The sequence below is a fragment of the Molothrus aeneus genome, chromosome 6 (genome assembly GCF_037042795.1).
Source record: "Molothrus aeneus isolate 106 chromosome 6, BPBGC_Maene_1.0, whole genome shotgun sequence".
NCBI classification, from domain to species: domain Eukaryota; kingdom Metazoa; phylum Chordata; class Aves; order Passeriformes; family Icteridae; genus Molothrus; species Molothrus aeneus.
In genome coordinates, this window is record NC_089651.1 from 55,118,187 (window position 1) to 55,262,365 (window position 144,179).

The 144,179-nt window shown below is 41.4% G+C and overlaps 1 protein-coding gene across 1 annotated transcript; it reads right to left on the minus strand.

Moving 5' to 3' along the window:
- Window positions 1-633: 633 nt before the first annotated feature.
- On the minus strand, window positions 634-60,511 carry NUDT14 (nudix hydrolase 14). Its single transcript, XM_066552676.1, has 5 exons — window positions 60,179-60,511; window positions 32,709-32,752; window positions 18,037-18,101; window positions 13,092-13,329; window positions 634-2,690 (listed from the first exon to the last, which is right to left on the minus strand). The coding sequence occupies exons 1-5, from the start codon at window positions 60,257-60,259 to the stop codon at window positions 2,450-2,452; spliced, it is 669 nt and encodes a 222-aa protein (XP_066408773.1). The 5' UTR covers window positions 60,260-60,511; the 3' UTR covers window positions 634-2,449.
- Window positions 60,512-144,179: the final 83,668 nt, after the last annotated feature.

The following is a 144,179-nucleotide window of genomic DNA, read 5'->3' on the forward strand; positions in this document are numbered from 1 at the left end:
TATTGCCGATTCAAACTCCAGATCCCCCATTGCTTTATGCACAGCTTTCAGCAAACTGCTGTTTCTGTGGAAAATTCCCAAGATGTGGAAGAAAATGGAAGCAATCCTGTGTCTGTTTTGTGTGTTTGAGAATTGCACAATGCAGGGATGGTGAGGCAGAGCACAGGGATGGAGTCCAGCATCCCTTGGGGTGTAAAGGCTTCAGAGCGCTGCAGCCCCCAGGAGTTTGTGGGTGTGTGCCCAGTGTGTGCTCTCTGGAGGAGCAGACTGGGAGGTGGGGACAGTGCCTCTTGTCTGCCTGCCTGCGTCATGGGGGAGTGCTGAGGGAATGCCCAGCTGATGCCACTGCCCTCCATCACCATTACCCACGAGGAACAACTGCCTGCAACACTCTGGAGCCTGTAAGTTGTGTTGGTGCTCACCTCAGAGCAAGCAGAGCACTGATGCCACCCTGCCACCCCTGTGGCTTCCTCCCCACACCCCTCCACACTGCCACGTGTCCCCCTCTTCCCACAGGGTGACCTCCGGCTCCCACCCCACCCCTGGGGAGCAGCAGGACCTGGGGCCAGGTTTTGGCAAGCCTGGCACTGCCCTGGGGAGCTTTGGCACATTCAGAGGAACAGTCACAGCACCTTGGAGGGGCAAAATATTTTATTTTTCCCAATCTGCATTATACAGAAAGGAGACTTTTGACATGTATGCACACAAGCTGCTGTGTGACCAGTAATTTTGGTGGAATCAAACAGAAACTTTGGTTACTACAGCCTGGAATAAAAGGCATTATTTACTCTATGGACTGTAGTAGTTCATAAAGGCCTCAGCAGCAATCAGGACACACTGTACTAGACAGAGCAGTGGAGACCCCACCTTGAAACACCTTCCAATGTAAATACATCAGACAGAATTTATTTGCTTCTCACAATAACTCAGCCCTTGACTCACCATGGACCAGGCCCAGCTCAACACAGCTGTGTCTGAACTTCCACAAATAGCCTGACTCCACAGGCAGAGGCTGCTCCTTCTTCAGTGGCTTTCCAAGGACCTTTCCTCCCTATCAGGAGGAGAACCAGCAAGCAGTAATTCAAAAAGCTCTTTTTTAAAAAAACTTCTTTTATTTATACACCTACTGAGATAAGCAGTGATTTAAAATCAGCCACTGGACACTATCAGACACCTCTGCTGCATTTATTTCAGCTGTTAAGTTAGAGTTTTCATATTTGCAGTTCTCTTCTAAACACACTTAGCACCTCAGTACTCCTGGAGGCATTTATAATGTGGGCATGTTGATTAAGTCAGTGAATAACATAACCCAGTGCATAATTAAATTGCCAGACTTCATTCTGTTTCATTCATGCTCTTAACAGTTTCACATGACAAACAGTCCACATCCAAACTACACTGATAAAACAAGTACTATATGTTCTAATTAGACCACTTTATTAAATCAAATTAAATCAAATTATTAAATCAAGACGTTGATTTTAAAAGCCATTCCTCAGTAAGTCTGTGCAGGCTGCACAGGCTTTCATGTAAACTGCACAAATCATGATAAAATCACAATAAAGCACTTCCAACCATTAGATTCTAAGAAGTGTTATCTGAGGGGCAAGTCCCATTCCTCCCATTTGGGTGGTAAAGAAATTCACACCACAGCAAGCCTCAGAGCAATCCCTTGTGTTAATCACCTCATCATCAAATTAAAAGAATTCAGCCTCTCTGGTCCCCCTCTAGGGGACAAAGTTTGATCTGATTTATCAACTATTGCCCATAAAACAAACAAAGAAGCATGTGTTCCAGCAGAAGCCCCCATCCTTCACCCCTCCATCACCATCACTGCTGCCCAGCATTGTGATGGGAACAAACAGGAGCACAGAACCTTACAGCTGCTGCATTGTCAGTGACTCCTTAGCAGGATTTACAGACCTGTTTGCCTATGAAATAAAGGTTTGCATGTTCAGAAATGCAAACGCCTCCTCTGCACAGGAGCCACACACCACAGAGAAAGCTGCTCCCTGAAAGCTGTGCTCGACTCAGGAACATTGTTAAGGTGTCTGTGACTATTAAGGTTTGCTGCTTTCTTCAAAAAAATATCAAAACTGACAGTGAATACACAGTGGCCACTATGTACAGACACGGTGAGAGGCTCCTGGGGCAGCTGTGCTGAGGGCTTGAGCAGCTCCTCAAAACAGTACTGTGAGAAAGGAGATCTGGACACATCCACTTAACCTTTGCATAAAAATCAACATTTGCCTCTCCAAGGCAAATCCTGGCCCCAGCGATTCCAGTTAGCCTTTTGCTAATAATGGAAATTGTGTGAAGATTTTAATTCAGATTATACTTGTAAGTTTATTTAAAGAAAAATTTGTTCTGTGAGAAGTTGAGTTGATTGAGGCAGGCAGATTTGCAGGTACAGCACCAGCAGAAAAGCATTCCTTAAAATCATGGTGCTTTACTTTTTGGGTAGTTTAGGTGCTATGTTGTTGTGGAACCACATGAAGCTGAAGATGACACCCATTGTCTTTGGGAAAGTCTCATCATAAGCAAACTTCATGGATTCTCCTAAAGGTATTTCCACAACTTCAATCAGCTCTCCTTCTTCAGGCTGGCCACCTCCTCCACTGGTTCTCATCTGGTCGTTTACTTCTGCATAAAACAAAGTCTGCCTAGAACCTGTCACTCCAACTCCAGACCTGGAAAAAAGCAGAGAGGAAACTCTGGTTTAGATAGAAAGAAGGCAACAAGGAGCTAGGAATGGAAACCTGGGTCCTTCATGTGTGAGACAGAATTATTGAGACAGAAATTGATTACAACTTTCAAGCAGAAATACCAACAGTTTTGAATACAGTTCCAAATAAAATAGATGCATCTTCAAATGTAATCTTTGGAAATATGTGATTTTGGGGTAAAATTAAAAAAGAAAAAAAATTTGTATTGGTGAACTGTTGTCCTATACACACTGAAGTCAACAGAAGTTCTTCCAGCTGACCTCAGGGAGAGCAAACTGCAGGATGACTCACAGAGATGCACAAACAACAGGAAGAAGCTCCCCAGTCTATCTGTGTGCTGTCATGCTACATTTGTTTGCTTGTTTTTACACAAATATTTAGATTTTTTACTCTTAAGAGGATTATGTCCATTCACAGCTGGAGTCCTCCACTCATGGACTCGATAGGTAAAGAAGGGAAAGGCAGTCTGAGACTCTCTCTCTATCCTTCCTGAACTTTAGCCCTGACCCAAATGGACCACTGTAAGCACGCACATGTCCAAAGTAATTCAGTCTCCCTGCTAAATTTGCTTCAGTGGATTTAGTTGAGGATATTTTAGATTATATAGTCTTTCTTCAGCTAGACTGCTTGCTGTGTATTATACTTCTTATTTGTTAATCCTCTATTTCCTTAGGACTGTTTAATTTAGGTATTATTAAATAAGGGATAAGTAGATAATCCACTCATTTAGTCCTTCCAAGAAAATATTCACATTGTAATTGCAATTTCTTCATTTCACATGATTACAAGCGACTTTTCACATTAAATCTGGATCCAAAGTTCACTGAAACTATGAATGAGGCATTAGGGCAAGATGAAAAATTAGCTTCCATATTATTACACATACAGAGGATTCTCAGATTTGTAGCAGTGTTATGATCTTAGAGTGTATATCCAGATTTACCCAACCATTAGTCAACTAAATCTTTCAGTTAATCCAGCACACATCACACCCCATAGCAGGAATTAATCATTTGTCTCTCAGTTTTCTAAGAACACTGGCAATTATTTTGTTTGAGGAATTAATAGTGACTACAGAAGTTGGTTTCTAATAGTAAGTATTGAAATTGGTTTTTTACATTAATATACACTTTTAAAAAATACTGATTAGGGGAGTGAATTAGTGAATTCTTTTCCTAAAATTACTTCTGATGCATTCTGTGACTTTGGACAAGATGTGTCACCCCTCCAGGATCATTCCTGTACATCCATGTAAAGAAACTTGACCATCTTTGGCATTTTCAGGAACCCTGAAGGTTGATATTGGACCTCTTTCATTCTGTGCTCATCACTTTATTCCAGTGTTAGGACTGGGCTTTTTGATCTGTGTTTTAACCAACTGTAAAATTTGCAATACAAAGAATGCAGTTTGCTGGTTGCCACAGGTTCCATGAAAAACACAGGACTGTGTATAATATATTTAATGTCCCATTATCTTTTTTTTTTTTATGATGAGTGTCAAGTCTGACACTTTCCTCTGGGGTGCTCCACCTGGAGAATGAAAATGATCCTAACTTGAGTATTTCCATGTACACTTGATATTATATAAAGGTTATATCAAAACCAGCAAATTTATATAAGAAGTACTGCTATAAGAACATTCTGGCTTGATTATTTACAGCATAATCTACTTCTATAGCACCTGTGACCATTTCCTTATGAAATAGCTACAGCTGTGAAATCAGTTCACTTTCCACACATCTTTTCTCTAAAGTAAAGGAAAACCAATTTCCAAGGTGCTACACTGTAAGACTCAGTTCTTGCCACCACAGCTCAAATAGCAGGACTGATTTCCATATGGTGTAATTTCTTTGTACTTATTCACATGATATTCCCTTGTTATGAACTAAATATATCAAGAGTAGCTACTACACTTAATATACTTGAAAAGATGAAAGTCCTGGACATCAAGGTCTTTCTTTTCTTATGATGCCCAAAGTTATGGTATTTCTTCACATCTATTGGCATATAATTAACCACAGAAACAAACAAGAATTTCTAACAATACATATTCAAAGGAGGACATACCCACATGGTCATTCCCTCTTACTTGATTACCTAACTTTCTCTTCTTTGGTGCAACTTTGCCACAAGATTATAGCTAAAAATTAATAAAAACTTCCAAGGGAGCTATAAGTAAAATTAAAGAATGCTGTTATTAATTCTCATTACATTCTATTCTACTCTTTCCTCCCCAAACCAGCAAATCTAATATTTCTAAGCCTACCTAGAATCCCTTCACTATTGAGATGGCGACTTTGCAGACTGTTGCAGGATGTTATTTATAAACATATTCACTGCTTTAACTTGTTGTCTAGTCTCCCTCAAGGGAGTTGACAGTTTCTCCCAATTTGATGATACTAAACTGGGAGGAGCTGTTGACTCCTTCAAGGGCAGAGAGGCCCTGCAGAGAGACCTCAATGAATTAAGAGAGAGGCAATCACCACCCATATGGAGTTTAACAAGAGCAAGCGCTGGATTCTGCCTTCAACATCCTCACAAGGTGCAGCAGAGGGACAGACAGCCATCTCTTCACTCCTGTGGCAGCAACAGGACCCGAGGAAACAGCACAAAGCTGAGTCAGGAGAGGCTTAGGTTGGATGTTAGAGAAAGTTGCTTCACCCAGAGGGTGTTTGGGCACTGGAACAGCTCCCCCACGGCAGTGGTCACAGCACCAAGGCTGACAGAGCTCAAGAAACCTCAGGACAAGGCTCTCAGGCACAGGGTGTGACCCTTGGAGTGTTCTGTGCACAGTCAGGAGCTGCCCCCAATGATCCTTGTGGGTCCCTTCCAACTCAGTATATTCCATTAGTCTCTGATTCTAAAAGACCATTTGAATTGTTTCAGAAAGAAGTTGAAAGATCTAGAAATACACTTTAATTCTTAAAAGAGGCAAATACCTTTTTTCACTTGCTGTTTCATTCTCTAAATGCTCTGGTTTACCCTGCCAGTTGATCATTCTTGCATAGATCCACATGGACTGCCCTTTACTAAATTAAATATTCTCCAGTATTGCTTACTGCTGTCTTTCACGACATTTCCAGACTGCTAATGTATCCTGCTTGTCCTTAGAAAATTGCATAAAAATCAATGCTATTCACATTTTGTCTGTCTTAGTTTACCTTTGGCTTTTATAGAAATCAGAAGTTAGGTTTGTTGTTTTGAAGCTTTTCAGGTAGAAGTAATGAAGTGATTTTCCATTTAACCTTGCAAAATGTAAATTTCAGTGACTTTGGGCACTGGAAGAGAGCAGAGAGGGAGAAAGTGGGTCTGACTGGTGAATAGGCTACAGGAAAAAATATGTTTGCAGTTGCTTTCAGGTTTATCTGTCACTGGGAATTTTCTCTGCTTTTGCACAGTGACCTGCACTTTCTGAGTATGCTGCTTAAGGAATTTTGATGTGCTTTTAATCCTATTTATACTTCTCTTTCTGCTACAATCTTCTTCTATCCCACATCTGTGACATACACTTTTTCTTACCCCAGTATTCCCCACTACAAATAAAAGACTTTTGCCATGGTCTGAAATGAGTCACCTATTAACAGATTACAGCTATATTCATTAGCTTTGCATCTGTGGAAATCACAGGGGTCAGCACACCCGAACTGCAAGTGATGAGTTTCAGCCTGGGAAAGCCACCTTCCTGATAAAGGTGCCTTCCTGGGACAAGAGAGGCTTGGCTGGGGGAGGCTGGGCAGGTCTGAACCCAGCACCAGCCCATGGTGAGACTTCAGGCTTCAGTGTCAGTCCAGGGTTTAGCAGCAAACCCAGCAGGTCATGGCTCACACTGACCCAGACCTGCTAAGCCTGGCTTGACCTCAGCTGGCTGCTCCAGCTGTATTCTGATGTGTCTGCACAGGACTTGGCTCCTGTGCCACTGTGGGACAAAGGCAAATGATCTACACAAAACACAGCTCGGTTTTCCTTGCCTCTTCATCCTGAGGATTGGTTTCCTCTGAGGAGCTGATGGTCATTCCAATCAACAGCTACAGGGCTCACAAATATCCTTGTCAAGTCATTATGGCTTAAGCTCACAAGCACTGTAATTTCAACAGAGAGATTTTAAACCCCAAAACTCTATTGGCACTGAACTTTCTGCATTGCTTCAGACAGTTAGAAACCTCCATTACCTTTGACAACAGCAAGTCTAGGAATGTAAGCATGTCAAAGTAAGGATACCAAAGTCGTATGGTTTTTATCACAATAGTAACTTATATATAAGTTTAACACATCAAAACAAGATTGTGTGCTGCCTTCCCATATTTCATTTTGAATAAAACACTCAAACAGTGAGATTAAATCTTGCTATGGCTTTTAAAGCCCTGGGTAACACACTTTTAGGCAATGCCACACCAGAGGAGGACCTTCTGCAGAATGACTGTGAAGCACTTCTCCCCTCCTGCCCAGGGTGGGACAGGCTGGCAGCACGAGGCTGTAATCACAGCATTTCCATCCTCCTCAGAGCAGGGGAAACACAGGAGGCAGATTGTCACTCCAATCTGTTTTTTGAAACACAGCAATATCAACTACTACAAAGCCTTTGTTTAACTGCCCCCTTTTATCAAATGCACGAGGAAATAAACAGTGCTCAAAATCGAGCTCACAAAATGGGACTTTTCACTTGTCCCAAGTTCATGAGCATAAAGATACAGTACATACATTTTTTATCAGAAGTGGAAAACAGTATCTTATGGCTTAAAAAAAAAAGGTTTAGTAGTGTCTGAAGCCACAAGTGAGATGGAGTCTACCAACAGTCCATGAGGTTTTTTCTTCACAGTGAGTACGCTCACATGTGCACGTCCACACACAAACATGTTGCTAATCAGGGCCAAAATTCAAAGCTTTGGTTCAGATTAGCTTTGCCTTTTTCTCATGTCTGGGTGCTCGCCTATGCCAACCACTTGTCTCATTCATGAGTATCATGTTTGTAAATATTATATTTTTAATTTGAAGAAACAAACATGTATGAGAATATAAACAGTATTTTATACTCTTCTCTGCTGCAAGATGGGGAACAAATAAATTGATTTAACCTTGTGAAGACTTATGACTTTAGTTCAGATTTCTGACAGACAGCAATTAAAAGCTAAATTTCTTGTAATGTGTTAATATTAAACAAATACAAAATCTATACACAATCAACATTCTTATCAACACAGAAATATATCTTTTTTTTTTTGTTTTAATCTTACACAGTTAATGTCCAAATTCCTGAAAGCAGTATATCCTTTTCTAAGACATAAGCCATCTGGATGCAAAATTTGGGTATAGAGTGAATACATAATTCATGTTTACAAATAAATGTGACACAAATCTCTGTTATTTATGCTTAAATCAAGATCCACTTAGGCATGCAACATGTAAACTGATGATCAGTGACATGCAGCTCCTATTGTCACTTCTCAGGACCTTTGTACAGTTCTGACATTATGAGCGGCAGGTGCAGGAAAAAAGCACAGAGGTAATTAACATAAAATTATATTACATTATGCCATCACCCAACAGGTGTACTAGCAGGTGATCTTTCTAATTATAATGCACTCTTAAGATTTTCAAGGCTATTATTCTTTCTACATAAAAACCTGTGAATACAAACCATTTTTACCTCATTGCACAGAGGCTAAAAGCCATGGCACAGTAATTGGAACATCTAATATTAATTCTCTGAATGCTCTTCTTGTACACTTTGGGAAAAGAAATCAAATGTAGGAAGATTAAAGTAAGTACCTATTTTAATATAGTCAGTCCTTTAAACTAATCCATCTGATTTCTTTACAGTGGGGCTGAGAACCTACAGCTTCTATTGTATCCAGGTCAGAGCCAAGAGTTTTTACAGCCTCTGGGAGAAAATAAAGATGTAATGAAGGGAAAAGGAAGTTGAACTAGCAGCTCTGGTTCAACTCTACCCTGATGTTCTGAGGTGTTATTGAAGTCCAATTAATTTTATAAATATTCTTCAGGACAACCAACATTTTCAAGAACTAAAAGAAAATACTTTGCAATAGTAACAATGACATCAATGACAACAACAACAACTTATTTCCCTGTCCCTGTCTTGTAAGAAAACATGTCTCAAGGCAGATAGCTGGAAGTACCTCAGCCTAAGAAATTAACTCCCAGCACATGGGATTCAATAAGAAAACTGCTGGGATACCATGACAGAAAGAAAAACTGTTGTATCTGGTATATGAGTAAATCCAAAGTAAGACATTCACTTACAAAAATTTGCATTTGTGGAAAAAACCCCAAACATTAAGGGAAGCTCACAGATTTCTTTTAGAGCTTCTAAAAATGTTGAATTTAACTACAACCTTCAACCTTCATGAACCCTCAGTTCATTATACCACAATAGGATTAGCTTCATTTTGTTATTTTATTATTGAACCAGGTAATTCCTTTACACCCCTCACATCAACCAGCTATGCTATTTTTGACTGATGCCATACATGCAACTGACAAGAACTCAGGACATCAGCAGCCACCAAAACTTCCTGAAGTCTCCAAAATTGAATTAGCTGCTGCCATAATTTAAACCAACCTTTTTGCAATACCAAAATGAAGTTACTGAATGCCAAGCACAAAAGTAGAAATTTGTGGAGTGATGATACCAAACTCACCACACAGGCTGCAAACAATGCAGATTCTTTCCAGAATGATCCCTCCTCTGTCTACACAGCAACATGAACCATCTGCATTTCAATTCACCTCCTGTCTGGCAATTTTCTATAATAGGAACAGATATTTCTGATTTTCAAAGTGTGATTCCTCTGTCCTCCTCCAGTCAAGTTCCTCTAAATATGTTTGTGTTTCTTGTTATCTGCCCCCAGCCCAGCCTCCCTCACTCACCCACACCATACTGTCCTCCTGCTGCTGGAACAATTTGTTCCAAAGACTCTTACTGAAATGGCCTCAATTCCCCAACTCCTGGCTTCTTTCCTGATTCCTCATTGACTCCACAGCTCCTCTGTGGATCATTCAAGGTAATTAAGTCTGAGATCTGCTTAATTCACTGACTTCTATGTGATGAGTATTAAGTCACTGGAGCTTTGACAGAGCTTAATCAGGGGTCCAGTGGGTTACCTGCATGTGTATGAATTACCTGTGGCAGTACTGGGCTCACACTTTCCAGCTTAGCTGAGAAGCACTAAAAAAAAGTCCCCCAAAACCACTGCTACAGGCCCTGATAATAAATGAGGAAAATCCCTGCTATCTTCAGATTACCCCTAACCTATACAGTTATAGAACAGAGAACAGAGCAAAATTGAATACAGTCTAAGTACTTTCCTCATTTCCTTACAGAGAATTCTCCTCTACCATAATGAATGTACTTTCCCCAGGTCCATTCAGCTCTCTGCCTATGATTTTTCTCTGCATTGTTCCTTCATCTCTTCTTCCTCTTTTTCCACTCAAGGTTTTCATTTTCAATTCTTCCCCATAGTCTAAGTTCTCCCTGTGGATTGTCCATGCTCCATCTTTCTTAATCCATTAGGCACAGAAATGTACTGACCTCCCTAGCCAAAACTATTTCTCCCTTTACATTTGATGTGTCTTTGGCTTATCATGCCTTTCTGTCAGGTCTAACTCAAATCCTGCTTTTATTCCAGGCAGACAATTTCCTTCTGATGACTATGACTCCAGCAAGGGGTGTCATTAGGAATACAACGCCCTGCTTTCAGATCAAAGGCTGTGATGACACAGAATATGGACAGGAGGTGAATGACAATACAGAATCCTGGAATATTCTGAGCTGGAAGGGACCCACAAGGATCATCAGGTTCAACTCCTAGGCTTGAGACAGGGAAGGCATTGGGGAAGATAAATTACATCAATAATGTAATGCCTCTGCAAAAAAGGCAAACAACAAACTCCTGTGTACAAAGAATGATCTATGAGACTAGGAGAGATAATGCTTCCACTCTATACTGGAAAGCTCCCACTAAAGAACTGCGCTACACTTTGGGCACTAAATTTTTAAGAAATGTGCAGACCAGATGGAGAGAAGGCAGAGGACAGCAGAAGGAATGATCAGATATCTAGAAAATATGATCTGAAGAGAGAGACTAAATCAACTAAATTAGTTTTGCACAGGCAAAAATGAAATAAAGGGAACATGCTTTAACAAGGAGGTGGAAGGGGCAGAAGTACTTCATGTCCACTGGGGACTGAGTAGTAAGTGTCAGTGCTGAAGAAAGGGAAATTTAGGCAAGACATGAAGGGAAAGTTGCTTGTGGTACAGACAGACAGGAGACTTCAGACAGAATGCCAAAACCCTCCAAGAGAGGCCATGGAATGGTCAGATCTGAGAGATGCTCATTTGTCACAACTGGTGCCAGTCCAGATGAGGCTGATCTTTGGAAGAGGAGCCATCTAGAGAGAGCCCCCCAAAACTGACCTGAGGCACTGGATCAATAAATAATGCAGAGCAGCTATTACACAGATTGCTGGGATGGGAGATAAGAGTGCAAGTGCAGGATGCATTGCAATTGTAATGGCATGCATATGCATTAATGCAGTGCTTTATGCCTCTGCTTTGTATTGACAGTCACAGCATGAAACAGCAGCAAAAACCACTTGGAAAAACCTGCTGCACTTAGAAAAAGCTCAGGAATTCTTATATGTAGTGTAGCCATTACAGAAAAAATGTCCTTAGGAGACCATAAATGAACTGATTACTTCCTTTCTTTGCATCAAATCCTCAAGGATCAGAAAGATGCCAGTCCTTGGCTGGAGGAAAACAGGATATTCCTAATAAGAATACCAAAATATTTGGAACAAAATCCTAAAACTAGAGCATGGGAAATCACACAAAAAAAACCTGTGAAATATCATCTTTGAGGCTTCAAACTTTCATATTAATTTAAAAAGGTAAAAATTATACAGGCTCTTCTGACTTCAGTATGGATCTCCATGGGCAGAAAGCTGTGTCCACATGGACAATGGAGGATTATGAGCTCTTTGCAAAGGTCTCAACAAAGAAAACCCCAGTTGTATACACTCTTCACAAGTCAGTGCAATTAAAAAAAAATAAAAAACCAAAAGCAACTGAATGAACAACCACCTGTAACATATAAAGATATTTATCAATACCAAAACACAGAGAGTTTTGTGCAGATATAAATCATTAATATTGAGTCAAACTTCTGCACTAAATCTCCAACCTTCTACAGGAATTGTATTCTACTTTTCCTCCTTTGCATTTGTATGCACATACATACATACACATACATATGTATATATATCTGCATGCAGCAGCCTGTCAGTGTCACCCAACCTATGAAATTCTATAGACAGCTTTTGCTCATAAATCTGGAAGACACTTTTTCTTTCAGTAGAACAAACCCTTAATCTGGTTTCAATGAGTTGTAAAAGACAGCTCCTGTGATTCACCCCCTCCCCTCAACAGAAGCACTGCTTGTTAATCCAGCAGGAAATAACATTTGCCAGGATTGACAGCTGTGGATTTGTATTCAATTCCCAAATTAAAAACCAATGACAGTGCCTAGTTCAATGGAGTTGTCAAGTAAAATAAAGAAAGTAAAAAACCTGCTGCTTTCTCTGTAAAATACAAACATACATACATTTTGGATAACAATACTAAAAGCTGGGAATGAGATATAATAGGATTAAAGCTGTGTGCAAAGTTTCTCTTTGTTTTTTTGTTCACCAACACCTCACATTTTGCATTTTTCCACTTACATATTAATTTTTCCCTTTATTCCTAATAAATGTTTTAAAACATGTTAAAAACTATTTCAGTAACTATTTGTAACCCTGCAAAAATAAAATGTAATAATTTTGACAGTCAGATCTGCAAAATCTTCACATATAACAATAATTATTGTCCGATTCAAAGAAGCTTTAATTACAGACCAAATATTACGAAGAGATCTAATGCCACAGGTTCTCATGCTTCTGCAAAATCATGTTAAAGGTTTATCAGAGAGCATCTTGGGCAGTTTCTATTGTTAATCTGAAATATTATAAAATACCCAGTATAGTAAAGATGGGCTGTTTTCTAGTGCTGTAACAAACTCTGAAGAGCCCAATGCAACTTCTTCCTCTTCTAACAGTCTTTGGAATAAGTCACAATGGTATGATTCTTCCTGGGAATTCAATCCCATAATTATCATATTGATTATATATTTCTAATTCCTTATATTTCTGTAAACACTCCTCTCACTTGCAAAAAATTACACCTTTCTTGTACCTTCAGATGTCCACGTTCCTCCAACACTCTGCTTAAACAAGGCAAGAGGGAACACTCAGGCCACTTCAGCAGTCTGTGACACAATGGAATGCTAAATGTTGTAACTTGCTGCTATTTACCTGTAAGAAGTGATCCTCCTGAGGTCTGCAATGGAAACTCGATAGCCACACTCTTCCAAAACTTCCTCACAAGCAATTTCTTCTAAAGAAAGGCCTGGCTTGTCCACAATGCCAGCACAGAGTTCATAGGTCACTCCAACCACAGCAGGTAAGGGATTTTCCAGGGAAGGGAAGCTCTCCTTGTCCTGATTCTCAAAGACCTGAGGCTGATGCCTTTCTATTTCACACATGTAAACAGCTTAAAAAACCCCAAAAGAGAAAAGAAAAATAAACAAGGGGCAGTGAGTTAGTCTCTTTATATTAAATATAAAAAAGGGTTGCAAACAAATTTTGCCTGGAAATTAACAACCATGAGAGTACTTGAGAGTAACAAGGAATTCAGCTGTGTTATCTGCTAAAATAATGACACACAAAACTGGAATTTTAAAGAACAAAGGTCCGCTTGCCCTGTCCGTAAAATTATTTTTTAAACTCTTATTTGTACTTACATCATCTGAAATGAATTCATGCACACCTTAAAATAAATAAAAATTTAAAAAGGAATCGAGTTCATCCAAGAAGTCAAAGTGCCAGAAGCACCATACAGCTCCCATTTGTTGGGCAATGCAGATATTGGGATTTAATTTAAACTATGAAGTTATCTTGCAGGAAAGTTGGGTTGCACATAAAGTACCATGTGCACAATGATGAGTCTTTCAGCCTGTCAACTCAGCTGTTATTTAGAAAGGGTATGAAAAGCATGTATGTTTGTTTGAAAAAATAAAAATCCTCTTTTGAACATACAGTTCCTTGCAGAGATTCCTGTGTGGAGTCTGAAAAGGACTTCTTGAACTAATCTACAAACAGCTGCCACTGTAATGCACTCCTAAAGAAAGTGCAAATGTCAGATTTTAGTCCTTATTTAAGCAAAACCTCTCACTGATGTCAACAGAAATTTTGCTGAGTGAAAGTTGCAGGACTGGATGTCAACACACAAAGAATCCCTACTGACAGACAACTCCAGATCATTGCAACTTTAATACACAGGCATAATTCCACTTGTTTTTTCCTTGAAATTTCCTTATGTCTATCCCCTTGCTTTTCATGAAAGGTTTCCAAGAGAGTGTTATAAACCACCCTGAATAAAACTATTTTAAACTTTGAACCAATTTTTATTCCATTAAAATATTTTACATGCATATTTCACATACACATAACACGGTTTTCAGATTAGTGTCTCTTTTCTTTCCCCTTCTAAATCTTGCAGAATTGATAAATAACAACTCAGGTTTAATAGGCAACTTTTTGTCCTTCCAGGTACTGTAGCTTGGTATTTCTTAAAAAAAGGTCTCTGGAGAAATGTTGTTGCATAACCATGAAGTACCACAGTGACTTCTTAAGCACTTGGTCTCTGAGGCAGAGTCTACACCCCAGCAATTCGTGCCTGGGCTCTTTCTGCAGTGCTCATTTTGACACCTCAGAAGTGCAGAATAGCAAGATCTGCACTTGAAAGGGAGATGTCCAGATCAGTCCAATATCCCAAATCTAATCTTTCTCCAGAAGCTAAAACTTTCAAAGCTGCTAGTTTTAGGTATATCCAAGTCTTTGAGATTCAAACAGGTACAGATCAGAGTTTCCATTTCTTACTTGAGAGACATGAGTTAGAGCTTAGGTTTTTTTTTTAAGTGTAGCATGAAGCCAGAAAAAAAAATATTCCCTGCCAGCTTTAAGGGACAGCTCCTTGAAGGGTGTCTATTGTCATTATTCCAAAAACTTCTAAAAGCTAGGAAGATTATAATAAATGACAGCCACATCCATGATTTCTCTGAGACAAGCCAAATCCTCTGAAAGTTTTATTTCTTTTTTAGTACTGACATACCCATATCAGATAATTAAAAAGGAGCAACACATGCATCCCATTAAAGGCTTTGGGCACTAAAACAGGATACAGGTAAGAGTGTGGGGTACAGACATATGAAGCTGTGATGTAAAAGTATTAAAAGTCTCCTGTATCCCTGTCATTCCATCAGGCACTTGCCATTCTCCTTCTCCCTCAGCACAACTGGGCCCCAGGTAGATCAAAACCTACATTCCCTAATTCAGCAGTCCTCTTCAGAGCAAAGTCCTGTGATATGGCCACACTTCAAGCCCAGGAACAGTTTTTCTCTGTAGATAAGGAAGAAAAGAACCAGTACCAGCCACTTCTGTAAGAGCCCAAATATTAGAGCATCCATCAAGGAGTCTGATTATGAATTTAATATCACCTGGCTTCAAAGGTTCAAATTCAATTGAACTCTCACAGATAAGCAAGGCCTAGAAAGCCAAGCTGCCTTCTAATGTCAGGGAACAGAGAATCTCCCATAGCTCTCTTGAAGGTGCAAAACTGACTGCACAAGTGATGCACTGGACGATGAAGAACTGGATGGAAAAGTGTGTGACCTACTGGCTAAGACACATTCTTCAGAGGGAAACCTGTGACCCTCCTCTTCCTCACCACAGGCTGCCATCTTGTAAATCCACAAAGAGGTTGGAAAGCAGAATCCAGAAGCCCCAGCACAGTCACCCACCCACCTGTCCCATGTCTATTGTTCCCTTGTTTTCCAATGCCTCCTTGGGCAGGAACTGCCTCTGCACCATGGCTGGGCAGTCTCCTCCATGGCCAGATGGACACGGCCATGAGCAGCAGCACGGTGAGGAACCAACCTGTGCCAGGGCAGCTTCTGGCTGCACACCAGGAAGAATGACAACAGAAAGGGTTGTCAGGCTTTGGAAAAGGCTTCCCAAGGAAGTGATGGAATCCACATCTGGACTAATTACCCTGAAGCCACTCAGCTGTAAGAAAGTTTCCACTCAGAAGGGAAACTCCAGTAGAATTGATGTTCTTACCTTCCTTTGTGTAACGTGGGACAAAGGATAGATAGTTCAACCAAATGGAGCAAATAAGATCACTGCTGTTATTAAAAGCAGCCTTTGTAGGTGACACATAGAGGGGCTTGTTTGCTGACCCTAAACAGAAGAAAACAGTAGAGACTAAGGAGCCAGTGGGGTTTGGCTGTCTGGGAAGGTGCTGGCTCCTCTCAAAACTTCTGACTGTGCTTGTGTTTCCTACCTCCTGAAAGGGAACATGGCTTATGATTCAAATCTTTGATACTGTTTATTTTAAGTCAGTGGAAAAACAAACATCACAATGCATTGAAAGGTCATTATACTCACAGTTAATAAACCAGAGCACATGTTCATAGGTCCCAACCCTAGCAACATATCATTTTATTGTATTTGAAAATGTGTGGTCAATTGCCTACCAAAATAAGCATTGACCAATACCTTTGCAAATTACTCATGGGTGAGGTACATACACAGAGATACATGCTTATCTTTCTTCTCCCTGCTCCTCCCAAATGTGTGATTTCATGATCATTCAAGATGATCTAATCCCAGAGCACACTGTTTGCCTCACTGGTTGTGTGCTTCTGCCACCTTCAAATCAGCATGAGCTCCTTCAGCTCCCTGCTCCTCAAAACCTCCTGTCTGCAGCCTTTCTGCTGTGGCTGCATAAGGGCTGCTGCTGCCAAACAGAATGGGAGGGATGAGTGCCTTTACAAGCAGCACGGACATCAGTGGGAAAAGCTGCTCCTGCCAGCAGAGCCTAGCACAGCAGCACACGTGCAGGGCCGTGCCTGCGGAGCCAGCGGCAGCTGCTCCCTCCCAGCGAGGAGGGATCGCCTTCCTGGTGGGACCCTGGTGGGAGATGGCAAGGAGAAAAGCCTCAGCCTTCGTCTTGGCTTTGTGGAACAGGCACCAGGGCAGACAATAACCATGGAATGGAGATATATAATTATAAATATAGGGATGTGAGTAAGGGCAGGCCATGGTTGTGATCACTGAAGTGCTGTGGGGTATCTGACTGACCACTGTGCCTATGGCCAGGTGTCTGAGCAGCTCCAGCCTCTGGAATGGTTTCACTCCAGGCTTTTGAGGCTGATTTGACACTTTCACAGAGATAATGCAATGACTGTGTTGCTGCTTAGTACATATATATACATGTGTGTATATATATATATGCACACTCTTCTCCCTAAGATTGCCTCAAAGAGAGCAAGAGCTGTGGGAGCCATTTATTCGCTGGCAAATAAAAGACAGTGGATTAGTGATGAACAAATAACCAAACACTTTATACAAGTCAATTAGCACTTGATGAGAAGGATGCACTCTCAATGTAACACTGCTGCACAGCACTGGAGAGGCTGTAATCACTGTCAGGAAGAAAGGGCAGTGTGACACTACCCTAGAAAGTTTTCTACAAAGTCTACCATGAGCAGTCTTGAAATGGTCTCTTAGCAACAGTCAGTGAAATACCTTGTCATTTCTTTTAATTAAAATGCAGGGAATACGCATTTTGTTTTTCACTTCCAGAAAGTATATATTGCTTTGAGTTAAAAGAACTGATACAAAACCTCAGAAAAAAATATATATTAACCTAAATGCATAATAACTGGTGAAATGAAGTTGTCCACATACTGGTGAAAAAGCATACAGTCCTGAATCTCTCTCATTTCAAATTCCCAACTATACAATGCACAATAAGACAGTACAAATAAAACAAATATTTAAGACAAAACAAAACAAAAAGGAAAATACTGTTCTTCTGGACAAGCAGGTCAAGAAGGAACTTCAAATAAAAGCAATTTCTTGCACGATCATTATAGAGCTGTTTGTAATTTCATCCAAAAAAGGACAATAACCAGCCCAAGAGCAGAATGTAAGACTACCCTGATCATTCGTTTCATCTGTAATGGAAATTTCCCTGGTTAGAAATTCTGACTGACTGAAAAGGATGGGCTATCATACAAAGAAACAGAATATAGAACAAAGATTTTATCACCACAGATGCACCAACTTTTAACTGCTAAACCCTTAAAAGCTTGCTTCACTAGAGAGCAAAAGTGAATGTAAAAAGGAGGATTACCTGGGCGGAACTGCTTCACCACAACAAAGCACTGCCGAGAAGTATTAAAGATCAGGATTGACACACTGAGGAGGGAGATAAAAAACACCAAAAGATCAATGCTTTATGAAGGATTAATGCAGAGCTATTAAACTTACATCTTGTGAATTTAATTTCAACTACATAAACATGTGTAAGATTTATTACTCAAGCCACAACACAGCAAGGTCCTTGTCCAAAATACATCTAGAGGGATAGATCATGCTCCCAAAGCCCATGACAATTTTGCTCAAAATTAAGTCCCTTTTGTCTCCTGGCATGCAAAAAAAGCACCAATCAATTCCTTTTTCCCAACAGGAACACCACCACCACCCCCTCTTCCAGTCTAAGAACAATGGTACTAGATAGCAAAAACTCCTTACAAATAAAAACATTTTTTCCCCTTATATCAGTCTCAAATTAGGATAGTCAAAACCTCAGGCACAGTCTAGTCTCATTCAGAGACAATGACTCCTGTAAAAGCAGAGAGCATCTCCTATCTGCAGCTACTTGCTGAGCTCAGGTTTTAAAACAGACACCATCCAAGTCCAATTTTGTACCAATTTAATCCAGTAGCTTCACCTGCTACATTTTCTGGTTCTTTGGTTGCTTGCAGCACATGCCATGGGAACATCTGATGGGCTGAGCATTTGGACATGCTCTGGATGTGTAGAGTACTGATGTTCTCTGCTTGCCTAACCCACTCCCAGGTTTTACTAGTTTAAGAAAATGCAGAAAAAAGTTTTACTCCTTAGTTGGTAGCCCACTGCCACCTGAAAAAACAAGTGTATATTTTGCTCATTACCATGGCAGCATTCTCTCATTTGTTCTGCCTCACTGTATGCAATCGAGACGTTAATTCATTATTCTGTGAATTCTACAATGGATTAGACTCACAATGGCATATTTGCAGGGCTGAGTCAAACTTTCAACTTGCCTTGTAAAAGAGCTGTATATTTATTTTCACTATTTGATTTAATAATGAAGTCTCAAGCTGCCAAAGAAAATGCTATCTGATGATTATTAAAAACAATGTTAATGCTTATTATAATAATATATAAAAACCAAAACAGAAGGGAGAAGTCCAGATGTTAGTATTTATATTCATGCTTGCTATTCTCAAAGACCTGTACTGCATATTGATGGCTTCCTGCCCTGGGAGATGCCATTTGCAGGCAATTTTAAAGCAAAGGTTTTAGCCTTCAGAGAGGCTGGAGGAGAACATTCACTCTGTTTCCTGGCACTAGGGTTCTTTCTGGAATATCTGGGAGTTTGTGCTGGAAGAAATGAAGTAAAACCACAGACCATAATATTTTTAAGGTTACTTAAATATTATTCTTTTATTATTTGATTTTTTTTTCCCCTTTCATGACTGATCCTCTCCCCAAAGCAGTACTGTCTGAGGGCAGACACTGCTCTAAATAAAAGGGGAAAAGGAATTACTGCCACTGAACCTTTGTTGTTTTGTCCACAGGCACTGCCTGATAGTGGAGAGAGCAGCAGCCTAAAGCTGCTGATGAAGAGTGGAAGCTTCCTGAAGCAGATGGTTGCCCTTTACCTTTCTTTACATCCACCACCCCAGGCCCAATCTTTCCTTTGGCTTGCCTTCTTCAGCACGTCTCATTAAATAACTCATACCAACTCATTAAAAATGGCTCAGCTATTAGACATTATTTTTTCCTAGGAGTCAATCACTTGAGATTTTTATGGAACAGATGGGAAAATTAAAAACAATCTGTCAGAATTAAGGAACAAGATCAAATTAGCTGGAAAGGAGTAGCAGCAAGTTATTACAATTGTCTGCTTCTCACACCATCTTGAGATGAGAGGGTACAGAAATGGCACAAATCTGTAGAACTTTCTATTTAATTACTTCTAATTTTCTGAGAGACTGACAAACAATTTTGAACAGAAATTTACATCTTTTAAAAAACCACAGCACACAAGCTCTATTATTTCCTGTCAGAGTTGGAGAGTCATGGAAGAGAAAGTTCAGAATTATACCTTCTTAGAAGGGGGGTAACACTAGGAATGCCATTTGCTGTCTCATTGTTCACAAGAAACAACAGAACATGAAATAATTCCACAGGTCACCAGGTCTGTAACTTCTGAAAAACCCACTGAAGGCTGCATTCAGGACAGTTATCTGAGTATTACACAAAGTTAGAGCAAGACAATTCAACTGAGCTGAGTGGAGGAGCCTCACTCCCATTTTCAATGGGTTTCCTTATAATGACCCAAAATGTGGGTTCACATGATTGGTCTGGCCTATAAGGAAAATATTTATCTTCTGGAGTTTTAAACCATCATACAAAGGATTCAGTACAAAATCAGTTAAAGATTGCTATTTTTACAGATGATTGGGCTCCCAAAAAGAACTACTACAAATCCATTAGAAGGTCCAAACACATCTTTCAGTGGTGCCATACCATGGAGTATTACAGAGGTATTTGATGCTTCAAGGCAATTACCTTCAAAATATTACAACCAGATCTATTTTAGAGTATTATATACACAGTTTTTAAATAAGGAGTTAGCATCCACAAAATTAAAACATCCACATGGACTTTTGTGAGCATCTCTAGAACTAAAAGATACAGAAAAGAAATGAAGCCAAAGTTGCACATTTGGGAAAAACACACAAAAGCACTAGGAAAAAAAAAAAAAAAGGCCAGACAGATTCCCTAAAAGAAGGCAGTAATACTATACAAGAATTTAATCTAAAATGGGTGTCAAAGGTCCTAATGTCTCAAACAAGAGCACAAGAGCACTTTTTTATTATATTTTACAAAGGAAAACAATACCCAGATATAAAAGGATCATGACAAATCCCAAGCTTCCATCCATGCCTTAAAAGAAGCTGTAACACCTCTGCACTAAGGAAACACTGTCTCAGCTCAGACCTTGTAATCTTTACACTTTGTGTGGCAGATTACTTTTGTCATATTCCAGAGGTGTGGATCTTAGCTATCTATTCCTCCAGCAGCTGATTCTGGGGGGGGGAAATCAGAGGTGTAAAGGTGGAAAAGGAGAGCTCAGGAATGCACATACCACTGCCCAGTGAAGGAGACTCAGCTCCTGCACACCGCATCTGTCGTGGCTGCATTAGGGACTACCACCAAACAGAAAATGAACTTATTAAGAGATGACAGGGGGTGTAAAGTGTCTTCCAGGGCTAGTGAAGACCACAGACCTACTTAACCTTCAGCACAACCTGGTCCTCAGCTTCCCACTGTAGTGGTTCCCACTCACTTTATACATAAAATAAATCACTACTCTAATTGCAGTAGTTCTCCCCAAAGAAAGCATGCATGTAAACAGCTTACTGTGCAATGATGTAGAATATTGTTCTTTCTATAAATATGGGAACAATTAGAGTAGCTTTAAAATAGTTTAAGAAATATATGTACCTAAAAATGTCACATACAAAGAGCATTTAACATGTACTTGAGATGTTGTACTCAAGTTTGCAGTTGAAGTGTGTCTGGTCTTGGCACACAATGTTTTCTGAAAGGGATTCCAACTATTCAACCAAGGCTATCTTGTAGCATTTAACCATTTAAACTTCAAAAAATCCCCAAGTGAATAGGTATAAGGATTCTCTGATGGATATGTGACTTCCCTAAACATAGTCAATGTGCAGAAATCAGAAGCTGACCCAAGGACACTGCAGCATAAGAGTGCAGAACCTTAATTCCTCCTCCACCTTTAAGACTTTTATGAAAAGAAAAAATACCCACCTGAATACAACATTTACAGCTGAAAACACTGCTGAGAATAGTTTAGAAAATGACTCCATTGTGTGCCATAGAAAACTACTTCCCCAATTTTCCTTCCCCCAACATAGTACAGCTCTGTATTTATTGAAATCTGTAAAGTAACTGATGCTTTGTGATACTCCAGCTCAGCAGACATTCAGCAGAAATACTACAACTTCACACACTCAAACCTGAGAAAGGAAGGTGGTGTTTCATGGAGCAGCACAAGACACACAGCATTTGACCACAGCAGCTCTGAGGTAGGGGACAGATGAAAACTGACATCCTGTTAAAATGTGCACACACACATATGGACCATGCAAAGTTTATTCTTTTGAAATACATCCCAGAAACTGAGATCAGCAAATGAACTTTACCACAGTTTCTTAAATGTGTACTTCTAGGGCTATAGTTAATCCACATGCAACTGCTGACACTTACTAATTGCTTTTCATGAGACAAACTGTCAAAATCCTTTAGTAAATAAAGATGGATTCAGTCTTTCTTTATTCTTAGATGTGGCCTTAATGCTGACTTGACAAATGTGAATTTGTAAACTAAAAAATAATTTTAGAAAATCCCCACAGTACAGCAATAGCAAAGACAAGGATAAGACTCCTGTACTTCTGTCAGTGAGCTAAGACTCTCAGGGCTGGAGATGAGGACTTTTAATGACAATCCTGTACTAATAAATACATAATATATTAATACAATAGGTAAATTATGAGGTAACACAGGCAAAGAAATTGACCTTTCTTAAATCCCTGTAAGAGCAACTTGGGAGCTACTTGTGTCAAGCACGGATCTGTGTGTGACACACACAAATTCTGATCAGAAATGAACAGTGGAAGATAAAGCACCTAAAAAAGGACTGATATTAACATTGAAAGCCAGGACTTCTGAGCTATTAACTTCAGCCACTTTCACCTACTTTTAAAGGTCAAAAAGTATCTCAAAATTAGTGTAAAACTTGTAATACTGGTAAGTACTGCCTACAAACAAGAATCTCAGCTCCATGGGGGAGACTTCAGGAACTAATGATGTATGATTTCTAAAAAACCACAACAAACCAACCAAACCAAACCACCAAAACCCCTCCAATACTACTAATACAGCGCCTGCAGTATTTCAGTTACCATTCTCAATAAAGACAAAGAAAAAGGAATGGCAGATTCCAAAAGGAGACACAAAAATGGCATGCAGGAATAAAAGCAAGTAAGTGATTTAATCAGCCCCCTTGACTCTCAACAGATATTTGGTTTTAAAAATCCCTTTGATACAATCAGAAGAAAATAATCAAATGTAGTGTGCAACCACAGAGGTATTTAGAGATGCATTCATCTCTGCTGGAGAGCATGTGAATATAAAACATTTAATATTTTTGCCCACATAGCTCATAAAGGAGAAAACGTCAAGATTTACGAATCATACTAGATGAAAAGTTAGAAAGAAATAAATAAGTAACTCAGAAATCCCATAATTGTTTTAGCTTTAAAGTATAAATATGTTTTTCTTCTTGAACTTATATGAATTTGGCTTTCTTTGTTCATAGAGGGATGACAAATTGATTATTCATAGTTTTCTATGTCAAGCCTATAATTCCATGTAGTCTTTTTAAAATATCGTATTTGAGAAACACCCCAGATCACAAATAAAGTATGTTCATAAAATGCAAAAGGGTTGGAATGGACCTTAAAGATCCTCTACTCCCCCACTGCCACAGGCAAGGACAGCTCCCAGCTGACCAGGCTGTTCCAGGTGTTATCCAACCTGGCTTTAAACACTTCCAGGCTTGGGGCATCCATAACCTCCCTGGGCAACCTGTTCCAGTGCCTCACCACCCTCACAGCAAAAAAATTCTTCCTAATATCTAACCTAAACTTTCCCTCTCTGAATCTGTACCTATTACTCTTGTCCTGTCACTACAGCTCCTGACTCCAGAGTCTCTCTCTCTGGGTCCCCTTCAGATCCTGAAAGGTGCTGTGAGGTCTCCATACAACCACGTCCACGTTTGTGAATGTGTCCTCTCCTTGTTTGAACCTAAAATGACTGTGCTTTCAATTTGAAAGTGATAATCAAAAACCACCTAAACTTGTTTGAGAGCCAACACTCAAAAGCAATTCTTTGGGAGGAGTCAACCTTCAGGAGGGCCTACTTCAACTTATTTCAAAATTATTTTTGATGTCCGTAAGGAAAAAATTGTATGTAGCCCCTGTGCCACTTCTGTATTGAAATCAACCATCAATTTCACATCTGGACATGTCCTGAAAACTTCTAATGTGGTGTCTAAAGTGCTGTCTTCTTCCTTTTATCAGCACAGCACCCAGTACCTTAAGCCAGAGAAAACAGCCCCTTCGTTTTCAGAACAGAGATGTAATAAAGCTGTACCCTTTGATTATTCTCCAGTGCAATTCCTTTAGTTTCCCAGAGCTTTAGCTATAATGCAGATAGTCCTGAGATTAAATGTGTGTGCTTGCACAGTCTTTACTGGGTCATTTAAGTCTTCCTTCAAAGCATTTTGCATCTTTCAAAGGCCAACACCAATCCAATTGGCTGCTTAAAATGCAGCCCATTACAAAAGCAAAGCTATAAGCTCCTGACAAAAACATTCACCCTTTCATACTAATCACAGAAAAAGTGGATTTGGCAATAGATAATTAGAGATGTCTAAAAGACTTCTGTATTCTGATGAAATTTGAATGCTTTCTCCAACACAACATAAATATTTAATACTAAATAAACCCAGAATAAAGTGGTGAGCCATGTATGCTTGAGAAAATAAACTTTTCTTTGGAAAAAATCAAAAGGAAGTTTGGTTTCAGTAAACTGAACTGCAGCAGGAAGTTGTTCATGACACCATAAAGCAGGAAGCATATATTTGGTTAATCATCAGACCAGCATAAAAATGAACTCAGAAGTGGTAACAAACCCATACACATGCACTTTTAAAACACATTTTGTATCTACTTGGAAAATAGCAATTTGTATTGCCAACCAGAGAATATCATCAGGACAACTTCTTTGGAATAAACAATTCTCTCAGCAACTTATTTTCATACAACAAAGAAAAATTAGAAAGAAAATTCAACTGCAAAATAAATCAGACATCAAAGCACACTGCTCTCAATAACATTCCTTAAGTGTCATATCTTGGCCAGTATCCCAGGATACCCTTAGAAATGACACATTGCATCTCAATGGGATTCTTTTAACAAAATATTTTAATAAATAAATTCAGGTTTTATGCTAACTTATTTGATTAAATACAGCTTTATGGGAATTATGTGCAACAGATGTCAGAGCCTGATGGGCTTTTGTTCCAATTCCTAATTGTTTGTGAAACTGCCATTTATAAATGCTATCACATAGTAAGACCAATAAATAATCCACCTCAAAAGCCTAAGTATGTTTCTATTCCATTCTGAAATGGCAAAAGTCAAGTATTTAAAATACCATCAGGTTTCAAGGACAGCTCACGAAACAAAAAAGTTCAAGTGTTCTGCACTAAGGTAAGGGAAATGAGCAACTTTGTTTATTACCTACCAACATCCAAGTATGATGTGCATTACACAACCTTTTGCCAGGTATAACTGCACACTCAGTACCATCAGTGAGAAACTGATAACTGTTCACATTTTCCTCAATTTTCTAGAATAAGGTTTAAATAATTCCCTTTTTTCCAAGAGATATTTTCAGCTAAAATTCTAAAATACAGGCACTCCCACTACAGAACATTTCCTAGCTTTCCTAAGGTTATTTTTACCCATCCCAAATGCAGGCCATGCATGGTACTGTCTCTAGGCCATGTACAAACTCATGACACCCTTCACACAGAACAGGTTTATTTCAAAATCACCTGAAAGCAAAGGGAAGACTCTTTCTGATTTCAGTGATTGTAAGAGAATGAATACATTAATTTATTTTGCATATTGTTAGAAACACTAGAAAATTAAATCCCTAAACTTGTGAAAAACCCAAGATGCTTCTAATCTGGATATCAGAAAACCGTATTCAGAAACTAATGACTAACTAGGCAAAATTCTCATGTACCTGCTTAGTTGTAAGAATTTTCATGGATTCTATTTTTGGGATTAGGCAAATATTTAACTTCCCAATGAAGCAATCCCCTCTATAAAGATTTTATTGCCATTTTACCCTGTTTCAGTGATACAGCAGAGAAGAGATTAAATCCTATAGGGTGCTTTCATATCACATGCTTAAGAAGATGAAATGAGAATCTGAAAGTTTATGACTTCGTGTTTTTCTCTGATAACTTTACAACATCTCATGTTTCTCTCATTCCTATGTTTTTATTTAAATTGGATCCTAAGGTAACAACATAGTAACTCATTTTAAAAGGCAGTAAATACGCCTGCAGAATTCCTGGCACAAAAGCAGAGGATCTGTCAAGTCTTCAATGTAGAAAACCCCAAAAATGAACAACAAAAAACACACCATTAAGTGCATTTTATTTGCAAATATTGTGTGCAAACAAATCATGTAATTACTTGGGTTGAAGGAAACTAATAGGCTACTACATTTTTTCCTTCTAATACCAGGAAAATTATCATTATCCTGATAACATCCTTGATAGACAGATATCAAGCCTAGACCTGAGCATTTTCAATGACAGTGATTACAAAACATGCTTTCCTGGATTATCTTATTGCTTATTGGTACGAACAGTTTCTTAGTGCTTAATTTTAAAAATACTTTCCCCACCATACATCATTTCTCATTCTGTCATTGATTACTGATGAAATTAAATTATTCTGGCCTGTTCTGTAATGTTCCTTTACATTTTATGATAAGTGGTAATTTCTCTCCTCAGCTGTGCATGAACATGCCCAGCCCTCATTCTCTTCTCTCAGCTATTATTTCCCTAAACTTTTCATAATTTTTGTTTGTTGAACTATCTCCAGTTGATTTTAAACAGTGCATTATCTTCCACAGTATCTTTGAAGATAATCAAGAAAATTCCACATCACTGACACCCCGGAGGAGACATTACAAAGACAGACAAGGTTTACAGAATAACAGCACATCAATGAAAGTAAAAGGCATATGCCACCCAAGAAAAACTTTTTTCTTTTACCTGTAATGATGTTAAAAAGCTGTATTTTAAAGCTACTGTGATAATTCTTGCACAAAGGAAGCATCTGAGTTAAATTTCATGGTGTCTTATAATACACTAGGACATAAACCAGAAAAATACATACAGGATTAAATTTCCATAAAGCCCAAATGATCTGGCATATGAAATAGGAGAAGGAATTTAATCCACTCCTATAATGTGGTCAGGGCACATGACTTCCACCCTGTCTCCATAGCTGCCTGCTCCAGCCACTGAGCCAGAATAGCCCCCATGGCTCCTGCAGACCACTGGCCCAGCTCTGTGACCATCCCTGGCTGCTCCCGTGGCCAGGGCTGGGATGCAGCTGCTGCTGCTGGGCTGTGATCCTCAGTGCCCTGGCAGGACCTCCTGATCTCTGCCCCCAGCCAGGTAATGCACAGCACACAGCCTCCACACCTGCACCTCCCCCTGTGGAGTTATGCTCGTTCCTAACCTTCCTGGGGAACCTCCTCCTGTTTGCCTGCAGGAGGGAACAAGCAGAGGTGGAGGTTGCTCTGGTTTCCTTCACCCTCTAAGGAAAAAGGTTTCCTTCGCTCCTGATGGAAAACTACACTTATCAGTTGTCTTTGTAATAGATAAAGTGTAAAGTCATTTCTTCCGAGGAAGCAAATTAGATTAGGAATTAATTTGTTTGAAATGTGAAATAAGTTAATCTCTTTGCTTAAAAAAACAAAAAGGCTGTGGAAACCCAGGGCACCAGGAATATTTCTCTGTCTGCTCTGGGGTGCCCTGAGCCCCAGGGGAGCACTGACTTTGAGCCCTCATTCATGGAGAAAGTTTCCTAGACTTCAAGATAGACTAGAATCCACAAAAGTGTGAAATAGATTATAAAGAGCAGTGTAGGTCTATAATTTGGTGAGAAATTGAGGTTTTGGGATTTTTAGCATGTTGTGGATGGAAGCAAGATGGAGGGCACAGGGTGTCATCCTGGGTTTCTTCTTCATGGGTTTGGGTGGCATTTTATAATTGGGCAGAAAAAGTCTGCACTGTGGGCTCCGTGGGAGCAGTTATTGGGTTAAAAGGGAAAATAATCTAGGTGTCAGTTCTTAACTGGATAGTTTAGTCTTAAAAGACCTTGTAACGAAAGATTGTTGGCCATTTTGTGCCTTCTAATGAAAAGCTGCCAAACTCACAGCAATAAGACTGTTTTACTGATAAGAAATAATAAACATTTAAGTCCAAATGCAAATTACTGTCTCAAGTGCCTTGAATCCAGACCCAGAAAAATTGAGTGGCACACACACAAAAGGCAAATCTTATAAAACAGGAATATAAGAATAAGCTTTCAGTTTTTTTCATTAAGAATTTTTTAAGTCAGGAACTCCTGCTGAGTTTTACCTGCATTTTGCAGGTAAAAATGCAGCACGAATGGGGTACAATGCACATGCAGAATTGCAAGTTTTTTAGTCCAAATGCTTTTTATTCATCACGTGATATTTTCAGAGTTGAGAAGAAACCACATAACCATCTTGCACACAATTCAGTCTCCTCAAATTTGTTCTCTTTTAAATGCAGTGAACTTTACAGTGAATTTTTCATACTTTCAAACAGAGAGGTCGACATAATTTTGTTTTGTCAACTAGGAAAAGGTACAGTTGTGTCCCTGTTCTCAGGCGTTATTACTCAAAGCACAAAAGGGAGCACGTGACTGTACACTGACCTTCATCTGTTCCCAAATTATGCCTTTTAAAAGCCTTGAATCTGTTTAAGGGGAGCTGCTGAAACCTGAAACGAATGTGGTCTATTGCTTTATAAAGTAGATGAATGTAGAACTTAAGTATTACATTTCAGGCTCTTACTGTACTATATATAGCAAAATTAGGATGAGGGAGAATATAACTGTAACCTGAGTCTGGTTTTAGAGAATATTTTTTTGTTACAGGTATCGATGGTTACTCTGTAAAATTTAGTATGTTTCTATTTCTAACAGAAAATCACCACAAATTTGCAGCAGGAAAATGTTCTCCTGATAAAGATTTTAATTTTTAAAAGCCGAGTCCTTAAAAAAATTACCAGCCCACAAATCACACCTCCACAAATTGCTAACCAGTTCTAACAGACCCAAGCCTAAAAACAATCTTGAAATAAACCTTGTATCTACATTTTCATTGCTTGCACTCTGCCTGATTTTCATCAGGATATGTTTAATAATGACCAAACACATCATCTTGAGTATTAAAGTGAAAATTACACTTAATTAGAAAAGTAAGAAGTGCATAACTGCAGAAAGCATCTTTTGCTGTGTGCCTGACACAACAGGCCAAAATTAAGTAACTCTTAGGAGCAACACCTCAATAAACTTGTTCAATAATTACAGTGGAGAAGAGGTAATAAAGGATTTTTACTTCATTAATTTTTAGTAAACTTCATTGTTGTTTCTAATGACATTGTAAAACCTTCCAATGAGCTCTGATAATGTTCATCTGCATGTTTCCAAGAAAGATTAACTTAAAATCCACAGGACAGGAACAATAGTAAGCTCATTATTTTCCAATAGAAAAATGGCTTATGAATTGACAGATTCCTTGACAAGGTTACAAATTTTTGACAGTTTTCAGAAGGGAATTGTAACACTCATTACACATTTAATATGCTTGTAAAATCATAGAAACCTTCAGGATATAAGTGACTTTTGGAAATCATCTGATCCAATTTCCTGTTAAAAGTCACTCTAACTTCTAAGTTAGGCTTGATTTCTCAGAGTCTTATCCAGCCAAGGTTTGGATTTCTCTAAGGATGGAGATTCTGGGCAAAGCATTCCAGGACCAAACTACCGTCCATAGGTATGTCCTTGTGTTGTGGATCTTCCTTCTGTTAGAATTTAAACCTAAATATGGTAAGAAATGCTGCTTCTTTTGTCTATGCTGACACACAGTTGACTTTTGACAGCACAGGTTCTGAAGGTTTGCTTTAACACAGTTTATTGTGTGACCAGTAGTAAATGACACATAACTATTTTTGTCTTTAAGTGGGAGGGAGGGATTGGGAATAAGCAATTATTTGTTCAACATGAATTACAGCAGTGACATCAGGATTGATGTCTAGCTCTGAATGGTCTTGATCTTAAGAAAGCCCATGAACCACATACTGTAGACTCATGGCCAAATGTGCAATAACTAAAGGAAAGAAAAGAAATAAAGGGAAGAAAAGTAATACCAATTCTGCTATTTTACCTCGTGCTAGAGTTACACTACCAGACTACATATGGTTAAATGATCTTGCCCTACTGCAACATATAGTGAGATTTTAAAAGATGACTCACATCTAAGGCAAATGAAGTGACTCCTGCAGCCCTTGTGCTTTTGTCTTTGTATAATTTAATCAGCTGTTCATCTGAACAGTTGGAAAGGATACATTTATACAACAATAACTTCATCTCTCTTGGTAAATATTTTTCTGTATCTTCTGATACAAATCTATTCAATATTGGCTTATATTGACTTAATTTGAAGTGAGACAGAACATTGGGGTCCCAAAGGAACCCAGCACACAAGCTGTCAGTTCACTGCCATGCAGCAAGGAAGTCTGTCTTAAGCATGTTTACTTGTGCTGCTGAAAGAGGATGACAAATAAAGACATGGGTTAGGCACAATGTCTGGTTTTATAGGGTTACACAGTTGTTTTTTTAATTCATCATCACTAAATTCGTAATACATATCAATTCTATGTAAATATATAATATATGCATGTGTTCTTTACAGATCTTTACAGAGTATGCTCAGTTCAGGTAAATAGCCTTATTGCAGACACTTGGAGCATTTAACAGTCTTACAGCACTTCTGTAAGTTGTAAGCTATGAATACTTATGAAAAAGTATTATGGAAAAAGGATCTTAATTCTGGAAAACATCCATAATCTTCTTCAAGCATACATACCAGGAAATCCTGACCAACAGAACTGTGTCCCAGAAACCTCTCCTCTTCTTCAATATTTATCTTTCATTGACAGTAACAAACCTGTAAGAGCTCTCTCAGCATGAAGTTCTTTATAATCTTCAGGAACTAGTTAGCATGACTTTTCCATATAATAAGCATCACAGCTATTAAAATACATCAAAATGTAGAGCTTTAAAGTATTACAAGGGATCTTGAATCTGACTAATGTATTGGGTAATAACTGCTTTCCTATTCACAAAAAAAAAAAAAAAAAAAAAAAAAGTAAACCCATGGATTTCCTATGCAGGAAGTTCACATTACTACCTTTGGTGTCAGAAGCTGCAATGAATTTCCTTGTGAAAGAGTGTTAGACATTCTGCAGTTCCACAGTAGTCACTAATAAGTTGGGGTGGCAGCTGTCGTGCATCTGAAGCTAACAAATGTTATGTGACCAGAGATGACTGGCATGACATGTGGCTGTAGCCTTTTTATAAAGTTATGTTCTCAACTATTTTAAAAATGTCCACAAAAGTCCTTCAGAAATACTGTTCCCAAGAAGTTCATGGAAAACTGATCCTTTAATACTTACCCCACTCAGTTAGTTGCATATATTCACACATTATCACACAGTGATAAACTAAAGTTTAAACAAAAATAGTCATATAAATTCATCTGGAAGTCATGTTCTCAGCACTGTGACTTGAGGCTGGATTCACTTGCTTGAATGGGAATATATTAAATTTCCAGCAATCAATTATCATTTCAGCCTTTGTATCTGCCATCATAAATTCAGGCACATGCCCATATGGACAGACAAAGTGCAAAGACAGAACTGTCTTCCAGGCAAATTCCAAAAGCAAGTGTGAAGTTCAGTATTGAAATATCACTCCCTTTTCTGTCTTCATTCTCAAGCAGCACAGGCATTTTTAATCCAATACTTTCCCAATTCTCCTAAAAATTTTACCTTCATAATCTTTATATAGATAAAAACTGCTGCTAGAATTTTATATCCCTCCCAGGCACCCACATGCATATAAAGACTCATGTCACAAAAAGATTCATGTAAGGACTTAGAGGGTTCCAACAGAGAAGAATTTGCCAAAATGCAACTGATTTTAGTTATTTAAGACACACAAAAAATACATCTCTTGATGTGGCTCTGGTTATGTCACAATTTATTTTAGTGTTTGGCTACATTTTTTACATTTAATAGAGTTAGAAAAGCTTCTTCTTGGAAAAAGTTGTTATCATTGTTTTTTATTTTTATCTTCTAATGCCTGAATTTTCAGCAAACAGATTAAATATTAATACTTTTTGAAAGACATATAAATATTTTAGTTTTTAATAACACTGAGACTTGGTCTGTTTTATATACACCTTATTTGTTGTAATCTTGTATGAACTGATCTTTGAAGTCAGGAGTTAATTGCTTTTCTTCTCTGATCAGAAAAATACATTTGGAAACACAGAAGAAACTCCTTCCTTCAGGTAAAAAACTCCCACTCAACAAAGGATTTCATACAATCCAAATGTTCAGTTCCATCTTCTATGTAATCATTAAAATGTACAATAATGTGCTAATAATGCAATGTGTAAATAATGTGCACAATAACGTGTTAATGCATAATTATGTGTTAAAACTTTAATACTGAAACAGTCAAGAAAAGACAAAGCTTACTGAAAACATAATAAACCACAAGGAGATTTTTAAATTTCTGTTAATTCTATCTTAAACAGTAGAGAACCACCTGCAAGTATTACACAAGAAGTGAGAATTGAAGAGGAAATTGGAGGAAAGAAAACATCAACAACACTTGACCAATTAAAGAGAATACAGTATGAAATACAACAGGAAGACAATGGGAAATAATGTGATGCCATTGTTACCTGTCATGTGTCCTCATAAAATCCCAGAACTTCTTCGTGCCATTCTGGGGGGGGAAAAAATTAAAAATGAATCAAATTAACTCCAACTGAAAAATTACTATATTGAAATTTTTCAAAACTTGAGAGGCATTTCTTTGAAAACTTAGTATAGTTAGTTTTATTTATGAGGCCAGTACTCCGGATTTTGACAGTTAGTATTACAGACCCTGAAGCTGTCTTAGGACAGCTCAAAATCTTAGACCCACAATAATATGATGACAGCTAGCAGACATTTATTGCAGCCTTCAGGCCCAGTTTTGGCCACAGTATCAACTTCAGCTGCCCAATCTAACTATTCACAGTGCCAGGAAGCCATAAACAGCTCTGTTTTAACCAGTAAAATAACCCACAGGTATGTTCTTCCATGTCCAGAAATGCTCTTACCTGGAGAACAGCTCAGCCCTTACCTCCTAACTAAACCCATGTGGGATCCAGGAACAAGACACCTTCCCTCTAACCCCTTACAAGGACCCTTTGGTCCCTTACAAGGACCAAAATAGGAGCTTTATCCACACCTAGCATGAGGGGGTGACACTCCACTCTGCACAGCAGCTGTTCCTCTGCACTGCTGGTGGTGCTGAGGGCTTGAAATCACAGCACTCACTCAAGAACTGGGAGACATAAAATGGCTGATTTTCTCAAGATGGGCCAATTCGTGTCCTCTGCCAGCTTAGAAAGAACAATATCCATTACAGCACAACTGACAGTGATCTCTGAAAACAAGTGTTCTTTCACAATTATAATGAACACACATACCTTGCTTACATTTATATTATACCTTCTATAGTTACCTATAGCAATTCATACACATCAGTTAATGAGATGCATATAATTCTTTACTCTGTTTACTGGAAGCGTGATGGTGTTTTTCAGCTCAAATACAACTCAAGAGATTTCACTCCCAGGTCAGTTTTAAGTCTGTGTTAGAAATCATTACGAAACCAGAGGAAATTCTTGTGGTTGATACCTTTTTCTTATAAACAACACAAAAACGAGACCTGCTGAAGACCTACACACCTAAAATATGCTTAATGTGAAAAGCAGCACTTGACTTCTATTATAAAGTATGGTTAAATGGATGATCAAACCTTGAGCAACTGGTTAATGATTTAAAGCAGGTAAATGTGAGCAATGAGAGAAGAATCAAGTTCAGTTGGTGGGTAAAGGTGCCAACCAATATAGACAGGCCCTTCAGCTCTATTACAGATGTCATGGCTACCAAGTACACAACAGCTGGTGGGGATTAGATAACAAGCACTCTGGTTCAGAGATTAAGTCTCTGAGCTTTATGAGTTTACCAAGCTTTTTGGAAGAGGGACTGTTTGCTTGCTAGCTGGGTTTTCCTTCATTCCCACAACTCTAATTATAAACAGTTGTTCACCTCAAGAGAAACTCTAATCCGTGCTTCCATTGGTGTGTTCACATACCTTCTGTTAGCACTGACAGGAATCCAACGTGTGCAGCACAGGAGAAGCCCTGTCATTGTTTAAATGCAATGTAATGTTGAAAGGAAAATAAAGACAGCAAATTCTTAGTGTGAACTGAAATATTAAAGCCATTGCTTCCAAATCTGAGTGTATATCCAATTCATTCCACCTGCTGAGAGACAGAGAAACAGCTCTGATAGGACTGTGATACAATACACAGCTGCAACATGGGCTGTGTTGTATGGTAAGATAATTTAAGGTATTAAATGTGCAAGGTCAGCTCAATCTTTCTGTAAGTTTATTTCTACCTGTAAGCAAGGTATTTGGGGGATTTGCTAGCAGATTGCTGAGCAATTTTCCATTTAACACAAAAGAATCGGAAAACTTTGTACCAAGGGTAATGTCTCCTGCATGTAACTTCATATTGTTTCTCTCTAGTCTCAACCTTCCCCTGCCCCAAATCCTAAGTTGGTGCTACCATCAACAATTCTCCCTTTCTAATGTCCACTTTGGAGAAGTGTGGGTGTCCAGCTGCTGGAGATGTCAAAAAAAAAGCCTGAATCAAGTCTCTCCTTCCATTAGACTATTAGTCCTGTGATACTGCATTCTAACATACAATCCCACCAACAATCTTCCTAGCTCTTTCCTCTTGCCATCATTTTGCAAATTATAGAGCCTGATCGCTTTGGAGCACTTATGAGAGGGTTTCAAATAGCTGAGGAAAATTACACCCTAGAGAATCATCCTCATACAGATGGGATCCATCAGAACTGAATGACCTCTTCCCAAGGATGAGCTCTATTACCATTAACAGAGCCTACCTCACAGATGTGCAAATAATTTTTAGCAGAAAGTAAAAGAAGGAACTTAGCATCTAAAAAGAAATTAATCAGAAAAAAAATTAGATTTTCTATTTTCTAAGCCCAGTTAAAGCACTATCTCTAGAACATGATTTGATTATTCTAAGACCCAAATTCAAAACCAGCCACAGGCTAAATTATTTTGACTCAAGACATTGGTTAATATCATATACTCTGACTGAACAATGCTTACTAAGCTATTTTCTGCCTATATTTGAATTAAAAAGTTTTTTCATATGACCAAGTTGCACCTGTCCAAATAAATAAATCAATAAACAAATGAAACATTCCAACATCTCTTTGTTTACAGTGGCAGAAACTCAAATGAGCCCCATTCATGCCCTATTGTGGAAGTCAAATGTAATTTGAACCCAACCGAATGGAGTTGAGTTTCTATTGTACCCAATGCATGGTTCTTTCCTAACAGACTGCTAGGAAAGTTGCTAATTATTAATAGCATGTAAACAGTTACCAATGGTTCTTATGCTGCTTTACATACTTTACAGAACATTAATTCTAGCCAGCTTCTAACCAACTATATCAAGCTGTATGTAGTATCTCTATCTTATCTTTGAGACAAAAGTATTACTTGCTGAACTGATCAAGATTCATGCTTTTAACAGCCAAGTGGCTATGATTACTTGTTAAACTGTTCCATTCTATATATCCTGGTCTTTGACAGAGCTCTGCTATCACCACAGTTACAGACAGCTGCAATATTAAAGGCATCAGTGGTCAACATCATTCCTGAAAAAGAGAAATATCTTTGTGAAACAAAAAGGCTCTCTCAAACTCTTAACAGTTTTCATTTTAATAAGCATATGCAATTGCATTATTACAAGTAGTTCATTCTCCAATGTCCAATAAGGAACAATCACAGTATCTCTCAATGCAGTGAGAACTGAGTATAACTGATTGCTGGGAGATCTAAGCATTGATGACAGGAAGGAGAAAGAATTATTTTAAGACATTTGAGAAAGATTTAAAAAATTATTCTTCAAACAGGAAATGTGTCCTGTGATGTTTATAAAGATATGTATGTCAGAATTATTTTACATTTGTTTTAATCTGTTCAGAATAGCAGTTCTGATACTGCAACAACCTTGTGTAACACATAATCGATTTGGTAAATCTTTAATCACAAAGTAATCACACTCTAGTTCTGTGCTCAGTGATCAGGTTCTGTGATGTTGCAACACTCAACTAGTGCATATAGTATGTGTAAATTAATAAAGCTGTATTCCAGGAGAGGCAGCATGTGAGACAACCTCGTTTCACATTACACAGAAGACAGATCACTTACATAAGTACTAATTGCATAAGAAAGCCATACCAGGTCAGACAAGATGTCCATCTTGCCTGGCAGCCTGTCTCTAAAATTTAAGAACAGAGAAAGCACAAAGCTTCCCCAGAACACTCTTCAAGTCTGGCAAAAGACACCAAAGAGTGGCAAAAGACAGTGCCTCAAAAAGGCACCCAAATTAAACGAAGTCCTCCCTCAACTCTAAAAAAGCAAGCACAAATAGCTGTTTCAGTACTACCTGAATGTGCAAAGCGTGTCACATTTGTAAGACTGACTTGGTAATGGCATTGGTAACTTAATCAGAATTAACATCAGCTAGCTAGGCTTGACAGTGTGCAGAAGGAGACTCACTGCCTTCTGGTTCAGGTGATTGCAGGACAACCAGACACTGCCAAGTGCTCTCTGCTACACAAGTGCTGACAGTGACTGCAATATTAGCAGATGTGACTCCTACCTGTGCAGAGCTGTTTATGTCATCCATACTTGATCTTCACATTGTCCTACTACCATCCTTGAAATAATTTTCTTTAGACTCTTCCTGCACCAGCTCAGTGCCATAATTACAGGCAGTAGTCTCTTTACACTGTCTGTAATGGATAAGTTGGACTTGTCTGCAGCCTATCAAAATACCATTCTTTTTACCACATGCCCTCTAGCTAAAATGCCTTAAGAATCACTATGCCAGGGATATTGCTGTCCTCAGCTTTTGTCCACCACCTGAGGCAACAAAATATCTAAACAGCAAGGTCAAATCACTGCCAGAATGCCTAAAGGAGAACTCTTGCTTGCTAGAGGAACTCGCCTAAGACTCAGCCCAGGCAGGCCAATAAAGAAGAGAAAAAGGACTTGCTGTGCTAATGATGTAGAAAGAAACATCCACTGGCACTGACTGTAGGGTGACACTGGGTATGCTCCACATGTGACAGACCCTGGACATGCTCTGACACAAGTCACTGGAAGTTTCTACTCTTCACTTGGGGCAGCTTCAACGCCTTCCTCCTTCTTTTCCCCGAGGGCAGTGCCCATGCACAGTCTGCCAAGCTCTTGAGAAGCTCTTGAACCAGCTCTCACATGAGGTAATGTGTCTGCACAGGTACCAATACTCACCACTGTTGGACTGATCTGATACCATCCTGGGCTTTCAGCCCAAACCAACCAATCCCCTCAGTCTTGCTGTGGTGTACAGCCCTCCAGACTCACAATTTCTCTGCACATGCAGCTTTTTCAAATGAAGGAATAAGTACTTAAACACAATTTTAGAGAGAGAGGTGTAGGCCTTTCCTCAAGGATCATTCCAAGAATCTTCCCAAAGAATGAGATCCTTTTCACAAGTAATTTAATTGAATTAGAGCTGTGGTACTCCAGTTATAAGATGCTACTGAGTTTCAAGGTGAGGAAGAGAAAGGACAGGGATGCTGTAGTACATGGCACACAGTTACAGTAACCTTGGTACAGTGCCACACTAAGGGCTGACACAGCAGAAGTCTGTAAAACCACGAATCATACAGGGATGGTGAATGTGAAAAAATATTCACTATTTCTCATAATATAGAAGAATATTCACTATTTCTCAGAATATATGTCATAGCTGGATACCTGGAAAAAAGGCTGAGGTTTTTCTGGGCACTGATCTTCTCTGATCTGCCTCATCTCAATGAACCAGTGCTCAAAGCCTGCAGCCACACAGAGAGGTTTGCCTTGCTTATGTATAAAAGAATCAACTGACAGCTTCTGAAACAGCTGCAGACAAACTGCATTACATGTATGTTTTAAACATGTGCAATTAAAGGCTTATTCTTGGATTTTGTTAGAAGTTTTATTCTGAAGAGTAAGCTAAAAACATGGTGTAACAAGTGGAAGAACACTCACAAAACTGCTCTAATGCTTCCTTGAACTTTGTGTAATAATTTTTTCACAACATCACACAAGGATGTATAAAATAAATCCTCCATACACAGGTTTACAGTAACAGATTTCCTGTAGTTACTCTGTTGGGAGTTTTATTTGACAAAACTTTGATTGTCACTTATTTAATGACTCCTTGAAATGAGCTCTGGACAAAAAACATGTAAGTGAAGGAGAAATGATCTTTACCCAAAACCTAGTTAAAGCTTCTCCTATATTATTTTCCTTATACAAGTATCTAAAAATTTAAAAAGTGACCAAATTAAAGGCACTGCCTTATGTCATCTCCCACATTTATCCATTTCTGCTTGGGCAGACGAAGTCTAAGTGGCCAAGAACTGTAAAGTTACACCAAAACCACCTCAGTAAAAAGGTTTTGAACCTTGTATTACATATTTTTGACAAGAAAGGTAACAGGCCATGCAGGCAGATCACTTAAAATGCAGGAGACATATGTACAAAATACGTCCAAAATAAGCAAATTAACATCACATATACCACTAAAAGAGAAAGAAAAGAAATATGTCCATGACAATGATTAACTTCTTTCTGTTTACATTACAGGAGAGACAACATGAGGTTTGGTGCCCCATTGTGAAAGGCACTAAACACATATAGTGGGAACAGTTCCTGTTCAATGATCTTACAATTCAGTTAGAGCCCAGACAAAAGTTGATGTAAACAAACAGAGGCAGTTAAGACAAATACATTCTGATTTAGATAAGCTACATGCACTAGTTATGAGGGTTAAAATGACAAACAAATCATGATCTTCCAGTCTCTACCATTTGGAATGGGTTTAAAGCAGTCATCCAAGAAGTAAATGTTCCATATTTGTGAAAAAATCCAACTGGAGAAGTTGAAGCAATTATAAAATAAAAATAACTCTGTCCTCATTGCTCCATCTACTCTGTTTCCACACTCCTAAGACACAAAAGCAGTTAATGTCCTTAATGCAAAGGGATAACAAGAATTCTTCATGTAATAAAATAATTATACTATAGGTGCAGAAAAACAGGTAAGAGAATTAATTGGAAAATAACAGTATTAAACCAGAGTCAGCAAAGTCAAGCAAGAGTGAGGTCCCTGTTTACTGATTTACATGGACCAAAGCAGTAAACTCCCTAGGGGAATAATCAATTTTTTGGTTTTTTTCTGCTCTCAAAAAAAAATTTTTAAAGGTTTGAGGGTTATGCTTTTTTTCCAAAAAGTATAAAACTTGTTTTTCTATTGCACTTATTTTCACATTCAACCAATCTTCTACAAATGTATTTAGTACCAATGTGCAAAGCAATGCTTCTATCTGGAAATTCCCCGTGCATTCTCCTGTGGAGGTGTACAACTTGTTGCCCAGACCTTCATAGAAAGAGAACACTGAACTTCTCATTTTATTAGATAGGTTTTTGTGAGGTTATTCCACATGAGCAGTCAAGAAACTGGCTCACGAAGACAAAAATCTGCACCAACACAGCCAGCTCCTGCCACCTCCTGCCACCTTTATTTCCTTAAGTGTCTCAGCTTAATGCTTTTCAGCCATATTCACCTTTTTATGACCAGTAAAAGCTGTCAGGAGATAAATTTCCAATAAAAGCAACTCAGTAATTCAGAATTTTTTTGTTTATAAAAGATACAGTTCTACAACAGGAAAGATGTGTGTAAGCTGCTGCTTCCCAAGTCCCAGACCCTGGGTTAAACTAAGTGGATTTCCCCTGTGGTAAAGCCATAAAAGTTATGTCCTCATCCCTCTGCAAATGAACCTTTCCCTTCCTTTCTCCTCCCACTACTGAAGAAGTGCTGCTACCAGTTGAGGCTTCCTTGTGATGTTTCTTTTTCCAGCCTAATGGAACCTGATGATGTCACATCTACAGTGGTTTTCAGTGGCAACATATGAGCATTGATAACCTAATGTAAACAATTTCTTGTCAGCTCAATTATTAATGCTGGAACTCTCTGTTCTTAATAGAATCAAGACAAAATGTTCTCAGCGCCCACAATGATGTGCCTGCAGAAACTGCACTTCCAGGACAAACTCAGGACTTTATTCTTTTCACTTCACTATCAGAGACAATTAGTCACCAAATTACCTTGCATTGTCCAAGAACATTTTTCATGGTATTTTCAGCATATACAAAAATTATGTGAATAAAAAAAAATCACTCTTAAAATACAAATTTTGGAATTTTTTTTAAGAAATAAAGCATTGGTAGTCATCACAATGCTGTGAAACCTGTATGAACTGAGATAGACAGCTAAAGAAAGTTTGGACTCCTGAAGATTTCCAAATGACCATAAAATACCTATTCAATACCTATTCAATACACCTTAAAAGCTTTATTGCTTCCTCTTGAATATTTTCATTTGATTAATGAGTCATTGTGGTGGATTTTTGTATACAGAAGCTGAAGAACTACCATGCTATATCTAAAAATCTTCATCCATAAAAAAAAGTGCAAATGAACAGTCAAAAATTCAAGGACACTTAATATTCAACTTTTTCATCTAAAAGAAAAACCCTGTCTTGAATAGACTACTTTGCATCTGAAATCCGTTTGAAAAAATGACTTATCATAATTTTTTTGTCTACTTGAAAGGTTTGATTTGTAGCAAGCAGGGAGAATGCTGTCTTCTTTTTATATAATTACAGACTTCAGAGAAAGTTCTACATTATCTTTCAAAATGAAAGGAAGCACTTTCAGCTAGCATAAAACCATGAACTGAGTTACAAAAATATTAAAATCAATAAAATAATTTCAATTTGCATTAGTTGAGTGACCTTTTTTTCCTTTAGAATGTACACATCAGTATTAGGGAACTGTCTTATGCTGGGCTCTCTTATTACTTGACTACTAATTGAAATGCAAAGTTGAAGTCACTCTGTCCTGGGGTGCAGCCCCAAAAGAGTGTAAGTCAGACAAAAACCAAGCTGCCCCTTTTCCTACCCCCATCTGCACATCTTTACTCTACCCTTACCTCACCACTGATATTTGTGTGGGCTGGGTCTGGGAACTCACCTAATAAAAAAAAATAATTTGCTCTAGAAAAAAAAACTGATTAAAAAATTATTTAGTAGAATGAAAGTGAAAAACTAATAATGAAAGAATGCAATGCCATCATACAGACTGCAAGTCTTCAACAGTGACTATTAAATAGAACAGCCTTGGTCCTCTCACAACTACTGCAGGAGGACAGAGATGTGTCTGATAGGGAGTGTTCTGCAGAGAGACACAGGCACACAAAAAAGCCCAAATTAGCATTTCAGTCCACACCCACTAATCCACTCCATCAGACTGCACACGCTGGAGTAAATGAAGCCTCATCTTCAAAAGCAATTTGCAGAATTACTTGCTGATGTTGAAAAACTACTTCAAAAGAGTTTAAGTGTTATGGAATTTTACTGGGTTTTTTAAACAAGCCACTGTTTAAACTCAAGAGGAAGGGGGGGAGTGTTTGCTTTTTAAACAAAGCTTGTAATATTTCATTACTAAACTATTCAGAGTGTTTATTTTAAAAGCATCATGATTACAAATAATGGCATTTTTCAGTTTTTAACTTCCCTACTCAAGTATTTCAGTTGGAAGTTACTCAGTTCAGTGCCCTTGTAGAGTATGCACCCAAAATTACACAAACTGATGAGATTTTAACAGAATTAAAAGTGAACATTCTACCTGAAGCTAAATACTAGGGCTACTAATTGTCTTTAATTGACAATCTGAACAGCTTCGGAAGTAAGACAGAGCTAGTGAGGTCCATGCAGACAAAACACCCTTTACACTACAGGACATCATGCCAGATGTCCAGCAGTTCTGGCAGGGCAGGACAAAGTTGCTGGGGTCTCACTCAGCTCATTTTAAGGCTTGAACAGGAGACTGGAGTGCTCAGCTCTGTGTGACAGGCAACTCTTTGATGCGTGGGCTTCTTATCTGAAATTAGCTGGAAGACATAAAGGTACTTCTTGAAGAAACCTTAACATCTACCAGTGGAGACCACACCAGGGATACCTCAAGGGACATAAAACCTAAGGTCAGAGACTGTAATTTTTACAACCCATATCAATTTTCTCTTCAAAGAGAAGGTTATTCTGGTAGGAGTGTGTAATGAAACTGCAAACAGATGGTTACAGCAATAGAGTTTACTGTTCAAAGGTGCAATTTTTTCACACTTTGGGAGGTAAAGTAAACAATGGAGAATGCATTAATTTATTCAACTGTTAATGCAATACTAGGCCAAGCCACTTTGTTCATTTTATGTACATCAACTGCCAGAACAATTACAACTAAGATACCTGATGTGTAAGTAAACTTTCTCCTATAATCCTCTGGAAGTTTACTTTTCAGGTCACAGTTTGTTTTTTTGTGTGTACTTTTCAACAATGGAGTTGTTGCAGTTTACCTTGGCATTCAGCTATCATTAAGATCACTTACCTTTGAATGAAATTTATAAAACATGAGAATTAAGCATATATAAGTACATTAAGTACAATCAAATCTCCTTTCTCACCTTGTTTTTCTGTTTTTAATATACATAATTATCAGGAACAATTGTATGTACAGATCAAACACACTTTATTCCAAGGCAAATCTACAGCAGTGCACTGAAATCTATACTACAAAGAATAAGGACATTAAGAAACACAATATGCACAAAGGTCAAATTTATGACTTTTCTCACATCATTTTACTGCCAAGTCAGCATATAATTTAAGGTTATAAGTTGAGATACAGATGGGGATTTCCTAGTATTAAATTAAATCCAATTCTGTACAAAGGAACCAATTACTAACAGGTAGAGTCTTCAGATTCCTCTCTCATTGTATACAACTGATAAAATTTAAAGTGAATATTCAACTGTTCTTTTACATAAATTCCTTTTAAATTACTGAATTTTGCTGCATGTATTTCTCCATTTTCACAACTGTGTTTTCCCTTTGAAGTTTGTAACACAGTTTCTTATTTTGCAGGGATAAAAGGAACATACGCCGCCTTCCACATTTCCAAAATTACTCACACTATTTTTTCTAGAGCACTATAGGAAAACATAAAACTTTTAACTTTGACTGGATGTAGATAAGAAAAATATTCCTAATAACAAAATAAGTTTTTATAAAGATAAAATAATTTGGAAACTGCATTCAGCTGATGTGACAGCAAAATACTGTAAATAAGTGCTGTACTTTCAAACAGATGTATTACACATCTCACACTTGTACCCATGCTTGCTGAAAACCTCCCCAACAAAGGCCTTTTCTCTAATCTTTTACCAATATTTTTTCTGATATTGCTTAAGAAAAAATCTCACATAATTTGCAATAACTACAATAGGAGGCTGAGAAACAAAGGTCCAGGATGCACATCTGCTGGCTCCAGCTCAGAGAATAAAAGCCAGGGAAACACCTCAGCCAAAAGCTGCTGAGACCTCCTGGGTGTTCTGTGCCTCAGTACTTTTTCTGGAGTTTTCCTTATTTGTATAAATTATTACATATTGTTGCAGTTGGAAACAAACAAAAACAAACAAACATGGCCTTTGTAGTTCAGTAATAAATTAATTTGGGGAACACAGACATGGGTTCACAGCCCTACTTCATATTTATAATAATTCTCCAAAAGATGAGATTTACAAAAGCACTTTTTAGCATTCAGTAACCTTCACCTTTAAGACCCTCACTGGAAAGATGGAAGAATTGAATTTACACTTTACTGTGGACCACTGCAATTTCAGCCAAATGCCAGAACCCCCCAGTTGCATCTAAACATCCTTACTGAATAATGTAATTTCTGTGGTGGGACTTACACTGCAATATTTGTCTAGGGTTACAGAATTATTTCTGCTCTACTACCTGATGAGCGTTAGTGAAATTAAGTGAGACCAATTCCTGAAAATTTCTTTGGAAAATGGCACTTAAACTCCTAAGTTAATAAAGACAATATTTTCCAAACTTCTAAATTTTACTGAGACTCACATAAGTATGAGAAAAATAAATTTTGTTTAATTTTGTTGGTTTTTTTTTTTTTTTAAGAGAGACCAAAAGAATTAAAAACATTTCCAGGAAACCTGTTTTCATCTTTTCTTGTCCACTGGCAACTGCTCCTTTTGACGAGTTACCAAGATAAAGGGGCTGACTGAAATTTCAGACTAGTGATATTTAATGACAGGCAGGGCAATAATTCTACACTCATCATAACCTACCTAGATCAATCATGTCTGTCTGTAGTAGCTGTTTCAAGACAGAGTGAAACTCAATATAAAGTACCCATTGCAAGTTCGAGACCCCACAGTGGACGAGAATTCTCACTGAATATCCTTGAGCTCCTTCCTGTACTCCTCCTGTGCACTCACCAGTCAAAATAACCTTTCAACCCCTTAGGAAAAGGATTCTCCAAATGCTGCACTCAGGGCAAACACTGCTTTGGTCCACAGCTCATGATTCCCAGGTCAGTTACTGGTACAGTAACTGGTACAGCCTCACGTAGGATCTCTGACTCAGAGAGAGATTCACCCCCCTGGCTTAGCTGGGATTTAGGGCTTTCACCTCATCCCTGCAGGCACAGCAGGCAGAAAAGCAAACACAAGTATAGTAGGCAGAAGGAGTAAATGAATCTTAAAATCATCAGTCCCAAGGCAACCACTACGCCTACAAGCATAATTTCTTCTTCTTTGCTACCCTAGGTCATGACCCTCATCCAAGAGAGGAAGGAAAAACTGTCCTTTCATCATTAATTTTGCTATGTCATTCAGGAAAACAACACTGACAACACCATAAAACCACAGTTTAACTTGCCACTGGTACTTCAGCCAAAAGCTAATCACCACCATCAATTGTCTAATATTTCTCATTACCTCTTTAGTCATTCTAACATTTCATGGCAACTTATATAGGATCTGATTAAAATCTTTTCTGGCTGACAAGGAGCCAGCAGGAAAATAAAACTATCCCTCTTCTACCACAATACTGGGCCACTCCACATTTAAACAGATAATAAATCTGCATTCAAAAACAATGCAGTTGATGAATGCTGCTCTAATTTAAAAAAAAAAAAACAAAAACAAACAGCTACTGACTGTGTCACCTGAAGCAGAATGCTCTTAAGAAAAATCCTGTCCATAGACTGTTGTATCATTAAAACTGGGCTAAAAAACTCTCCAAACAACACAGAAAACAATCCATCATGCATAACTGCCAAGTTACTTGGCTTTCCTAATGCACCTGATGAGCAATATCATGGATGACAGAAGTATGATTTTAAAATGGTTCACAAATCTATTCATTTATATATATAACTTAAAAAGGACAACATACTTCTGATGCAGCATTCAAATCAATGCAGAAAATACAGCTCAATGAACTGTACACCTTGCCTTACACACCAGGCTGGTACCTGCCAACAAAGATCCAGCATTAACAAGCTTGGTCAAGGTTAGTAGGCATCACTTGGGACATCCTGAGTCTCGACAAAGTTGGGAACAAAGCCAGGAGCAGCACTGCTGTGTCTCCATGGTGAAGTAAGAGCAGGGGAGGACGCATCCTATACAGCAAACCACACAGGAACTCAAGGCTACCACTTCCCCTAAACATCTTCACAGACACAGTCCCAGGATTTTGAGCATGTCTCCTCAGCAGTACTGTGAGCATGTTAAAACTGTTTCTTGGCCTCTTCTGTTGGCTCCTTCAGGAGAACACCAAGAGACTTTAAGCCCTAAGACTTCATTCTGAGCATGCAATGGCACGAACTCAGCATATAGAGAAGAGCCTAAATCTTACACAAAGAATGAAGGTCACAAGTTCACCCCACAGGGTCAGCAGGGCTGGTCTGAGAATGAAGATTCAACATTCCCAACTACTACAGGCAATTCCACACCTTCCCTTACAAGGACAAGACACGCTTTTCTCACTAAAATGTACACATAACATACCACGGCAGAAAGTTGTTTCTTCTTCCTTTCATCCTCTCCCCAAGGCACAACTGTTGGCTGTGGTTTATCATCCCACTTAGGGCAGGACTGGAAGGCCTGACACTGCTCTATCCCATGGGCTGCAGAACAGGCTACAGACATAGGGGAGGGAAAACACAATACCAACTGGCATTCATCTAGGTTTTTTCAGATATACTTCAAAAGCAAATATCCTGACAATTTTTTTGTCTAATGAAATATTTTCCCTGACTTTTTCAGCCCCTGGTTGTGATTAAATCTCTACTTTCCCACCCCTCAACGTAATTCTTACACTTAAATCTTAACATTCATATTATTACTTTAACAAATTAATCTTTCTCTATGGAGTGTCCCATAATGCTCTAGGGAGGCTCATGTGTTCCCACGAGTCCTGTCAGATTTCTGCCAAGAGGTTTGAACTCCTGGACAGATCAAAGAGAAAGTAAGGAGATAAAAAGAAAGAGGGTTCTCCAGACTGACAGGTCAACCACCTCCTCTCCTTGTCAAGAAATAAGGGTGGTTTACAGAAACAATAAGGGATGAGTAAGTGTTTCAGATAAGTGTTCAGATAAGTGTTTCAGATTTGGTGGAATTATCCTGTAAAATACTATAGCAGTAATTTCCATACTAATGATTACTGACTGGCTTCACTGAATAGGAGGTCAATATTCACAGAAAGATTTAGGCTGGAAGAGACCTTCAAGATTATCAATTTCCAGACCCTCTGCCATGGGCTGGGACACCTTCCACCAGACCAGGTTGCGACCAGGTTGCTCAAAGCACCATCCAAGCTGGCCTTGAACATTCTAGGGCTGGGGTATCCACCCACAACTTCCCTGGGCAACCCGTGCCAGTGCCTCACCACTCTCATAGCCAAAAGTTTCCTCCTTACAGAAAATCTAAATCTATCTTCTTTCTGTTGAGGCCATTCTCCCTTGTCCTATCACTACATGAAATAATCTCATACTGTTTTTAAATTTATCTGAACAGAACAAATCAGATGAGTTACAGATAAAATTTTAGGCTGTACAAACTGCAGTGCTATGGAAATGTCACTCTGAAGAGCAACACAGCTTTGCAAAGTAAGCCAGAAATTGCCTGTGTCCAATATTTTCAAGTGTCAGAAATGGAACAATGCTGAAAGCAGAGTGCTAAGTGCAGACACACATATGAAATTCTACAGCAGATTTGCCAAAAGATTTGATTTTTGAAAGCCAGTTTTTCTTCTAATCCTGCTGCTTCAGAAGCTCAACAAGTTTAAGTGGCATAATGATAACTAAAATGAAGCCAAAATGAAACTAAACAAAGTCAACAGTGATAGTTTATTTCAGCAGTTCTGGATAAGAATACATACAAAGCTATACAGCGTCATAGTCTAATTTTTTTTATTATTATTTCTAATGTTATTGTCAATACATAAATGTACTGTTTGCCCCTATTTTGTCCCCATATTGACTTACAGCTCAGTTTGTCAGAATTACAAGTTTGTTTCTGGTTAAAAAACACTGAACTGCTGCTACCCCAACAAGCTTACCTGCTAAGTAAAAAAAAAAGTTACTCAAATTGTTTTCAAATTTGCTTAAACCAGGACTGAATAGAAACAATGTAAGGGATGACCTGGCCTTATCAACAAGAAGAGTTAAAATGCCATTTTGTTCAGCAAGGTTGGAATTTCACAATGTTACAAAAATTCATAATGGAGATCTTAATATCTGGCCAGACACACTTATTGTCTAGAATCTTTTTATGCAGCAAGCCAAAATGCTGTATCCATTCTAAGTTCACAAATAACCATTACAGCTAATTAAACCATCATCTAAAATGACAAATATCACTGAAAAGAATCCATAAAACAGTAACATCAAGTGACCAAATTCTATGTAGGTGATTGGATAGTCAATATTCTTACTCCCTATTTAAATGATCTCGTACATCATGAAAATCTTACAGATTTCACTCAAATAATGTCATGCTTTTTGGTAAAACATACCATTTCTGAGCCTTACCATTTGCAGAAAGTCCAGTAATTGCAGTCATCACATATTAGGCTCGTGGGAAAAACAATTTTCTGCATTTCATAGAATCAGATCTGGAGTCAGAATCATGCATAGATGTAGCTGTTATACTCCAGAAGGAACTTGTGAATTAAAATTGGAATTACAATACTGAATATTTTTGAAATTTGAAGATGGATATTGTACTTTATCAGCTTGCTGAGGAATTATTCTAGTCTTTAAAAAGAATTGTTTGTATTTGCTTACTAAAATTGCACCTTGATCATATGCAGCATGAGATCAGAAAAAGCATTTGGTTTAAAAAAATGAGGCTCATAGTCTCAGTGGAAATGCTGTTTTCACTTTTTTTTTCTTCACTTTTTCATATTATTAGATCTACAACACAACAGTACAAAATACACTATTTACTGATTGGGAGGACTGTGGAAAGAATTGTCAGTGAGGAGAGGAGAGGAAAATAAGAGAGCAGGTTCCAGAAGAAATATGCAATCACTAGATGATATACAAATGCACTTTGCACACACTGAACACACAGAACAAATATTATGCACTGCAACACAAAGAAAAACAACTATTTCAGAACTAGATAAGAATTTGAGGCACTAGTTAATTAAAAATACCAGAAAAAGGCATCCCTTAAGACAGACAGAAAATTAAAAAGCACAGTAACGACCACCTACATATTTTTATGCTTTGGTACTTTTCCATCTCTACATGATGAAAAAAAACCGCAACACTCATGGAAAAAAAAAACATCTTGCAGATATACAGAGGGTCACAAAAGCTATGAAAGAGATACTTAACACAGGTTCCTGAGCAGATGACAAGCCATTAAACTTTCACCTTTAGGTAGTTATGATGATCCGATGTCTCTTTTATGATATCAGCCATTTTTTTAATTAAATCTACAATGTGTTTAACAAGCAATTCTTCCATCAATCTTTGATGTGTTTTACTTATAAAGCAATGACAGTTTTCAGTTCAGACTCCTTAAAGTTCCAGAGAAACCATTTTCCACTCACTTGCTTTGAAAGCCATTAAAACAACTTGATGAAGAACAGCAGCAGGGGGCTAACAGAAGCCAAGGCTTAGGAACAATCTTTAGATTTTTCTCCTAAGACTTTCTCACAGACCCTCCTCACAAAGATCCTCAGGGCTTTTCATCCTCTCCTTCCTCCCCACCCCCTCCCAAAAATCAGCTCAAACTGACAGATGCAACTAGCTCCAGATTCTGCTCTTTTCTTAATTTCACTTTTACCTCTCAATTTTGATAGACTCAACTTGAAATCTGATTCCCACAGAGGCAGTCCTCTTATCATCTTCCCATTGGGAAAAAGTAATGCACAGAAAGATTCAAGTAACTTGTGAACACCTTCTAATCTCTCATCCATTCTAACAGAGTGCACTACTAGTAAGACATGTACCTATTACTTAAATACTACTGGCATTCAGTAAATTGATTGAATTAATGATTAATTGATTAGTGATTTATCTACAGTTCTATGTGTTACTGCAGTATTTCTGAAAGTTTCATGACAGTGATCCTGTAACAGTTTCAATACTGAAATATAAAGAACTGTGCAAGCTGATTATAAATGATCTTTAAAATGGGAATTACCTGTTAGAAATGGTAAATTCTTTGGTTATAGTTTCATGCAAATGCAGAAATCCCACTTTTATGGAAAATACACCTATTAAGACAGTACTTATGCTAATTAGAATCAGTGAAGCAGATGTTTTAATCTCTGTTTTGCTGTGCTCACCATAGTTGTATTTCTTTGATTATGGCTGGCTGAAGGACAAATTTCATTGATTGCTAATTTTGTGGAACATCTGTAACTCCAAAGCTCTACCAACTCTTCAGTTGCTGTATTCAAGTGATGTCACTGCAGTCAAGATACTGAGCATGGAATTTCTCAAATGTGAACAGCTAATTCCATGAAGCAGGGCTATGGGACACATCAATCCCTTGTTCTTTTGCAAATGAGAGCTACAGTTACAGGACACATGGCTGGAGCAAACAGGGACTGAAGGAAGCCAGCCTCATGTCTCCTCAGCTGGAGGACAGGGGCAGCACATATGAGGGATTTGAGGTCAGGAAGGACAGATGGTGGGCATTCCCATTACAGCTAAGTCACCTCTTGTCCTTACAGCACTGAGCTTTGTATTTGCCAGTTGGTGACTCTCACAGTTTGTGTTTCTACATTATTTTACCAGGCTTGTATTTCTAACTCAAACTGTGAGAATACATTGTGGAATAAATTTCTAGATGTCTTGAGAAAAAAATCTTATTGGTACTTTCTCAGAACATTAACAATTATACTTTCTGCTTGTCCTCCCTTCAGCTAAAGTAATACATTATTAAAATTTTAGTGTGAGATGTTTTTTAATGAGTTTTTCTTTACAGAAATTTGAAAGAAAAAAGTCTCATAAGAAATTCTAAGTCAGAAAACTGACATACAACCCTATAAGAGAACATGCAAAAAGTTTCTGTTTGCTTACTGACATAACTATATCATAAATATTGGAAAAGGATCCATCAAGAATATAAACTAAGGAAGTCCAAGAAGTAAAGAAACAATACCCTAAGGAACAGGAGGAGTTATGTATGATATTCTACAAGCATTCAATCACTTTACAGAATTGAAAAAATTTAAGGCTGGAAAGACCTCACAAGATCACTCAGTACAAGTCTCTCAACAGTGGCAGGATCAAACATATGTTATGTGAGTGCTATGTAATACATGCCAGATACAGAATATGCTTCTAAGCATTATCCAGTCAGAGCCTCCATTCCAGGCTGTTCCATCATTCAAACTATTCCACCATTTGTGCAGTCTCATGACTAAAATAAACACTTTCAATCCTATATATATATAATAGCACTGTAAGATTGTTATGCTGGAAGTACACGACTTAGAGTTTATCATGAATGCTCTTGCAGAATAATAATTTAATTTAAATTAGCATTAGCATTACTTTTTCCTATATTAATTTTCAAGAATGTTTACTTCTCTAGAGGGCTAAACTTTTCTTTTCCCATATTTTCTATTTCAAGAGAAAGCACATCTCTCACCTTCAGGAGTTTAGCCTCATTTCCCTATAATGTATTCATCACCACTCAGCACATCTGTCCCAGCAAATCCCATTTCCTGTTCTATTCATGAGGCTCAGCAACCTGGAGCTTTAGTGATTGCCGCCACACTTTTCCCATGGCCTTCTCACCTCTCACCCCCCCACGCACCCCGCTCCCATTGTTTATCATCTGTTCTCCCCTGCTGCAAACTGCTGTCAGATGTTCACTTATCCCTAATCTTACTCACTGCCTTTGATATTCTTTCTAATCCAACAACCTGTCAACTGGGGCATCAGCCCATGTCCACACCAGCTGCTCTGTCACAGGCTGTAAGATTCCCTCTCTGCTCCAAGAGGTATTTAAAGGATTTTGACACGGCAACCTCAACGTGAAACAAATAATTAATGCTGTTTTGATCAGTGATCAGGGCTTTAGTGTGACATGAGCTGATCACTAAGAAAAACTGAGCTTTACTTTGTTTAAACTTCAGTAAACTTTAGTGTTACTATATTAACAAGATTTTGATCAATGTCTGAAGGACGGTACCAGAAAGCTAAGTTCTTTAACTTTGGTTAAAAATTATGAAGAATAATTAATCTGAGTGCAAGTCAGAGGGGCAGATAACATTATATGCCTGCTGTGTAAAACATGCTCATTTATGCAGTATCAAGTTGTATAGAGTTTTCAAAGCATGGGAGCTGACCTTTTATGAGTTACAGCTGAAAATACAAATGTATTTTAAATACTGCAGCAGTTGAGATAGAATTATTTAAAATACACTTGTTTTCAGAAATAGAGTAGGATACTTTCATCCCCTATAGAACATCAAACACTGACATTTTAAAGAATACTGCCATTTACAGTAAATCTAATTTCCACAATATTCAGATTTGCTATAAACTCTTAAAATTTTACAGTGTTCATCTGCTTTAAAACATATCAAATACACATAATGTCATAGCTAAGACTGTGATTCAGATGACAGATTTTTTGTATGAGGAAAAAGTTTCTGCTAGTTATGCAAACACATAAATTTTGATCCAAATTGAAAAACAAATACAGCATTTAGTTGTTGGAAGAACATGAGCACTATTTTATTTCTCAGATCTAACTGCAATTACTACAAAAGAGATGGTACCAAACAAGACAAAAAAGACTACTTTATACCCTATAGTAGCTGTATTTCACTCACAAAAGTATAATAAAACTTCAGTGATTAATTTTATAACATGGTTCATTCACTTAGAACTAAACCACTTTTATTCCTAGGGCTTGTCTATACCAGGATATCAAGAAAATGAATCTGAATAAGTACCTTGATGAACTTGAATTCTGCTACTTAAACTCCATTAAACCCCTGTGTGGACACAGTCATCCAGTTTAGTTTACTGCTCCCTTAGGGCACACACTGGAAAGTTAACATGGATTAAGGTAGGGTATGAATTCAAAGCGCAATCGTACTTTGAAAATGGTTTAACGTAAACAGAACCAGACTCTTTGTTGTAGAATGAGACATGGAGTTAATCAGGAAGGTCCTGTGCAGACAAGTCCTTGCACATGAGGCTACTGGAGTGGTATTGCCAGAGCTGATGGTTTTCAACTTCTCCATCTCAGATCTGGAAACATCTTCCAGGGAAGCTGTAGCACATTAAGCCTGCTAATAATTGATCTGCTTTTCTTAGCTGCCTCATATGGATGACCTACAAGTACTCCAATGTCCCTCAGTGAGACGCACATCAGAACTTGAGAAGTTCAGCTTAAACTCACTACAGCTTCTGTACCTCCTCCTACACTCAGCCTTAACTTCACAGTTACTGCGCAGTAACCCAAGTAGTCTGATGGCATTAAATGAGATTTTACTGATTGTTTATGTAAGTGCAGACACATTTCAGCTACAAAAGGTGCTCAACAAGGCCTTATTCTTTCCATTATGTGACATTTGCTGTCACAAGTGTGTTAAATTGTAGTTTGACTGACCTAAAAATACGAAGTTTTGTCACTGTCAACTACTTTTCATGAATTTACTTCAAAGCTTACATTCACTTGTCAAAGCATGCTGGATAAAGAAATTAAGACTAACACGACATAATTTCACTGAAACAAAAACAAGTACTAGTGTTCTCTTCAACTACTGCTCTTATTAACTAATGCTTCTCATTTCCCCTTCAGTAATTAATAAATGTCTTACACAAAAATAACTTGTACAAATTTTCAGAGTTGAATTCAAAGCATATGGCAGAGTCAGAAGCAGACATGCCTAGATTCCTGAGTTCCTTTTCTTAAATCTGTGTTCTAATTGCAGAGAACACCATTTCCCTCAAAGGAAATTATGTTCCCTCAGTACTCAACTCCCTAATGCTGTCTTTGCAAAAACTTTTCGTTCTTTTCTTTCACACATATGAAAGAATTATACTGCACCTCAACCACACTCACTGTTAACACAGCAGCAGTCAGATCAAAAATCAGGCTCATCCAAGATTTACCTCTGACAGAAGCCAAGATGCCCAAGTAAGAATATAATGTTAAAACACTCTCAGACTCCTGCAATTTGCAGCTCAGGGACTCCCTGAGCTGGAAGGAGTATGTTTCCATTTAAGATTAATACTCAACACTGACATAACAGACTTGACAAGCTGAAGAAAATGAGACAAACTTCACAGGCAAAAAATGGCATCTCCTTTCACTGCACTACTGCTTTAAAAAATGAACTGCAAATAAATGTGTTACTTGGTAACATATTTCCTACTACTGGAACCTTTTGAAGATTCAACAGAAGACTTACTTGTTTGAACAGGTAACTTAAAAATCTGTTTACTCCCTCAACAGCATAATTTTTAACTGTCAAAACAGAAAAGAATGTTTTATGTTTATAAGAAAGCAGACAGAAGTTCCAGAGAATATTTCAGGCAGCTGGGCACATTTATGTTGCTATTACCATATAAAAAAATTCCTAAATGCAAAATAAGATTGTTAATATTACTGTTACATGCTTTGCTTTTTCATCTTCAAAGTTTTCATGGCATTAATGATACAGAGCTCACTTCTTTCTCCATGTAGACACATATTCTAATCTTGGTGACATCTCCAAGACAGTTAAAATGGTAAGACACAGTGGTTGCTCATGGTCACAAAAGAAAGCAGTAGCAAACTCAGATTAGAAGAAATTCTTTCTTCACTGATGAACTGCACATTTTCTACCCATTACAAAGTTCATCAGGTGTTAAAATCTACAGCAGCCTTGAAAATTGCTTTAGAACTACTCAAAACTCAAAGACATAATAATTTAATTCCCTTAAGAGTGAATAAAAAACAGCATGCATTAAAATGAACTTGAAGGGAGCATTCTTCTTGTTTAACTTTTAAAATAAATTATTCTAAGGATTAAATCAACAGAGGAAATGTGATGTTAAGGCACAGACCTACTCTGAAGTGTGGAAGGAATGTGAAGCTCAGAAAAGAGCAAATAGTTCCAAATTACCATTACTGACTGCATGGTTCAGTCGATATGCGTGGAGTTTTTGAGGTTTATCCCACCCACAGCATTGAAACAGATGCCCATTCACCATTCCACAGGTTCAAAACACAAACTCACTCACAAACACACTGGGAAAAATTACTGACAGTTGGTTCTAGTCTGGTGGGAAACTTCTAAAAGTTCCTGGGCAGAAGGCACGTATATGTTTATAGAATGCAAGGAAACAGTGGCAAGAGCTCCCCTGCCAGAACAACTTTCAAAAACAAAGGTATATGAGTCTGGGAGAGATCCACAAAGGCTTTGATATGTGAGCTCTGGACAAAAGTTTCTATAACAGCTCAAGGTATTATTCCAGCAGCTAGATGCTTCCCCCCAGCTGATGGATGCTGTGCCTCCCCTTTGAAGGGTGCTGTCCCCAGCACAGAGGTCACCAAAAAGAATATGCAAAGGCAATTCACTTAGTTCTGTGTAAAGCTCAGTGATCTGGCTTAAAGGGCTGATGGCAGTGGGTTTGAATTGGAACAACAGAGCAAGGGCTGCAGCAAAGCCACCTTCTGCTGATTCCCAGGGGGTAAGAACCATTAGCACAGGGAAAACTTGAACGCAGTAACTTCTTAAATTGCTACAGCAAGATCCACCATAGCTCTGTCAAAACCCTGTGTAAGGGTCCAAATCCAACATGCAGAACCACTGAAATCCCTCCCTGATCAGGTGCTGATTAAGATTTTCTGCTATCCAAATCCCATTTGGATACTTAATGCTGCTCAAGTCATAACTACTCTCCTTAACTGTTGACAACTCAAGAGTTGACTTCATGACTTGGAGTCTCAGCAGATTCTTAAACTTGGGTTTGGTTTTTTTTGTTTTGGGGTTGGTCTTTTTTGGGGTTTTTTGGCTTTTTTGTTTTTTTTTCTGGGGGGGGAGTTGTTTTTTTTTTTGTCTAATATATCGGCTAGTGCCTGGCTAGCATACACAAAAGAGAGCTGAAGATTTACACACAAATGTGTTTCCCAGCAGTGAGCACACTCTCCTGTGATGTGGGAAACAATATTAATTGAAGTGAGATCTTGCAGCCTGACTCTACCACATCCCAGGGAAATGCCCTAGCCCTTGGGCATTGAGTTAATCTCTCATTAGCCATCCCTCTGGTCTCTTGAATAAATTATTTATGAAAAGCAGAAAAACTTCAATAGGAAAAAGTGAAAAGAGATTTACCATGGAGTTCCTGGTAAAGAAGCCAATTCTTCAGGAGGTGATATATGTTTAAAAAAAAGCCAATTTAGATAACAAATCAATTTGCACATTGGGGGCAAGCACACAATTAAAGCTAGACAGATGCTATCCTCTATGTGAGAAAAATGAATTTTCTTCTCTCTCTACCAAGCAGAACCAAAGTATATAGGAACACAGGGTTCCTACTGACAAAATGAAGAGAATATTCCTCAGGCTAAGTGAGATACCTTGTCCATCTCACAACCCCAGGCCACATCACTTCAAACATGGTTGATTTGACTAAGGGCCCCACCTGGAGCAGGGCTGACAGCTGAAAATCCCAAATAGAAGCTGAGGTCCCTTTTGAAATTCTGTCAGACACCCATTTTGAAGAATATAATCTTAATTTGTACTTTACCCCTCCATATTGGCCCTCACAGAAATCTGACTGCAGTTTGCTGAATTCCACAATTCCTTGGCTGCACTTCCATTTCTACCTCTACACCACAAAAAGACAGAATTAATAATTTAAATGAGTCACTGGTACAGTGATTTGTCCAGCAATCCAGGCTATTCTCCATAGCTTGGATGCCCAACATGAAGCTGCAGGGTGCCTCAATCTGCAAGGTTTGAAACCTGGAAGTCTTTCAGAAGGGTATACAACTACTTTTATGCTCTACAGGAAAAATTCAGAGCTCATTGCTTTCATTTAAAATACAGATGGGCAGAAGGAGAGGATGATGAAACACCTCATATGAAAAGCTCTCATGGGAAGAACAGAACCCACCATGGGCATAAATTGCTGTATGGTTTTCCACCATTCCTTCTTCAGGAACTGCCATGATTTCTTACAATCCTCACTTCAGTGAAACAGCCAGAAAAGAATGTTTTTCTCACAGACTTTTGGAAGAGGATTTCCGTATGGAGCCAAATACAGTCTAAAGGATGACTCAACCTCTTACAACACAGGGGAACTTGGGACCCAAGCAAAACCTACAAGGACAGCGCTGTGGCTTTTTCTAACACGACAGTAATTGTCTGACTGGATTTGATGTAAACACAACTCTGTTCTTGTGTTTGCCCACAGCTCCCAGTCTGAGCATCTGTATGTCCAAGGAAAATACTCAGCTGGCCAAAACATTAATGCAATCCTTGGGTCTGCAACTGTAAATGTGTAAAATGCCTCTGAGAGCAGGCAGACAATGATCTGACCCTGTGGCTCCACTCTTCACCAGGTGTGACCACAGCCTCCTTCAGATGTGTAACCTGCGTGGGTTTACAAAAGTATTTCCAGAATCACAGAATATTGTGAGTTGGAAAAGACTCACAAGGATCACTGACCCAACTCTTGAGTGAATGGCCCATACAGGGACTGAGCCTGTGACCTTGGTGTTATTAGCACCATGTTCTGACCAACTGAGCTAATTTACTCAGCATTTTGTTTAGATTTCAGCCCCCAAATGGATCCTCTTCTGGTGTCTTACAGATTTAGAGTGGTCTGTAAAGCTGCTAGAACAACAGTGGTTTACAACTCAGTGGGGTGCAGGTTGAGTGGATGAAATCAGACTAGCAGGGTACACTGAATTATAAATCACCTACCTAAATTTACCTTTAAAATAATAAAATTTATGTTTATGTTAAAGACCTTACTGTATTAGATTTAGTAGTAGGATTCAAATTATCTCCACACAAGTAGCATAATTTTGATATTAAATGTCTAGAAATCAATGCTGTTACTTAAGCATTCATAAATGCTTAGAAATAATCTTAAAATTCTACACCATATGTAAAAATTCTTTTGATTTCCTATTTGTACAGAAAAGCAGTAGTTGTGAAAGAAAACAAATTAATAAAAAACCTCTCACTCTCTATATGTCCTTGGACAGAAGATTTATGTTAAATATCAATGCCTATTTTAGGAATATACTTTTTTGAAAATAGATTTTAAATTCAAGGCCCCAATTATCCTTCATTAATATTATGTGAACACCAAAAATGCATCAATGAAACTTCTTTGGACAACAATGAATTATAAGGGATGTGTCATAGCTTCACAAAATGTACCTATAAGACCACCTCAAGCCTTCCACTTACATCATAATTCCACATATTGCATCATTTAAGTATCCAAATTAGTTTCAGTTTTCACAGTGCAACAAATGCCATTATTCAAGTTTTCTCCATTAGATTATTCTGTTACCCAGAAAGACTTTTTTATTAGATTTGGGTTAAGTTCAGCAAGCAAGTGCAGGGAATTCATGGATGGGGGAAATTAATGTTACTTAGGAACAATTAGGAACTGGGAAGAAGAAAAGTTTCTTTTCTTTTTCCAGATAGTGAATTAAAATAGTTGGAAAAGGGAAGACCTACTCAGTATAAAAGCATTAAGATCAAGGGCTAGATTTTGGAAACAACTGTCAGTTTTAGAGGAGTGGTGGAATTTTCAAAATTCTTAAGCACAACAGGCATTTAACTCTCTTGGATTTTAGACACTTGACTGTTTAATGGGGTTTTCAGCAGACCTAAATGCTTTTGAAACAATTAGTCAAATGAGTGAAAATATTTAGTATTTCCTCTGGTTAGTAAGTCAGTTCTTAAATGCAAAATGGGTCTCAATAAACCTAGGGCCTGTTTCTCAGGTCAGGTACAGACAGTTGTGCTCACACTGAGCTCATGCTCTCAGTGGGCTGGACCCAAGCCAGCCTCTGCACAGATGCCACAGAAACTACATTTTCAAGTTCATTTTAAGACAGTGCTGCAGCCAAGAGAAACAATCTCTCACCAGGCCCCAAACACTCATCCCTAACTACCACATTACCACCTCCCCTCTGCCAGCATAATGAACTGAATCACTGATCTTGTCTAGCTTAAAACTGACTTCTTTTTTTGGCTAGATTATGTTTTACCCTGGTCCAGCTCACTCAGCTGCTGCACAGACACTTGTGCAAGGAGAGGAAGTAGCAAGAAGGGCAAGTCTGCTTCCTTTAGTGGCAATGCTGGTCTCTGTCAAATCACAGCACATGACCAAACATACCCTTATTTCTTCTTTACAATACTCATCACATCTAAGGCACATCTATTCAATTAAATGTAATTTTGCAATAGTGTTTCAAACATTTTAATTAAATCTCGTTTTTTATGTAAATAGAGCATGACTCAGAAGTGAAAATTAAATTAAGTAGTAAGACCCATCACTTGTAAGCTAAGCCAGCAAAAATTCAGAACGTGAAAGAATGTTTTTCAGTTTTACTTCTGATACCTAAAAAGACATAATTCAGTATAAAGCTCTCAGCTGTTCATGAATCAAAATAGTTTATTTATCCCAATCAATGAGAAGAGAGCTTTCTTTAGGAAAAACATGTATAAAATATGTTTTTAAAAATGCTAAGAATCAGCTCATCTGCTTTGATGAAACCTATTTGAACCCTTGCTTTTCATTTTCTGCAGTTTATCTCACTGTTGGACTCAAGAGACTCCTCTTCTGCCTTTCCAACTGATGTGTTTAGAAGCAAAGCAAAGAAATGAGAGCTGTGTTTTCCACCATCCATTTTTAGGTCTGTCCAAACTCTCCTTCATTTCCCCTTCCACCACTCTGCCTGGGTGGAAGCTCACCCTGGACCAGCCACCAAGCAGGCCCAAGGAAAGCATCCAAGGAACATGCAATGCTTTGCGCTGCGTCAAGTGATTTTCGTTTCAAAGTTCTCACTCCTGCCGCTGCTGGAAGCGCCAGCCCTCAGCGATCCTGTGAAAGGTGACTCAAGTTGATACGAACATGATAAGGGACGGGATTTCCTTCCCCACTTCCCACCTGCAGGCATTGAGGCTGTTCACGAAATCACAGAATAGTCAGGGTGGAAAGGGACATGTGGAGATCACCCGGTCCAAACCCCCTCTCTTGGCAGGGTCACCTGGAGCAGGTGACACAGGAGTGAGTCCAGCTGGGTTTGGAATGTCTGCAGAGAGGTGAACCCAAACACCAGCACGGGGTGAAAGTGACAGTGACAGCCCCGCGCGGGCGGAGGGCACAGGGGACACCCATGGGGACGCAGGAACCGCTGTCACACCAAGGCAGTGACCCCTACGGTCTGTCGGGCCGAGGGAGCGCCGGGGACAGCGCGGCCGCGCCGGGGGTGCCATGAGGCGGCAGCGGCGCTGCTCCAAAATGGCGCAGGCGGGGGCTGAGGGGCCCCGCCGGGACGGGGCACGGCGGGCGGGCGGGCGGCGCCACTCACCTGCCGGTAAGAGAGGCGGAAAGGCCGCAGGTAGAGGGAGGAGGTGCAGGGCTGGACCGCCAGCTCCTCGATGGCCTCCATCCCTGCCGCGGGGACAGCGGCCGCGGCGGGAGGAGGAGGAGGAGGAAGGGGAGAGGCGCGCGCAGCCGCCGGCGGACGGGCCGGGAGCGGCACCGGAGCTGACGGACGCGGCCGCGGCCCTCTCCGGCCTGTGCCCTCAGAGGGAGCCGGAATCACGGAATGCTGAATTTCACCCCCCCAAACCGGGACACAGGAGCCTCGCCGCCTTTATTCACAGAATCACCACGGTTGGAAGACATCTTTAAGATCATCCGGTTCAAGCGTCCGCCTAGCACTGCCCCTGTAACCCTCACTAAACCACGTAGCTCAGTGCCACATCCAGACACCTCTTGAACTGGTGACTCCACCATCTCTCTCGGCAGCCTGTTGCAATGTCTGACCATTATAACAGTGAAAAAATGGTTCTACTGTCTATTCTGAATCTCTCCTCTCTTAGCTTAAGGGCATTTATTATTTTCCTCCCATTGCAGGCACTGAAGAAGAGAGCGGCCCCCACCCACCTCACTACAAGCTCCGGTCACGGAGTAGAATTATTCTCCAGAACACCTATTCACCATCCTGTTTTCTCTGGAACCTGGCGGATGTTCCCAGAGGGTCAGTTATTCCCACACTTTACACCAAAATTTACAGGGTATGCCGGCACTGAACTGAAACCCGCCCCTCTCCTCCAAAGCCATGATGCGATCTAGGTGCTCCCAGGTCATCCCGTCCTGGACACCATCGGGCTTTGCAGGATGAGCACCTTGCTGTGAAAAGCACAGTCCCTTCTGCCTGCCTGCTTGTGTGCTCCTTTCCTGCTAAATGGAGGTTGTATGAGTGGTGTGGAAATGCAGGTACAAACACAGATTCGTGGGTAACCTGCAATCCACCACTCGATGCATCTCCAGCTTTCCTTTTCAGGGTCAGCTTCCAGTACTGGCCATGCACCCAGCACATGGCAGAAGAATAAAAGCAGCTCGGTTAGACTCCCCTGGCTGTTTTCAAGTTATAAAATAGCTATCCCCTCTCCTTTTATTCATTATTTTTAAGCAAAACACTATTAGATTTGGCAATTTCCTGGTTTTTGTAGACTTTTGATCACAGTTATGCAGCATTAGGTTACATTGCTCTGGGTGCTTTAATACTCCTAATAATTGTTTTCTAGGTTCGTGAGCGACAGAGCTCACAATTTGTGGTGGTGGTTATCTCTCTGATTTGTGATCACTTTCCATGCAGATGTGCCTGTATACAGCAATTTAGGTGCCATATAAATCAAAATATTTTGTCAATGTATTGGCTGCACTGAGAAAAATCTGAAATTTCTTGTATCTTTTTTCTTTTTGTGTCTTCCTCTGTACTTCCACTGCATCACTAAGAAAGTTTATTGTCTTGTCTTGTGGTAGTAAGAATTTCAGCAGTCTATCTAAAAGGAACAGATCCAGCAATTACAAAACTCACTAAGTAAATGAGGCAGCACTTACATTGCAGAATGCTTACCATCAGTTCTGATAACGCAAGTGGCAAAAAAAAAATGCTTGATGGGGCTGAAAAGTGTGGTTTTAAAAGTATGTTTGCAAAGCTATCATAAAAAATAGGCAAGGAAATGTATTTTATTAGCTGACTTCAAAAATATTTGTGTAACTCTGTTTGCATCACTGTATATGTCTACATATTTCTGTTTTTTTCAGAATGATCTCAAGGTCATTCAGAGCTCCTGGGAACTTAAGCTATATTTTTCTAGTAAGTTATTTCAGTCTTCCAAGTCCAATTTAAGTATAAACACAGTTTCCATGCACAGCAGGTTTACAGTATCTCTGTTTGCTTATGTTAAAAGTTACCGGCTACCCAGGTCGGTTCAGCCAGTGAGATTGCCCTCTTCAATAAACATTCTGACACCACTCTCAGGTTTTGAGTGTGTGTGTGTTTTGGGGAACGTGTCACACTGTGTGATGGATTGCTTATTCCATTCCTAGGCTGAGGTGGGAAGCTTTTGGGGTTGTGATGTGTCACAGACCTGATCTCGTTAATGTACCTGGAGCAGTTGAGCACAGTGTCTCAGGAAAATGCATTTTGGGATGCTCTGGTGTTGCAGTTGCAATGGAAAGCTGTGAATTCCTTTGCAGGAAAATCTTCTTTGTGAGTATGCCAGCTGAATTGAGGATTTAACAGGCTGAGATTGAGGAGTTGCCTTAATGTTCTGTTTTACAGGTGAAATCTGAGCAAGAAAATAAATAGGAAAAATATGTTCTGATAGAGGGACTAATCATTCAGCACCTGGACCTGAATTTCATTACAGTTCTTTATTAAGGCTTAGATACCCTCTGCAGCAAGTGGTTTTGCATTTGCTAGTCCAGGAACAATCCCAAGAAGGAAATTTCTCTCAGCTACCATTTATTCAAAGGGATAATAACAAAGGGGAACAACTTGCTTTTGTATGGGTGAGACACACTCCTGCTTTCCTGTTCCCTTTCACTGCTTTTCTGGCTGACAGGCACAGTGACACCAGCCTGGCTAAAGGTGCACTGAGTTCACAGCAAGGATTAGGAGATGATACAATGCAGAGAGGCTGCTCAGCCCCTCAGCTCAGGGGCCAGGAGAGCTCCTTTCCCACCTGGCTTCCAAAGGACGTGGCAAGTTTGCTCAATAAACTGCCCCAGCTACTTTGTTGTGTGTTCCTTGACATCCCTGTGTGTTTGATCCTTTTTAAAGCAGAAATACTAGCAGTGGTATGTGTCCAGAAACTTGGGAAAACAGACATCCATAATTTCAAAGTGTTTAAGGACTGTGTTCATTCCTATTACCCTCAATGAGATATTTTCAATACTTAGTTTAACTGCTTGCAGAATCTTTTGGGTTTGATTAGCATTATTCTAGTATCATTTACATTTCTACAGTCCTGTCCCTAGTTCATCACTTCCCAAACTTCTTACACCCTGGATTTCTTTTGGCTGTCACAGTTTCTTAGCAGGGCACTGTCCAGATTAATCATTGCACTTGTAATCAAAACAGCTTCCTCTGATGTCCTTCCACAAACCAAGTGCCTTATGCCATCACATCTTCCTTGCCAAGTATGACTATTAACTTGACTTCCAGAAAACCAAGAATGTGTCAGAATGACAGGTTGTCTTTCACTACATTAAAAACATTCCTTTTTCTCCCTTTTCTGGATTGTTTTCTTTTTATTAAAAAAAACCACAATAAACCAGAAAACCCAGATACAAAGTTGTGAATACTGTCATGGGTAGTTTGCTTATGGGTTCTTCAGCCTCCTGGAGCTGCTGGTCTCCTGCTGTAAAATACTAAAATGTAGATGTTTGTCCCTAGGCTGTAATAGCTGAGAATGGCTTGTGTAAAAGTGTGATAAACAGCCCAATGAAGAAAAACAGAAAGTGTGAATAAAAATTTGTGTCTTTCCTGGAAAGGAGAGTATATCAGCTGGCCGAGAGGAAAAGAAGTGTCCTGTCTGGTGTAAAGAGTCTTAAGGGAAGATTCACTGGCATTTCTTACAAAAAATGAAATGTCAACATTAGTGTTAAAAAGGAATTCTTTCTGCAGAGTAAACTTCTTTGTTTAACAGACTTCTCTTCAAAGCAGTGTTTGCTCTGGGTTACTTCGTGAGTAACTTTTATTACCAGCAAAGTACCAAAACTTTTTTATTTGGTTGCTCTTTTAAAAAATCCCCTTGAGCTTGGAGTTTCTGCCGGCACAGTCCTTCCCTTCCCCTTGCAGCCCCGCGGTCCTTGGGCAGGCACTCTGCAGAGGGTCAGGTTGCATCCTCATTAGCAGTTTGTTTTATTGCTGTTTGCTTTGGGACACAAGCGGGAACGTTTCCGTCTGCTCGCCGTGGCCCCCGGAGCCAAGCACACCTCTCACCTCAGCCCAGGCTTACAGAGAGTGGACAGCCAGGAATGTCCCTTGCAGTACTTCCCTCTTCCCACTGGAGCTTAGCAAGGTGCCTGAGCTGTTGGGTTCACTCATGCAGAGTTAGGCAGCACATTTTCCAGAGTGATTTTTGTGTGTGTACGTGTCTGCATGCACTTTTAATCTCTGTCAATCCCTGTCAGGTTCACTTTGTTCTTTGACATGCTATGGCTCATGAGCAAAAAATCATCAGGTCCTGAGCCTTTCATCTGCAGGGGACTCCTTAATATATTGCAGAGTATCATTACTTTTGATATTTGTGAGTACAGCTGTTACTAAGATACTACAAGTATGAAAGCCTCAACAACTACAGGTGTGCTGATTTTCAGTTCTCAAATTCCATTTTTTAAAAATATTTCTAACCCTCATGGTTGCAGGGAAAAATGGGAAATGTAAATGATGGAAATATAAATGATGGAAATGTAAATGATGGAAATGTAAGTGATGGAAATGTAAATGATGGCAAACTTAATGCAGAGTAAACTTCTTTGTTTAACAGACTTCTCTTCAAAGCAGTGTTTGCTCTGGGTTACTTCGTGAGTAACTTTTATTACCAGCAAAGTACCAAAACATTTTTTTTTTTTTAAATGAGCTATTAAGTGGAGGTGATGCCACATGTTTGCTGGAAGGGCTTTGCAGTTGGAGTGACAAATAACCCGGATCCCCAGCTCTGGGCAGAAGAATGCCAGCAGGGGCTGCTGAAGCCAAGAGGCACTGGATCCAGCTGTGTGCCCACATCAGCCCCATCCAGCTGCGATGCCATCAAAGCCATTTTCTTCTGCCTAGAAACTGTTCCCAGAACTTCTTCCTCTGCCTCAGCTCCCTGGGCCACATGCAGTTTTTGCTAAAGTCACACAGGGGTACTAGGAGAGTTGAACACCTTTGCTGTACTGGCTTAGTGAGAAGGATGGATGAAAGTGTCCCAAATGAAGTCTGTTTTGTAAATTCATGTTGGGAATCCTTATGGTTGACAGCATGAAATTGTATCCTCTTCATGTGGGCCGTCCTTGCATGGCCACAGAGATGTTAGTTTTGAGTGCCTTTCTGGGGATCAGATGCATGTTCTTTCTGTAATGAAGTGGCTGCTGTGAAGTTTGCCTTCTAAAGCTTACCCCTTAGGCTCCTGGGGAAAAGCAAGCCTGAAGCTGCCAATATCTAACTTTTAATTATTATTCAGTTCTGGGGCATAACCACCTGGTTACATTCATGAAAGTCAGGAATTGTGCTTATGCAATTCTTTTGGCATTGTAAATAGAGCCCTAGAGAAATTTGTTTTGATTTTAGTCTTAACTTTCCTGAGAGACAATTTTTTGTTTTAATAAATTATTTACATTTCAATTACAAAATACAAAATTAGAGGTCCACGCTGCAGTACAAAATATTATGTTCCAACAATTTTGTTCACCATCAATTGGTTCAGTGCTGCTTTAATCCATGAATAGCCTCAGTCTGAAGAACTTGGAGCAATTATTCCTGAATTTGGTTTGTAAGGACTAACAGCATGATCAAGACAGGCATGGTGTGTGGTATTGCTGATGCGCACCACAGCGAGTTAGAGGAGTATGTCAGTTTGTTTCCCTTAGATGTTTTGATTAGCTCCACCTTGTTTTCAGAAAAAGTGTATCTCTTTTAATAAGAACAACCATGTTGGTCTTTACTTTGCAAAGTCAAGAACTGTCTCCTGGCTGTAGTAGGAAACTCACCTGGGTCTAGTTAGAATAGTGTCGTTTCCCAGAAGAGCTGAAATTTATCCATCTGCCTTGTGAAATGAAGGTCTGATAAGTTGCTTTTTTTGTTTTCTGCCTTTCATCAGTAAAAGCCGTGAACTAAATATGGCAAAAAAAAAAAAAAAATTAAACATATTCAGTATAAATATAGATATGGATATCATGACATGTAAAATTGGTCTCTAAAAATAGTGAAGGAAAAAAGCTCTGAAACATAAATGTGTAACTAATATGTCAAATAGGTCTTAAGTTATTCACAATATAATATGACAAGTTGCAATATGGTATAAAGTAGAGGAGGGGAGGTGAGAACATGGGAAGCAAATTCTCATTCTTAGCTTTTCAGCTGGGGGAAGAACAAACACGCAGTCTGTGAAAAAAAAGAAACAATATGCATGCAAAATTTAGATACTTGTATATTATATTAATTACCATCCAACAAATGTTGCCTAGAGCTAACAGAGTGAAAATGATTAGAGAGACTGCTTTGATTTTTCAATAAACTTCTCTCTAAGGAGGGAATAAAGAAAATGATAACACCGTGTTGTTTGTGTTATATAACTATGTACAACCAATATCTGGATCTCATTATGCTGGGAACTGTTCAAATGCAGGTACAAAAATGGTGTCTTTCACAAAAAAAGCAGCAAAATAATTTGCACAAAAGAACAAACAAAATGAATGTACAGTAATAAGGAACAGCTGAAGGAGAGCAAAAGATCATGAAGGATCTTCTTTTTTTTGCTACATATGTATGCAATAGAGCTGGAAAGAGAAAAGTATTTTGATTTGAACATCAGGGAACCTTGATGTTCCAGCAGTTTGAAATTGCCTGCAAAGAAGGACTGGAGCTGGAGCTGTTGGATACTGGAGTGCTGGCCATGGCTGTAGCCATGAGCTGATATCTCTGGGCTCCCCAGTCACCACAGCACTGTGCTGTCCCTGGTGCTCTGCCCTGAGCTGGGGGCATTACAAGCCCAAGGGTCCTTAATCTTCAGGCAATTTGTCTAGCAAGATTTCTTGAAACTGTGGGAGCTGGAAGCCCTGGTCCTCAGGAGACTACCAGCTGGGCTGCTCACAAGCTGGGGCTGGCATGGCTCCAGTGGAAGCTTGCGTGTTTTTCAAAGGAATTTAATTGAATACTTGTCTGGATGAAATGTTTCTGTTTGGTAAATTGAGACATTCCAAAATAAAAATATAGTCAGAGGGGCTTTTTTCACCAGATGTAGGGAGCAGGTACATGTTTTTTAAATCAACATATTTAAATATAAATATATGTATATGTGTTTTCTGTGATAGAAAGGGAGAGAGACACAGCTGACCATTTTTCTGCCTCCTCTTCATTAGACATATTATATAATTTTCCTGTTTATTTCTATTGCACCAGTGATTAGGAACCCAGAGCTTTATTGTGATCATTGGTATCGAATCACAGAACAAAAAAGCTTAAATGCTCTCGTGAGATTCTTGTGGTTGGAACTGAGTTGGAGAAGAGCTGAGAGGAAGGACAGGGTAAGCACTCCGCAACTTAGTTCAAGGAGTTGTAACTTTTCTTCAAAAAACATGTGGTTGAAGGACAGCGCAGACCATGGTTCTGGGAGTGCAGTGGCAGTGTGGGATGTGGGCTGGAGATACAGAGCAGCAGGATTTCATTATCAGAGACTTGATGTCAGGAAGCAATATAAGGGTTGGACTGAGTCAGTTGAAATGATTTAGCAAGTAATCTGCAGGTAGTTGAGCTGATTTTTTGTTGAGGGCTAGCTGGAATGTTAGAATATGAGTCTTTAAAAGATTGGATCTGGAAGAGATTGGATCTCCATAAAAGTCAAAGTTCTGAAAAACAAAATCCTAGGCATTTTATACTGGACTCTCAAAACTGTTGGCACTGACCTTTCCTAACTTGGGAAAGTGCCTGACTTTGAAACCTTGACTTTTTTTTTTTAATAAATGTTTTGCATATTTTTCAATTCTTTAGTTGTAGTCCAGAAAAAAAAAATTAACCACAAAAACCAACCCATCCTCCTCTTTCCTATTTGTGATCTATCTTGCTGGAATTATTATTTTGCTCTGTGTTCTTGGAGGCTGCAGAGAAGTTTTCCAGAGCATTTCAATTGGAGATGTGGGCATTAGTATGCCCACAGTAAAACTGAGCCCGAGGATATCCAGCCCTAATCTCTGTCGATCTCCTGGAGCAGCCTGTTTTCATTTTACTTTTGCAGTGCTCCCTCTCTTAATGCCTCTTCCTTGCCTGCAGCCACTTCATTAGAAAGGCTGTGGAGCAGGAGAGGCGGATGTGTTTAATGCTGACAGGTGTCAAGACCAAAGGAAAGGCAAAGGAAAACTCTTTGTTTGGCTCCCTGCTCCTGTGTGAGGAGTTTGCAGCTCAGCTGAACACGCTGAGCAAGGCATGGGGTGTTAGGGTATGAAGTTGGCTTGTGCTGGGCAGGGGATATCCGTGCTTCTAAACTGGTGGGGATGTATTCACTGCATTGCCTTTTTGCTGAGATTAGATTTGATATTCTAACCGTAGGAAGAAATTGCTCTCCTCCACCAAGATCAGGAATCATATATTGTTTTAACCACAGTGCTCTCCAAAAACTACTACAGTTTTCTGCTTGTATTTTAAAGATATACAGTCCATGTATGCTAATATATCTGCATGAGAAATTGTGAGGACTTAGAGGCAGTCTTTGGCAGAGACAATAGAACAGGCTCACAAACAGGTGGTTTTCATCGCTGGGTGCATAATGCTGTGAGTATGCTTCAGCCCCTTGCCTGATGCCCTGATGCTGCAGAGGAGGCAGTTCTCTCTGGGTGTAAATTGGGATGCATTTGCTGCAGAGGGTATCAAAGTGCTTCCTTCACTGAGGCATCCTGCCTGCTACCTGTACAAAGACCTCTAGGCAAGCAGGTAAACAAACAGCACATAATCTGTCATGGCTAAGGACAGCATTGCTGCTCTGTGTACACAAGGAAGGAAAATATGTTTAGAATGAATGTGGATATTCTGTTCTTCATTCATGTGTGACTGAATTCTAATCTCTTTTAGTGTGCTGTAAATCCAAAATAACATACTGAAGTCAGTGCAGTTCCTGGGGATTTTTGCTACTGTAAATGAGAACAGAATAAAGAATTTTTTTCTCCTTCTCTCTTGTAATGGTGAGAAGAAAAGCTGGATTGTCAGCCTGGCTATGCTTCTTTGCTTTGCTGACTTTGTCATAAAATGGACATCATTTAAACATTCTTTATTTTTTTATATTTAGAATATAGCAGAAGAAGAACCTTGATGGTTTTTTATTTTACAGAAATATAAACATTAAAGTCATTTTTCTTTTACATGTGACTTAGAAAGCATAATTTACATGAAAGGACCCTATTATATACTCTGTCCTCTGTTTGTTTATCTAATTGAATAGAAGAGCATTTACTGCAGTTTCAAAGTTAAGCCAATAAACATTTGTCTTTGTATTGCAGCAGTGATGTTTGACAATTGGGTTGGGTAACACCCGTTTTAACTTGGGTTTATTTTATAGTATTGACGAAGCAAAACTCCAAGTACATTTTCACCCCCTTGCTTGCACTGTTGCCATAAGGTAGATATTTGGCAAAAGATCCTGAAAGCTTTTCTTACAAGCTGCCTGTATTATTTACATCATCCTTATTCCCTTCACCATATAGATCATCTCACAACTTTACATTTTATTTCACATATCCCTGGATGTCCTTGATGCCTGGTGTGTGAAACAAGATGTAGAGATATGAGCAGAGGGATTTTAAATGGACCTACCTTTATATATTTACAGTTAAAATCAAGAGGAAAGCAGCAAAAACCAAACTGAACCTTTTTCTCTTATGTGCCATGCTCACACCAAAACATCTGTCCATCCACTCTACCTGCTTCAAATCCAGGAACACCATGGTTATAGGGGTGTTAAATGCTTATTTTCACTGTCAGTTAGAAGATGCCGTTGGGGGTACTTAGACATAAAAATACCTAAAGACTGCTGTATTGTTTTATTTTTGCTCCATAAATGGCATTCTGGATTGTGCTGCCTGTATCAAATAGCTCCTAGAACATCCCTCCTAATCAGTTCCTTTTGGGAGCAGGATGGTCGGGCTCGTTCTGAAGCTGTGCCAGTGCCAGCAGTGCATGGGGACTACAGATGAGAGCTTTGTTACAGAAGCATGAGATCAATTCACCATTCCAGGCCATGTAGTAAATGCATTCCTGACTGGATGTTACATCGTTTTTGTGTTCCTGGGACAGCATTGTACTGTGTCTCCTCACTGAAAGAGCCATGTTCATTAGATACAGGAAGCCCTGCTAATCATCCATAACGCAACATTAACAGCTGCTGGTAGATCTTTGTGTGCCCACTGATCAGGGGAGAGCTCGCAGGAGATTTGGTGCTTCTTTGCTGTGATTGTTTTCCTCAGCATGCTTCAGAATCTGAAGTTCTGTGGAGAGGAAAAAAAAATTTTAAAAAAAGGGCAGTTAATCCTTAAGGTTGTAAGGAAAACTTTTAAAACATGCACCAGATGGAAATCAATGCAGTAGTGTCTGCAGGCAGACACATGCACTGAGAAGCAATCTGAAGACTGGCACTATTTGGATTAAAGGCAAAAGAGCTGCAAAGCAATCACACAACTTAGATATCATCAATACAGTACAGGGGCTCTGCAATTCTGCACTGGGCCCTGTCTTGTTTCACATGGTTGATAGCTTTGTTTTTGCCAGTGGCTCAAGATAAACCCAATTTTCTCTCCTGTTGATTTGTGCTCCCTGTCTTTTGTATAGACAACTTCCATTACTTCCTTTAGCAGTGTACACAGATAGCTGACTCAGAAATGGAGCTGACCGGAAAAAAAATGTATTTCCAGTCTATGGACAATAAATTTTTATTTCTCCACTTGTTTTCTGCCACTTTCTCACAACAAGAAAAAAAAAAAAAAGAAAAGAGCATAACTGATAAATGGTGAGATGTTTGTTTTGAACTGTTTTGATCTATATGAAACCTTTATGCTGGAGCTGATTAGCCTAGTGGCTGTTTTGTGTATAGTGAAGTCTCAGGAATCTCTGCAGGGTGCCAACAGTTATTCCTTAGCCCCAGCTTGGGATCTCTGACACCTCTTTGTGGGTGAGATATAGCAGGATTTCTACAGATTATTCTCCAGAACAATCCATTGTTCATGCAGGAGTCCTGCGTGTCTGGCTCCCATCCAGTTTATGGGACAGGCTCTCTGCTGACAGTGTTGCTGATATTGATAGAAAAAATATTAATCCAACATCCTCCTGGTAATACTAAATAAATTATAAAATAAATTCCAAGGTGGTTTACAGTGTCTGGAAGGAAAATTACATAGCAAATCACATCTTGTACCCTGGAAGCCAAGTGGTTCCTCAATGTCAGCAGCAACCAGGGGATGTGGCTTCAGAGAGCTGGATATTCCATGTGACACAGAAGGGATATGGGCCAAAAGCACATGGAAGCCCCTTCATTCCTGATCCTTCCAACACAGGAAAATGCCCATAAACCATAAGAACCTGCTCAGGAGGGAAAGCTCTGCCAAATGAATAGTGCAGAGCTGGTAGCAGCTGCTGGCTGAGACAGGAAGACAGCTGGTGTCTGTGGATAGTGCCCATGGGGAGAACTGCCCTAGGAGGTGGCAAAGGTAAAGCAGAGCAATAATCAAAGAAATGCCCATCCTCTGGGTGGAGGTGTTTGCATGCAGCACCTTGCTGCACACCTAAGTGCCTGGCAGCTCAAGGTTGTTGATACTCTGCAAGACCATACATGGTACCATTTGCTTTAATAGTAGCAATTAGTGGGCCAGTAGAATAAACAATGATTTTATGAAAACGAGGACTGATCCATTCATGGATGGATCTGGGACAAAGATTGAATCCCATGCTTGTCATCAGTCAGTGCTTCCCTCAAGGTGTTCATTGTTCAGCCGGATTTCACTGCAAGATCCGTAGAACAGACCATGCATTTTTGTATTTTTTGCTGCATTGCACGGAACCCTGGGGCTCCAAAGCAGCTCTTTGGTGTCAGTAATGCCTGCTGTATGCCCTAGTGCAGGCAGGCAGAAGAGCAGGGCCCAGAATCTGTTCACAAAATTAAAAAAAACAAAAAACCATTATCATGTAGTGCCTCGATTTTGCCCAATTCACCCTTGCAGGGACATGCTCTATGGCATTGCAATAGCCAGAATTTGCAGTAAGAAGCTGCAGTAAGGCAAGTTTAAGTGAAAATTAAGAAGTGTGTTTGCAACAGTGGGCATCACTCACCAAGGGAGCACAAGCTCCAAGAGAAATCACCTCATGGCTGATAATTAGTATGTTATTTTTTGGTAATTTATAGACAAGCTGATAGATTACACCAAGTTTCATCCGTTACAGACTGTGAGCAAAGCAAGTAGGGATTTATCTGGGGAGAAGTGCGTGGCAGAAAACACATTGGTTCCAGTCCTCCACCACCTCCTGTGTCCTCTTTCTTGGTGTCCCACCTGTGTCCCCAGCAGGGAGCCTCAGAGGGTCAAACTGCAGGGTGGCACCTTTTGTACCTGCAGCTCAGTGACAACAGAGCTGCTCCCTTGGCATTCAAGGTGATGTAGGTGAAAGAGGACTTAGGTTTCATGTTTCTGCATCTTCACCCTTTCTTTTGTACCTCCCTCCCTTGAATTTAGGAGTTCAGCACTGCTGGGAGAAAAGGCTGGGAGATCTGGCTTTGAAGGAGATAAATTCTAGAACAGAACAGGAGTCTTCAGGCTGCAGTTATTTCTACCTGGTCACAGAAAATAAGTTTCTGCTGTTACTGGACGATACATGCAGGCAGGACAAGATGCTTGAAGCCCTCAAATGTTATCTGCTGTCAGCCAACACCATAAAAAATGAGTTCCAAACTTGAGTTCCAAATCCTGGGAATTGGCCATGAGGATTCACAATAAATAAGCATTTCAATTTCCCTGCACTAGGAGTCTTTAATGATTTTGTGTTTTTCTCCACAAATGTGGAGGCTTGAAATGAATTATTTAGGTGAAAGATGGCTCTTTCTTATGATTATGATTTCTTGTCTTTGTCTACTTAGACAGCCAGTACTGTAGGTTAAAGAAACACATCAGATTTGCTTTGATATCCTTAAACCTGGAAACAATGGATTCATACCAGAGGATGAGACTGTTGTGAAACTGAAGTCTTGGCTTTAGCTGCAGAAGTAATTTTAACAGGCATTCACATGTGTTTAATAAAGTCAGATTTCCACCTTTCCAACTGGAGCTTTAGTCACAGCAACATATTTTGCAGTTCCCACTCAAGCCAAGCAGTATGTGATAGTAAGGACATTGTTGTTGGAGCAGGGAAAGTGGAATCAAACAGCATGGAATCCATCTCACACTTCCCAGCCAACAAACTGAGCAGGAAAGTGTTAAATCTCCTCCAGCAATGCTGTATGGGAGCCTGCCAGTCATCTTTGCCTTTATTTGCAACTCAAGCAAAGAAGTAGATCCTCCAAATTAGGTCATCTGTTTGCTTCATTCTGAAAGTTTTTTATTAAAACTAAAAGTGTTTTCTGTTTCTTCTCCCAGAGAGAAAAGAAACATTGGCATCTAAAGTGGTGGAAGACAAACACTTGGTGCTGGGCAACTTGATTAAAGTGTATTCCTTGTAATGAGCGGTGCCTCCCTTATCCTGCCATTGTGTTCAGACAAGAAAAAAAAAAAGGAGGGCCTGCCCTTTCCCATTGTACAGTCACATTTTCCAAGTGCGGTGAAAATGGGTTTTATAAAAAGCTCTAAAAAGTAAAAAAAAAAAAAAAAAAGAAAAAAAAAAAAGAAAGATGAACTCTGTCTTTTAGTAAACCAGTGAAGCAACTCTTCAATGAAGGCAACCTTGTGCACCTTGTGTGTAGGAAAACTGTTGAAGTTGGTGCTCTATCTAACCTACCAGAGAAGGAAGATAACAGTGATTAAAATGGTCTAGGATAAATGTTATCTGAGCTTTGCCTAAAAGTTTGCTACTAGAATCAAAGCTGATTTTCACTTGGGAAAGGTAATAAAGGAAAGAGTGATTTGCAGCAGAAGACTGTGTTTATACTGTTATATTTTTATCACTGCCATCACCAATACCAACATCAGCATTTATCTACCAGTGTACATTAACCATCAGTCCACTAATACATTAACAGGCATTATTAGCTGTAATAGCCCAGTTCAGTCGGACGTAGTGAGAGAATCACAGAGTCTCTGCATCATGTTTGCCTTTATCCAAAGAGAATTGCTTTTGGGCATTCACCTGTGTGCAAACTGGGTAGAAAAAATGAAAACTGTGCATTGTATGCTTACATTTTGGAAACATTAAAAAGAAGCTGCAGTCAGTAGAAATACATACCTATCCTCAAAAATAAAAACCCCAACAAAGAAAATTTGAGACTCAGGCTAAGCCATGTCCTCAACTCTGTATTGTGGCACTTCTATTTGTTTTAAAGATTCAGCATGGATTTTCCTTGGTATCTTTGTGTGCTGAGTTTTACTGTACTGGTTCCACCACCAGCAGACTCAGTAAACAAGGATGTGCCCAGGGAAAAACAGACATGGTTAAAAAGATCTGTGTTGCCAGCCAAAATCTGATGAGGTTAGTTTGGGCTTCTAGCAGCCAAAATAAAACAGTTGTGCAGGGCCAAGAATGTTGAGATAGTGAGGGCTAGAGGAATTCTAAATATGCTACAGAAGTGGAAGCAACAGGACTTGGCAAAATCCTTGGTTGAGATAGAGAAACAACATTTCTCTCTAGCCAAACAACAGGGTGGTGTTGAAAGAGAGAGTGAGATGGCAAAGCTCTTGGGCAGAGAGGATATCCAGGAAGGAGTGTTTGAAACTTGGGCCCAGATGGAGATTAAAGGTTAGCTCTAATGAAACACCCATTTGCTCAGATATTTGGTTCATTGTAAATATAAATTCTTGACCTAAAATTCTTCTTTAGTATGATCAAGGGATCTGAGCTGACCAAATGGCTCCGAGATCCAACAAAAACACAGCACTCTTGAAGTATATATAGATAAATATAATATATATACCTCCATCCATACTTACAAATATGTGTGTTAAATGGACATGGTTTTGACATAATAGTTGAAATAATAGAGAGAAATATTTCATACTAGAATAGTATTAAACAATTACAGTAAAGAATCTAATTTCCTTGTGCTTTAGTTCTGTATCGACACATTTGCTTTTAGGTTTTCTTCTTTTCCTTCCTAATTTTAGTGATAATTACATTCCCTGTAGCTGCTTCACTAATAGAAAGAAATTTACCTATGGAGCCTGCATCAGAGAAATTTAAGATATAAATACTTGTACCTGTTTGGCAAGAGAATTAGCAAAGTGATGCTAATTGACACTGAACACCTTGAGGGGGGATATTTTTATAGTCACCAATTACACACTAATGTGTATTGATTGAGAGGCAAGGAATGCATACATCAATTCCTCAGCACAAAAAAAAAATGCACTCAGCCAGCAGAGCATTTTTGCTGTGTGATTTTCTTTGTTTTTAGCACCAAGTCCAATATAAAAGGCAGGTACTTGCAGTTAATTAAAATTACACATTTTATCCAGGAACACATCAATAGATAGGCGTGTAAAAGGTAGAGATGTTATCTCACTCAAAGGGAACATGGGTTTGGTTCACTCTTACTCTTTGAATTTGTGTTTGTGGCTTATTACCATTGTAATCAACAAAATATAAATCTCCTTCCAAGCGCCTGCTTGAGCCTGACAGCTCCAAGGAAGCATTTTACAGCAGGACCCTTCCATCCAGACCCCTGGACTGCTCAGGGTCTCTTTTAATTCTTGTTCTGGAGCTGTCAGAGCTCACAGATGCAGTGTTGTGGTTAGTCAGCAAAAACCAGCCCCGTGCTGCTGTGCTGGGCTGCAGGAGCAGGAGGGATGCACGTGCCCCACAGGGCCTGGAGCCCACCGAGGGCGGAGACACAGCTCCTGCCAAAATATGCAAGGAATTGAAATGAAGGCTCTCCTAACCCTATACAACATGCATTTTCAAAAAAATGCCTAGATCTCTCATCAAAGTAAAATGTAATTAGGGATATTATTGCATGCCTTCTTAATTGGAACAGCTTGTGACAGAGAAGTGTTTGGGAGAATAACAAAGTGCAGACGTTGTGTGCGCACGGCTCTGGTGGAAACTCTGCCCAGCACATCCATGTGCAGAGCAGAGGAATGGTGAGGGTCACTGGGACTGCCCCTGAGCCCAGAGTGGTTCATGTGCTGAAAGGCTGGCTCAGAGTTTATGCTGTAATCACAGTAAGACTCTGTTAAGGTTCCTCTGGGCTAAGCAGGAATATGTCACTCCCCTGTGAGCAGTAGGGAGTACTTTAACAAGACATGTGCAACTGTAAGTGCCACCTTTTCTCCAGAGTATGAAGGAATTATCAACCTTCTGCCCTGTCTGGAAGTTAATGTCCCAAATACAAAACTGGCCATGTCAACGAAAGGACAAACAACTGTGTAGCCAGTTCAGAAAACTATTCCTGTGAGACCCAGCCATGAGAGTGAGACAGCAGCAAATGGATGGGAAGAATTCCCACAGACAGGGTAGGGGAGAGAGACCATAGATGGGATTTGGGCACAGTTAGGGAGGGGTTGACACTGGGAGGTGAAAGATGCCTTCATTCTTCTCATGTGGTTGGCTCTGCACTGCCATAGCCAGAGGAATAATACCCCAGGGGACTGCTCTCCCAGACAGTCTGGCCACGGGCCAGGTATTAATTTCTCTGGGTTCCTGTGTGGAAGCAGGGAAAGTGAAGAAAAGTGTTAGAAATGAAAATAAGATGAGAATATTAATGATGTTTGCCATGAGCTTCTTCTTAGGCAGTGTGCTACTTGCACAGCCCCAGAGTAAATGTAGAAACAAATTTGTTATTTTCACGTGACTAATAACATAATTTTTTTCTTTAATATATTTCTTGGTGGAAGGGAAGTGTAGCTGGAAAGATTTATTTTAATGTGGTGCATTGAGAAGAGCTGTTGCCTGATGTTCAATAGTTAAGTTGAAGTATCGGACACTGGAGTAATAAAAACCTACTTGCTTTGATCTTGTAGTTAAAAAATGATTAAAGTATAGAATTGCATGTGCTGACATTAGACCTCCACCCACAGAGAGATTTAAAACTGTCAGGGGAAAAAGGAAAGTTGAAAGACAGCTTAAATATAATAATTCAGAAATTGAGCTGCTTTGTTATTTCAAAGATGGTCAGAGTAAAGGGGATTTTTCATACCCTATTTGTTACACTAGATTTAAGAACCTTATCCCAGGACATTTCCTCTTGCATACAACCAAAAAGATGAAAATTGCTAAGAAGAGGTAGCATAGGAGAGACCTGCATTTCCATACTTTGTGTTGAACTGAACTCAGTGAATTTACAGCCTTGGGGATTCCCTCTTCCTCTCCTGGTACCTCCACCCTGTGCAGGGTGACCTCTGCGCTCCCTTCTGCATGCTGCAAATAGAAAAGATTGCAGAATTCAGTAATACAGTTTGCAGGGATGAAAACCTTTCTTCTTTTAATTGTATGCATATTGTCATCTCACAGGCACATGAAATTACCTCGTGGAATTGCAATTATGAACTTATTACTGGTTTATCTAATTGTTAAAGAATACAGAGTTGCATTTCTGGCCTCTGACATCTAAACTGCTCCAACAAAGGCACACCCTACACCCACACACAACCCTGATTTAAGTCAGTAGGAAGCCTCTGGTTTTGCATAAGCATTTTGCAGCCAGTATAGAGACTTACAAAAATGTATTGGCTGATGCTTGCATGATTACATCTGCCCAGCCAGGTTTTTTAATTCTTTTGTAGCAACAGCTTTGCTTATGCAAAGTCAATATTTGATCTTGAAGTGTCCTTGATTATACAGATAATTTTGATTCTCTGGCAAATTATAGACCCTTAGCATTTTGTCAAACATTCTTCAATAAAAGGACTTCTGTGATTAAAAAAAACCACGGTAGCACTCATTGCAAATGACCCTGGAGATCAGACAGAACATTAGATCACTGAGTTGGGTTTCACTAAGACTGCTTCATTCCTATTAACATGATGATCCTGATCAGAAATTGCAGAGTGTCTGAGGTTAATGCTGCTGCTCTCTGAGAATAAACACCCAGAAATCTCACCATGTCATCTCTGAGACATGAGATATGCTAGGACAAGGAGATTCCAAGACAGCTTTCTGGAATCAGCCTCATTTACACAGGGATGCAACATTTTTGCTTTTGAATTGCCTGCCATATTGGCAATGCCCTGCTGTTCTTCTGCTGTATTCTTTACCAGATGTTCATCGTTGAAGCACACACTTCAGGAAATGTGTTGGTTTTGGGGATAAGTAGGATTCTTGCAACTCACTGGTTTGATATGCACTGCCCTTCTCAATATCAAAATTTAAATACTGTGTGTCCAGCTGCTGGAGTGGACAAGAAGTTCATTTTGTTCTTCCAACCAGCAAGGATCCAATTGCCACTTGAAGAGGTCCAGGACTCCTGCAGGACAGATTCCTAAGGCACAAGAGTTCTCTTTTCAGAAAGCCATTCTCATCATGCATGTGGACAAGGGAACCTTCCAAGCATGTAGAATTTCCTCTATGTTGTTTGCTGAAAGGATCATTCCTTTCCTGATCATCTGCAAAGCACACTGAAATCCACAATGAGAGCTGTCTTCAGGTGAGAAAAATAGTGTCAGACTCTCAGATTCTTCTGTCTGAAGTCTGTTTCCTGTTTTGATTTTAAATTTTCATTGCTTCATGAGATGGAAGGACAACAACCTGGCATGATGAGGCAGGATTTGCCTCTTGGAAGTGCAGGTGTGTTCTCCAGCATCTCAGTTCCTTGAGGGCATTGAGAAACTGGTTTAGGATCTTACTTATCCTTCAGTTAGTCTTAACAACCATTGGAAGTCGAATTTTAAGATCATGATGTAATAGGGGATGTAGTAGCAGTACATAGCACATGGATTAGGTATAAATGGGGAAAAATAAGAAAGTTCCACAGAAAATCATAGCAAGGTACATCTCCATGTTTGGCCAACTTCATCTGCACTGACTCTGGCTATAAGGGAATATCCACTGGAAAATGGGCTCTCTGAGGCAGAGGTGTCAAAGAGAGGTACCCAGTCAGACTTGCAGAGAACTGAACATCATGTGCCTTTGGGCTCCTCTGAAAATTGAGAGAATGAGGTGTTTACAGATCATTTCAGACAACAAAGGTTTGTCTTGGGGTTCTACTACAGCAAGGCAGAAATGGACATATTTTAAATGCTCATATCCTCTATGCAAAAAAAAAAAAAAACCAACAAAACGCTTTCAAGTTAAAATAGCAAAGAACATCTTGAAGCTTATATCTGTGGAAATAAACCTTCCAAACTAATAGTAAATGACTATTTATAATTGCCTGTTGGGATGCCTGACATCAGATGGTTGTACTACTAACATGAGAACGGTATCTGACAGGTTGGGAAAAACACATGGCAGAAGATGGGAATATTGATTCGTAGGCAAAATTTGGAGGGAGGGGGAGGGAGACAACAGCCAAGAATGTGCTTTACTTTTTAAGAAAGTGACATTCCTACCACCAAAACAAAAACCTGAGAAAGAAAGCACATTCCAAAATGATATCATCACATTCCTTCTATACGGACAAACACGCGGCACTGTAGCTGCTGTTTCCTGCGTTTGTGATTTCCCTCAAAGAGTGTTTCAGTGAGAGAGGTTTTCAAATAGGAAAAGAAATTCAGTTTCAATGTCCTTAAGAGCCTCTTAGCAAAGTCAGACTGTCTCTCTGAGGCCAAGACTGGCTTAAACAACAACATCTGGGTTGGCTAATACATCAACTTGTAAATTTGTATTGGAGGTAGGAAGCAGGTTTTCCAGTCTTCAGTGACACTTTTTAGAGAATATCCAAATATTCTGGTAGATGCTTTAGGCTGAATAATAGACCCAACATGAGATTTTAATTTGTATTGTACTGAAACAGAATCTGCAAATTGTCTTGATTTCCAGGTTTGCAAGTAGATAGGAGGCCTGTGAGGCTTGAGAGGATTTGTGTTAAATTGACTCACTGAGTGTAGCAAACCACAACAACACCTGACCAGGGATGTGGTGATTCTCCATCATCAGGAGACTGGACCAAGCCATATTTTTTTAAACCACCAGCAACCACAAATTGAGACCACAGGGTTGAGCAGAAGCTTCTGCATGAATTTCTTCACCTTGTGTTGCTCCAGAGGTCAGACTGAATGATCATGAGATCATGAGCTGTGAGTGCATGGGATGCCACAGCCTGAGATCAGCGTGGGGCTTTGCCTGTGCTGTCCCATTCAAGGTGGGGAGAAAGGGATGAGGAGATTCAGGCTCCCATAATTTACAGGCTGTCAAATGTCTTAGAGCAGCAAAGGAGGCAGAGTCTCACTGCAATTGCCTGGCAGGGGACTTGCTGTTGGTCTGCTGTCTCCTGAGTTCCACTCTGGTATAACTCAATGGCTTCCCACAAAGTAAACCCAAATGTAACTGAAGGGAGAACAAATTCATGATCAGTTGAAAAGAGGAAGGTCTGAGATGCCTCTGCTTTTTGGACTACAGAGTGCAAAACCATGGCTCTATGTATGTTATTGTTCAGTGTGTAATTCTGAATTCTGTTATTGTGAGCAACACAGAGTGTTATTCAGAAACCCTGAATTTCATAATCAACCATGAACAACCATGAACACCTGGGGGATTTCTGTAACTGTTTTCCCATAGTCCTACCTTCTATCATTAGCATCCTAAAATCAGCATTCAGGCACAGACACTGTCCTTTTGTGTGATTTATGACAACCTAGTCCTTCCCTTTCCATTTCTGTTATCTTTGCTATACAACATGTCTCTCACTGATTTCAAATGCAGGTTTTGAAGGGCAGAGTCTGCCTTTGTAAGTGTGAAGGGGTCTTGTTCTCACTCAAGGTTGCAGTACAAACCTGTAAAATTATTATAAATATTATTATAAGAAATAATATTTCTTTTTGAAAGGACAAACATTTACCCAATCCTTGACTCAGGTCAGTAGCTCAATCCTTATACCAAATAGGTGCATTTTGCACAAGTGGTGCCAAATTAGCATGTCTCCGCAAACACCAGGGTCATTGTAAAATCTCTCTTGGTTTCAAGATTACTTTTTGGGTGATGAACATCACAGCAGAAGCCTGATGGTCCAGCAAAGAGAATTGCCATGACAAAATTGTGCCCCTCACAGCCTTTTCCAAACCATTCCCCTGCTGATTGCAGTTTCTCTCCAAATGCTATTCTGCTTTTATAGAGTGTGTGAACCTCCTCCATCCTGCTGCCCCCAGACTGGCAGCTGCTCCTTCTGTCCTTGAAGCACTGAGGGAAGCTGTGACTGGCATGTAGCTCTTCCTCCCCTCCAAGAAAATTACAAGGTTGTATGGCAGATCCATGTTTCCTTTGTTATCTTCTTGTTTGAAGAAACAGGGGTTTAGCCTGAGCAGGTCTGCAGAGGCATTCAATTAAACAAAGACTTTTATTTTAGCATCTGTTTAATGAAGAGGAAACCAATAGACAATCTTCTCTTCCTCTGGATGAGGAAGGCATTGACAAGTGCTATATTTAGTTGTGAACTAGTGCAACCTGCAAAAGGATTTTATCCAACTTACCAGGAAATGAATCCCCCTTCATTTCTGACAACTTGAACTTCAGGGAATGTGAGCAGCTCACACTACACTGGAAACTCATGCTCCTAAATGCACTTGAGTTTTAAAACAAAACAATGAAAAATCCAAACCAAAAGTAGGTGAAAAAAGCAGCATTTTAATGCATGCAATTCTTCTATCTCAGCCATAATTTGGGATACACTTTCTGGCACTGGAAGGCAAGGTTAATTTTTGTTCTTGTTCCTCTCAGTGCTGATAGCCATGGGGAAAGGATGGCTGAACTGGACTGGGCTGGATGAGGAGCTGTGGGCATGGCCTGGGCACTGGAGCTCCATCTCCAGGGATAAGCACTGGCCTCAGTCATGCCAGACAACAGTCCTGAGCTACAGGACTTTGATGTATTTATTGCTGCTGCTGATGATTCATAAGACACTTGAGAAGACAACTAGTTCCTCATATCCCAAAACAAGTTTCCAAGTCTGGGTAGTGTAGCTGTAAGCTGAGCTAATTAAAGATAATTTCTTGTATATGACAGGAAAATGCTGATAACATCAAACCCTAATGGAGGGAGATGGGAGAATTTCCCTGAGCTACGTGATTGCTGCTGAGAAAGTAGAGCTTGGCAGATGGAGGAAGATGGAACTGATTTCCAATTTAGCCTTCTATTAATGTTTTATGAATTTAAATTTAGCATAGTAATTCACTCTTCTGTAATCTTTGCAGGTCTCCTATTTCCTTTCCATGAACTGCTAAAATGAATTCTGTAAAAATATCTGTGTATACACATATCAGAAGTCTCTCCTGTCCAAAGGAGGAACAAGAGAATCTCAGTACAAATTCCACAGCAATTGCCCTTCCTACCTTATGAGGCTCAACATCCTCATTCTGTCAAAACTTCCTCTGAGCACTGTGGCTTAGATCCAGGTTTGTCTGGGTCCAGCTTCTCGGGTATAGATGGGTAAGAGTGAGCAGAGGACACACATTGTTTTTATTCTCTTAATCTCTCTGAGCAATTAGGCTTTGGCAGAGAAAGGGTGAGAGATGCAGTGAGAGTCCTTTCCTCCCCACTCTGCGTAGGCTTGAGCTACAGGCAGTGTGATTTTATCCAGTGCATTCCTATGGCACTTGGGGAGTGCTCTGGCAGCAGGCCATCAAGGCATACTGATGGCATCCCAGGAAATCTCTTCAGAGAAATGCAGGAAAGTGAAATACATATCCACCCACCCTAGGCACTGGGGACTGTCTGAGAGATGGATGCTGATTCATTCTGCCAAAAAAAAAAGAAACCCCGGTAGATGGAATGCCCAGCATGAATTACCTTCTGCCTCTCTTTTCATTGATTATAATTTAATCATGTAGTGAGCTGGCTTGGACTCAGAAACCTGAGATTTAGGCAGATGAACTTGGACAAAAAGCACTCAGCTCCAAGATGTAAACACAAAGTTATTTCTCTCAGGGCATGTTTCATCCCCTGATTGATAAATGGGTCAGTGTCCCAGGCTGCATCCCTGGGAGCATCCCCATGGCTTTCACACTGCCAGGCCCTATACAGGCTGAGGGACCAGTGGGTGAAGGATCAGCACATGCTGGCAAGTTAATTGGGATTTTGGTCATACTGGCATAAATCTAGAGCAGCTCTCCCAAAGCCAACAGCAGCTGCTCTCTGTCTGTGCCACTGACACTTGGAAACCGGAGAGCAAAACACTGTGAATTTGGGAGACTCAATTAGCAGTTCCAAAAATGATGGAATCCTATGAGGTAGTGCATCAGCTGAGAGAAAGCGGAAGGATTCCCAAAATATAAGCATGATTCTGTAGAAAATCAGTAAGAAAACCAGACTGGGGAGGGAATTTTGCCCAGCAGGGTGTCCCCAGCAGGAAGAGAATCTTTATTTGGAGAAACATGACTTTATTGTGTCGATTGTAGCACTTTTTCTTATCATGTGCTGTTGCACAAAGAGAAAAGAGGTGTCTGCAAGAATGCCTAATATGCTGATGCTGATCTAGGTGTGACTGGGTGTAAAAACACAGTTATTTCAGAGCTGGGGTAGCTGCTGCTGGCAATTTAGCACTGCATATCTCAGGGTCTGTCTGCTCCGACCGGCTTCCTGCCGCTATCCACCATTATGTATCAGCAGGAAATTACACTTTTATGAGTGATTTACCTTTAAACAAACACTACTACACAAACAATATGGTATTGAATTTGGTGGTTTGCCTTTTAAGTATTACAGTGAAAGACTGTAACAGCTGTCTAAGCTGATAACTACTAGCTAGGGTAAGAATAATGTTGACTGAGTTATTAGTCAATTGTTTAACTAAATCTAGCTGCATCTCTCTCTTTTAACTGTGTGGCATTTACAGTTTCTTTAAACAATATAGTCCATTGAAACATGTAACCGATTCCTTGAGTGGGAACTTTATGGATAAAGAATTGTTTTGGAAGTCAGATCATATTTTTAATTTAAATTTTTCTATTTCTCTGTTTCTTCCTTTATTTTCCATAGCCAATGCCTGGAGGGAACAGTCTCCTAGAAGTGATTTCCATGTGGCTTGCTAAATTTAGCAGATGAGTTAAAACCACAACTTGTGGCTAAAGGTGACTAGACTGCACAGCTGGATGAATTTTGGCAGAGCTGGATTGAGACAATGTGATGAAACCACTGCACATCTCCTGCAGTGGCTTTTGTGGAAGGTTTACCCTAAGATGGGGGGGGTCATTTTGTAAAGTGCTGAATGACTGCAGCCTTCAAGAACACTCTCAAGCCATTGCAAAATAGGACACAGCATGTGTGGAGGAGGTTGACCTAACAAAATTCTTATTCCCTTTTTGAACAATCAGGGTTAACTTCAAGCCCAGTTGAGACTTCCAGACTTTGAGGCTCCACAGTTTGGACCAGATCCAAGGTCCAGTTAAGTCACCTGGAGATTTTCCACTGACTTCACTATGCTTTGGACTAGGCACTTTAAAAGGCTATTCCCGTGAATTCAAATGCCTAAAGTCAAACATGGCTTTATACAATTGAAAATCACCTGCTTTGTATGTTTTCAAAGGCAGCTCCACCACTCAGCAGTAACAATGTAGAATTGGGTTGAAAGGGTGAAAAATAGAGGTGGATGTGAAGTGACTCTTCAAAAAGTCTGTGGCAATGGTCCAGCTCTGCCACACTGAAAATGAGAAGTTTTAATGCAGACTTTTTATGGTCATTCCTGAACCTGATTTAAAGGGAAAAAAATCTTGTTGCTATTGCAGAACAAGCACTCTCCTCGTGTTTTATAGATTTGAACAATCCTCTCTGCATTCTTTGAAAAGAGAAACACTTCAATGCTTCAAGGCATTCCTTTTGTTGTATCACTTCTACTACCATTTTAAAGCCAATTTTTTGATATGAGCTCTGGTGATACTCTGGAGTTGGTCTCTACCAGCAGCCCATTTTCATCAAATCACACCTGGAGTCGTTTGCCCATTGCAGGAAGGATCAGTGCTATGCCTCAGAGACAAACTGTTCCCTGCAGCTTTGCACCTGGCAACAGCCTAGTTCCAAAGAGCCAGCTCACCCCTGAATTCATGTACAATCCACAAATAAAGGCAATCTCATGTCTTTTGTCCCACCATTAATTTTTCGAAAGTACAGTTCCCCTTTGCCTATAAATGCTTTTTGTAACAAAAATCCTGAATTTTTAAGTCGAGCTTATCTCACTGTCTTTATGGTTTTCTTCTTTCAAACAAAGTCAGTTTTGAAAATTCTTGTACATGTGTGCAAATTCTTGTACAATTATGTGGGTTCTGATGTAAGTGCCCAAAAGTTTAGAGGACTAGGCTCTTTGTCTTATTGCATGGATGAAAAGGAAGAAAGGAAAGGTGACAGAGGATTTATAAAGCCTCATGATCTACTTGTATAGCTTATTTTCTGCCCATGTCTAAGTTTCTAAAGGGTCTTTTCTTCATTAGAGGGCTAATTATTTTGTCTAGCGAGCCAAAGCATAGATGAATATTGGATTAACAGTGCCCACTAACTCTCCCTCAGCAGGTGGAAGGTTTAATTCTGATCTGCTTGGTGGTGGTGTAAAGGAAGAGTCATGACCTGGAACCAAATGAATATGGAAGGGCACAAAGGAGGATGAGATCAGAAGGAGTTTCCATTACTGTCTGGGCAGCTCCCTGCTGATGTAGCCATCCTTGAAAGAATAATAAACTCTTACAGTTGACTTTTCAGGTCCTCATGTACTTCGGGGCACAAGAGCTATTGGTCACAGAGAAAATAAATTATCTATTTTCAAGCTATTTCCCTTTTTTTGTTGTTTGTTTGGCTTTTGTTGTTGTCTTGTTTGGTTTTGTGTCTATACCAAACTGGGAAGAGCTGCAGGTGATGATGAGGTTCTGAAATGCACAAAAATGGCAGAACAGCCTTGAACACAAATAAAAAGGAGCACTTCTTTGTAATACAAGTTGTCAAAAGCACTGCCTCTTAATGCAGAACAAAAAAATAATCTTTTCAAACAGTTTAATGGCCAGGATGAATGAAAGAATCTGTGTATGCTTTACAAATGACCTGATTACTGCCAGCTCACATGCTTGCTCTGCAGTTGTAGTACATTAGAATTTGAAGTAGGATGTTGTTAGCAACTCTTTGCGTGGGGTGGAATTTGAATCAAAAGCTATAAATGACCTGTGACAGCAAAAATGAAAGTGCAATTGCTTTCTCACATGACCTGTTTCTTTTAGTGTCATTAAACTCAATCAATGATTAACCTTTGGTTTAACAGTGCTTGTCATTTCGTAGCAAATCAAGTAGAAAAAATGTTGTCTACCTGAATAATTCCCTAGAAAATGTCTCTGAGGCACATTAATAGTTTGAGAGGTGAGAGGCTGGCCTAAATTTGAAGTGCAAAATCACTGAGTGCAATTGAGGGAATGAGAAACATCTGACTATCCAAATCCTGCATGCAAACCCAGACCATAGGAAGATCTGGTGTCTCCTTGCACGAACAGGACAGTGTTTGACTCACAAATAACACATAAGAAATAGCACTGAATGATTTCACAGAGCCTTCATCTCACTAAGATTGTTTTTTGCATAATAACTTTCTGTAGTAAATATATACAAACAGTGTGCTGTAATCCAAGATTCTCTGGATATGGTTGTGTTTTTTTGATCTTCACTGAGATCAAATGAGTTATGTTACTTTACACTGAGTTAAGTTCTAGTTGGAATGAATTTCCTTTTGGCAACCAATTAGGATGTTTAAAGAATTTACTTTTATTTCTTGATCTCAAAAGTATTTGTGGACAGTTCACATGGACAATATATTACTGTGCCTAACTGCCTGTATAATTATGTCATTTGCATATGCTAACAAGGTACATTATAGGTATGGTGTTTTCACATGCCTTTTATCCAATTAGCTCATTGTACCCAGCAGTCTTGTGTTCTGTCCCTCTGTCACCAAATTATTAAGAGTTGTGAATTGAAAATGGTTCCATTCATATGGTGTGTCTGTGCAGACAGACCTTGCTCAGAAGAAATGTGGTTTCTGCTGTTTGCAATCCTGATTTATTCATTACACATGAGGGGAGGGTGTGCAGGGCCCCCAGATAAGCTGAGGAGCTTGATGTGGGAGATGAGAATTGATTGAGAATTTCACAATAAGTTGTGCTCTAAAAAATACAGAATTCCCAGGATGACTTCTTGTGCTCATCAAGCACCTTTCAACTGAAGGCACATGAAATAATTAACCTTTGCTTGCTTTCATTCATTTTGCTCTCAAAAGGAAAAGTTGCACACAGTGGGATCTCTTTCCTCTTTTTTCCTATATCCAAGTATTCCAATGCACTTTGTGTAGCATTTTTAGTTCAATCCCATTGAAGTGAGATTCATTCAGGTGATTCAGCCATGCTCATGTGCCTTCATGTGCAGAATCATACCCAGCAGTGTTTCTTTTAAAAGAGGATTTGCATGTAGATTTGCACCAGGGGGGATAAAAATTTTCAGTAGATTTCCTTCCAAAAATTTTGGCACAAAATATGTATGATCCTGCACAAGGATCCTGGTAAAATCATCAGCCTGTTAATAGTGTTGCAAGTCGATAATACTGTCATCGTGGTCAGTGAAGTCAGAGCAGTGTTGGGAAAGTATAAGGGACAAGGAGGTTAAGTTTATTATCTCCAGTGCTCTTTTCTAGCTTATCCTTTTTTAAATTGTGAATATTCCCAAAGAAAACTCTAGAGTCAGTTTAGGAACATCTCTTATTTTACTGTCATGTGAGTAAAACCTCATTGATTCAATGACGGCCTAATTAATCACTGGAAAAATGAAAAGGAAAGCAAAAATGAAAAGGAGAAAAAACAATTTACAATCAGTATGCAGGCAAGAAGGAAATGGGTTAAAAGAAGTGGGGAGAACATGGTTTTTAGTTACTCTGTTTTCTCCTTTTCCCTTCTTTCTATCCCATCCATGCCACTCCTCGAAAAGCAGCTGGCATCTGTAGCCCGTTGTGCAGATGGGTTGAGAGGAGCACATATTCCACAATGTGTCTGGCACACTTCAAAAGTGGCTGGTGACTGATTGTGTATTTGCCAGCAGCCAGTGATTAGGGAGCCTTGCTGTAGCCATGGATGTCTGGCAGCACAGGGAGTCCAAGAGACTGAGGGCATAAGGAAACATCACATTAATGTCTCTCAAAACCCTGGCCACATATGCAGCCACTTGGTAGACACAGCCTGCAGGGTGAGCATGTCCCTTATCCAGACTTGTCAGTTTCACAGGAGTCCCAAGTTTTCGTTTTTATTCCTAGATGTATGGAATATGCCCTGGAATATGTTGTTGTGTGTGTACACCTTGTGAGAAATGATGCTTGGCCTGAACAGCTTGCAGTTTAAATAGGCAGGAGCAGCAAAGGGCTGGAGACAGAAGATTTCCCCATTCCAAGGGGAAAGAACTGAAGCACAGAAAGATAACATTGTTGGGTGACACATGGGCGTTGTGACAGTGATGAGAGCTAAATTATTGCAAGCCTTTGTTGAGGACTTTAGCTTCAAAATTATTTTTTTGCCTGTATGTACAAGGCACACCTATGACTTGATGCCACTTGACTCTTTCCTCCAGCCAGGCAGGGCTCTGCTCATCTTGAGCACAGGTCAGATGCCAGCCTTGCCAGGGTTCTGTGCCTCTCCTCAGTTTCCACTGTGGCCTTGCTGTCATCACCACTCTGCAGCACTGCTGGGACACAGTTCTTGCTTTTTGGAGGAGGCACAGGAGCCACTAATCCCTTTCACTGTCTCCTCCCTGCCCACCCAGCCTGGTGTAGGACCAGGAGAGAAAACAGGGCACAGGCAGGCAGATGGCAAATGACACTGAGAAGATGCTGACATGGCTGGAGCAACATTCCTGCAAAGAGCCAGCTGCTGGCAGGCAGCTTTGCCACGGACTTTGCCATGCAGGCAGGACATGGCATTGCTCAGGAACTCTCTGGAGCCTCTCCCTTGTTTTTCTGGAATGGTACCAGCACAAAGCTGCAGCAACACGCTGGTGATTGAGGCCCAGCATGAATGGTGGGGCTGGACTGGTAATTTTGCTGCATGCCAAGAGGGACTCTGCCAGAAAATTCACCGCCAGCAGCATACTTGCACCACATTCAGCTTTACAGACACCTTTCCAAAACAAATATATCTGCTCAGGATGAAATTCAGCTCTTTGTGAAGTGGCGTCAGGCTCGGCTGATTGGGGGTGTTTATGGAAAGTCACCAGCTCTCCAGTGGTGAGTTCTCCAGCATCAAACCCAGTCTCTGCATTCCTCATTGCAAAATTAAGAGCCCTCTTCCAACCTACACTCAGGACTCAAACTTGTGATGATCTTCAGGAGAGGCCAAGGCAGGATATCTTCCTCCTTTTCCGCCATCATTGGGTGATCTTTCTTATTATGGCTTCTGCACTTCCAGTGCTGTGCCCCTGGTGAACTGGTCTGGTCATTGGTCACTAACCCACCTCCAGCCTCAGTTTCCCATCAGATAATCCCAGTGGCACCTCCTGCCCAACCATTTGGCTGTGATGGACCACCCATGGGCTCTAGCAGGACCTCGGCCAGCATCCAGTCACTGAAAACCAAAAAAAAAACCAACCAACCAAACAAACAAACAAAAAAAACCCCAGAAAACCCTTTATTCTGACCCACTCTCACAGCTCTTCTGCATTGATGTTCTTCCAGATGGTCCAGAAACTGAAGGAGGATTGGGACACCACTGACAAATATGGTGGCTCCAGAACTGTCCAGGTGGCAAGGAATGGCTCTCTGCCTCTGCCCTGGGCACAGACAAGGACACTGCTGTGGCTGCACCTGAGCAAGACTCAGGACCAACCTCTTTTGCCAAAGGCTGCATGAACAAAATACTTGCATGAACAGAAATAAAACAGGTGGCAGAGAATTGGGAGGATCAGGATTGGAGATCAGTGTTGACCACTTTTCTCTGCACTGGGAACACCTGTGCATCAGACATGGAGCCTCAGTCTTTGGTCAGTCTTTATACATTATTCATGGTTATAAATTGCTATTGTATACCCTGATATTGTAACTTGTTGGCTGACACTGCCATGCCCAGTGATTTTCTCAGGTATAATGGCTACCACCAGCCTGAGCCCTAGCCCAGAAGCCTAGGAAAACCTGGATATTCACCAGGTGCTTTTAGGAGAGAAAGCTTCCCACAGACAAAGCTTGAGTGAGTGTATGAGGAAAGAAGAGGAAATGCAAAGCTGGCACCGCCTCAGCTTGGAAAAACTGACAGTCAGACAGCAGTCCCCAGGGAAAATATCCTAATTTGGAGAGCAGGAGGAATGGCTGTGGCTTGTTTGGTGCAGGGTTGGGAATGCAGCCAGGCCAGTGCCAGGACTATGGTGGGAGCAGCTGGGGAAGGACAGGCACTGCAGGGCAGGGGCTCCACGTGGACATGGGATGTGGCCTCTGGGGCTTGGCATCCTGGAGGAGCCTCTCTGGCTGATCCAAGCAGTAACACAGAGGGAAGCAGTGTGGGGGCTTTGCCTCACACTTGCTTTCTCCCTTGCAGGGCTAAACTATTCAACCCTCTGCACTCCAGCCCCTCGGGGGACTTGCCACCCAGCTCGAGAGCAGGCGCATTCGTAAACCAACAATATCTGTGTCTGCACCTAGATCTAATCTGAGCTGCTCAGTGAGATTTGCTGCTTCCCACCCCCAGAAGCATCTTGTCAGTAGTTCTGGAGCTCAGTTCTCCACCTGCAGTTTGAACATCCCATAGAGTGGTGTTAATTTAGAGCCCATTCCTCCACTGTTCTGTGGACCAGTTTTAGGGAAGCCTGGGTGATGTCCATCCCTTCAGGAAAGTGTATCCATCCCTTCAGGAAAGTGATGCCTTTCCTGCTTTCAGTGGTTAGATTCTCGCTTGCTGGATAGACAAGCCCTCACTGGATTTTGTCAGCTGAGGGGCAGCACTTACCTGCTTCACTTCCATTTATTTGGCATCAGTGTTTCCACCTGAGGTTGCTGTCAAAGTTTTTGTCATGGTCTCGCAGTCTGATCTCTGTGGAATCCTCCAGAAAGATCTTGATGGCACACAGGGCCAAGCAGAGTCTCTGCTTCCCCAAGTTGCCTTCCTGCCACCTCCCTTCCTCTGCTTCATCTGAGCTGCACACACAGCAGTGTTTAGTACCTTCAAATTCATTATTTAGCTACATTTTGGGCAAAACACTCTAAATATTAATGCAAACAAGGCCTGTTTCTTTTAACTGTTTCCCTCTGCTTGCTGATAGAAACAAGAGGAGAGCTAATCCCTGGGGACAGCCTGCCCATCTGGAGTATTCAGGCTTTTAGGGGCTGCTTTTCATCTTCTTCCCTGGCACTTGCTTCTTGCAGGGCTGGGCTGCACATTCACAGGTATATGACATTACTGCTAATACTGCAACAAGCTGGCATTCATCAAGCATCTGGGATGAAAGCTGTCTTTAAAAAGGCAGGTAGGGGCCTGTGCCATGGGAAAAATGACCAGGTTTTCTAATCACTCATATGGAGTTATCTGGACACATGGCTACCTTTCATCACTTAGGCTGACGCCAAAAAAAAGGGATTATAAAGCCAACATGCCTGTTGAAATGTCTGTGTGTACTAGCTGTCATGGACTTGTTTTGGGTCAAAATAACACGTGTACTTGATTTCTTTGTTTTTAATTTTTCCTTTCTTTTTTTTTTTTTTTACTGTCCTAATTTTCTTGTAAGAATGTGAATAAGAAGACAATTTATCCACAGAAAATATAAATAATAGTGCCATTAACCAGCATTATTTTTTGAAAGCCATGCATAACCCAAAGCATTATGTAATGGTAGAAGTAAATACAAATATCCAAGTAATTTTTCTCTTAAAAACTAAACACGTCAGTAAATGGGTTTGAGCAAGCTGGTCTAGTGGAAGGTGTCCCTGCCAATGGCAGGGTGACTGGAATGAGATGATCCTTAAGGTCCTTTCCAACCCAAGACCATTCTCTGATTCCATGAGCTACAGCTTCCTTGTCACCAGTGTCTGTACCACAAACATAAAACCAGGAGAGCAGCTGTATCAGGTCACATCAAGGTCCATCTTGCCTGGCATCCAGCTTTGGACTGAAATCATAAATAGATATCTTAGGAAGAGGAAGGAAGCAGAAAACCTGTAAGAAACATTCCCCATCCAGCATCAGCTGTTCTCAGGTCAGGGACTCCCTGAGCAAGGTGTGGTTTGTCTGTTCTGTAACCTCAGTGCATTTCTCTGCTGTGAACTTGTCCAGTCACTGGTTGAACCCTTATAAACTTTTATCATCCACAACATCCTTTGGCAAGCAATTCCACAGATCTATCTACTGCATGCAAAACTACCACTTCTTGTTTGGAACCCAGTTCATGCACAGCAAAAAACAACTGACAGTCTATCCCTATCCAACTTTTCTGTGATAATGCTAAGCAGCCATGCAAATTAACAGCAATGGCATTATTCAGATTTGGCTTTACATCATCCATGAAGTTATGCTGACATATTGCAGACTAGCAAATGCTCATCTTCTGCAGAACCTGCTTGGAAAGGGCACAATCCCCCTGATAGCTAATAAAAGAATGCATTCAAAAGATTTTCTGGCCTATACAAATAACTGAACAATTTGAACAATCTGTAGGGCTTGGTTTTCCATTGCATGGCAGTAATGGTGTAATACTTGGAGAAACTGTGTATAAAGCTCTATGGATTGGAAAGGAAGTAATTTCCATTAAAATCCTATGAAGAAAAAAAGGTGCAGCACTGGACAATGTGGTGCTCAAAAATATGCTGCAAGAGACAGAAAAAAAAGAATATATTAATTTTAAAAATGTCATTGTTCAAAGGTATAACGTTAATCCTTCCAGGTTTTCCTGATGGCAGTGAGTGATAGAGCTCTGCTTTGCTCCCCAGTGAGTCAGTGGTGTGCACCACCCCACGACATTAATGGCTTTTCATTTATCATTGTGCAGCATTTTGTCCCCATTCTTGTGTGTTTTCCTCTGCTTCTGCCATTTGTGTCATTCCACTGAGGCAATTTTAACTGGGATGTCAGTAAGCAGCAGCAAAGCAGTGAGGCCCTCTGAGGAGGGAGCCAGCAGCTCCAGTGTCTCCAAGGAGAGATCTGCAAAGAATGGCAAGGAGGATGCCAAACCAGAGAGTGACTCCACGCCAGAGCTGGTAGAGTCACTGTGGCAAGGGAGGAACAAGAAAGGGAGGAGAAGAGGAGGGAGCTTGCCACCTTTCCCTGCAGGACTCATGCAAAGTACTGATAATGTGTGTTTTATTCATTCCTTGCCTTTGTTCTCTAACCATCTCTTGAGAGACATTTCAAAGAAAGGGAGGTGAGGAATAGACTAAAAGTCGCCTTTTAGATTGAGGAATGCAGGCTCCACCCTTGCTCCCAGCTCCATCCTTTTTGTGCTGCTGCAGCTGGGGAGTCTCCCTTGAGGCTCTAACATAAACCTGGGCTTGGTCCTAAGCCAAATGGTCCAAGGATCAGGGGAGCCATTTTCTTCTCCAAGCTCAGGGCTGGCCTTTCATTACAGTGCTGGGAGGTCAAGAATCCCTTGGGAAAGGACTCCATGCCTTGCACCACGGGGGAGCTGGAAAGATGTAGGGGTGACAGTGAGCAACCAGGTGAATGTCATCCCCTTGTGTGATGCTGCTGTGCAGAATGTCCTGGACATGCCCAGGAGGAGCCATGACCTGGATTTATTTCTGTGCACAGCACCACGGGGCAGCCATGGGAACGCTCTGCCCCATTTTCAAGCCCGCACTTCAAGGGAGATGTTGACAGGTTGGAAAGGCATCAGGGAAAGGTACATGAGCAGCCTGAGATCTGGAAAACTTTATGGTAGGAGACTGAGAACTCAGTGGAATTCTTCTGTTTGAGGGAAGGCTGAGGGGTGACTTGCTTGTGGTCTACAAGTATGAGCATGGGGAAAATACAGCAGATGTTCCAAGCAGAAAATAAACCCATAATAAAATCTAGTGGTTGGTTGTTGATGCTAGATACATCCAGAACAGAAGGCAAGTAAAAAACTGACTGTAATTAGCCACTATTTACTAGAGTAAAGTTGGATTCTCAGTTTTTCTTTTAAATCTAGAGTGGATGACTTCCTGAAATCTCTTCTGCAACATCTGAAGATGGAGAAGAGCTCATGGGAGATGATTTTGTACCAGGCTTATACAGCAGTTCAGATGACCATCATGAAGGCTCCAATGGCAAAACTGAATGTACAGCAGAGTTGATGTTGCAGGCCAAGTGCCTTTAGTCCTTACTCTGACAACCCTTGTGTGACCCTGGCTGCACTGGGAAGTGCACATGGTCCATAGTCATGGTGTGTTTATGTACCCCAGAGAGATGAATGGGAGAAATGTTTCCATACTGGGTAATCAGGATTAAATCTCACTGAGATTACAGCATTCAATGTCAGCACCTCTGAAACTGAGATAAAGAACAAGAATAAGTAAAAAAAAAAATAGCCCCCTTTTATTTTCACACAATAGATCTGCTATCAACAGCAGCCGACCTGCTTTCAACAGCAGCCAATCTGCTAGCAGTGATATTAAAATGTATTGCTATGTTCAGAAAATGTACCATTTTGGGGTATAGTGGGTGCCCTCACCTAAAACCAGTGTGATCTGGCCAGGTGGGAGAAGTGAGTGTTGGAAAAACACTGTGTCTGGTCACTTGAGCTCAGGGAGATCCTCTGGGCTACCTGGAGGCTTTGGCAGTGTTTGGATTCCGATCTCCACAAGACTAAATTTTATTTTTTTTTAAATACCTGATGCGTGTGGATTATCATGTGCATGCCTGGGAATAGAGAATCTCGTTTTTAAGTGTTTGGCTGGAAATGTGTCCCGGGTGAGCGTTCACACTCCCATTCTGCAGTGACCTCTGCTGGCAAGGGCAGCACAGGAGGGATCTCCCTCCCTCCCTCCCACTCGGCCGCGTTCGGGGCATCTGCAAACAGGGTTTTTTTTTATTAGCATCTTTATCAGGAGGTGTTCAATTACCCTCCGTGTCAGTGCGGGGCAACACGGGTAAGGTAATGGAGCTGTCGTACAAAAGCAAAAAAATGCCATGGGGCCTATGAAGGTGGTAGTTAAACAGAGATAGTAAAATCTGATTAACAGCAATGATAGAGTGTCAACATATGCCAGTCTCGATGATTAAAAGAGAAAGTAGCTGGAAATTAGCAATTGTTATAGGTAGCTTAAGGATATTGTTATTTTTTTCACCTTTTGAAACTTCCCTTGGGGCATGTGTCTGCCAGTGAAATCACTGAGATGTTTTTCCAGGGCGTCAGGAGCTGCTGTCATGCAGCGACTCATCGGAGATGCCCCTTGCTCTTCTGGAGGGATCTGTGCTTTTAGTGGCAGAGTCTCTGTGGCTGTAAATCACATTAGTGCAATTTACTTCATTGCTTTCTTACCCTGACAGAGAATCTGGCTCCAAATGTTTACATTGCAGTTGTCCAAGAGCACCTACGAACACAGGGTTAGTTCTTGGCCCTTGGACAAGTCCCCAGTGTTCACTGTTGCAACTTGCCTTCTTATAGCTGACTTTTTTTTTTTTTTCTATGTAACTTGTTTTTCTTTCTGTGATCACCATTTGTTTGCCACTTCAGGCCCATTGTGTTTGCACCCCTGTGATCAATAAAGCCCTATTTCCATGCAGATTGCAGAGAGGAGCAGTGTTTCTAGGTGATATTCTCAACTCAGTGCAGGTGGAAATGTTGAAGCCCCGGCTGCCTGCCTGTCCTGACCGTCACTGTCTAAATATGCAGGGCCAGTTCTGACTGTGAGCAGCAGCTCAGAGCCAGAGCACGAACAGAGCCAAGAGGGCAAAATTAGCTTACAAATTAACATGCAATGTGTAACCTGAGTTTTGGCTGTGTGCTGGTGCTCTCAGAGAGCAGCCAGGGGCTGGTGTCTGAGGAAGAGGATAACAGCAGGGCAGCACAGAGCAGATAACCCCAGCCTGCTCTGCCAGCCACCAGTGACTGATCTGACCCAGGTGCTGGTAATCTATAACGGGTTGATGAAAAATTACCCATTTCCCATCACCTGTGTCTATAATGCAAGAAGCTCCAGCTCTTGGGGACATCCTGGTCCATGAGCAGAAGGCTACAAGAGTTTGTAGCCCCAAACCCCTTCAGAGGGCTTGGGGTTGCAGTGGCAAATGGAGCTGGGATGTATTCCCTCCTCTGCAGAGGAAGAGGCTCATGAATAATTGTGTTCCCTGAGGAAACTGCCCAGGGCCAACTGCTGGAAGGCAAAGGAAAAGGAGAGGGAAGCTTTATGACTCCAGCATGGCCAGAATGGTTCTAAGCACCAGCAGACAACTAAGTTCATGTCTGCTGAAATTCTGCTCATGGTGAAACCCTTCAGGCAAACTCAGTTTTACACATCCATGGCAGAACACCCTGCCACCTCCAAACTGCTCCATGAGAAGAAGTGGCACATCAAAGCCTGAGCACCACGACTTCTTCTGCCAGGAAGAAGTGGCACATCAAAGCCTGAGCACCACAATTTCTTCATGTGCCCCCTGTTAGACAATTCCCTGGACATCCTGGTCAGGGCCAAATCACCACGCCCCCTGTACTGGGAACAGACCACCAGCCCAAGCAGCCTTGCTGCCTTCTGCCCCTCCCAGCTGACCTCCAGTATTTTATCTGGATCACTGACAATCCTGGTTAGATAATGTGGCTCTCCAGGGCCTTGCAGAAGACTCACAGCTCATCAGGTCTCTTCCTGTGAACTCCTAGGATTTGATGAACTTTGTTGCAGCCAAGGTGCAGGGGAATCTCATAAATCTTCTCCTTCCCATTTGTATGCTGTTTAGTGCATCTTATCACATTCGACATCTCTAGTTATAGTAATCACTTTTAAAAATGTACTTCTGCCATGTCAGTAATTAATCAAATGCCTTTGTTTCATTAGCCATAATAATACCTTTGGTTTCATGTTCTCAGGTGTTCCTCTTTATAAACCCCTCCTGACGAGTCTCTCCTCCTTAGCACCCCGTCACTCCAGATGCTTTAACATTGCTGATAAGGTGTTTAATGGGAAGACTATGAAAATTTCTTTTCTCGTATCAGACTGGGATCTAAAAGGGTTGGGATCAGCATCAGGTCTGCTTTGCAGCTGCAAATGCTGGCTCTGCCCTTTGATCCCTGTAGCTCCTGACTGACTCCAGAGAACTTCCCCTGCAGCTCCCAGCCCAGCCCCTGGCCCTGGCCCACCCCTCCTGCAAGGTCCTGTGTTGGTTTGAGAAGAATAGGATCAGTCCCTAGGGGTAAGGTAAACTCCTGGCAGTCTGTAGAGGAAAAGGTTATGAGTGAGCAGACCATGTGGATTTTGGTAGAAGTGGAAGAAAATGAAAAGGATGTCCAAACCCAGCACTGTATCTGTACTGATAAGAGACCAACAAAGGTGAAGTCATTGCATGTGTCCCCCTCTGAGAGCTGGTGTGTGAGGACCTCACCTGTCACAGCAAAGTGCACACTGAGCTGACTGGTGAAGCCTGGTTATTCAGTACCTCTAACTCTGAAATTTGTGCCTCTGCTGTACACTTCAGAGTTGTGCTGTACAACAAGAACTCCTCTTCTCTTCTCTTCTCTTCTCTTCTCTTCTCTTCTCTTCTCTTCTCTTCTCTTCTCTTCTCTTCTCTCTTTCTTTTTTCTGTTGGGACCATTCCTTTTTTTTTTCTTTTACTTTTTAAATCAAGGAAAAAAATAATTCTGGCATACTTCTGGGAGTAAAATAATTGTATAAAGTCACTGGCAAACAATCTTTGCCCAAACACGCATGCAGAAGGTGAGTTCTCACAATTATGGTTAATGCAAAATGAAGTCAGATTATAGAGGCCTCCAGCGTGATTTCTAGCATGATAATGATGAGAAGAGAAGATTAGGCTTATCACAGACAAAGCCTGTGTGCTGAGATTTTTAGTAATTCAAAAACAGCCGCCCTGCTTCGATGCACTGACACTGCTTAGCTGCTGCACGGTGTTCACAAATGCTGTAGCTTTGCAAAGTGAGGCAAAGGAGGGATTTTCTGCACTATTTTTCACAGCAAAACTGCAATAGTGCAGGCATCACCTCCATCTGCAGCACATGGAGCAGCTCTGTGGGCTCAGCTGGGAAGCGCCGTGTGCCTTGAGGTGCACAGGTGCTGCTCATTACCTGGCTGCTCAAGCAGTTTGGTTTTTTGGTGGGTTTTTGTGTTTTGGCTTTTTGGTTTGTTTTTTTTTTTTTTTAATTTTGGAGCGAGGCCTTATCTGAACCTCCTACAGCTCTGTGCATCTGCCATGGGAAGGCTGGGAAGTCTTGGAGAGCCCGGTGAGAGCCTGGAGCAAGGCTCGCCCCCTCTTTTGTTTAGTGAGGACCTCCAGAGCAAAACCCAGAGCTGTTATACCCTGGTGGAACGTAAAGTCGGCAGAAACTGCCTAAGTGCTGGGCATGGCATGGATCCAAAATTCCTTACACGTCCATATTCCCACTCCATGTGGCACTGGTTTGTGATGGGGACTGTCTCAGAAGAAATGAGTCTGAGTGTTGTTTCCTGCCTCCTGATGGGTCCTGCCAGAGTGCTGGTCAGGTCATGGCAGCTCTGTTTTGGCTCTTTGTCATTGCTTTTCTTTTGCAGCTCCATCAGGACCCTTGACCTCATAGTACCAAGTTTCTCAGCTCTGATCCTTGTGTCTGAAAACTTGTGTCCCTTTGCCTTGATCCCAGTGAGGGTCTGTCTTGGCTGGCAGAGAAAACCCTGTGTTCTAGATAACCCAAATTACACAAGACAGCAGGACACGAAGAAATGCAGCCTCTGAGCAGCCATCATGTGAATGAGCCCAGCTGGAAGGGAGCCAGGCTGCAGGAAGGGCAGTGCTGAGTCAGGCCGAGGGGTCACCTAGGCTGCATCCTGTCTCTGACCAGCCTGTAGCCAGTGCTCAGCAAAAGAGCACAGGAGCAGGACAAGTACTGAGATATTTCCTCCATTTCATCCTTCCAGCTTCTGGCAGTCTGGAGTTTAGGGACTTCCTGATCCAGAGCTGTGTCTTCATCCCTACAGTCTAGGGGCCTTTTCTCTCAAGAATTTTCTAATTGTATTTGGAGCCCGTTTATACCTTTGGCCTCCACGACATCCTGTGGCAATGGGTGTCACAAAGTGCTTATGTGTTGGGTGTGTTTGCTTTAAACCTGGCACTTCATCATGCAAAGTCTCCCCAGTCCTCACATGATGGGAGACACATTTTTATCCCATTCTCCAGGCCATTCCTGATTTCACACACCTCTCTCATCTGCTGTCCCAGTGGTCTCTTCACCAGCTGAGCAGTCCCAGCCCATGTGTTGCTTCTTTATTTTGAAGACTTTCCACAGCTTTGATCATCCCTGTTGATCTCCTGTGAACATTTCTGGCCCTGCTCTGTTTTTCCTGGGCACAGTGATCAGCCCTGCCTGCAGGGATACACACCATCAATGTACACAGCAGCACAGGGATGAGAACAGCTCTCTTTTTTTCTTCTTTGTTTCTTTCCTAGTAGCTCCTGATTCTCAGTTTTGCTTTCTGAGTGCTGCTAGACCCTGAATTATGTACTTACAAAGCACTATCCACACTGATTGCAGTGTCTTTCCTGAGAGGAAATAACTAATGTAAGGTCCATTACTGTACAGACATTATTAGGCTGTGGTTTTTGCCCTGTAAGAGTCAGTTTGCATTTGTTATCAAGAAACTTTTATTTGCTATTTCATCTTTTGCTAATGTTAGATCACAGTCACTGGTAGAGCAGGATTTTCTGTGACTCTCCACAACCAGCATTAGCTGTTTCACTTTTCAAAATCAGCCTTCAATTTTTAGCAACTGGTCAAGATTAGTACAGGGATAATACTTAGGGTCTCATCCTTAAGGGAAGTACTGGATAAAACCCACCAAACTCTGAGGTTTGTGCCTATAGGAAGCTCTTCACAGGACCAAAGGTTTGTTGGACATCTCAGAAGTAGAGACGACACCAACACCTCATTTCTTGAATTACAAACACCAATCCATGCCTCATCCTGCTCCAGGGATACAGAGTTGAGATGCCTGATTAGTGAGCTGGGTGTAATGCAGATGCTCTGGGGCTACTCCAGGCCCTGGAATGAGTCCAGGCTGTGGGGTACAGCAATGGGCCCCAAGCTGTGCAGGTTGCAGATTGGATTCCATTTTGAGATCAAGTTTTTTGTTGTTTTTTTTTTGTTTGTTGTTGTTGTTTGTTTGTTTTGGGGGGGTTTTTTGTGTGTGTGTCTGTGTGAGGGTTTTAAGTTATTTTTATTGATTAAGTTATTTTTATTGATTTTCTTTATGAAGCTTTAAATATCCCAGAATGCTTATGTTTCAAAGGCATGGCTCTTCTGAGTCTGGTCTTTGACAGTGCCAAAAAATGTGTGTTTGTGACCTTGAATCTCTCAGGTCATTTGTTGGTTGTCTCATTCCATGAACTGGGATCTTCTTCCCTCTATACAATTTGACTCCGTAAATCCTAGGGGTGCTGTGGAGGAGCCATCGATCTATTGCCTTGGGAAGCAGGGAAAGAGTGGAGCTGGGGATGATTTTTGAGGCTTACATTTGATCATAGTTGGCTGTTGCAGGGTGGGAAGAAGAAGCTGGCTTTCCCTGTGACAGATGCTGGGGAGGCAGAGCCAGGATAGGTCGTTTCCGATGGGAGCTCACGGTTTGAAATAAATAAGGGGAAAGTGAGAGTGAAAGACACATTGTATAAGATGTGCAACTGGCAAGGTGCCAGCATAAATATTCATTGAGTATGTTAATTAGCAACTATTGCTGTTACTCATTAACTAATTTATTCAACAAATAGCATTCAGGCCACTCTAGAACACTGCATACTGTTACTGCTAAAAGGGGTATCAGTTTCCCTGGCTGTCACCTGGAGACATTGATACCCCCCCATCTTTGCAAGTACTTTGATGTGTGGAGATAAAAACTGCTGCAGGGGGCCAGTGGAGCACAGTGTGTCACTTATGGAGCAGGAGAAGTCCAGTCCCATTCCCACCAACCTGCTAAGAGATTTAAGTCATTAATTCAACCTCAACTGGAGAAGAACAGCAAGTCCATGACAAGATTTCTGTTTGGACAACAGCAATAGTGTGTAGGTAGGAGAGAGTCTGCAAAGAAATGGATGGGCTCCTCTGTGAATTGATTATTTTTTTAAAGAGAGGAATTAAAGGAGTCATCAAGAGTCAGCTTTGGTTGTTTCGACCAAATACTGTAAGTCCTGCCTGTCAAAACTACTGCTGGCAACAAAGAATTGCAGAAGAGGTTGATGTTACTGAGTGGCTGGGTGATAAAACAGAAATGGAATTTAGTGTTGGAAAGTGCAAAGTAATGCACTGCAGAGAAAAGCAATCTGAATATTACATAGGTAATGAGGGCTTCTAATATACCAATTACCAATCAGGAAAGGGAAACTGGGGTCACTGGGGACAGTACTATGAGATTATCACACCACCAGTGAGTGCTCAGTAGTGATCAGAAAGGCAAATGGGATTTTGGTAATTACAGGAAAGAGAATACAGGAAAAAAAAAAAGATATTATTAAGCCATTACTCCAACCCAAGTACATTCAAATAGCCTGGTCCCCCCATCTCAAAAGCTCAGAGCAGAACAATATTACATCTGTAACTGTGACAGAATATGGTGTGATATTTATGGAGAAATAACTTCCATGCAAAGACTGAACAAGTAGAAAGGAATCTACCTTATGGGGAAGAAAGTGATGATGAAAGGCAACATCTGAGAAAAAATGTTTTCCATCCCAAATGGCACAGAAAAGGTAAATAAAGACAGCTGTTCTTACAATAGAAGAACTGAGACACATGCAAAGAAATGATCAAGCAGCAAACTCAAATAAGACGAAATACTGCTTCATACCACATCTAATGGGTTGGTGGAACTCCTTGCCCAGGGTGCTATGGGGGCCAAGAATATAACTGGTTCCAGAAAAGGAGCAGAAACAATCATGATGCAAAATTCCTTTAGAGTCTACTAAAGCAGAAGTTGAGGGAGTTGTTGGTTGCCACAAGCTGTGAGGAGGCCATGCCCACAGGAGGATTTCTGCATCGTGCCCTGCTTTGGACTCTGCAAACCTGCTGCAGGTCACTGTCAGAGAGAAGGTCCTGGGCTACCTGGACTCATGGGTGGCCTTGTGTAAGGGTTTATATGTCAATGCTCTGCACTGAGGACTGAGGTCCCTTTGAGCTCTCTTCCACATCATCTTCTCTAATTGGACTTTGGAGAAGAGCCAGAGGAAGAAGAATCCTGATCTATCAGTCTATCTAGCTATCTGCTACCTACCTCTGCACCCAGATAAAACGTGTCACTTAGCAATGGCTTGAGCTTCATGGTGTATTTTACATCACCTAAGACAAATGCACCTTCACAAGCATTTGAGACACCAGTGGTGTGCTGCAGTACCCTGCAGACGTGGATTGCACCGCAAAACTACCACTCACTCAGATAAAGTGGTGAGCTGCTCCTTGTGGGCTGCTCCCACAGCAAGGGCTTTGCAGCAAGAGACTCAGGCAGCAGCGCTTGTAAATTCAGGTGCGGCAGTAGCAGCCCCAAGTACTGGGCTGGGCCTGTACTAGCAGAATTTTAGAGCATCCCAACATGAATTTCATAGAATCCTAGAACCCTAGAGTGGTTTGGGTTGGGAGGGACCTTAAAGATCATCTCATTCCAAGCCCTTTGCCATGGGCAGGGATACTTTCCACAGACCAGGTTGTTCAAAACCCCATCCAGCCTGGCCTTGAACACCCCCAGGAATGGGGCATCCACAACTTCTCAGGGCATTTGCCCATTCTAACTCTGTTCTCAGGCACAGCACTTAGACCAGTCCAGGGTCCATTTCCAGTAAGTGGTTGCCATGTGAACAGCTTCAACCAGGCAGTCCAGGCACAGGCACTGCCTTTTCCAACTGGCTGCAGTGCCCAGGAATGCTACTGCCCATGTTTAATTTAGTGTACATGTAGCTTCCGTGCCTGGATCCAATTACAGGATTAGGTCCACAAGGACAGGAGAGATGAATTTGTGAATCAAAGCAGTGCAAATTCATTTCCTATGAAGGGGAACATTTTCATGTGAGGCCAAAGGTAGAGCAGCTCCTCAAAGAAAACCCCAGTGATTCTTATCTCAGCTGTAAGGAATGTGTGCATTTTGGAACTACACCATGAATGATAGTAGGATGCTGAGCTGGAAAGTAAAGAAGCTGGAACAGAGGTTTGAGGACTCTGAACCTCAAGAAGGAATGGCCTGGAGGAAAATCCTAACCAAAACTAAAAAAAAAGAAAGGAAATAAAGGAGCAAATGAAAACATAGCTGACATTTATGCAGTACCTGAGACAATGACCTCCTAGTAGAACTTCTTAGAACTGGTGTATTTTAAATGAAATGTAAAGTGAAATAGCAATTAACTAAAAAGCCAATCCAAGTCCAGCCCCTACAACAAGTTGCAATACGTAGAGAAATATGTATGAAATTCTTTGATGGGGGTTTAAAGTGTGAGATAAAAGTGCTGTTGAGAAAACAGTATTCTCTTTCTCCTATCTGGTCCATCACCACCAGTGACTGTAGGTCGGTCGTGGTAACTGCACAGCATTTGGTACTGCTGCTTTTTAGGGTGGTTGAGACTGAAGGAAAAAAATGTAGATGCACACTGTTCCCAAAGTGTTGGATGCATTTTATTAAAGCACGAGAAATATCAGTGAGCTTGACATTACTCATGCTCAAGCTGACAAAAAGCACTGCAAAAAAAGTTAATAAAAAGCTGGCCCTATCCCTTCAGTAGCAGCTTGTGATGACACAGACTTTGTGAGGAGTGTGGAGCTGTTCTTCCTAATCTGTGCTATGCTCTGACTTTGGAGCAGGGTAAATCCACACCAAGATTTATGCACAGAACCACCACGTTCCCTGGTGTGGGAGGAATGGGATGGATCTGGCGCACCAGTTCATGTGGCAAAGGAGTCCCAGTGTGATGGGGAAGAGCCAGGAGATGTAGGAGGACTCTACAGCATGGTAGTAGGAGTGGAGGGGCAGGAGATGGGCCAGCAATGCTCAGGCTTTGCCCTAAGAGATTCTTGTGGATCCACTTCAGGAAAACTCTCCCTTGCTTTCCTATTTTAATATGCTCAGAGTGTTTTCTCACATCATACAGGCTCTTTATTTTTATTATTATTATTGCCAATATTTTCCACGTTTATTTTTAATTTGGTGCAATGGCTCATACCCAGAAGGGCTCTTTTCAATAAAATGAGGAATTTTTTCTTTTTGGATAAAGTCTTCATGGAAAAAGAAGGTTTTAAAGTAGTCCAGGGAGGGAGGGAAAAAAAAAAGGCAATTGTTTTGTTTTGAGGAAAAGCAACGTGTATTTACGAATCAAAAAGATTTCTGCAGCCTACGCTTAAAAACCCTGGAGAGTCCCTTGCAGGGAGGATATCACCCCAGGGAGAGTCCATCCTCTCTCCTTCCAACTCCCCCATGTGCTGGCTTTGGGTGCAAATGCAGTTTACCCTTGGGTTGGAATAGCTGCAAGCCCTGGCTCCAAACCCAGACAACCTCTCTCCCCTCCTTTGGGAAGCTGGACAGAGCAGTGCACTCAGGCTGGACACCACATGCCTCCTTCTGCTCCCCACCAGACGTGGGGCTCCAGTCTGTTCTAGATCAGCTCTGGGAGCCTCTCTGGGGACAGATCCCCTTGGCCCATCCAGCCTGACATCCCTCAGGAGCACCAATTGCAGGCAGTGTCTTAAGTCCAGAAGGAAAAAACTGAGCAGTGTGGGATCACAGTTACTGCTCCTCCCTTGGGAATTCAAGGCATTATTTTGGATGAACCCAGGCCAAAAAATTCCATAACTGTGTTTGCAGCAGAGGTGAGGGAAGTGAACAGTCCTGAGGGAAATGTATTTCAAATACTGGCAAATACTGTAATTTCTAGGTGATGTCTAACTCTGTTGCAAATCCTTCCTTTGTCTAGTCACTAAAATAAGGAGTATTCTTTAGTAGCTGGTTATAGAAAGCAGACCAAAAAAAAAGCTGATTTTTCATTTGGAGCAAAGACAGTGCTGTGGGTGTTTTGTCTAGTGCCATGCATAAAGATTTTTTAATGTCCCCCAAGGAACATCTCTTTAAAGCAGCCTGTCAGCTTTACACTTTAATCCATTAAGCTACAAAATACAGATAAATGAACAGAAAAATACCTATCTTTAAGCTACTGTTGCTTAATCTGCTTCAGTATTTACATATTTAGCAGCAGACAAATAATGGGCTTGCTCATTAGCAAGAGTTTGTTTTGTACCACTTTTATTTTCTTTGCAGCTTTGTTGGAACCTGATCACCCACCCAACAATGCACTGGGGGAGCTAATGTCATTTCATATGATTTAGCTGCAAGGCACATCTTGGATTTCCAAATGCTTGCATGCATTGTTCCATTCACAGTATATGTTGTCCCACTCCCTTTTGAATAAGGACAAATATTTTTACATATGCAGGTCATCAGCCAGCTCAGGCCCATTCTGTTTTGACTGGGTGCTGAAGGACTGCACTCAGAAAGCAGTCACATGGATTCCCGCTCCTGCCTCATTGTCCACACTTCCCGACAATCAGTCAGTTGTCCTGCTTGGCTTTTTTTGCCTGGAGCAGCTGAGTAAAGCCACATGCTCTCTGGATAATCAAACAGCTGATCCTCGGGGCGTGCGTTGCCAATCGTGACTCAGTAGATATGGAGACAGTCGCTAGCAGCCCTTATGATTTGCTCCTCGTGGCTCCTGAATAGGCAGTAGCACAAAGGGATGAGGACAGACATTCAGGTCACATGCACAACCAAAACCATGGCATGGCATAGCTTATCTTTGTTCGTAAGCCTCCAGCCAGGCCTTCATTTGCTGCACCTGGATGTCACATCCTTGAATACAGTAGCTCTGCACCTACCCATTGCACCCACAGACCCAGCTCTTCCCCATCCTCCCTTTCAAATGCTCATCTTTTGCAGAGGAAACTTGCTGGGGATCCATTGCCCAGTCTAAGGACAGAACACATGCACAGAGACCCCATTCTTCCCTTTAATGAGATGCCATCTCCATTTAACTACTTTCTGGCAGAATTCTCAAGCGTTGCAGATCTCACATTCCAATTACATCAGTCGGTATTTTGCTCCTTGGCATAGGCCACTGCCTTCAGCAGCTTGCTGCATTCACCACCAGTAGCAGTGATTACCTCCAAAACAGGGCCACAGGCCTAAATAAGCAAGTTACACGCAAGGAGCCAGATCCTTGGCCCAGCTGGGGCTGCTTTGCCCGGCTCCAGCAGCACAAAGCTGTCACCAAGCCAGCCCAAACAGCTGTTGGAGGATTCCCTTGGCGCAAAAGAATTCCTGAATGGCAAAGAGCCACTAAAGCAACTCCTACACAATCTCACTCACTGGTCCCCAGAAATCCCTGACAGCTGGGACGGCACAATGGGGCCAGAAGCACCTGTTACCATTCAGAGCTGCCCAAAGGCTGCTCTATAGGGCAATGAATGGCAAAAGGAGCACCCAGGATCTTTGGGAGCCCTTTTGGGAGAGCACAGAGACAGGCCTTCATCACCTCGCTGCCACAGCCGGAGGTGCAGCGTGGGAATGTTTGTTGGAGGCACTGGCAGAGTCAGGAACTCAAGGCACTCCGTGTGTGGCTGTGCTTTCTGACCTTTGTGTGAGTGGAGATGGGGAGAGAGGGAAGAAGGGAGCCTGGAGGCCTGCAGGGGGAAGGATCCTGGAAGCAGAGCCAGGTTTCTCAGCCCTCTCAGTGTGGGCCCACTGGACCCACCTCAGGTGTCAGCCTCCTTCTGGAAATTTGTAGCCATCTATTATGAAAGCAAATATTGTAGCTTGGCACCTTCTTTAATTTGGCATTTCAGGTCATACCCAGAGTTTTCTCTCAACCAAGAATACCAGAATCTTTTCCTTCATCCTGCTTGGTCTCACAGTCAGTTCACCCTTGTTAATTCCTGCTGTCACTGGCCCCAAGTATCATCGTGCCCCCAGCTCATCTCTTGGACAAATATAACCCTCTCTTATTTAGTGTTTATCTGCCACAATGTTCCTCCTGATCACAGATTCATGGAATGGTTTGAGTTGGAAGATCATCTAGTCCCAGCCCCACTGCCATGGGCAGGGATGTTGTTTACTAGATTGTTACTCACTAGATCACTGATGCTCTTAGATATTCTGTTCTACTCAAGTTTTGGGTCTGATGTCTGAGCTTCTACTCAATTTTTATGTCTGATGTCTGAACTCATCCTTTGGCACATGGGAGCTGATGAGTCCCTTAGAAACAGAGATATCCCAGGAGAGGATGCTTCTTTCTGCAAATGACCATAAAATTCTGTGTTGTGTGTTCTGTGTTTCTAGAGAAATTGTAAAGTAAAATGAAGCCTCAGATTATGCTCAGGTTCAGGTGCTAATGTTCAGGCCAATTTTTCTTTTTTTTACCCAGGATCATTTTGTGTCTGAATTTCTAAGATCTATGTGGATGGTAAATAGTGAAAAACAAAGAAAGCAGTTGTTATTTTCATTTTATTATACACACACATACACACACACACACCAAATTCCAAATAAATAAATAAAATATATCCAGCTCTGTTAATAATATTTTCCTAGTGCTTTTCCTGGGATTCTTTCCAGTCTTAGACAGATTTCACTCAAGTGACAGTATCAGCATCAAGATTTCATGCAGCATCTGAATGGAGCATTGTCTTTGTGCTGTGCTCTTAACATGCTCTTGCTCTTATTAATTGGGTACTTAATAAGAATTTGTGAGGAATCCACCTTTCATATACTGCCAATGTGAAAGGGATTAATATAGAAGAGATCTAACAAAGGAAACAAAGACAAGCCCTGACCCAGAGACCTCCTAATCAAGGATTTAGACAGTACACAACAGGTGAATACCCTGGTAGGATAAATGGAGACAGGAAGGAGGAATGGAAGACAAGTGCATTTGCCTAAGCTAATAATCACAGTGATCTCAAGAGTCACAGGTGGTCACTAGCTGAACCCATGACTCAACAGTCAAAAAAGTTTAGTCCAAAAGCTCACAAGATGAACGTGCTCTATGTGAGCACAACTCAAAGCATTTAAAAGCCACTGGAAAGACTCCCATTAATGAGGCCTGAGGAGCTGAAATATTCACCTCCTGGCTTTAATCATTATTGGATGCAAAATTTGTGGATGCAATAAAGACAGTGGTTTTATGGCATGTTCTAATCCCTCAATAACTATTCTCAGCAAATACCTCTGTGTTCCTGAGGTGATAAATTACTTGTCTCTTTCCCTCTGAACCACACAGGCTAATGCTCTTCGGGACTCCACTTTTAGTAGCAGTCCCTCCTGACACCAGCAAGCCACAGGCACCAGCTACCTTTCATCTCAAGTGATATCTCTTCCTGCTCTATTAACAGATTTCAAAGCAACACTTTTCAACCTCTACCTGTTTTTGAAGATTGGAACTTTCTGACATTCAGTGGTGTCCTTAAAAACTTGCCTAACCCTTCCAAGCACAGTAGGTGGTCTAAGAAAAGCTATTCCTACTCCTGATAAATTTTGACATTCCTAGCTATTCACTGGAAAAGTGTAGATTTTTGCCTTTTCTGGAAAACTTGTTCCAAATGCAAAGCAAGCTTAACATTTTAGTTCGTCAAGTCAATGATTTTCCATTGCAGCTCAGAATAATGCAGGTGAGATCAGGTAAGCATGCAATGAGTGAGAGATTAAAATTGCTGTAAGTTGATGATGAAAGACCACTCATTCAGACAAGGATGCCTCACCAAGAATCTTTGTTTTGGACAGGTTATATATGCTCCCTCAATATATGCCAGAGGAGCATTTCTGCCACGGAGTAAAACTCTGAGAACAAAGTCCTCAGCGGTTTTGTGCAATACTGCACTAGATATGGCAAAAGTAACCCACAGAAACAGCCAAATTCAAAGCCAGTGGACACAGACTCCAGCTTATCTATGCTGCAGTAGCCACATCAGGCAGTGCATAGAGACACCCCTTCCTCAGGAAGGTTTTTACAAACAAAACCCCTTGCTTTACTGTTCTGGTATAACACATGTGCCCCTGGGCTGGGGGTGAAGGTGAAACAAGTCACACTGCCAAAAGCACAGTTCCCCTGATAGGAGCTACATTCACAGTAAGGCATTTTGCTGGTGGAGAATACTGTTCAAGCTGTACTGGCAGAGTAGAGAGATGTGGACCTGATCCTAGAGAAGCTGGCAGGTTTGCATACTGTGTATTATTCCTTTCCAACCTTCTCTTCTGAATAAAAAATGGTGTGGAGTCTAATTTCCTCTCTGAATAAAACATGAATATAGATAAGACAAAGTAAGGACCCAAAGACCACAGCAGCATACTTTCTTGTTCTCCTTACTATTCAACATCATGGCAGCTCACATATAGAGCAGCTCTAGAAACCATCTGTCATTGAGCAGTTCTTTATTCAAATGAAATCAACTGTGAAGTAATCATGGTTCTCATTTTTATTATCTCTCCTTACAGTGAACTTGATTAAAATCCAGCGCACGGTATGCAAACAGGCTGTTGTAAATTTGTACTCTGACAAAAGGGGAAAGTAAGTGATCTGCCCACATGCCTAGAACTTTGTCATTATACATGGGGACAAAAAAAGGAAGGGGCATACTGGGTTGCATAAACAAGTTTGTCCGGACACAAACTGTCCTAGCCCTATACAAAGGCCACGTCTGCTGCATGACACCATCAGAGGGGCCGAGGAGAAGCTACTTTTACTAGCACATTTAAAAGGCTGGGGCATGTTCTGAATAAACCAGATAGCCTGGCTTCAGCAGCACGTGCTTTAAAGTCTTTTGCCCAGGAGGATGCTCTGAGCTTCTGAGGAATGAACTCAAAACAGACGTGATTCTCCTTTCACTTCTGGCGGTGTAAATGGGGAGTGATTCCATTGTATGGCTGGTATGAATGAGACTGGGAAAGAGTCCCAATCAGTCAATCATTCCCTGCTTTGTCTATTCATTAAACCCCTCTTCTCCTCTGCACAGATGGCCAATGTACTATTGTACTCTAAGAACTGGCCAAGTTAAAAAAACAACACAAAGGAATATGCCTGACAAGTCAGCAATAAATGTTTGTTTTTCAAAAAAAAAAGGGGGCATATTAGCCTGTTGTACAGATAAGGCTTAACCTGTGCATGTACACATATGTGTAAGTTGATACAGATCCATATATATGTAGATATGCAGAACCTCTATAACACACTGTGAGTGCATGAGTATATACACCTCGCCCCAACGCCCACAGATTTCCCAGCACAAGGCAAAAGGTGTGATTTTTTAAAATCACAGTAGCTGCTGCTGTGTTAACAAACCTTTCTTTATGCTTTGGAAGCAGCACGGCCGGAGAATGAGACTGCAAGAGACAGTAATTCAGTACAGCAGCCTTTTGCAGCCCCGCAAAAACAGGAGCATGTCCAGGAGCGCAGCCACGAAGCTGAGGCTGTGCCCCAGCTCCTGGGACTGCCAGCTGAGGCAGCAAGCACTGGGCTGGGAAGGCAGAGGATGGAGGAGAAGGATGAGGGCAAGGGCAGACAGGGGATGCCATGTCATCCATGCCAGACTCCTGGGGTATAACCAGAGAAGAGATGGTGCCATTCAGCAGACCCCAGCACATCTTTAGAATCAGTGAGTCAAGATTGGACATTTAGGTCAGCTCTCCTTGGCCCTACAGTGCTAAAGTATGAAATCTTTGTACCTTCTTCTAGCAAAATCCTGTAGAATGACTACCTGGGATTAATACTGACATGGGTCTCAGCTCCCCACATGGTCTAAGGAATTATAGGAAGGATGCCTTTCCCACATACCCTTAAAAGATACTACAAAATTAAATCCCTACTAAAATCTTAAAGCTCTGGTTAGTCACAGGGACCCACAACAAATTTGGTGGCTGTAACATTCACACAGTGCACAGTTGTATTTGCCAGCATTTTATGGGGTTTCCAACATAGCACACTGCTGAAAGGGTGATCCAAGTCATCCTGAGTGCTGTGGGCTGAGCAAATGCACCCATCACCTGCACCCAAGTGGCTTCTCATTAGCTGGCATGCAGAGATTAATCAGCAAACTTCTTGGACAGCTTGAGTCATGCCAATAGTGGCCACAAACCTGTGTGGGGATGGACTATACTGGCTGTGCAGGAGGCACTGGCCACACTGCTTTAAAAAATCAGATGGATCTGGTTTTTTTTTTAAAGCACTGTCTGGGACACAACTTGCTTGTGATAAGAAATACCAGGGTTTGTTGCTCAAGTAAATCTCTCCAGTCGATGGTGTTTTGTGTTGAACCTTATTCAAGTCAGCTTTGGTACCACCCAGGAACAGATTCTCTGCCTGTAATGCCCTTAACTCATTTAATTTGCCATTGCCAGGACTGAGGGTGTCTGTGTCTAGGACATGAACAATCTTCCTAGCCTGGGTGTTCCTTGCCTTGGCACCCAAGGACTGATAGTCACAAGCTAGGCACAAATCACATGGCAGTTAAGATGCTGCTTCTCATCCCATACTGAAGAGACCATGTTCCTAAAGATTTGGAGTCTGTGGAGGGGTTAAAAAGGTGTTCTCCATCAGCTGTTTCTTTGCAGGAAATGTGCTGAAGCTGGTGCATGTAGTAGATGTACACAGGGAACAGGGTGGTTTGTGCTGCTGACTCTGCTCTCCTCAGGTAGGACACCTGGCACTGGTGTCACTGCCTAAATTGTGAGTTGAGAGTTATAGGGAACTGTCTTCCCTCCCTACAGGGCCTTTGATACCCTGCAGACATAATTCACTGAGAATGGATTTCATAGCCTTATACTCAGAGAAATGTCAGGCCTGATAAGACAGGACAGCTTTGTGTAAACTAATGAGTTTTCAAGCCATTTTGGTCTGAAAATTGGAAGTATTCTTAGTGAAAGAATAAGCTTAGGGAGCATTGCATACATATAACAGGATGTTCAGGGTAGCCCTGGTATATGTCATTGTTTCCTGTGCAAAAAGTATGTTGCTATAGTTCTTCAGTGAAGGAAATTATGGCAATAAAGAGAAAAGAAGGGAAAATCTGAGAGAGCACAGGGCACTTCTGAGTATGCAGAGAGCAGCTGCAAGAACAAAATGCCTGTTTTGTCTGTGATAGGTAGGAACTCAAATATGCAGCACCCAAGAAATAAAGGGTTTTACCCAGGCAATAAACAGAAGATGATTACTTTGGAGCTGCACATAAACGCTGAAATTCCTTGGCAATTATTTCATACCTTTTCCTAAGGCACACTCTGCTGGTACGTAAAACCTGTATCTTCCCATGTCCCACAGGGATTTATGTTTTTGTTACTCACTCGAGGTGGGACTGTGGGCAGGGTCAAGCAATCCACCTAGAGGTGAAAATGCAGGAGCAGCCCTCCCTCCAGCTTCTTCTCTGGGGGTTTCATTTGCTGCGTTTTTAATAACGAAAACCAAACCAAAACAAGAACGCAGCATCTGAAGTGTTTAGAAAACACAGGGCCCCGCTGAGATGAAAGCAAACTGTGCTCCCTCATCAGGTGTATGGAAGTCTGCACCCTCCTGTATTTATCTGCTCCCTGCTAACCTCAATTCACCTTCATGGCATCCAGGGAATCTTTGCTACAGGGCTCAGGTATCAAAGCCTTTAGTTTCTGAGTGTCTCATGCTTCATCAGATTAGGGCATTGCACATCCTTCCATTGATCCGCTGGGCTTTGGATGTGGGTCCTTTGTGCCTTCTCCAACCAGCACATCCCAACTTCTCTCAGAATGCCTGCCTTATTTTGGACATAGGTAGCCCACCCCTCATATAACCTTGGATTCCTTAAAAATACCAACACTTGGAAACAAGGCTCAAAAGGCCCCACAGGAACCTGTTGGGATAACCTCACCTTCAGCTGATCCACACAGAATGAGAGCAGTAAAAGAGAGGTGCTGAGCTGCATGGAACAAGAGGAAAGAAAGCTTTGGGGTTCTCCTCAAGATCTAAACAAATAATTTATTCTGCTGCTGAATGGCAGGGACTTTTTCACAAATAATCTAGAGGGTAATCTAAGGGCAAAACTATGGGAGGTTTGGATCTGTCTGAACTGCAAACCTGCCCTGACTGGGTCAGACAGCCCTCTGAATTCAGGATACACACAGCTGCCACACAGCACTGGGGAGATGTCTTCATGTTGAACAACTGAGGAAATAAAACCTCTTTAACAAAACAAGATTTAAAGCCTGTCTTCTTTCATTAAGTATATATAATCTGGGTACTTTTATTCCTTTTGTAAAAGAGTGACTCACAGGGTTGACATGAGGCAAGTGCATCTCTCGGGAGCTCTTTGAAGGCCATCACTGATAGCAAAGGTGTTCTTAGTTCTGACTTGAAATGTCCTCTGCTGTCCCAGACAAGAGATTCTCTTCCCGAGACACCACCATTTCCAGTGAACTGGACTGTAGTTTTGTAGTCTGTGCAAACCGGAGTCTCCCAGGGAAATGAAAGTTAAAATTACTTTTGAAAGTAAATTAAAAATCCAACTTGCAGAATTTCCTTTTACATTGTATTTTATTTCAAAACAAACTCAAATTTCCTTTTTTGTCAGTCTGTACATCTCCTTAATGCAATTTTAAAGCCTAATCTCACATTCTTCATTTTCTGAAGCAATTATATACATGGAGTCCCCATCTCTCCATAGTTTAGCACTAAAATAATTATGATTATTTACAAGATCAACCGAAGATGACCTGACATGAAAAAAAGCAGACCTGAAAAAGTCTTACATTCCCCCAACCTTATCTTTGTTTTCCCACCGTTATCAGCTGGATTAATAAAGCGATGCTATCTCACCTTCCAAACAACTGCCTTGTTTATGTCATTAGATCTTCATTACTTTAGCAACTCTCACATCTTGTCTTCACCCTTGGAAAGAGAGACATTGCTCGTGCTGCTGGCTACGGGTTCTGTGCTAAAGCATTGTCACTGCCTGGCTTCGTGTCACTCTGGCTGCACAGGGAGCTAATTTGAGCAGCTTCAGAGAGAATCACAGAACATCTTAGAGTGGCAGGGACCTCTCAGTGTCACCTGGTCACACGCCCACTCACAGCACAGCCAACTTCAAAGCCAAATGCAACTTCAAAGGCAGATCAGGTTGCTCAGGGTCATCCCTGGCTGAGACTGGAGTGCCTCCGAGGATGGAGACTCCACAACAGTCGCTCTCTGAAGCACTCGCTGCTCTCTTGATGCTGTGGGGTACCTGAGTGCATCCCTCCATGCAGCTATTCAGCACTGACCTAGTAGGAGTTTGTGTGCTGGGCAACACAGTGCTAGTCCTTGGTCCTTCAGAGGATTTGCATTCCTTCTTGTTCCTCATGAAAAAAACAGTTACCCTCAGTGCTGGAGTGACTAGTTAGGACAATGTGAATTGCTGCTACTTTCATCTTCATCTTTGTTCCTCTTGGTTTCAGAAAATATTTCCTGCCAGTTTGTCTGAGCATTTATACTATTTTGATATTCTTTTTAGCCAGGAAAAAGAAAAAAGAACCCCCCAAATTCCAATAAAACCTCAAACACTGGAGCTATAATTAAAAAAATAAAAACTTATAAACTTCAAAATGAACCTGAGGCAAAATCATAGAGCAAAAAACCCGTGTGCTTAATCCAAAAACTGTTTGCCTGCCTTTGCTTGCCTCCAATTTTACCTGATCTTCATTGACCTAAAAAAAGTTTTCAGTTATTTTGCTGCCTTGCTGCATAGTTGAATTTAGAGCATTATCTGTGGTCTTGTGTACTCAGCTTTTTTGACTCATCCACAGTGGCTTGGTTTTGGTTTGAGACATCACTGGGACATTCATAACCTCTGGACACTGTGGAATCAACGGAGTGGATGAGAAGCAGAAATAGTGGAAATGATCAGGAGACATTCTGCAGTCAGTTTTGGCCAGAAGGAGTTTAGGCATGATTTACAGGGGGAAAAGTGTGCAGGGTGTGTCCTGTTTTAGAAGACTATTAAAGCAAATCCGTATTTGTAAATGGAAGTAATCAGATACATATAAAAGAGCACAGTTTGCTCTTTCTAACATTAATGCCACTAATAGTAAAATGAAAGCATATGTGTTGTTGTTGGTGCTTGCCAGTATTTCAGGGTATTTATTTAGGACTGTACAATATATTTCAGTGATAAGAAATCCAAAAAGTCTACATTGAGTCAGGTTAAGAAATCTTCTAACATTTCTGATAGATTGTTGATTTCACCTAAATTAATTTGTATTTTGCTGCAACAATTTCTCTGCTAAAACCTTCCAGGTTGTAGGACAGCAGCCCATATTTTCAAATGAAACACTGACATTTTCCACTGAACATTGTGTTAAAAGCAATTTCTTTTCCACTTTTGTCAAGCATCTCCAGCAATATATTGCCAGTTTTCTGCTGACTTTGCGAGAACCAAAGGCCATTTGAAGGGATTTGGATAAAAGTCTAATACACTTGCAATTGCTTTACTCCCTCTCAGCTGTCCTAATTCCTGTAGTCTAGATTTCTGGCCCTTCCTGATGAGTTGAATGTAACATGACTCATCTCCTTCTTGACCTACCCAGCTGTTCTTATTTCATTTCCCTTTGCTAGGTCAGAGACAATCAGATCATTTATGTCAACCTTTCCATGATGAAGGGAAAACAACATTTCAAAAGGACAACCTATGATGACCAACAACCCAATTTCATAGTCTCATTCACGTATTTGTTACCCTGGATTTTGAGTAGGACTTGGTTATTTGATGTTGATTGATAATATTTGTAGGTATTTGGATACCAGAATATCAGAGTAAACATGACATATCTTGCTGATTTGTAAGGTCAAGGAAAAATTCCTCTTTATAGCAATACACCAGAGCTCAGTGTAATACAGGGACTTTTCATCTTCCTTTGAAAGACTAATTAGCAGCCACATCTGAAAACAGGTAACTGGCCCTAGTGAGCCAAAGGTCTAGGTTTTTACTGCAGTCTCTGTATATATCACTACAGAAATATCAATATAGCTTAAGGCCAGCCATTCAGGTTTCTATCTGCCTGCAGATTCTTGTCATGTTCTCTTTTGCCAGGTCTCAGAGGAATTTGTTATGGTAGGATCAGCCTTGTCTTGGGTGAAACACCACGAAGAGAAGATAACAGGATGGGAGAGTTAAGCTGGGCAGGAAAGAAGGATTAATGAGGGGAATGGAAACAAACTGGAAAGAGATTATTTCTTTCAATAGGTTGGCCAAGGCAGGCAACATTTTTTTTCTGTTTTTCTGTGGCTCGATGTCAAAAACTCCATTATCTATGAGCAAACAGGAGAAGAAACAATTTGCAAAACATGAACACCTCATCTTTATGTGTCATAGACCTTCCTGATTTTTTCCCCCATCTATGTTATTTTCCTCTACAATTATAAAAAACCAACCTAATGAAAGAGAAGACCAGGACAGCAAGATCAGTGTGTTGTATCCACCAGTCCTTCCTTTCAAAGTAGAAACTTCTGCTTACTTCTAGCACTCAAGAAAAACCTATAAAAAAGAAAAGACAGACCTTGCTCATATGTGAGGTCAAGTAGGAGGCCAGCTCTTGCTTGCCTTACTCTCATGAACGAGCTAGCTGAACTTGCATATTTGGTGTGAACTTAAAGTGAGTGAAGCTCTGGAATGTACTCCTGATTTGCAAAGGAAAGTCAATCCCCAAAAGGAACTTCACTTGGATCCAGGTGCCCCTCGTGTGTAAATACAGATGCAAAGTGGTGGTAAGCAAGTCTCTTCTATTGTGTAAATTAGCGAGTTCTAAGGTGGGGATTTAAGGGGAACTTTGTCCTGCAATGGATAAAAGTGAGGGAGCTCTTCAGTACAGAAAAGGAGCCAAGGGAAGAATGTGCAGCTAATCCAGACGAAAGACCTACAGGCAGTCTTTAAAAACATGTCAGTACAACTGCCTGGGAGGTTTCCAAATGGGTGCCACATCTTGAACATCTTTCACAGCTTTATATCTGCCTTCAGTATGGAAATGAGAGAAGGGAAATGCTGATAGGAGGGCTGAGAGGAATAAGTGAGGTTATTTGAAATGCAGTTGTTGTTCTCTGGTGTTCATTCCCTCCTCCCCTTAAGCCCCCCACAACAGTTTCTCATTTTTACAGAGAGGAATCTGCCCTGCCAATTGTCTGGCCCCGAAGGGCTGGGCTGGGGACTGGTTTGCAGCCCCAGATCTCTTTTGAGACGGGAGTTCTCAGCATCAAGGTCAAAAGCAGGGGTCATGATCCCTCGCCTGCCTGTCTTTCACACTGCTCCTGGCTACATGTACTTCTTTTTAGACATGGCAGATGGTGAAATACTAAAAGTACAAAGGATTACCCAAACCTATTCAATAGCTGAACTATTTGTGTATTATTGTTATTTTGGAGCGGGGGCAGCCTCGGGACACCCTCACTGTGTCTTTCACTTTAAGCTGCCCTTAGACATGTGAGTTTGGAAGTTTAATGGGAAAAATAGTGTTCTTTGCACTGTTTCAAAAGACTGCAAAGCACTGCCCAAATGCCTTTTCTGCAAATTTTCACATAAAATCTATGACTGTTCATCACAGTGGCAATATTACTGCTCATTTGAAATGAGCTGTGGCTGTCCAGATCATTGCTAATAATTTAGCAACCTCTGTTTTCTTTCAGGCCAAAACTCTGAAATCTGAATGAGGCCCTAAAACTTCACTTGAGAGTAAAATTTTAGTGGAGTTCTTCACAAACTAGAATTGTTCAGAATATTCTGTGCAGCTTTGGTGTTGTGCATCATGTGTGAGCAGAGGAGATTAGAAAGTGGAAAGAGAAGGCTGCCTGCCTCTTTCTGTTAGAATGCTGATAATTTTTTTCTATATTTTAACATTTCTCAGTGATAGCCAAACATAGAATTTCTTGCTGAATTGTGACTCTGAGAACACAAGAGTTTTTTTTAATCAAACCAGAAAATGCTTTTACTAATTTAATGCATTTTCTAGAAGCCTATAACAATTACTGCAGGGGACAGACTGAGCTGCTGCTGTGTTGATATCAGTTGTGATGGAGAATGGTTCTGGGACTTCTAAATCTTTCCAAATCACTCACAAGTGTCAACATACTCTCCATTTCCTTCAGAATTGCCAAAGCTGGGATGGAATTGTGTGCATGAGGACATGGCAGGAGAAGGCCACATTCATTCTATCATTAAAAGAAAAGGAAAAGATTGGGTGAAAGGATTTGGGCTAAGATTTTATGGTGTTTCAGCCATGCTTCTCATAGGCTGTCATGCCTTCAGGAGTCAAAGGACATGCTCTGGTGTCACTGTCACCAGAAAATAGAGAGCAGTGTCTCAGCAGCCACACGAGGAGAAAGCCAATGCTCACAGGTGTCTGGTGGAGGTCTCTGCCAGCATTTCTGGAGCTCAGCACACAGTTCTGTTGTCTGGCTGACAAAGACACACAGTTGGCAGCTGATGTAAAGGGAGGGAGCACTTGGAAAACCCAGAGCCAAACCTGTTTCTCACAGACATCAGGGCAGATCTGACATGGTTCCACTGCTGAGTGAAAGTTTGACAGTGTTGATAGCTCTTTGGGCCCTGTTAGCAATCACACAGAGCAAGAATGTACCTTGAGCAATATCCAGCACCTAAACACAAGCAAATCTGACTGAACTGTGCTTCTGTTTTTCTGCCACACGAACAGAAAGCTTCTGACTAGCATGAAATGACAGTAACACCAGCAAAGTGAAAGGAAGCAATTTTGGGGGCAATGGAAGTGTCACTAGCAGTATACTGTTTTGTGGATAATTATTCCATGGTACAGACCACACAAAAGGCTCTGGGGTACCTTCAGCTGTCAAATTATGTTTGCTGTTAGCAGAAAGCCACAGCAAATCTAAGACCATAATTTTGTGCTCATGTGGCATTGTGAAAGCTCTCACCTGAGCAATCAAAAATTTCCTCCTGAATACCCACAGCATTGTGCAATGCAGGCAACTTTTAGCATGCAAAGCCAGGCATATTCAGCTGAATGCTGTGATGTTCCACCTCAGGGGCATAAACAGGGCTTGTTCTGTCAATCTCAACAGAAGATACTGAACATACTCGTCCCTTCCTACAACCTCTTGGGTTTTTTCCTCCATCATACAGAACATGACAGAACTGAATCCCCTTAGACCAGTATTTTTCAAACCACAGTCTTATCCATGTGCACAGTCTAAGCTGCATTTACTGAATGCAAGTCATGTATTCACACACAATTTCTAGAACCACAATCAGGCCCAATGTATTTAAATAACCCTGGCTTTAACTTAAAGGTCAAAGGAAAAATGAGTAATGAACTAATTCTTAAACAATGCAAAATTGAGAAATGTTTCTGGTGTGCAATGTATGTGGCTGTTATCCTCCTTGTGCCACTAGAGTTCATAAATACAATGTAAAGGAAATGTCCTTTCATCTAATATTAACAATCAGAATCTGAAAAAAAGACCATTGACCTTAACATGAACAGAATTCAAATGAGTAATAATTTCCTCCAATTTTAAAAAAGCTTTCAATAAATTTATTGTTTTTAGTTTTCATAGGGCTTGGCTGGTGTGCTGGGAACGCTGCAATTTGCTTATCAAGCTTCTGCCCATATATATTCCAAATTAATGAAAAGCCCTGTAGCCTGGTGCTGGCTGTGATAGGGCTGTGATCATACATGCTCTGTTGAAGGGTAGGTGGAATATTCTGTATTTTCTCATGCACTATATTTCATTGTGGATTTTTTCTGTGTGGGTGAGGGGGGAAGTGGGTTACAAAATTAGGACTTTATTTTAGTTGCAGAGTAATTGCTTCAGCCTCCTTTAGATGTTTTGAATAACTTGAGAAGTAACAATGCACAAAAGCACAGGAAGCAATATGAGAAGCAAGCCTTTACCCAGCCCAGTTAAAACACTCTGGCCGCAGTTTAGAGTTGGGTACAAAACATTAAGCACCAATACCTGCACTTGGTTCCCAAGAGATGCTCCCTCCACACCCACAGGCCCCACTGCCTTGGTTCTGGCATCAGATTCTTTCAGCATGGTCGAAACACCATAAAATCTTAGCCCAAATCCTTTCCCCCCATCTTTTCCTTTTCTTTTAATGATAGGATGAATGTGGCCTTCTCTTGCCATGTCCTCATGCACACAATTCCATCCCAGCTTTGGCAATTCTGAAGGAAATGGAGAGTATGTTGACACTTGTGAGTGGTTTGGGAAGATTTAGAAGAGCACTGAACTCATAGAAAGAAGTGTTCCAGGGGGTTGGTTTCTGCCACACCTGTCTGGCACGTGCTCATGGACTGATGTGTCTGGGTCTGGCTACTGCTGCTGCCCAGGTGTCCCCTGGCAACACCTACACTCTGGACTGGTCCTACAGGTGAGCAGGAGATGCCCACATAAACAATTCCAACCTAGCTCCTGGCCTGCCTCAGGCAAAACAACATCAGAGCTTCCCCCATCGGGAGAGGGAAGCAGGACCTCTAATTTATCCTTTTCCTTCAAGGAAATGATTTCAAGGGCAGAAATTGTATATCCGTGGGCACAAAACAAATCTCCCTCTTGTTCTTTCCGGGCCTGTGGGCAAGTCGCTGCCTATCCCAGGGACAGGGTTTTGTTCTGGTTTAACCTCACTAATTGGTGTGCTGTGGAGAGGCTCTGCATAACTGATGAATTTGGGTTATTTTAATGAAATTGCTGCATTACTGAATATTATGTTTGAGCTTGTTGCAGCCTGGAAGTACCCTTTAGATATTTCCACTCTTCCCATCCATATCATGGCAAAATGCTCTGCAGCAAGGAAAAGAGGCTCTGCTTAAATGCCAGAGATTCAGAGAGTGAATCTGGCCTGGGATCTGAAACTCTGCAGTCTGAAGAGAAAGGAATACTCAGATGGGGAAAAAAAGAAACCAGGATGTTCTCACTTTAAGAAATTGTAAAGGGGGAAACGAAACTGGGGCAGAAGAGAGAAACAGGAGGGTAAGCTTTTATAGCAAAGGAGCTGTTCCCACGCCAGAGGATCAGAGAAACTGGCTGCAAAGGATGGAGAAACTGATCCATGATCCATGGGAAAAGCCTGCAGCTGCAGTGAGGGCCATCTTGGGACACTGACCAAAGCCTACAGAAGTCTCAAGAGTGGTGAACTTCAGCTTGGAGCTCCATCCTGCTCTTCTACCACTTCACTTCAATCTTCATAGCTCTTGCACTGGTGAGGATGAAGGATCACTGCTTTTAGCACACTTTGTAAAATCTGGAGCAATTTTGTCAGTAACTTTTCCTTCCCTGAAGGAATGAGTTGAAACCCACAGCACCTGCAAGGATGGAGGTAGGGAAGTGTTTGATCAAGCCCCACTTCTGTGGGGCTGCCCACACAAGGGACAGGACAGCTGAACTGCACTGCCCCATTTCTAGGATGGAGTTAATTAACAAAAAAACATGGGCTAAAGGAATAGCTTGGAAATGATCAGGTCACTTGAATTGAACAGTTTGTGGAATAAATACAAATAAAAGCAAAAAAAACCCTCCTAATCCAGCAGCCTCTTTCACAGGGAGCCTCCAGAGTTTTATGGCTCTTGCTCGGTGTAATTGTGATGGACTCGGTGCTTTTTTTTCTGGTGATTCTGACATGCAGGGCAGCCTGAGCAAGGGCTGGGCTCCACCCGTTAGAACGCCAGGCTGAGCCCTGCTGTGTTTATTTGGGCTCTAGCGGCACCTAAAGGCAGCCGAGGGTCTGAGCCAGCCTGTGGCAGGCACCAGCATCTGCCCGAAGATAAAAATCCCTTGCCTCCAGATGAAGTAGATGAAGGATAAAATGCTGTTGTGGGGATAAGTGGCTGAGCTGAGCAAGCTGGCCCCTGGAAGTGGAAATGTATGTTTATTTACTTACTTCAGTAATTAGGGATTTTTCTGCCTTGCACCTTTTGCACTCGTACTCTTTCCAAAGCTGGCCATGGGTACCAGGCTCCTTTGGTTTGTTTTGCACACTATGAACCAGATACTACTTGGGAACTGACACAGAAAATAATAATTTTTCTGTGGTGAAATGATTAATTGGGTGACCCAACCTTCCAGAGGATGCACAAGGCCAGCATCTCCTCTGGGTGATTCAAAAATGCCAAAAACCCAACAGATATGCCAAAAACCAGATACTGCATAGATTGCAATGAGTTTGGAAACTGAGCTCATTTCTGACCTATGAGAAACACCCAGCTGGACAATAAAATGTTTCCCCAGCAATTTTTGTTGCTGTCGCCCATTCTTTCCACAAGACACATGTGAGCTGGGACTAGTTCTGATCTACTCACTGCAGTTCCCCAAAGCCCAAAGAATGGCTCTGATTAGCACCAGCCAAATATCTGGGCCACAGACTTTCAGGGGAGCCTTCTTGTCTCACAGCTATTGTTAATGCTTCCTGTTTATTGCAGTTCAGCACAAAGCCTTGCAGCCTGTCCACAGAGCAAAACAGCCAGAGGAGCTGAAACACTCTTTAGTAAAGGTCTCCTGCCAGTTTTTGAATGTTTCTCATATCAAAGACAAGAACTGAAGCCTCTGCAATGTGCCCAGTGCCAGTGTCCCCTTCTTCCAGGTATTTAAGTATTAGTTTGAGTGCTTCACAGAGGGATTTTGGAGTAACCATATCTCTCTGGACAGGCTTTTTCACCATGCAGAAGATGAGATGTGGGGACTTTAAAATTTCACTTGCTAAAGGCAGATCTAGGATAGTGAGTTGGTAATTTTTCAATACACTATACAAAGAAATCCAGAGGGCCTGAGGTTTCCCAAAGGACCGAACCACAGCCAGGAGCAGAGTCAGGCACAAACCTGGAGAAGAGAAGGAACAGGTAAAGCTGGAGGAGTGAGAAGGACAGAGTGCAGGGCTCTGATGGACAGGCAGACTTAATCATACTTGAATTAGTGATGTGTCAGGCCCCACAGGGAGCACTTCCTTCCTCCCCCATGCTGCTATTAGTGAGACATTTCCAAAGATACAAAGTGCCTGGTGTCCATGATTACTCAGCAGGAACTACCATAAAAATTGCTTTTTAATGGCACCAAATGTCATTTTGGCCTGACCACAAATACAGCCTAAGACCTGGCTCCAGTTTGTGGTGAGAATTGGTCTTGTGGTGAGAATTGCTCTTGCTCATGGGCTGAAATCAAACTGAACTGGTGCTCAAGGCAGAAAATGAAGAGGAAAAAGCCATTATTAGGGCAAAACAGTGCAGTGGTGCTGGCAGCAATGGGTTTATAAGCCATGTCATGAACTGCACCACAGTTCCCCTCGGTCTCTTGGCACAGCTGATTTTTGATTTTTGATATCCTGATTTTTGAGCTGTAGGAATTGAGCAAGGTGCATAGAGATGTGAATTACCTGGCCAGGGTGTATCTCCAGCCCTAATACTGGATCTGTGATGTGGACATGGGCAGAAAGTACACAGACTGAACAAAATGTAACACAAATCTCTTAGATGGGGAACTACACAAAGAAGGGGAGCAGACCCTGCCTGTTCAGTCTTTTAATCCAGGAGCTAGGCATGGTTTATGAAGATGGCAGGGAAAGTCTCTGAACAAATGAAAAGGGGTACACTACAGATGGTGTAGATGAGCTGTAGAACTTCTTGGTGTGGAGTGTTGTTGATGGAAAAGCCTTAAATGGAGGCAAGAGGAAGCTGCACAAGGCCATGCAAGAAAAATCTGTTGAAGGTTACTGAATAGAAAAGGACTACTCCAATTTACAATATCCCTGGAGCAGGAATGGCTGAGGGCTGCAATTACTCAGGGTATCTCATAGTTCCTTGACATGTTCCTATAGTCCTCCTTAGGCATTCACTGTTGGTTGCTGTTGGAAATGGTATGTTGGACAATATGGGTAATTAATCTAATCCAGTATGGCCATTCTTACAGTTAAGTGCAATTAAAAATGAAACTCTGCAACAAAGATCAGTGTCTCTAGTGTGATACTAAAAAGTTGTGACCTCTCTGAGCACCTTCAAACTCCAGGCAGCATCAGCAAGGACAAACTGAGGGGAGATGGAGGTAATTAATTTTGTCATCTGATGAATTAATACTCAGGGGTGTCACAGATCTTTCTCTTAGCATTTGACTGAAAAGTACCTGGGATATATGGGGATTGTCATGTTTTGACATATTTGATTTGCTTTGGTTTTGAGCTCTATTCTTTGGACATTTTACCTACAGTGGATGCATGCAGAGGAGAGCTGGATTTGGATATGAACCCACTTTGCAAAAAGAAAGAAGCAGGACTAAAAGATCATGCCACACAGACACACACAGACCCAAAACCTGCTGCAGTGGCTTGAAACAGAGCCATCTACTGACTCACACTGATACTGCCTGTCTCTGCTCCTGGGAAGGGTCCTCAGGACCAGGCTGCATCCTGCCTGTGCTCAATGGGGATAATGATTCACTGGAGAGAGCAGGCTTTTCATAGCAAAGTGCCTGAGAGCAACACAGCCATGGGAATGGAAGCAGAGATGATTCCTTGGCCTGGAACAGCAGGCTGCCTGTCGTGGAGGCCAGATAGTGTGATAGCTCTGAACTCTAGCAGAAGAGCACAGCCATGAGAATGGTGTTATTTGATGAGAGCTTGGAGCAGATGGGCAGTGTGGTTAATTAAAGGGCTAGGGATAATGTTTCCTAATTAAAAAAAAAAAAAAAAGTAAGTAGTTGGAAAGCATTTTGAGAAACCACAGTCTGCATGCACAGAATGTCTCAGAAGGGAAAAATTGAGATAGTGGAAATCTATAAAATAAAATTCTTAAAAAACTAGTTTGTTTAAAGTATTGGAATATTCTCACAAATGAGATAAGTGCTCTTAAAACAGATTGTGTTGGTGATTGGATAGCAAGGTTAGCAGCAATGGCAGGGGAGTGGAATAAGTAACCTGGGAGGTTTGATTATTCCTACGTGCCTAATCTCCATTAACGTGAAGAAAGCTGATCCACACAACACCACTACAGATCTGGTCTGGGGAATTTGCTATCTGAGAGATCTGAAGAGAGTATTGAAGATCTATGCAGACTCTGAAAAGGGCAAGAGAGCACATCTGATCTGGAATTTTTGCTGCTGAGCATTCACACTGCGGTGGTCCCCGGGGGTTGTGGTGCTTCAGAGGTGCTCAGGGTTGTACTATCAGCTCTCCTGCTTGTTCCTGCTGCTGCATCTTAATTTGCTCCCCAGTCAGATAAAGGTGCAAGCAGAGGTGGGGAGAATGTTTGTTAATGGAGCTTCTTTGATGCCATATTTTTATAGGTATAACTTATGATTCAGATAACCCATATCTATCCTTTTCAAAGTGCCATATCTTAAAGCTTCATTTTCCCTCAGATACTTCTAGGCTGACTCACTCTCCCCTTCATGGGCTGGTTGCATAGCCCACAAATTGCCCAAGCCATGGTGGAAACTACCTGCTGAGGGAGTCTGGGATGGGGAGCAGGTCGGGCATAGCTAATGCTGGGATAACAGGAGAGAAATTCATGTGAAAAGCGGAGGCTGGTGGGATGTGAGGGAAGAAATCTCTAGGTTAAATTTCCTCTTGTAGTATTCACTACTTAACCCTCACTGGTCCTGAAATAATTATGGTTTTGGAAGCTAAACTCCAGATTGTACGTGTGACAACATTGTGGATGAAAGCAAAGCAAAGCAGACAAAAAGAAATACCAGAGATTTAGATTTTCAATGTGTAAGATGAAGATAATATCTATCCAACTATGAAAAGAGCTAAAAATTAATATTTTTAGCACAGACTTTTCAGTAGTAGTTAGGGTAAACTGAATTATACTGATGTAGGGCTGCCTTTGAACAAAAGCATTGCAAAGAGTGTTTAAGAGATCTTAAGACTAACAATAGATTAATAGAGTTGCTAGAAGAAGTGGAAAAGAAATTAAAGTATGAGTAATGCAAACAAATTTCTATGAAATGACCATTCCTCTTGCTCCCTTTGGCAGTTAACATGGCAATTATGCTTTCTATGTGGACAGCCAAACTTCTTTTAAATTAGCATAGAAGGTATTTTATAAGCAAAATTTCATTTGATCAGAAGTTTTAGGCTGGTAAAAATAGCTTTCATGTACTGTAGGTTTGGCCTGTGGTCCTTACTGTACCAGACGTCCTTGAATCAGGAACTTGGCACAATTAGGGCAATTAGTCATGTTTGAGTAAGAGAGTAGCCCAGGTTATATAAGGCACTTAGACTGGACCATAAATAAATGAAAAAAGTTGTGGTTAAAATGAGAGTTTTGTATAAGGATCAACATGTCAGAGGTTTTAACTGGAATTTTGGCTCTGTTGACAGTGATTGGGGTTTTGCATTTCACTCGTGGCCCATGTGCCTAATTAGACTCCATCCAAGGCCTCCTATTGGCCTAAAATTTGAGAATTAAAACTGTGCACATGGCATTATTTATGTGATCTTTTAAATTTTCATTTTAACAGGTCTTGGAAGAATAATCTGTGATAATTTCTGAACTATAATGATGGTTAATTTAAAATTTGATAAGTCTGACTTTGCCCATTGGGAAGTGCTTTATACCTTTCTAATTCATGGGAATGATATGACATTTCTCTGTCTCATTAAACCACAAATTTAATTGTACTTTGTTGAGCTCTTGGAGAAAAATTAACTTATGTAACCCAGAAGAAATCACTTCTTACTATGCCAGCTGCAGCTGCAGTAGATAGCAAAGGATATAAATGTCTTGCATTCTTCCTTAGTCTTTAGGGCAAACACAAAGAAATGGTGTAGCTATGGAGAAAAACTAAATTGCAAAGAGGGTAAAGAGCCTTTCCAGCAGAAACAGAAGTCAGGAGATCCCAAAAAGCTTCTGCAATGAACTCTGTCACACAAAGTGAATACACAACGTATTAAAATCTGGGTTTATGTATTTTTTTGTTTTCCCTGAAATGAGAAAATAGGAAAGTAAAAGAGAAGATGTTTAGTTTTAAGCACAAAGACCAATTGGGAAAGGAGATTTTTAATAACTCCTTATTCTCATGTGTTGTGAGTTTACCAGCTTCTACAAGTTTATAAAACTTTGTTTGGAGCAACTGGCTTCTCATCCCATAACCCAGTGCAAGAAACTTGAATGAAGTCATAGGAGATCTATCACTGCTTGACTCCTCCTGATATAAACATAAAACAAATATCAGATTCCCCAGCAGTCCTTATTTTGGCTGCTGCCCAGAAGGTGTTGTTCTTTCTGGAATTTATGAAAGATGATAGGCTGACCCATGGAGGCAAATCATACACTCTGTAGTAAAATCATGAAGTGTACTTTGTGTGCAGAAGTGGAGATGGGTCAAGTGGTCTCCTGTAATGTGAGCATTGGCAATCTCAGCCTGGGGCAAGAATGGGAATAATGTGTCTTACAGCACTTCACGTCATTCATTTCAGCAGGGAGATCAAGTGTGCAGCCAACAGAGGCTTCTCCATGCTCAAAATACTTATCTGCATAAACACACACCAGCTGCAGCTGTGTGAACACTGGCACCTATATTAATGCATAAAAAATCCTCATTTTACAAGGACCAGTTCAGCATATTCTTACAGAGCTCAAGAAGGGGGCTTACTTAATTATAGGAGTGACAGAACACTATGAAAAGCACCCATGAAGACTTCTCCCAGGCTTGAGACCCATTTAACTAAAAGAAACATAGTACTGCAAACATTAAAAAAAAAAGGTAATCCCTAAAGACTCCTGTCACTATCATCCAAAGCAGCCTCAGTGGCAGCAACTATGAACAGTAACTGAGCATTAACTAGGGTTCTAATTCATACAGCATCCTTTGCAGGGATGAAGAAGAGAAAAACATCTCAAAACATTCTTCCCCGTGGAACTGCATAATCACCTCTCTTTCTTTGCTTCTGGCTCAGTGAAAGCCACATCCAACAAGTCACACAAATATTTGTTTATCTTGAAATGAGTAAGTGCTACAAATGAAGTGAATGGGATTACTCACATGCTGAGAGATAAATATGTGCTTTGCTGGATCAGAGCCACAGATCTCAGCAACTTGGGCTGAGCTCTAAACATGGGCTGCAGAAAGATCCCAATTCTTTGACCAGATATTGCACTACTGGATTCCTTCTGTAGTAAACATGTCTGGCTGCCAATTTCTGCATATTTCACCTTGCAATTCACAGAATCACAGAATCACAGAATCACAGAATCACAGAATAATGAGGTTGGAAGAGACCTCTAAGATCATTGAATCCAACCTATAATTGAGAATTTTGCTCTGTTATCTGTGGCAGGTAAGACACAACTATCTCCTAACATGCATAACATGGCACACCCTCAGAAAAATAATAATAAAAATCCTTTTAAAGAGTATTTCTCTGAATTTTAACCTCTTTGCCTGCTCTCTCACAGCCTTAGCAAATAAGTGACTGTCCCTGGCAGTGAGTCCTATCACAAAGAAGCCACTTCTGGCTCAGGAACTTCCTGAGCCATCACAAGCAAGAGGGGGTAGGAGAGTGTCCAGGGGAGGATTTCTGTTTGCTGTCATTCAGATCAGCCAGGAGTATTGTAAAGAATGGTTGTTCTAGCTTAGGCAGAGAAACTAAACTTGAGGAAATTACCTGTGGAACATCTCCAGCTTCCTGTTTCCTGACCCATTCTGAGCATAACTCAAGGTTCACACACTGGGTTCGTGGCTGTCGTGACCTGAAGTGTCATGAAGGAAGAGGTGAGGGAACAGACAGCACATTTACAGACAAAGAACAGCTGGAAGACAGGATGGGGCTTCTGTGAAGGGATCAACAGGAATGCCTGGTAGGGTGGAGGGGATGGTTAGGTGTAAAAGGTGAGTAACAGATGGAGAAAAAGATTTAAGGTGTGTGGATCATCTGAATTTGTTTCATTTCTGGTTTTGCTGGGGTGTATAAACCCTCTTATGTGGGACTCATGTGGGTTGGTGTGTGGTTTCTTATACCTTCAACACTATGAACAAATGAGTGGAGCACTTTCCCCATGGTCTTGGCACACATGCTGGGAAGGGGTAGCCTTCACCCTCCACCCCCCACCAAAGGTGGTTCTGTTTGAATGCTTTGGAGAAAGCTCTGTGACTGAAAATATCTCACTCCAACACTGGTGGCTCCAGCCAGAGGCCTGCTGGCAAATCCTTGCCTTCTTTCCAGGGCTGATGTCCCAGCAGGAGCCCAGGGCCCCCATGGGAGGTGATTTGACCCCATCAGTCCCCACATGCCCCAGCAGCCCTGGGGAAAGAGGAGGGTGTGCAGAGCGGGGCCTGTCAGGGTGCACTGCCATGGTGCACCTCAGCACCCAACCAGGGCTGCATCCCCTGACAGAAATGAGGCCCTTGGAGCCAACAAAGGCACTGGAGTCATTACTGCTCCTTTGCATAAGCATGTGAAATTAAGGGCAATTATCTGTGGCACACAGCACAGGAGACAGTGTTTAATTAATGTCTAAGGGAGGCACGGGCTGCTTCTGGAGACAAGCAGCCCTCCCTCCTGTCAGGTCACCAGGGCTCTTCTCCTGGATACATCCAGCCCTTCCTCCCCTCAGTCACCAGGGCTGTTCATCTGGGGACATCCAGGCCTTCCTCCCCTCAGTCACCAGGGCTCTTCTCCTGGAGACATCCAGGCCTTCCTCCCCTCAGTCACCAGGGCTCTTCTCCTGGAGACATCCAGGCCTTCCTCCCCTCAGTCACCAGGGCTCTTCTCCTGGAGACATCCAGGCCTTCCTCCCCTCAGTCACCAGGGCTGTTCATCTGGGGACATCCAGGCCTTCCTCCCTTCAGTCACCAGGGCTGTTCATCTGGGGACATCCAGGCCTTCCTCCCTTCAGTCACCAGGGCTGTTCATCTGGGGACATCCAGGCCTTCCTCCCCTCAGTCACCAGGGCTGTTCATCTGGGGACATCCAGCCCTTCCTCCCCTCAGTCACCAGGGCTGTTCATCTGGGGACATCCAGCCCTTCCTCCCTTCAGTCACCAGGGCTGTTCATCTGGGGACATCCAGCCCTTCCTCCCCTAACATCACCAGGGCTGTTCATCTGGAGACATCCAGGCCTTCCTCCCCTAACATCACCAGGGCTGTTCATCTGGGGACATCCAGCCCTCCCTCCTGTCAGGTCACTAGGGCTCTTCTCCTGGAGACACCCAGGCCTTCCTCCCCTCAGGGCTGTTCTCCCTCACCTGTCCGTGCAGAGATGGGCCTGGTGCCATGGGATGGTCCTGCAGAGATGGGGGTTTGGTATCAAGGATGCCAGGCTAAGGTGACACACTGAATGATCTGGGTGTCCTCTCACACTCAAGGAGTTTAGTGCAGTCAGCAGGAGGTGGCCACTTCATGGGGTCTTTGGTTTTGTGGTTTGTTTGGTTTTTTTCAAATGGCACTTTTGACATGAGGACCAGAACTCTGCCCAAGAGCTTGTGCAGTGTTTGTCCCACAGGGCAGAGGGGCTGCAGAGGTCAGGAGAAGCAGCATCAGGGATGGTGGGCAGGCAGATGTGGAGGCCGTGCTCAGAGGGAAACAGAAGCTTCCAACACCAGTCCTGGCCATGAGTGCAGAGCAAAAGCTGAGAAATGCTTTCCCTCCTCTCCTGCAGACTTGCTGGACAGCACTTCTGCTCTGAAGAACAGCACTGGCTCACCAGCTGCACTGAGGGCTGGGCACTCAAGGTCTCAAAAGCATCCTGCCATGGCTCCTGCCAGCTGACTGCTCACTACAGGACAGCCTTACACATCAGTCTTTTTTGCTTGGTCCTGCATGCTGTTGTGAGCTTTTTTTGCATTCCAGGCTTCCAATGAATTTTGTGAGGAGGGACATATTCCCTCACTCCCCTACCTCATCCTTTCCAGGACTGTCAGTGCTGCATGCAGCTGACAGGTCCTGGGCTCTCAGGGGTTTGATTTCCTTGCCTGGAAAACCCCAGAAAGCTCTTCCTGGGATGGGCACTCCTGTCACACCAACTCAGTCACAGTGCTAAGATCTATCACATACAGGTTTGCTTTCAGAAATGTGGTACTGAGGGACAGTTCTCTTTATTCTTAATGCTTTTCTTCACCAAACGGTTGATGGATATTTAACAGAGGAATAGCAGGGCACTTTAAAAGAAGAATATATCATAAATATATGCAAAGGATGTTAAAAATGGATGCTTTGATAGCAGAGATTTTTAGGCTCTGGTGTAATATGACAATGTTGAGCAATTGGCAACTGGCCTGTTAATAAGCTGCTGGCAGCATTGCTGCAGATGCTGGCAGGCCCTAACATCAACCTACATTGAAAAACATTTGCAAATGTGAAACAGAGACAGCTGGTTTCAAGTTGTGTTACAGCTACACTTAGCAGCTAAAAAATGGACCTTCCATCCTCTCCTGAGGTGTGTGGTTAGGGGGAGATGTATCAGCACTGCAGCCTTGGCAGCTCCTCTCAATTTGGAACAATTAACATGGAAAAAAACATGACAGAAAATCAATACTGTTGAGGATTAATGAGCCAAAGCATGTACTTGAAGTGAAAATGTTTGCAGTTTTTCTTTAACACAGAGTCCTCTGTAAGATAACAACCAAAGGGATGAGTGGCAGGAAGACACTTGTTCTGTGCTGTCCCCACTATCAGAGCAAAAGGTGGCACAGTCTGGTGTGTGAGGGTCTGCTGCAAATCAGTGAGCTCAGACACTGCATGGTGAAGTTGATCTTAGAGATAGGAACTGAGTTGGGCTTATTCACTGCATCCTTTCCTTTCCTTTCCTTTCCTTTCCTTTCCTTTCCTTTCCTTTCCTTTCCTTTCCTTTCCTTTCCTTTCCTTTCCTTTCCTTTCCTTTCCTTTCCTTTCCTTTCCTTTCCTTTCCTTTCCTTTCCTTTCCTTTCCTTTCCTTTCCTTTCCTTTCCTTTCCTTTCCTTTCCTTTCCTTTCCTTTCCTTTCCTTTCCTTCCCCCTTTTCCTTCCCCCCTTTTTTCCTTCCCCCCTTTTCCTTCCCCCCTTTTTTCCTTCCCCCCTTTTTTCCTTTCCCCTTTTTCCTTTCCCCCTTTTTTTCCTTTCCCCCTTTTTTTCCTTTCCCCCTTTTCCTTTTGCCTTTTCCTTTCACCTTTCCCCTTTCCTTTCCCCCTTCCTTTTCTTTTTTCCTTGCAGAGGTTGTGAGTATTTTGCTATTATTTCTCTCTGCTGATTTCATCCAGACCATGGTGCAGATTCTTCCAGCTGTTAGCAGAGGCCAGTTGGAAGAGTCCCTCCTGCGTTGTCCTTCTTGCGTTGTCCTCTGTCCCCTCTGCGCGTCCTCCTGGCACAGCTGCACATCCAGCTGCGCTCCCAGGTGAGTGAGGACCTGCAGCCCTGCTCGGGTCCCAAACACAGCACACACGGATTCTTTCCTGACGAGATCGCTGCGATGCTCTGAAGGGACAGAGGATGGCACTGCAGCATCGCCTGTCCCCTCCTGCTGCATCTGCGGGGCCGCTCCTTCCCAGAGCTCTGACCCATGACTTCAGCTTCACTTTACTGCGGGTTTTGCACCCGCTCCCTCTTGGAACAGCACTGGGAGAGGACATAAATAGATCCTGTCCGTCGCTAGCACGGGTTATGTACAGATAGAGCCGCGTTCCCGTCATTGCACCTGGCTGTGCGAGGGAAATGCTGGAGCCTCCCCTTGGAGCGCACTTTCCTCCCCCGCGATCGCTGCCTCTTTCCCAGCGCGGTTCATCTGTCTTCATCAGGGTCTGTCGCATACCACGGGGGTGACGTTTTACTGTCAGTTTGTACAACAGGCAGTGCCTCTCCTGACACCGCTTAAGACCACGTTTTCTTTTTACACAGCTACATCACATTGGCAGCATGTAATCATCCCATAATAACCTCATATGCACAGGTCTTTATCTGCTTCACTCAATTCTAGCAGATGAGTTCACAGCTTATAGAAAAGGTTTTGTCATCATCTCCTCATTGCAAGACCCTGAACACTGTGCTGTGAATTATGTACTGTGAATTTCATAGTATTTTTATTCATACTCCAGTTCCTTAAACTCACTCAGTTTTTCTCATACTACATCCCTAATTCTTTTTTCTCCATGGATGATGGCTCATACCTTTCTGTCATCAAAAGATGCCATTAATAATGCCCATAATATTTATTTCAGCTCACTAATGCAAATATTACTCATTATCACTCTGATGATCTCCACTAACAGCTGTTCTCTGATATATTTCTTACCTTAACATCTGCCACTGCCACATCCCCTTAGCCAACTCCTTCTCCACCATACCCTTTCCATAACAGTACTTAGAATTTCTCCTGGCTTGCTCCCAAGTGAAATTAAACCCAAACAGAGGTGACTTTTCACCCTGCTTTTGAACAGGGCAATGTCGTGAATTGGGCACAACACAGCAAATCCAGCCCTTGCTTTCATGTCTGTTTGTTATCCATTTTGTTGCACAGAGCAGAACTCTGAAGGCTTTGCCAGGGAAGTGGTGGTGGAGTGATCAGCCCTTCCTTGCAGCTCCCTCCTGCTTTCCAGAGAGCCAGGGAATGCTGCAACCAGTAACTCCTGTGTGCTGGCTCCTGTGCTGTCCTTGCTGGCAGAGAAACCTCTTTGCTCTTAGAGCAGCCAGCTCACAGAGCCCTAGGAGTGATCATGGAACTGTGCTCAACCAACAGCCTACAAACCCTGCTTTGGCCACAGGGAAGGGCAAAGCAAGGTGGGGTGACTTGCTTGAGGTCACTGAACAAAGCTGAAGCCAATGCTCCCCACAGGAAGGGTGGGAATGGCACACTTCCTTCTTCTTCACCTTCCCACTGCAACAAGAGGCCACCCAAGGGCTGCTGCTGGCTGCTGCCTGGGCTGGTTGCAGCTGAGAGCAGGGCTCTGATGCACACAGACATCCTCATGGGTTGCAGACACACACAGAAAGGGCTTGGCTTACATTTTAAACTGTTGCTGCTATTTTAGACCAGTGTGCTTGAATCAAACTGGCAGGCTCCACTGAGAGCTTTTCCAGACAGTAGGGAGCACACTTCCTTTATTTTTCAGCAGCTCAGCTGGAGCCACCCAAAAAAATCCTCTGCATTTCAAAAGAGGCTATAAATGAAATGCTTATGATGTGGCTGCACCAGCTAGACAGGGAGCTCACTATGTGAAAGAAACTTTATAGCTGCACTGCTGATGGGGACTGGCTTGTGTGGGTTTGTGGCAAACCCTGCTCCATGGCCCATGGACATGATTCTGCTCTGCACACTCAGGGGCCACCACTTAATTAAATATTGCACAGCTTAAAATCTTTATAGGATTTCATTTTTAGAATATGTAGAAATTTCTAGCCTAATGTACTTATGATTCAAATATATGCAGTTAATTGATGTTTCCTGTGGCTTCCAGATGGTCTAAAAGGAACATTTTATATTGCCCTGATTACTAGCACAAGAAAGAGATTTTAGGAAGGAAATGGAGCACTTCAACCTGAGACAAGTATTTGCAGTACAGCAGAGAGGGAGGTCACAGAGAAAACGAAGGGACTCTCTGGATGTTCTCCTCTGTCATCAGGATGTCATTCTTGCTTTGGTCTCATTCTTGAATGATTTTCAGTATGAGGAAATACAACTAATTTTATGTGTTCTTACCTAATAGAAGAGGAAAACAATTGCTGCAATGACTGAACTGCCTACATGGAACTTATGGGCAACTTGGGCATCCATTTCTCCATGAAGAGAAGGAATGAGGTGGGTGTGGCATTGTTCCTGCTGGTGTCTCCCCCAGAGACAAGTCTGGTCCATGCATCTTGAATACAGTGTGATCAGGAAGAAGTGCAGAACCTTCCTTCTTGCTACTGCTCTCTGGAAGTACCTGCTGTATTAAAACCAAGCACTGTTGGGTTTGACACTAAGACTTCAGAGGTGCTTTAAGCTCATTCTTATGGCATACTCAGAGGCACCTCAGCCTTAACAAGACTGGTCAGATTGCTGTCTATCCCTTACCTGGGCCTTCTGCTTTTAAACTGAAGTCATAACAGTTAAAGTTCACTGATACATCGACTTAGTGATCAAATAATCACTGACTTTTTAAGCAATGAAATGACTGAGTTTAGCTCTGAGTGAATGCAGCAGATTTGGTGCAAGCTCTGCCTGTCAGAGAAGAAGTACAGTCAACCCAGTTTGAAATAACTTCTGAAGACACAACAAAGGGAAAATTTTCATATTCTCAGAAAATTATTTGAAAATTCATTCACATGAATGAATGCTCTAGATGTTGCCCAGAGAAGCTGTGGCTGCTCCATCCCTAGGAGTGTTCAAAGCCAGGCTGGATGGGGCTTTGAGCAAAGTGGTCTCATGGAAGGTGTCCCTGCCCATGGCAGGGGGTGCAATGAGATGACCTTAAAGGCCCCTTCCAACTCAAACCATTCTATGGTTCCATTATTCCATGTACTTCAGGTCCTAGAAGTACTTGACTGCATAGCTGAGGAACAGAAATAGCTCTACCTGACCTATCTTCCCTTTTGAGCACTTCAGTTTAAAGGTTGGGGTGTTAGGCAGTGTCACTGTACACAGTCTTCTAAAAGGTAAAAATGTGTTTGGGAAACAGGGTCATGAAGCATAATTCAACCCTGGGAAATGCCATCTAGATCAGAGGCTTTCTGTCTTAGCTGCCCTAAGACAGAAAGAGGCCCAGTTCTCTCCCAGCCAAACAGTTTGCTGTGATTATTTCACACTGAGCAGTGTACAATGAATCACACAGCTCCTACACTCATCTGCACCCCGGGTCACTCAGTGGGGATTCCTCTGCTGCTGCCATTCAAGGCAAGACACTATAATAAACCTTACTAATAATACTGCAACTTTGTCTGCAAGCACTGTGCAGAGTACAAGGAAGCCATTTGTCTGGAAAAGGGTGAAAAAAGTTTGGACAAGACAGTTTCCTCAGCTCTTGCTTGCCTTTGCTTGCTATCAAACCACCTTAAGCTGTTTAGTGTTTGTTTTGTTCTTTTGGTTTTGTTTTTGTTGTGTGTTTTGTTTGGTTTTATTTTTTTTTAATATTAAGACCTAATTATATCTTTTGGGAAACACACAAGAATATATTCAAAAGGCAAAAATAACCCATTTCTCCAAGGCATCCTCATATTGACTGGAGTATTTCTATAGGGCTTTAAACGGGGAAAAGCATACACTCTCCAAAGCTGGCAAACATGTATGTATTTCTCTGCTGATGCACACAGGGGCAGGAGAAGTTAGCATCTAAAAGCAGGAGTGTTTTTGCTGCTTTATCCATCAGGACTCTGATCACCTCCTGATATTCCAATTAGTTCTGTTATTAAGGACAGAGTAGAATTGGGGTTAGAAGGGTGCCAGGTCAGAGCAAAGGTTTGCCATCTCTCCAGATGAGTTATTAAACCTGACCTCTTTTTTTTTTGTATTTATTTCTTGCTTTTGCTTGGACATCTCAGGGGACCAGGGTGAAGACCCCGGACTTGTAATGTGGCAGCAAGTCCTGCATGTCCTTTAGTCCAGCCTGGCTGAGTGGGAGCTATGAAATGACTCTCCATTAAGTGTTTCTGATTGAATTGGTCTGTAAGAGGAAGGCAACTCCTTTGCTGAAGCATTTGCCTCAGTCCCATTTGCTCCTTCCCCTCCATTCCCCAGCTCCCTGATCTGTAAAAGAGAGGAAGAGCACAGGGTCAAGAGCTGCCCACACAGTCCCTGCCCTGCTGCCCTGCACTCCCCCATCCCTGCAGCTCCTGACAGGCACAGCCTCCTTCTCCTCCAGCTCACAGCTCCAGAGAGGGGGATGCTGGCAGAGCAGCTAAAGAGGACAAGAGAGGGGGCTGTTTTCTCCACTGATGGTCACACATTGCTCAATTTGCTGCATCTGCCCAGCTGGGCAGATCTGTGGGGAGCCAAGGGCTTTGCCTCCGAATTACTGGATCTTGCTTGGCATGGGATTTCTTTTCATAGAGATGCTCAGATTAAATTGTCTTGTGGAGCACCTTGCAGTGCTTCCCCTTTGTTTTTTACCCAGAACATCTCATGCCAGTGTGAATCTGGAGCCAGTTCATTGGCTTCAAAGGAACAACAGGTTTGCCTGAGAGCAGAACCAGGCCTCACCACAGACCATGAAAAATTTGGGATGTGTGAGGTTCCTGCACATTTAAAAGTTGCATCACACAGGCTGGGCCAGATTATCTGTCCTTTCCTTCCAGCTCCAGAGGAAATAGGGAACAGCTTGATCCTTTAGGGCTGACAAACCCCCTCAGCATAAGGCTGACCACAGAGACTGAGGAGTGGGTAAAGCCACTATTATGGCAGGCCCCAAAATAACATCTGAGAGGAGGACATGTGGCCAGGCACTGCTGAGCACTGCCTGGGCTGGGCTGGGCTGGGCTGGGAGGGCAGCAGCCTCTTGCTTTGGCCCAGAATAGAGCAAACACTCTGGGGCTGCTTGGGAAGGAGAAATGCTTTTCCTCCTTCCCTTACCAGAGAAAGGGGCACACTGTGGGAACAGCTTTGTATTTACAGAAAGGATCACAAAGCTCAGAGTGTCCAACAGAGATTAACCAGCCAAAAGCTGTAAAACTGGACACAACAGGGTCCCCTCCTATTGGAAAGGAAGCTGTATTGTTTTCATTGTTATAATGAAGCATTAATTTCACTAGGTACCAGCCTGTCATCCCTCCCAGCACCAAACTGGGAACTTTACTGAGCAGCTGGAAGCCACATGGCTGGCCCCTGTGTGGTTTTTTTTAGCAAAACACTTTAATATCTTACCTCTGGATCCTTCCTAGGCAGGTGGTATCAGTGATGAGGGGTGAGTCAGCTGCACCATGCCTCATTTGCCTCCTTCAGTGAATAGCACTTTCCTTCCTCTTCGGTGGGTTTTGGTTTTGTCCCTAGACTACTTGCTCCAGGAAACAGCACACCCTGTGTTTTGTAAAGAAGCCTATCAGCCCTTCCCCTGGCTCTGCCCTGTCTTTGTACTTAGCCCTTTTTCAAGTAAGGTCACTTTGTCTGTGAGGCTGCATTTGTGCTTAGACTAATGCAATATTATTGTTATCACACTAATTTTTCTTCCTTTGTAACAGTGCAGTGTGGTGTGGTGCAGATCTCTGATCTTCTCTGCACACCCCATTTTTAAAATCAAATTAGAATGGCCTTCCCCAGCAGCACATGTACCACTGAGGTGAACTGCTTCAACAGACAATCCTGGTGCTGGGCAGCTTTTCCAGAGAAGTTCTGTCTGGCTTTAAACAGATGTGCAGTTGAACTTGGTCCAATCAAGACAGTCACAGCCCTGTGGGTTCAGCTGCCTTCTCCTGCTTGACTTGTACAAGCAGATCCCAGCTGGAATTTGGGTCCTTGCATAACACAGCAGCAGCTGCTGCTGGTCTGCAGCACCTCATCCCACTGCTTGCCATGGAGGCTGTGTTCCCATGGCAAACCTTGCTGCACAAGGTCAGGCATGGTCTCTCTGCTGGGTTGTTGGAACAGGGAAGAGCAGGGATTGTTATTGCCTTGTCTCTGGGCTCTGGAACGGGGAGCTGCTGGTACATGGTGAGACAAAGGTCTGGAGAGAAAACACAAGAATGGTTTGGGCTGAAATCCATCTCTTTCTGTGAACTGGATGGGATTCTCACTCCTGTTACTGAGTATCAGCAAATGGCATTCATTTCTTCAGCAATATATGCTAATTGGAGCTTTTAAGTCATTAGCAGCTCAGTTTTATTACAGCTAGACATGGTGGGCACCGAACTGACTGTCTGACTCTGCAAGTCAGTCCCAGCTATGACAAGTCTGCATATCAAGCATTAAAACATGGCTGCAGCTGAAAGCTCTTTGGTGGTTTTGCTTTTTTTCTTTTCTTTTTTTTTTTTTCATTCAGTTTAAATGAGTTAGGGCTGAGGCAACAGCTTTTTTATTTAGTTGTGGTTATTAGACTCTAAAGTTTTCTTTAATTAAAGCCAGATCCTGATGCTGTTACTTCTGTTGAATCCACCCAAGCTCAGAGGGGTGACACAGGGAGTTAAGAGTGACACAGCTTGAATCTGGCCTGTGGAGATTATGAATTCCTTGGATGTTGAGATTCTCATATCATTTGCCTGTGAAGTGCCGTGGAGATGTGTAAACAATAAATAAATAAATATCATTTTTTATCATCCCTTTTAATGTTTATTGTCTTACAGACTTGGATAAAGCAGCATTTCCCTGTGTTGTAAGAGCAGCAATGTCCTGGACTCTCAAGGAGTTACACAGGCAATATTATGCACCTGACTTAGTTAATTAACAAAGGAGAAGCCACATTGTGAATGCTGCGTTTGCTTCCCACTGGCTTCTTCCATGCTGTGCCTATCAAAAGAGAACAGCAAACATGTGTAGAGAAATGAAAGAAGCCTCTTTGATTGTGTGGACTTCCTAATAAGTGGCACTTTGCATTTTGTAGATCAAGGTCTGGAAATAACACTGGCAGTAATTATGCACATGTGGCATGTCACCTTGATGCACTGGTGTGGAATTGAAGGGGAGAACAAATTTACATAACTAATCACTGACAAACAAGATAAAGTGATTGCTATTAGCAAGTTAACTTTTCTCTACAATTACCACCCTGTGCTATGTGAGATACCCCACCTAGTTATCTCTGTGAAGAACAAGGAGGGCCTGCTGTGCTTCAGATATCAGCACACTGCCTTTTTTGTGGCAAATCATAGAATATCCTGTTAATTTACTTTTCATCCTTGGCTGTGAAACTTAGAATCATCCCCTGGGAAGAAGCAGAGAGAACAAGGCTCTTTCCCTCTGGCATATATAAATAAATTGAGATTATGTATAAATATGAGTTGCAAAACTCATTGATGGTCTTTAAAACTAGGCTCATTCAGAACACAACATATGGGGGGCCCCATACAATAGGTTTTACACGGGGTTTGAAACTGGATTATTTAATTATTTTCAGGTTTTGAGAGGACACATTTCCATGCTTCTATTTTCAGCTACGAAGGCTGGAAACACTGTCTTTAGCTGTGAGATTTTTCAGTCAGTGACTGGGATCCCAGATGTTGAGGTGTTGGCATTAAATATTTTGAATCTCATAATTAAAACAGGGACTCCTTGAAGGATATGCTTCTCTTTGTAACCTGTATGATTCCTGTCTCTGGCAAACACACATTTCTCTTTGCAAAGAAGGTGACATATGTTTCTGTGTCTGCATGTGGATGTGTGCAGCTCCTTAGATCATGGATAGGATTGCTGAGATGTTGTTCTGTCAACACTGACCTTCCTTTCCCCTTCCACATGCTTCTTTGTGTCCCTGACTTTTCAGTTACACTGTGAAGGGAAATGCTTCCCACCTGCCAACCAGCTTCTCCACTTAATGCATCCTACTTATCCCATCCTGTTGTTCCCCTCCCTGGTTTTGCATGTAGGACCCAGATGTGGATATTCAGCAGACCAAGAGCTTGGAGAAATTTATTTTCAGGTCAGTGGCACCCTCATCTTTGGGTCACTGAATGATCAATGATGTTGTTTGTGGAGTGAATGGAGCTGGAACGAGTGCAAGGTGCTGCCCAAGTGGCTTGGCTCAATGGAGAGGTGCCTCTAATTCAGGGCCTTGCTGGTCTGCAGAGCTGGGACTGGGAGATTTTGGGCTGTCTCATAAGGGTTAGAGGAGAAGTGGGTGTAAAGATATGCTAAAGATCTCTATGGAGTCTTGGAACATCATGAAGTCTTTCTGAGTCTTTTTTATTGTTATTATTTTTCTGGTTTTATTTTTAGCTCTGCTTAGAGAAACAGAACTTTCAGTCCCATTCTTTGAGAATAAAGAGAGTCGGGCCAAAAATATTTCATTAACTACACCATCATCTTTCTTCCTTCTATCTGGAATGGCCCTCAAAGAAAGGGAAACCAAACCAACTATGGACAATTAGCACAGACTATGCCAGATAATTGAAAAAAAATGGAGCAAAAGAATAAATAACAGAGATGAAGAAAAGGAACTTCTTGCTCCATAAGGAACAAAGAAAAACCAGAGGATAAGGCTAAGATAGCACATGGTAACCTTGCAGTTCCTTTTTTTTCTGCTGATTTCAGAGATGGGAGAGCTCTGGAGAGTTAAGGAAATATCATTAACTTTTGATGAGTTTTGATGATCATTGCTGTGGGAAAAGCTTTATTTGTCTGTGGTAAGATAAGAATGACTTGGGTTTATATCAAGTTTATGTCAGGAGACATTTTGTCTTTATTGCACATGGAGGAAAAGAAATGGGGTCTACATGGAGGACATACACTGCCAGCGATTTAAGTGATTGTCTCTGGAAATCACCCCGCCCCCAGACTCTTGAATGAGCCACTTCCCAAAGCAGAAAAGAAGGCAGCAAAGAGATAAGAGAATAGAAAGTCAGTGTGACATCTGTCTTGCATGCATGCTTATGTTTCACTTGCTGATCTGTGAGTTTTTCAGGCACAAAATGACTAAATTTCAACAAGTTCAAATCATGCCTCGGATCATCCTATACAACGAGTTGTTTACCCACTCTACTACAGGCAAGTAATTTCAATATTGACAGATTGGCTAAAGCCCAAATTTGATATGCTGCTATTAGCATATTTTTACTGTTTCTGTGCTTACAAAGGAACCAGAATGTTCCCTGGCAGTCAAGGCTAATAAGTATGCAAATCATGATCTGTGCTTATAGGCACGCTCTTTTTTTGGTACTGAATCATTATGCCAATTTGGCACTCCCCTTTCTGATCAGAGATAAACAGAGCTGCAGGGATTAGGGTGACAGATAATTTCTCCCAAAAACCGTCTGGGTTTTAAAACATGCAGAACTGTGTTTAATCCTCCTCGCTCTGCACAGTGGATTTGCTTGAGGAGAAGCTACTGACTGAAGGGCCAGCACATGGGTCTCTGTGCCAGGATCTGTGAACCCATGAGGCTTTCTACTTTGTTCTGGTCACTTTGGAGTTTATTTCTTCAACAGCTAAGAAGCAGCTTTATGTCTAACGATTTTAGGGTCTGAAAGGAGGCTTACAGTAATAAGGGACCTGTATGAACCAAGAGCATGTGAAACAAGATCTTAACACAACCATGTGTAGCATGCATATATTTCTCAAGTTTGCATATTCCGTATGTGTGCTCTCCATTCATCACCCTCTCACTGTGGTGATCAGACTTTCTTGGTAAATCCTACCTCCTGAGTACCCCTACAAACCACTCTTCCTTTTATTGCCAGGCTCTGTCACACGACCTGTATGACTTGAGCATCTCCGTGTCTTCTAAGGGAAATGGCATCACCTTTCTTGTTTATTTCCAGTGCGGCTTTTTAACTGTGGGGCTCCTCCTCCCCTCCTTCAAAGCAGCACTTTGAGAGTGGACCTCTGAAAACCAGCCAGCCTTGCAGATATTGCAGCAGTGGAAGTCGCTGGAGTACATAAACAGACAAAATTATACTGAAGGTTACTAAGGAAGATCAGAAGGAAAACCTAAGTCTCTTTTCATGTCGAAGGTATTTCTTTCTCTCAGCCTCAACCAGTCCATCCTCTCTTCAGCCCTTTGTTATCTGCCTCAGGCTGCTCTCTACTTATAGTAATAGCTGCTGTTTAAGTCCCACAGTAGAACTCTTTTATCTCAACTAACACTCCTTTGAGAGCATCAGCAGAAGGGCTGCTAAGCGTCATCCCTGTTGAATCTAAATGGGAGTCTCTCCTGTGTTTGAATATCAATGTCTTTGATCTGGAGTCAGACCACGTAGCTGATGGTTTGGGAGCTTCTCAGTGTGTGCCGTTGCTGATAATTCCTTTTATAATTCTAGTCATTGTCTTCTCACTTGGAGAGCTTGAACATGCGCTTTGCTTTTCTGTTGCCTATTTTTGCATAAAGAAATAAAATGGCCTTATTTCATTATTTTGATTTTTTTCCCCTGGTATAAAATGGCTTCATTTTATTCTTTTTGGGCCAGATGCAAGCCTTTTTTGCCAGATTTGGAAGCCCTGTGAACTCATGGTGTAAAGCAACCTGGACTGCAATACATGAAGAAAGGCAAAAATAACCAGGAAGCCTTGAAATGCCTGCACCCCTGGGGAATGCCAGCTCAGAAAATGCATCTTTAAAACCCCAAGATATGTCTCCAGCTGCAAAATTCTTGCTGAACATCTGGCAAGGCCATGTGCCATACCAGGACTATGTGGGACCTTAATTGTCTGGTGTGGTTTGTTCAAGTGGTGAGGGCTTAGTTTTGGATTTAGAAGCCCTGATCTCATTTTTCTGCTGTGTGACAGATGTACTAATAATTTAATCTCTGTGGGCTCCATTTCTCTTCTTCAAAAGGGGTGAATTTTGTACTTGCTGTGAGAATAGGTAAAGAAATTAAAGCACTCAGAGCTTACTTAAGGCAAAAAAAAAGTATTTTATGCCAGAAAATGTTTAAGCAAAAAATTGAAACCTAGGAGAAATGGGAAATTTGAGTTGTTAGAGAAGATACAGAAAAGCTCATTGAGATAAATAAAGAAAAAAATGAAGAGTTTTTGGAAGAGCAAAATATGTAAAAGGGTCCCCACTCTCCAGGAAAAAAAAAAAGGAAGAATGGATTCCATACTTCCTGAAGATTCCTAACTTACAAAACAGAGAGCACTCATGAGGCCATTGGTTTTCCAAGTGATAATTCAAATCCTGAGGTAAGTGCCAAGGCTTCTGATGAAAAATTGTATTTGATACTTAGGGTGTTAAGCACATGGTGAGTACCTTTCTGTCAAAGTGGAGCTTCTATTTCTGCCAAAGATCCACCTGTACAGAACAATACATGAGCTCCATACCCATAACAAAGTGACCCCTCTCAAGCTGAAGGCTGAATGAGAAGACCACACTCTATTGCCCTGGTTTTACATAGTATTTGAAATGTCAGCAGCAAACATCTGAGACTCCTATGCAGAAAACCACAGTGTAATGGAGATGCTTTCAATTTTCCTGT

Excerpts from the sequence above, each read along its gene's own strand:
- NUDT14 (XM_066552676.1), bottom strand. The coding sequence starts at position 60,259 with ATGGAGGCCATCGAGGAGCTGGCGGTCCAGCCCTGCACCTCCTCCCTC. Across the intron at positions 18,102-32,708 it reads TTTATGAGGACACATGACAG|TGTGTCAATCCTGATCTTTA; the intron begins GTAACAATGGCA and ends CTCCCTCCTCAG. Across the intron at positions 2,691-13,091 it reads AGGAGGATCACTTCTTACAG|GTCTGGAGTTGGAGTGACAG; the intron begins GTAAATAGCAGC and ends GCTTTTTTCCAG.